We start from the raw sequence: 121,302 nt of genomic DNA on the forward strand, positions 1-121,302 counted from the left end.
ACTGCCACTTTCTTTTCTCCAGAATGAACCTGGATTTATACTCATCGATTCTGACCAGTTTCCTTGTCCCTACTGAAGAGAGTCATCCCCACAGCATGAGTCTCACCATGGTTCATACTTTCATTGCTGTGCACTGAGTTTTCAACCTCGCATAAGTTCTTTTGAATATAAGCAACAAAAATATGTTTTATATCACTGCAGCTCTATCATTGTCATTTGGAGCCTCTTGACTCGACTGATATTTTTTTACTTGCCTGGCTTGGAGTCTCAACACTACATGTAAGCCAGTGTCTTGGTTTGCATTTGTGCATGACATTTTCCATTTCCAAATGATGAACTTTGGGTGACACTTCAAACGTAGTTTACCTCACTACAATTATTGTAGGATATAAAACATAAAAAAAAAACAATCCCTTTTCTATCTTCAACATTTGAAATTACTTTTTGCTTGAGTACTACATAAAATATTAAGGACACATAAAAAGTTTACTCACTGTTGACTAAAGTTATTTAGTACTTTAGTCATATTGGCCATCAGTACTTTGACTCCCATTAGCCAGCCAAAAGGAATCGGTTAAAACGTGATTATCAGAAGGGTTCATGAGAACATTTTATTTCAAGAATCTTAGCCATTCAAAATCTGATTATCTGTGACTTTTTCCTTTAAAATAGTTTTGCCACGTAGTAGCATGTTGGTCTTGCAGGATTTGTTCTTGCAATCTTTCAGTGTGCCTTTTTTTCTTAGGGATGCTTTTTAAATGTTCATGCTAATGAGAGGCTAGGGGAGTGCTGCTCCAAATCTGTCAGCATCAATGGTAAAAGAAGCATCAATTTGTGAAGAATCAACCATTTTTCTCAGTTTTCATTTGGAATTTATATAAAAAATGGTAAATCATTGTCTCCTTTTTATTTATTTTTGATACAAACGCCTGACTTGGACCCTTGCTTGGATCCTGCCACATAAATATCTTATAAATGAAGAAAGGCACAAAAAAGCAGCCTGCAGGCCAGAGGCACAGGCACTTAGAAACGGGAAGAAAGTGCTGCATCATTTAAGCTCCTTATTTCTTTGAGGGGGACATGTGTGTAAAAGCAAAGAAGGAGGCTTAAAGTCCATGGGTGAGGATGGAGGGGAAGAGATTAGAGAGTGTGACTCATATTTTTCTTCTTGTTTTTTGACTCTTATCACATACACTGCAGCCTTGATCAGCCCCATAATCCCTTTAGTGGATGAGAAGCAGAGTAATACAAAAATCACCTCTGCTTCCATTTACCTCCTGGTGACCAAAAAAAAAAAAAAGCAATCCCTGCTGTCATCCTCCTGAGGTTTCTTCAGCTTTTCTAGGTCCCCTTGGAAACGTAGGACGACTGTTTGTACCTGCTGGATTTGGATCAAAGTGTTTTCTTTGGGATTTGTGACATGTTTTCTCTATATACTGTACACAGCCATACTTCTTTGCAGCTACAGCTTTAAAGTGGTCTTGATCAAGGGTTTTCTGTTTGCTTGTCAGGAAATATCGTTTGTTTGTTTATTATCATCGCCATAAACCATCACCATGACAGTGGCTACTCTTACTGGGGTGCATGTAATAAAAAAAACATTTAATATAAAAACAGGCTTAATATATCATTAGTAATGCTTGTTGATGCTTAGGAGTGAGACATTGGTCTACTGGGCCTTGCAAAATTACAATAACAATTATTTAGCACCGTTAATTGCTTTGCCATTTTCTTGCAATCACAAATTTCACACTTTTGTTTTCTTCCACTTCTACTTTGATATTTTTTTTATTAAAATACAGTTCAGCTAATAACCTGCAATAGTAAAAATTTAAACAAAATTCAACTCAGTAGCAGCTTCAGTAACCATGATAGCTCTGGAGGAACTGCTGATATTCACAGCTCAGTTGGCAAAATCTGCTGACTAGACAGCTGTCGGTTCTGCTAGACTGCATTGGAGACTGGAAAAAAAAAGCAATAGACAACTAAAAACTACAGCTGAAAGAAAAATAAGAAATTCTGGTTTGTGTTTGGCATAAAGTAGAAGAGGTGTTCTGTTTAGATGAGATCATGCGAAATGCTGTGTGTAGAGAAAAATTTATGTATCCACCGTGAAAATGCCATCTGAACAGTGATAAATGACTGTGGCTGCAGGGATACTTTTCTTTAGTGGGGATTTGCAAGCTCATAAGAGTTGATAGGAAGATGGATGGAGCTAAATAGAGAAGAAAAAACCTTTTTGACTAGAAAATTTATGTTTGCAGGTGCTCAATAAACTTGATAGAGCTTGAATAATTTTACAGAAGAAGAACAGGTGAACATTTCAGGCTGTAGATGTGCAAAGCTAAGTATGTTTGACAACTTTGCAATTTTATATTCCTTTGTGTCGGTCTATCATATAAAATTTAAATATAGTATGTTAAATTTTCTGGTTTTAATGTGACAAAATAAACACGTCACACATCTGAAAGCTACACAAAACGATAAATAAGTCAATGAGTCAAACGTCTAAGAGGTTTCAGACAGCATCTTAAAGGACTGCAAACAACAGCGAACTCTCACTCACTCACTCACGGTTTGCAAACACATTATAAGATATTAAATATTTCTTCAGGATTGTCATTCCATTATGGACGCCATAACTCCTGAACACACACACACTTCACATTTCCCTTTGCCAGATCAATTAGCAGACTGATGCTGTGTGGGGAAATGATTGACTGGGATAAGGTTTGTGTCTAATGGATTTCGTGGAGAGGGAGTGAACATGATCTCCATTGTCGGGGGAATATTGACAGGTTGGAGTGCAAAGTTCCGGCTTCCCTCTGAGGAATCATCCTGCGCCATTTCCTGCCTGTAATTTATTTATTTTCATGACGTGGTCTGATGCTGTATTGATTTTCACTTATTTACTTATTTTACAACATTCATAAACCAGACACTTTGGAGCTGGACTTGGACTCAGAAGTGATGGTATTGTGGTTGCATTCTTATAATATTACCTTCATGTGCATCATGCCTCTTTCCTTTTGTTTCCTCATCAACTGGATACTTTTCTCTGTGGCTTTAATTTAAATTTGCAAAGCAGCAAGGAGCTATTTTTTAAGCCAAACTCCATCTGGATTTCTACAGGAAGCCAAGCTGCCCAGTCTGCTTTCTTTATTTACACACAGGGACACAGTTTTTCTATTTATATGTCCTTTGTGTTTGGCCACAAGTGTGCTTCTAAGTTTAGTTCAGAGCCCATCATTTGAGGCAGTATAAAGACACCCTGTGGTGTTCTCACTGTCTGCATGGAGCTTTGTTTATGCAGGTGCATCTCTGTTTAGGCCAATGCTGCTGACTGACAGTGGGAATGAATTACACACAGACAACAAAGAGTTTACAGAACGTCTTCGAAATGTTTTAAGTGTCAAAATGCAAGAAATATATAGATTTGAAAAAAACAACACATAATATTTAGGATATTTCAGTTCAAATATGGATATTTTTGTTCATTTGTAAATATGAATTTGGCCACATCTGAAGATTTGTGGTTTTAGTGTATCAAACCACAAGATGCTTTTTCTATTTCCAGCTTCTTCACAACTACCAACCTACCTAAAGAAGAAATGGATTATTCAGTCTTTCCTAATATCTTTTTTATTTTTATTAGCATTACACAGAAAATAAGGACCCTCCATGGTTACAGCTTACCCTTTGGGTGTCGAATGTAAATAGCAATGTGACTTATCACCAATTCACACAATCATCAAGATAGCATTACATATCTTCAGAAAACAAAAGCTCTCTGTGGCGGAGTTAGAGGATAAATAGCAAAGCTAATAATCAAATGTGTTTTTTTTATTGGCATACAAACTAGCATTAACACTGTAGCAGAGCAAACTGCTACAGGAATTTAGAAAAGTAACACTTTATATCTTAATTGAACGGTTTCAAAAGTTTGATGGACTGCTTATGATTCTATTATTGATATTTACTCTCTACAAAGATTATTTTAGATAATTATTGTAGTTACAGTGGCTTGAATGGGAGTCAGTGCAATCTGGGCTGTTTGGTGCAATAAAAGCTCAAACAAGGGGATCAAACATCTTTTATTTGTTTAAGATTCTTGGTTTTCATGGCAACAAAGTTGCTTTCAGCTGATTCTCAGCATTATGTTGGGCAGATGTTGAAATACTGGAACAAGCGTTTCTCCACTGACGTACATTTCATATCAGTGTCTTTCATTCTCATCTACATTGTTTATTTAATCCAAGTTTCCAGTTTATCATTGAAATATCAGTACTTCAAGTAAGAAAAGGCAAGGGATAGAAGAGAGGTAAGTTCCTCTTATCTTTTGATATTTTGAAAGGGCTGGAGTGGCTATTTAATGGATATTCGTGCAGAGCTCACTAGAAATGCTTATTGCATTTCTAGTTTCTTATTACCAAGATGCTGATTTTATAATAAACTATTATTATAGTTTCTCACTAGAAATGCTCTAGTGAGTACTGAGTATCTAAAATAAAGTTCAGAACATATAGTTCAGGGTAAAGTAGCTCCATTTAGTGTAGCTCTCTGACTTTTAGCCTGTACAGTATGTGATGACAACAGCAAACTGAAAAATCAATGGTAATGTGTTTAAAAGCCTGACTGGCAGTCGATCTTCAGGGACCGTCCTGCATCTGTTGGCTTGAGTTCCAGTCAATTACTCTTTGGTTTCAGCAGCTCTGCGTGTCTAACCGAGACGAACTGAGCCAATGGATCACAGCTCCGGAGTGACACTTCATGAAAAATGACTCAGGGCAGATCAACCTTCATGATAGGGTGTCATTACCTGCTCAAGATCATATAAAGTTTTTTTTAAAGGTAAAAGTATACCTTTGTGACGTAAAAAACCCTGTTATAAAGGAGTATCTCCTCTCTGAAATGAAGGCCGCAAATGTTTAAATCCTGTAACATTTACTTAAAATCTTGTGCTTTGTGTTTGCTTTAGGAATTATTAATGCTACCACTTTTCCCCTAAGGAAGATAGTTAAATACAATGTTTTAGTTAGCAATGCAGAAGTGGAGGATTTTCTTCTGTCTTGTGTTGCAAAAAGATGTACATTTATCAAGCTGTAAATTGTGATAGCGCCCTACAGAGCTTCAGCAGTGAAAGATCCTTCCAGTTCCACAAATTATAGATCACAGCAAGTGAATGCTGTAATGCTGAGAATGCCTTTTTCTCTGTTGTCTTTTTGACATCCCCAGAAAGTCCTGTGTTCATATTGCCATGCCATGCACTCCTGCAAAATAAATAGGAAGAAACTGAGATTTCAACATCAAACATGTCGAGTGCCCCTGAGGGTTCATTTGCTTGTTTTTACTTCCTGGTTTATTGGAAATCTTGAGTTCACGGGTCTTAAATTCCTGTATTCATCTTTAAGTACAACATTTCTGTTTATTTTTCATTCTCTGAAAATTGGCATAAGAGTAACTATATGTATGGTATTTTTTTTAAATCAGCATCCTGGTATTCAGATGTGAGGCTTGTGGTTTGCATGTAAAAAAGGAAGCTGTGGATAAAGATTTTCCATTTGCACTTTTCACTGCTTCACCAAATCCTTGCAGACATCATAATATAAAGTTCAGTACGCGTCTGACATTTGGTAGAAATGCTACGAGTAAATAAAGGAATTAGAATGGACATTTGAGTCGGAGCTGAACTGACAGGACACAGCAACACAAAGCCACAGTGTGATTGATAGCATCAAAAACATTAGATTTAGGAAAAAGATAAGCCCCAGTATGTACATTAAGTTTTGATAAGCAGGAAGACTTTTGTAATGAAATAAAATTGATTCCCTGCAATCCATGCGCTCTGTCCCATCCTCTCATTTTCTCAGAGATTTCTCATCTCTGCACTGTTATTTCTGTTTTATTGATTGCTCTATAATTGAATGCTTGCAGTCTGACCACCAGCTTTTGTCTTTATCGTGAAATATGATCATTTTCTATTTTTGTACAATAAACTGCTATTTTCCCTCCTGTGATTAGCTGTCCAATTTTGTACCATATTATTAAATTTGAACTCTTAAGAACAATCAGTATTGTCTTACTGCGCCCAGCTGTCTCTCCTGTCTCTCATCATCAGAGAATGTCAATAGCTCTCGTTAGACGAGCCGCTCCTCACTCAAAGCTTTTTCACTGGTAACTCATTCTCCCTTCTGGTCACTGTCTCCCACATGTTTGCAGTATAATTTGTGCATGTCTGCAGATGCTTTGATGCTTTATGCCTCTGTGCCTGCTCATTAGAAAAGGGATAGTCATATTTTATTTTCAATTTGCTCCAAGGCCTGACTCCACGATTTTCTTCATCTTGTTGCTCTCAGTTGCTGTGACACAATGGAGAACTAATGGATGACTTTTTCTTTCACGGCAGTTTTCAATGGCATGTTTTATAATATTGAAAGTGTGAATGGTTGAATGAAAGATGCTTTAAAATAAATATAATTAAATTCATGTTAGAATTCAGTCTACAGGTATGGAGTATTACAAGCAGCTGTAGCGTGCGCTCAAAGGATTCGACAATAACAACACTAAAAGGATCCTGAAGCAACCAACACAATCTGGCCTTAAAATAACACTGGGGAAATTGAAGTGACAGAGAGTGTAAAGGCTGCATCCTGCAGGTCTGCAGCTCCTTGTTCTCATTAACTTGCTATTATCCTCCTGGAACTAGAGTCACAGCTGCACAGCTCTTTGACACTGGAGTAAAACCCTCGTTTTTCAGGGCAGGGTATTTTTCCTGAACACACATTAAGGGGATCCTCTCTCTGGAGAAAGCAGCTCTCGTCTGAAAATGAAACTCAATATCGTCTGTCTTACTATCTAATAGAGCAGATGTCAATCCACCTGTGAGTTACCAACTTCACACAGTCACGTTTTGGGTTTATATGAGAAGAAGAAAAGCTGTGTGGGACAATGGAAAAAATAAGAGTGGGGGGCTGGGATAAAATGGATTCTCCAAGCTGGGAAATGCAACTTGAAGCATGAAATCAGATCCACTAGAGATTGCTGCCTTCTCTTTGTAGCTGTTCTGCTGACATGGGAGTTTGTTGCTGTAATGAATATCTTCTCTGGATTGTGTGGGCTTCCCTGGGCTGCTCTAAATTCAGATCCCGCTTTACATAAGGTAGACTATTTGAGCAGGATGATTTGATTGTTTTTTCATTTTCTTCTTCTAGCCTGTACATTGTGATGAAATTTACTGCTTTTGCCAAATGTGCTTAATGTTGTTCTGGCTGGGTTTCACAGTCTGCTCTCAGTGAGAAATCATTTTTAGCTGTAACTGCTGACACACAGACTTGCCGTTTCCTTTTAGGTACACTGCATTTTTGGTGAAATAAGAGCAAAAATTACCAGTAGAGGTGCATGCTACATTCTGGGTATGATTGGTTAAAGATTTAACCAAAATTATAATTCACAATTAATCAGAGAATATTGCATCTGCCAGCTGAGGCTATTTGCTCAACAACAAATACACTTTAATTTGTACTGACCTTGAACCAGTGAGGTTTTTCCAGACTCAATCATCATAAGAGCAAAACGCCTTTCTTTCTGCTTGCCGTTTTACTTTTAGAATGTTCCTCTAAAACAAACATTTAGGTGAGACAAAAATGCTAATTAAAATGGCTTTTGTTTTCTAGCTCAGGACTAATAAACTAGGAGGACTGGCAGGCACACCAGTCAGATATGTTTTCAAGGGCATTTACCTTCACAAGGCCCAATTCGGGGGATTGGTGGTTCCTATTTCAATTGGTCATTTGGCCCAGAGGCAGTTCAGCCAACAAAAACACATGCACCACAAGTATCTATGCTATAAACTCTGACTGGAGGGTGATTTACAGTCCTGTTTTGGTGTGTAGGAGGAAGATGGAGTTCCAGGAGAAAACCCAGAAATTCAAACACGCAGAAAGACCCCAGGCTGGGATTGAAACATGAGACCTTCGTGCTGCAAGACTGTGTTACATTGACAGCGGGCAGCATGATGAACATTCCCATGAGTAGTGAATACTCTCTACAACACCAATACTGAAGACTGATCACATTATTTAGATGGTGGTCTTCTGCTTTCCACTAGATAAAAAAACAAGAAAGAGGTTGATAAAACCTTTCATAAGTCATGGTCTAAATTTTGTTGCCTACATTTTGAAGTTGGAAACAAGAGTTTATGTTGAAATTTAACATGTCTTAGATCTAAGAAAATGGAAATCCACCCTGAAATGATACTTTTCTATGACATTCCATAACCATCAGCTGTACTACAACCATAACATATGATGTTTTGTTCTCATGACGATAAGTTACGGGGTTATTTTTTTGGTCATTTTTTGTGCTTTGTTGTTTTTAGCACTCAGATCATTAGAAAATACTTTATTGCTATGTTCAATAACCTCTGGGGAGTGTGCAGCCATCATTCCTCATTTCCTAAACTAATACTTATGTAGCCTATACAAAACAAACAAAATCTTAAAACATAAAATTCTCCCAGTTAAGTGAGTATGCCCATAACATACTGCAACAGTTAAACTTATATCAGTTAGATTTACAGAACCTGATGCAATGCTAGCACAAGAGGTTGCATAACACTGATCACAGTGTTGTTGGAAGCAACTGTCCCTCTGTAGTTCTCACCTAATGTTCAACATCCAGCTTTGATGTTAGAGCCCAGAATGCAATCTGAGCACTTGGACACACTGCAGTGAAGCACAACAAATCTGCTTTCACGGAGCCAACCTGCTGACATCAGAACCCCTCACTGGGCATATAACAACTCTAGAGATCCCTGCTGTGATGCATGACTGCATGTGCAAATGTGTGTGTGTGTGTGTGTGTGTGTGTGTATGTGGGGGAGCTTCAGGTAAGCTTGCTGCTTATTTTGGGTTACTTGAAAGTTGACAGAGGCTGATTTGAGCTGCAGGGGTTGCTGTCAATCTGTCTGCACCTATCATATCTTTATCCTATAATGATGAGTTATTGAACCTGTGCTGGCTGTAGCTAATCTAATGTATTCATTTATTCCATCTGACTGCACTCACACACAGCCAGAGACCTGAACTCATCCATAGTCAGTGTGTTCTGGTCTCATTTAACTGGCCTCACACTGATGGTTAACTGTGATATTTTGCAACGTTTGAAAAGCTGTAAATGGTTGGACGGAAATTAATTTAGACAGAAGGACACAGAGCGCTTAGTGGATGATGAATAAGCAATCTGTGCAAATTTTTACTGCCAAAAAAATGGCCGAAGGTAAATAAGTGGGCCTTGCTAATTGTTGGATTTTTCCAAAAGCTATTTTCAAAGTAATACGTTCACATAAAATAGTTTGAATATTAATAATGGTCATCATATTTTCATAAATCTGTAACTTAATCAGAAACAATTGATTAGACATGCTAAACATTATTTAATTGTATAAATAATAAATATCAGATGATCTAATGAGCTGATATTTAGAGATCAGCTAACAATCTGTATTGAAAAACAAACAAGCAGAGAGATTTTTATCAATGTTTACAGGTTATTTGGGTGTTTAAAGAAAGGGACTTGTGACTTAATATTAAATAATCATATCTACTAAATCTGAAGAGAAAAAAAAAAAGAAAAAAGATACAGATCTGGTGAGTTGGTTAGATGTCTTGAGGGCTTGTCCCTTCAGATTTGACAGTGGGTGCAGAAATTTTACCACAAATTAGACAGACATAGCAAATTGAACAATTGAAACAAAACAGTTCATGCAACTAAATCTTTACATGTTGGTCAGGATTCCCATTGAGTTGGTCAAGTTAAGTATTTTGTTGGCTTAAGTGGTGTCTAAATGGTTTAAATGGTCTTCATGAAAATGTTCAAACCCACAAGCTCTGTTCTTCCTGAAAGCATATAGTAGTTCCCAACATCATTAAAATTGTTGGACTACAATTTTGAGAGCCTTCAGTAAGAATTTAGCAAGTGACTGTTGAGGTGTGTAGTTATATAGAATCTTTTAGGAAAGCAAATCATGTGAAAGCAAAATTAGGGGAAATGTGAGTGTTTCTGGTTTGCGCTCTGTGGTTGAATAACATTTTCTTCATGCTTAGAAAGACAAAAATTAACTGTGATAACCATACAAGATGATTGTATTTCTATTCTTGGGCCTTTTGTGCATTTGAACTTTACCTTTCAGGGAGTGCACATCTGTCTGTTGACGATGTTCTGGTGTTTAAAACTCCGTCATCTGTTAAAATCCTCACAGCACACACAAAAAAAATCTTTACTGGGAACATCATTACTAAGAGAGAGTCTAAATGCTGTCCTTGAAATAGAGCAATGCACTCTCCGGTTCTTTCTTGAAAAATGTTGAGTCTTTGCCAGAACAGCCATGGTCATTTGGAGCTGGCCTTGTTAAAGAATAACTTGAGTGAACATGAAAGAGGTTTGGATGAAAAACAAAGAAGTACTTACAGCCCTCGTCAATTTTCTTTGAGCCTCTGGGTTTAGCATTTATGGGCTGAGTGTCTGCTTTGTAAATAAACGCAAACAGGCCCGGGTTGGCTTTTACCTCACAGATGGGAATATGTTCATCAGTGAGTTTAATAGAGGAGGATCTTACAAGCAGTGAAAAGAATTTGAGACTTTGTCTGAATCTAATTGATCCTGGTACCAAATAATATCTTTTCACATATTTTTTATTTTTTGCCATGTAACAGTTGAGGGCCTGAAACCGGCTCAATATGGTACATTTTTCTAAGAGTGTGTGCCATTCTGGACACTGGTTGGGATCGTGTGTGCATCTGTCATTCATTAAACAGCGTCACAGCTCAGCTGCAGCTGCGAGGAGGCAACAAGGCCCATTTAATTCAGACAGTCAGGGTTAGAGGAGCGCAGAGGGGGGATGGGAACATCCACTATGCCTTTTTCTATTTTTTACAGACTGTCACATGTCCTCTGTGCACCTTGTGCTGCAGTCTCCTCAGATTTATTCTCTGGGGTTAGAGAAGACCAGACACGAGCTGGAACGCTCCATCTGCCAACACATCTAAATATAACACACAAGAAAATAAACAAAGGACTGATCAATTCTCAGCTTTTGTCACATACATTTGTATTCAGCAAAAAATATTAAGCTGAAGAAATTACATTATTTAATTATAACACATTGAGAATGATGAGCGTGTCTGCAATGAAGAAAGGATGATGTCATTCCTGGATGCATTTAGATCTGTCGACAGTTTTTACAGTGAGTAAAAAAAAAAAATTCAAAGGTTAGCAGGAAAGAGTTTAATAAACTTTTTTTTTTTTATCTCCTGCTGAATTCACTCAGGCTTGAAGAGCACAAATATTTATGCTTTTCCCCACAAAACCCCTCAAGAAAATGTTTACACAGCTTCAGTGGTGCAAATTTACTGTCAGATTGGGCTGTTTTTGCGCTCAGGTGTGGAATTTAGTAATTATATGCTGCCATGAGCCGGCCTTACAGCTAAAGGGCTCCCAAGGCTTATTCAGTTTCTCTCATAAAAACAAAAATAACACACTGTAACAAAGATAAACGTCAAGAGAAATTAATCCGGAAAAGCCAAAATGTCAAAAAGTTCAATTAATCTGCTTTAATTATAAACAAATTTTTGAAAATTGATTTGAACCGGCGGAGGCTTGAGGTCAGCCGTCTTTAGAGGCTGTGTCTGCTGAAAACAAGCTGCTGTGTTTACATGTGGCCCTGAGGAGTATCTGGTTCATAAAACCAGTAAGACAGTCTGTTACACCAGGAACCCCCAGTGGGAGGACCCTGTTCATAATGCACACACTGACCTTAGCTTATCTAGAGCTTTATTTGCTTCTCTTTAAATTTATGGTGATATATTGGTATAATGAGATAATTTTGTAAATTTGTTTAATCAAATACTTCATGTTCAAGAAAACTAAACATAAAGTCATGTTTTTTTAAATCTCAAAACATGGCTTTATGCTAATGAGACATAATGACAGGTGCTCCCAAAAATATTGAAGCTTCTCTTTAAATGCGCAACGTGTGAAATTAAGTAATAAATATAAACATTTTTACATCACAACTTCTGAAAGCTTTCAAATGCCAAAATTGCATAATTTTGACATATCAATATTTAGTATGTTAGTAAAGGTAAACTAAGTCAGTAAGCAGTTAGATTTCAAAAGATTGTGAGTTGTATGAACAAATAAACTGCAATTAAACATTGGAAACACTGACAACTTAATATTATGGCTATAGTTGCCTGATTCTGATGTTATTATGAACATTAAATAACTAAATCGTCAACATTACTGCCTCTCCAGTACAAACTTTGAAATTTAAACTTATTAATTTGAGGTTTTGAGAAACTGTCTTATGTTCCTGGTGGCAACAACAAAAGCAGAAAACACTGTAAATCTGTCCATGAGCAACAACACAGACTGCCTGACCGATTTTCTTGCTCAAAAGGGCAGAAGAGACCTACAGCTGATTAAAAAAAGCACATTTGTGACCGAGATATAAATACTAACAGGCAAAAAAAATAAGTGAGTAACATTTTTCCTGTGAGCTAGTCACACAGCATTAGAGCTCTGTGATACTAAAGGGACGCTCCCTTTGTGCAGAGCTCGTAACTGACCTTAATTTTCTGTTTGACGCGTGATTACATTTTTTTCTCTCATTTCAGCTTACTGCTAACTCTCAGAGTAGCTCTTGAGTGTTTTGTGGTGAAGAATGTTTTGTTTTAGTGACATATTTTAAGAGAAGTTTCCTGTTTGTTTCTTTCAGACAATGCTCACGTGGGTAGAGATAGATTGTACGCCAGCAGAAGTCTGGTCTTGTTTCCACTCCCAAAATTGAATAATGAACACGCCAAACTTGGCTGCTGAAGCTTGTTTGCCTTAATATTAAAGTGCGAGCATTTGCATACAGCTAAAATATCTTTATGTTGTAGTTCAGCTTCACAAAGCCATCAACCTGAGTGTAGATGTTTGTTCTTACACATACTCAGACACTTAGTACTTGTTTGAAAATATTAATAACAATAAAAATTATATAAATTGTACAATGTATTTTGTGTTTTCATTCTTTTGGGAGCTGATGATGTTCAATAAGAATAAACTCCTGAGAAGGTCATCTTTTTTTAATATGTTTGGGGAGTTGTTTTTAAAAGTCCTGTCACTGTTATGCAGTTCTAGATATCAAGCTGCTCCTCCAGTGTCAGGCGTAGTAACATCTCTGCTCTCAAACACAAACTTACCCATCAACCCATCTGGGACCCACTGCCATGACACAGAAGAGTAAGCTGTGACACAGAAAAAAAAAATTTATATATATATATATATATAAAACTACAGAGATTGGAGCCTAATAGGTTAGTGTGCCTTTCTGCACCCAGAGCTGATGTGATGTGAGTCTACACAACAGCGGCTTTAAGCCAGCACAGCAACATGCCCCGGTTTGCCTTCACTTCCTCATGAATGGATAAAGTCTTTCTGCATATGCATGTGCTGAGAGGAGAAGATTTTGTTGTGGTGAGCAAACAGAAGAAGTATAAGGATTAATGTTTGATCAGTGCAGTTGTGGAAAGACTTTTTTAAGCTTGAAAAGAATTTAAAAAAAACAAACAAAAGCATCAGAAATATTTATCATAATGAATATAATATGAAAAAAGAGACTGAAAGAACTATTTGTGATGACTATGAATATATGTGGAGAGTTTTTAAATACTCTGTGTGTACTTGCATTTCTCTAGTCAGAGTGATTAGCTAAATTGGCTTTACAGGGATAATTATGCAAAGTTGATAGTCTGTGTCTAAGCTCTGTGATGAATGGTGAGGGCAGAAAGCTTTTCTATCTCAGTTTTGGTTGCATTGGTTCAAGTTTCTGATATTATGAACAGCACTAGTGAAGATGGGGAATCTTCACTAGTGCTGACAGTTCTTGTTTCTATTCCTCTGACGGATGCAGGAGTTGCAGTTTTGTGTAAAAGACAATGTAAATATTTAATGCAGTAACTGTAATCCTTCTGTGTTAGGTCCACATTTACTTTATTCATGTTTTCTTGATTTCTAGAGGATTGTGTTGGCAGGTCGTCATGCATGATGTACATCAAACCTTTAAAACAGAGATGCAACTCTGCTACAAATGTTGAACATTCATTTTTTTAATGTAACCAGCGAACTTTGGTATCCAAAAGTGAAATGGCAACAAATGATACATACAAACACATTTAAAGTACACAAAGTACCTTTAAGTGTATCTCAAAGTTATTTGGAGATGACTGTGACACAAATACTTAAAATGTTATTTAGATTTTTGCATAATTAAGTAAATGTCTGATAATTATATGAATGCATTTAATAAATTCTGTGGTACATTTTGTTGTTTAAGGATAATCATGTTAAAATTACTTTGCTATTTACATTAAGTTTCATGAAAAGTAAAGAAAATGTATTCAAAAATCTGAAGCACTACGTCAACCATTTGAAAGAATAAGAGCAGAATATTTTACAATACTTACTGTTGAACAAAATATTAATTGGATATTTTTTAAAGCAATCCATATTCCTTTCACATTTTTAAAATGATTTTTGTGTTTAGAAATCTAATAAAATACAAGTTGCATGTCAGACTGTAAAAGCAATTCAAATTCAACTTCTTAAACGTTTAGACATTATGTTTTTCCCCAAAATACCTTCAGTTTTGTGAAGTTTGCCAGTTCACTCAACATAATGCTGCCACCACCATACTGCAATAGTGTTTCCATGCTTCCAGTCTGGCCACTTTTCCATTCCATTTGTGATGATGTGGCATTTTGGGCAACTCCTTCAATCTGAGTTTCTTATCATACCAGATCCTGGTCATGAGTGCATTTTCAAACTATAATTGCGTATTTCATGCAAGTTGTGGAATAATGGCTTCTTCTTTGTTGACTGGCCTTTCACCTCATGTTCTGGTACAGAACTTGTTTTGTTCTGGGTAATGTGACTGTCTTACAGCCAGCATCTTCACAAGATCTTGTGTTTTTGTTCTGAGGTTGTCATAAACACGTTGTATCAAAATGTTGAGAACACAGATATCCCCCATGCTGTTAGGGGTTCAATAGTTTGAACAGATTACATCTTCAGGTGTCTGGAAATTTTTTCCAAGGATGAAAGATAATTTTGAAGATTCACATTTATCTTTGTAGTTTTTGATTTTTAACTTTTCAAAAACTGTAATGACTCAAAAATGTGTGAAACAAAATCCTGTATCAAGTTAGTAATAATTTTACATAAATGTATGCTTTTTTTTTTATAAATGAAAAGGCTGCCATTTGACCTTTTATTTACCACTTCAAACAAATTCTTCCACATTTGTTAAAATAAGCCAGAAATGCTTTCTAAAATAATTTTCTGCCTTTTCGCCACATTTTGACCACATGATAGAGTGGAACTGATCCACTCCTGGAGAGCTTCAGCTGTAACCTTATTTTGAATTTGCTAGACCATTCAGCATTGAGGCTGAACCACAGTGATATTTTGAGGGTCCTCTCCAGCTGCAGCCGGTTCTGATCCGAGTTTCAGGTTCACCGCACTTGGCGCTCTCTAATTGCCAGACCACAAAATCTGCTCCGACTTTGGGCAAAGAGAACCATGCTGAGTTACTTCCCAGGGGTTAAAGTTGAAACTTACATCTTTAATTTAAACTATGCGATGGGGAACTAATTACAGAGTCTGGAAAAGGTCATGTAAAGGCCATTTTTATGCATGATGAACATGTTGTGATTGTGTGTTAAAACATGCAGATTCTTTCCAAAACCCCCCCAAAACAAACTGTCTTTGGTTCTAGATAGCGTCTGAATTTGAGTTCAAAAAGTCATTAGAATATTTAAAATGCCGTAAAGTTACAGTCACACACAACTCATAATGTTTCTGTGTCCTGCCGCTCCTCCTCAGGGATTGTAGTAAATGTCTCATCTCATTCCATCACCCCCTCCTCCTTGTTCTCCCTCCTCTTCTTCCTCACATTCAGGCTAATATGAAGGGCAGTTAAGCTCCTGATTCTTCCCTTCCTGTCCTCCTCCGTCTGCTTGCAAATTCCTCTTAAACTAAGCAGACTTCTGTGAGTAAAAGGAGTCAAAATCTAAAGACGGCACTGTGTCAACTCCTTCACTTTTAGGGAAGTTAAAACATTTCAGACGATTTCACGTGTTCTCTGGTGATGCAACGCAAAGCCTGAATTGGTGATATCACTCAGCCTGACTGTCTGCTGCTTCTGTCTGCAAGGATGGCTCTATTCTGAATCATTGAGGACAAAGAGCTTAGAATAACAAACAGAATGCATTAGGTCTCACGAACATAGAAGCCGCTGAGAAATGAATGCTTAAGCACAGTCTTAATGATTTAGGAAAATAAAACAGTGTTATACAGGGCCATGCAAATGATAGAAAGAGCTATCCTTTTAATTGATATTTAAATAATAATCTGACTAAGGTGGCGTGAATTTGTATTCCAACTAAGTACGTGCTTTGTAAAACAGCTCTGACTGTACTTTTAAGGTTATTTTTCTCGTATGTTAGCCACAAACCTTTTTCTTCCGCTAACGGGTTTTCCTTCAGGACCATTCTACACTTAGGTTCCTCCATTTACCAAACGACTCTGTCCTTGCTGCAGAATTTTGGACTGCTAATGTAATAGCTGTCCGAGCCACTGTTGATCTCTGCAGCTCCTCCACAGTAACCATCGGCTTCTTGATTGATTCTCTCAGCAATGCTCTCCTTGCTTTGAAGGTCACAACTTGGCACGTTTGAAGTAGTTCTATAATCCAAACTAAAGGCAGATGCAATGATACTTTTAGTGTCTGATAAAGATAAAAACCCAAACCTTCCCATGTACCATAAAATAGAAAAAGAAAAAACAAAGAAATGTTGGTTTAAAAAACTGAATCTTCACAAGTTTTCTTTAATTTTAGGAGGATGTATAGCACCAATGTTGCATAGTGATTGTTTAGTTGATGTCTACAGATCTATTGAACCTTTCAACCTACATCTTCATCCATCTCGCAAGAGGAAGATCAAACTTCAAAAAGCTAAAGCAAGTAAATAAAAAATTCAGTTCCATTTCCTATACAAGTGTATTTATAGAATCATTGATTATTTATAGCCACTTCCCTGAAAGAGTGTATTATATTCCATTTTAATATTATAATGCAGAGTGGAGAGAGATAGAAAGAGAGAGACATTTAAAACTGGCAATATCTTGTACTTGTTTAGAACTTAAAACATCGTATTTATGCTTTTATGTTTCTTCTATCCTCCCCTGATTTGGTATATTTTTTTCCTATAAAACATTTGGATACAACACCTAAGCCACATTTCACTCTGCAGTTTTGTCTTTGAAAAAGTCTAATCTTATTTTTTGTGCAAAATCAATAGGAATAGATGTGCTGAGAGTTAGTGACCGACTAGCCGTGACATTCCAACTACCAGAGCTCATCAGGCTTCAGCAGAGATACTCTGAGTGTTTTGTTTTGACTTGAGGCGACTCTGGGCAGAATGGTCTGAGAAAACAGACACAGAACGGAAACGAGAATTCAAAGGAAGATAGAGTTAGATAGAGATGGAAATAAATTGGATAGAGAGACTGTGAGAAACGGGTAAGTGACAGAGCAAAGAAGAAAAAGACATATTAGTAGTGGAGAAGTTTTTTTTATGGTCCTGTAAAAGTATGGAAATCCTTTTCTCCTTTGCTCATTTATAAGTCAAAAGTTTTTTCCTTCTATTATTTATTGAAATCACATCTGTAGTAGAGGCCAGATTCTGATGCAGGAGGCTGCATGAATCTGGGTCACTGTGAGTGAAAGTGCTGAGTCACTCTTATCATGGTACCTCATACTAGATTTACACACTGCAGTTAGTTGATGTCCCTAAAATATTTCATTTTCGAGCCGTAAAGGCTTTGAGGAAAAATAATAATGGTTTTCCTTTCAGAAAGTTGGCAGAAAATTCAATGTTCCAGCTGCAGGGAGTAGGAAGTATCTTCTGGACGAAAAAATTGGAGATGCACAAAGAGAAAATGCACAAAGAGAACAAGGCAATAAAAAACTGAGGTAGTTTATTTTAAATTTAGCTGAATGCAATTTGTGCAGAAATGCAGCTTAAAACATTTGTACTAAAACATTTATATCATGTGCTGCTGTAGCTATTAGACTTTTACTGATGACTTTGGATTATTTATGTTTTATTCATACTATGGCATGGGTTATGTTGTGAGTAAAATGTCAAAATGTTGTGTTATAATCTTCATATAAAGAATTGAACATGGCAGCAGTAACAAATAGATATAAGCAGCCATGTTTATTGAAATAGAAAAGTAATTAGGAAATTTTAACAGCTTTTTCTTTTTTTACAGAAATCACTGGTGTAGATTAAGCATTTCTATGATTGTGTGGGGCTGATGGGCTTCATTGAGTGATAATTAGACAGGAAACAGGGAGAAGGTGAAGAGCAGCAGCAAAAGTCTCAAGGTCAGGATTTGAATCCTTTGAGCCCCATTTAAGGACTTCCTTAAATCCAGGATGTCCTTAACTGCAGCAAAAAAAAAAAAAAAAAAAAAAATCTTAGCTTTTGCTGCAGTTTATTACAAAGACAATACAAAGTTCTATGCAGGATATCAAGGCATTAGTTGACTGCTGCACAGCAGCTTTCTATGTGCTTATATTATTTTCAAGTTTCTACAATAGATCGCAGAGTGTTTGGAAGAATGTAGAATTGGTAATTTTTATTTTATTTTAAAAACAAATTTTATCTTCTGCAAAGTTTAAGCTCCAATAAAACCATGCAGCAGTTTCCTATTTTGGATACACCAAAGGAAATGACTTTTCCTCAGACCTTCAGATGGGAAACACATTAACTGAAGGAGCAATTTTTGACATCTGGATTCTCTTCTTCTTCCCACTACTTTCTTTAAAAACTGCCTGGAGGAAGGTGACAGATGTGGATGAGAAGAGACAGCAAGGACAGTCTGGTTGGCCAAAATCACTGGGACTGATTAAAATGTCAAACAGATGAGATAAAATTAATACAAAATGGCTAAAAGAGCACATCTGAGTATGCAAACTGTAAATTAGATTTACATGCACATGTTACAATATGCATGTAAAACTCATTTATATTAACATAACCCAGATAAACTGACTGCTGCAGATGACTTGTGTTGAGCAGCAGCATGCAATCTTAAATAAATGTGAGTGTGAGTCAAAACTAGAGATTTGGGTTTAATCTGGATTAATGATGAGGAAGAGCCCCCACTGGGTTACAGTTTATGACTTTATGATAGCAGATCCCCTGAGGTGCTCTCTCGTCTTCTTCTTCTCTTTGTAAGTGTGTGAAATTAATAGAGAAGATGGCAAAGAAGAGGGCAATGTGTGTACTCTATCTCTGCAATTTGAGTTTAAATGGGTGTTTGTATAACTAAGCATTTCATGAGAGCAGTGACCTGCTGAGATAAGATTGGCTAAAGGTACAAGGTTTAATTATTTATCGTCAAAAGGCTTTAAAAAAAAGAATTGAAGGAGTGTCATGAAAATGAATTTGAGACTGTGGCCTCAGAGCCGCCTCCAGGGTCACCTCCAGTCTGATTAATTGCTACATTGTGGATGGAGAGATTTTTCCCTCTGACTGTGACTGGCAGGAGTGAAACCAGCTCCTGATTAAGGATGCCAAATTATCTGACACAGTTAAGGGAAGAAATCTGTGCTGCGGCTCTGCAGGTGCTCCGATTTAAAGTAGCTGCTTCGAGCCGAGCTCCCGAATCTGCACAGGGATAATGAAATGTTGTGTTTCTGTCAGTGTGGGAGGCCACAGGCTTCATGCTGTGTGCTGTTGACTCAACTAGAACAAGTTAATTTATTGCTGTCATTTCTGCTCGCTGTTACACTGTTGTGTGGTTGATATTTCACAGCAGGCATCAGTAGCTCCAACTTTAGCATCCACCTGGGATTTTAAACTGGATAAAGCAGGAAGGGGTGAAGAAACAAAGAAAGATGTAAAAAGTACTGCATGCTTTAGTCACTGTGGGCTAGCAAAAGTTTTTGTAGCCATCAAAAATATTGTCAACAAGTATAAGGAAACCGATGAATGCTTGTCAATATTTATGTATATATTTTTTAAAAAATGTAACAGTCTTTTACTGCAATTTATTTGGGCTGTATCTCTACCAGCATTGTACATCTAAATGTCTTGCCACAGTTCCTCCATAACATTTAGGACTGAAGTTCGACTTGGCCATTGCAACACATAAAGCTTGTTCTAAACCAGTGGTACTCAATCCTAGTTTTCAGGGCCCAATATTCCTTAGTCGAGCGTTCAAGTAACAGCAATAGTCAAATCCTAATAAAATGCATGGAAATTAAATTGTAACTCAAATGATGAAATGTGTGGCATAATGTACTGTAATAAAGTAAGCATAATTTATGAAAATAGGGTGTTTGTTTTATATTATTATATTTATATATGGGTAGCTCTTTTCTATAGGATGAAAAACAGATGTTGGACATTAATGAACCATAGAGGACTGAGCTATTTTTGAAATGTCATATTTTTTCCTTTGATTTCTGACTTAAAAAATGTTATTTTTCTTTTGCTTTGTGTAAAAATGTGTTGATGTTTTAAAAATGACTTTTATCTATTTTTTCCACAGACAGGATCTTTAATGGTTGATGTTTTGAATAGTCTTAATCCATGCTGTACATTAAGCAGAGGGATCAGACTGTCAGTGTTTCTGTTTTCACCCCACATGCAGACACCATGTTCAGAAAACAGCAGGAGGTAGAGAGCTGAGAGCCCTGAAACAACAGCCTGACAGCACTTCTGTCAGTCAGCTGCAGGAACGTCTCGCCACATTTGTACAAGCACACTTGGATTCCTTGGATTGAGAAAAGAGTGGCTGCCAGGGAGAAGATCAAAGTGTGGAAACATTTCTGTCTGCTGGGTTCACCTGTCAGAAGACCTAAAGACATCAATCACACGCAGCTTCAGAGGAGGGTGGTCTGCAGGGAGCTCTGTGCTGCAGTCTCGACTTCAAACAGAAAAAAAAGAAAAAATTGTTGGTTCGTTCTGTCAAACTAAAATATTCAACACTGCCGGAATCAGACTTTTATGTTAGAAAGCTTCTTCCGCTCACAGAGATCATTCGATAAGATTGTATTTGCAATAAATCATAAATGACAGTCAAAATATCAACACTGTTCTGGCAAATAATGTAGGAATACCGTCTATTGCTACAGCTCAGCAATAAAGATGAACGATTTGAACCCTGACTGTAATTAATCTAAGACATAAAACCAGTTTTACTGCTGTTAAAACTGCATTCAGTCTTATTGTACCACTTCAGATTATTTTACCCTGCAAAAATCTAATCTAAGCAATTTAAATGCTGTTTTATCAATTATTTCATCACAGCAAGTAATTCAAAAATGAAACATTATGTGTTGGTAGAGAAAAAGAGACACTGTTAGCCAGTGAAAATGGTGTCTTTTGCTTTTTTCCTTGTCCTCTAACACCTCTGCTATTAATCTTCTTATGATCCAGGGCTAATCATGTTTAATGTAACACTACCTTATGTTTTGCTGTTGCGCTTTTTATACATTAACAGACTAACAGAGTGTGAGACTAATGGTGCTTCACTGCAGAGCAGCCAGATGTTAAATCCCAAATAATTCTCCCTGGATTTAACTCTTGCATTTATCTCCCGGACAAATCTGTCCCTGCTTTGTGGCTTTAAGATGTAGTCTTTCATTTCTAAATGTCTGTGGGGGGTGTTCATGACCTCTGGTTTCTGCACAGTTTTAGCTGGCTGCTGAGCGTGCACATATGAAGTGGTCTTGTGTTTCTTGTGGGAACCTGCAGAAAGCTGCACTGGGCGACGATTGTAGACTTGTAGATGCCGTCGATTATAAAAAGTGAAACGTGAGCGCATTCCTGAGGGCCAAGACAGAGCCCTGCAGCGGCACAGCTGAGGGTTTATTGAAAGATGAGGACTGAGCAGGAATTTAGCCTGCAGTAGGATCCAAAAGTGCATGTTCAAACACCACAGTCCCTTATCAGCTTCCTTTACTAATACAGAGATCCTTTGTTTTCCTGTAAACGTTACACATTTTAACCAGGCTTTGAACCCAAGCAGATTCTGAGTCAAGCCATGACCCTGTCTTAATGCTTCGCAAAGCTGTAGACTTTCTGACTTTTAAAGTTGTGGCTCTGCTGCGTTCAGGAATTATGTGTGCCCTAGATTTTTGAAAGGGAGTACAGAGTTGTGAGTTTGTGGGAGTCTGACAGCTGACAATCTGGGCCCTCGGAGAGGAGGGAGGGATGGAGGAGGATGTGGTCAGACAGCGTTCGCTGCTGGGATCCCTGGGGAAACTGAGCCATAGGAGACGAGTGTACATTCACAGCTGTTGTGCAGAGCACAGAAGAGATTATAATTATCCCAATCCACATGAAGCCGGTGTCTTTTTATATCCAAAATGCTCATTGACCTGTTAGCAGAGTTATATAAATCATTTAAATCTTCTAGGAAGCAGAGGGAAAACTGGGAAATCTTGTAATCAAACCATTTTAATGTGTCACAAATCCTTGCTATTTAAATAAGCTTTTATTCTTCTTATATATATAATTTATTTATTTTTTAGAATTTATTATGTTGTTATCTTAAAAATATACATTTATAATATTTTCTTTCATCTTTTGAAAAGGAAAACATTTCAAATTCACAGGGAGTAAAACGATTGCCTTATGGTATACAGCCACTCTTTATTATACCTGAAAAATATGAAAATTTGTATCTGTACATTTTTATGTCTTTTGATCTTTAAAGTTGCATTAATAGTCTATAAACTGAAGAAGACATGCTCTTCTTCCACTTCAGTGTTTGATGATTTTGGCCCTATTAAGATAGATATATATCTCTCACACAAAAGCATAACTGTTTGAGGAAAAACAAGAGTAAATTGCCCAAATTGTAACGTATTTTCACAAGAAAAGAAATATTAACCAAATGGATTGTAAATGTTCTGAAAGAACCCAGAATTAATTAATCTAGAGATGATGATAAACCCATGAAGTTAGGCTCCTCTGTTCTAATCCCATGATCTTTGTAGTGCCATGTCTTGTTTTGACAAAGTGCTCAGCGTAGAAATATAAACTGACTGCTGTGGTTTGATGTTTATCTCATAAAAAGCATCTTCAGGATTGGATGTCATGAAGTGGCTGTGATGAACTGCCAGGCTGCAAAGTTCATGTTGCTATTTTATTTATTAAAGACACTGATGGGGTTGTGGGACAGATTTAGAATCAGTTTAGTGCACAGTTGATGCTCTGCCTGTGACTGACATGCCGGCTTTTACTCGTGATGAACCTGTTAGTCACGCTGCAGCGTCGTTCTGCAGAGCAGACACAGGCTAAGAGCTGCGTCTAGCAGGAGATATCTTAGGATTTTACATTAGTTCTTAGGAAATGTGAGCTTTTCCAAGATATATCACACAAATATGCACCTATTTTTAACTGATGTACAGAGGGAATCTTTGCAAAACTTGAATTAAATATTAGCTCTTGGGCATTAATCAAGATCTTCATTAAAATTGTAAAATTTGTAGAGATTCTCAGCTCAGGGAGGAGAATTTGTAACTACTGTATGTTTTTCACAAATGTGGCCTTTATAAAAAAATATCATAAATAAATTAACTGTTGAAAGAGAATCCTAAGAAATCCTATTTGTGTTTTGCCACAGAGCATGTTTAACATGCACAATAGTGAAACAAGGTAGTGGCAGAATCATTTGTGTGGAAATACTTTTGGTCAGGAGGGATAGAGAAGTTTGTCAGAGTTTACGAGAAGATTGAGCTAAATACATGGCAATACTTTTTCAAGAAACTGTAAAATTGTAAATATAAACTGTGTGTGAAAACAATAAATTTACTGTATTATTTAATATTTTTCTTCTTAGTCTTGAAAACAATTTTTTTCTGCATCACAGGTGTTTGATATAAATTGTCCTTGCACTGACTGCAGCATTAAATTTGATCTCAAACGTAAAAGTTTTATTACAGTGAAATTATGTAATGTTGATCTCATCCATTGTATTGTCCCAACCTAAACCTGGCAGTTATGTTTCATAAACCTGAACAACATTGTTGAACTCCAGTCATGCATAACAAAATAATGATTGACTGCAAAACTGAAAAGACATTTAAAAAGCCATTATGTCTTAGCTTCTTTAAGGAATTGTAACGTGTAATTAAACAATGTTAGTTTATATAATTTCTTTCCTGATTGTCATAATATTAAAAGACATGGGAAAAACCAACAGTCTATTTTTTTTATCTTGTTGTATTTGTAGTAAACGTGTGAAATTGCTGAAAATATCTAAGATGAGAGCATAGGTTACTTTTAAGTTGTACTGTCGTAATTCTCTCTAAGCAAAAAAGTAAAAACACAGAGAAACATTTATTTCTGTAAACCAGATTTAATTTATGAAAGTCAGTGACAGATTTACAGCACACAGGACACATAAACACTATAAACGGTTCGCAGAACCCCGGTGAAAAATACCAACAATATCACAAAAAAATTACATGGAAGAACATTTTACCAAGAAGAAATAAATGTTCCAATTGCAAAGACAAACTGAGTGATTTAACATTTCAGACTGCTGCGTCTTGTTTTAGCTGAAGTTGTACGTGTCTGTGTGAGTGTTGGACCCTCTGAATGAGCAGAACGTATTGACCTGAATACTGAGACTATACGCCATATGGATCTTCTGGCCAAGACACTCAAAAGACCTCTGAGGCCTAATCCCTGCTGGCTGAAATGGTTTGTCTGTTACCCCATTTAAGACACACAGAAATAAAATGTTCTTCTTCTACAATAAGTAAAGAACATGAGATTGTCCTTGCATAACAGTGGTCCTCCATTATCAGCAGAGTGTTGTGAGAGTGGGCAGTGTGGCCTGTAATCCTGAGGGGGGTTGTGAAAAAAGCTGTTGATACTATTTAGGAAGAGTAATATCTGTAAATCCAAGTATTGTGGCATTCTTTACATGCAATGTTGTGACCGTATTTTAAATATTCATATCAGCACAGAATAATGAAAATCATGCAATGACATATTACAGTAAGTGCTTCTTATTGCTGCTGTTTGTTTGGTGACAGCTATGTACAAATATCTATACACCAGGGGGATTAACCTCAACTCGCTTTAATGACTGCTGGTCAATTTTTCCAACCATCTATTATTTCAGCTCTGTTACAGTTCGGCATGTATGCAACACCACCATTTAATCCCAATCATTCATAAAGCTTTGGGATTAAACAAGCTTGTTCTGCAACTTTTTCAAGCTACAGACATGCTTTTAATAATGACCAGGTACCAGATGGCCGCCGGTTAGTCAGTGTTCACAATTGGCTGTGCCATCTTTTGCCTCCTCCCCCTTACTGTGAAGCAACGCTGTCAGCAAAACTGAAAAGAAAAGTGATTTTGTCCATTATGAAATCAAGCTCAACAGCTTTCATTTAGTGCAGGCTTTAAATTGAACAATGCATCATACTTGTCTGTCTGAGCAAAAGTAGATCCAAGGATCTACTAAATAAGTTTACTTGTTATATTTGTATATTTGTCACTCACTTATATTTGAGACTGATTGAAGTGTGGCAGTGTCTATTTGTATTTTTTCAGTTTTTAATTCCTGAGCAGAGTGAACGAGGCTGGTCCAGTTAAACCTGACTTTCCAAAGCCTTTTTGGAAACAAAAGGAAGCTCAGGACTTTTTAGTGGCAGTGCATTCAGTTGAAGCTGTGAACAGCTTCACATATGGAAACTGTAACAATGCAATTTGACTCCTGGTGGTCGCTATATAAAGATGCAGAGAAGTAATGTGAGTCATGTCTGAGAGTGTAACAATGAAAAAATGTCAGTTGTAGCTTTTATAAAGTTTCTGGTGACCTTCTGAGAAGGATGTTAATGGCAAAAGTACCATCTTCTGGGACAACCAGACAATCCGTGAGCACGTGTGTGAAGACATCTGAAAAATACAAAACTTGAGCATAAATCCTGAAAAAAGACTCAGACACACTGCAGCACATTTTCAGTCACTCACAGAACACAAGGTTCTCAGATTGTCATACAAAATGTTCGAGACTCACTGTTGGACCTGATAATCTCTGAGTTGCAAGAGGAACATGTGCTGGAGGGGTTGGAAGTGTACCAGATAATTTCTGAAAGATGTAATTGTACCCCAGCCTCTTATTCAGCCGTCCATTCACTCCTTCCATCAGAGCTGCTCGTACCCCCAGCACCTGTCTCCTAGTCAGTCTGGCAACATTGGCAGCCTTTTGGCTCGAGACCCACTGTTAGACCCACACAGCTGTGTTATAGTCAAACAAGGGTTGCCTTTTCTCCAGACCCATCTCTGGCTGCCTCCTGTCTAGATAAATTCCTGGGAATGGTTGCTGGTAGAACTGAGGGAAGGGCTGGTACTGTTTTCTTTCGGCTTCGGCTAGATGCGGACATGGCCTGCCTTTGCCCTGCTGTCCGTTTGCCCAGAAGGGCAGATAAAAGCTGCCTTTTGATGCCTTAGGAGCCACTTTCTTAGGCCTTTTGAAAAGATCACCCTCAGACAGCTCTGGAGCCATCCAGCCAGGCCTCTCTTTGAGGAGTTTGTCCCTGTCGGGCCGAACGCTGCGCAGGAACTTCTTGAAGATGTTTGTGGTAAGCGAGAACTTCTTGCAGATTTCCTGCGAGCGGCTGAGGCGAAGAGGGTGGGCTGGTGTGTCGGGTCTATCCTCCCCTCCTTCTGTTGTCCTTTCCTCTCTTTTCTTCCTCCTTGTTTCTTGTTCTCCATCCTCTCTCTCCACCTCAGGCAGGTCAAGCCAGTTGCCTACAAGGTCTGCAAATACATTGTCGCCCAGCACCAGGGGCTGACGGTTGCGGCTGCGGCTCATGAGCGATGATGTCCAGTCACTGGCATCGTCTGCGCTGTCCTGGGAGTAGTCGCTGTCCAAAGAAGGTCCCTCTTTGGAGAGACTGTACAGGATCCCAGGCAGATCCACCACCTGAGCATGACGAGGAGCCTGGGAATGAGGGTATAGCTCTGGTGGTGGGTTTCCCACCATTGGTCCGTAAAAGTCTACCTGAGGGGCAGTGTAGCCAGACCACCTTTTGGGTATTGACTCAATGTTGTTTTCACTTCTTGTACTTGTACCACTTCTTTGACTTTCACTCTCACTCTCACTCTCCAGACTGGAAGCTGAAGAAGAGAAGAGTCCTATGCTGCTTCTGTTTCTTGATGAGGTCTGATCATCCCTACTTAAGGAGTTTCTACTGTCCAAGGACAGCCTCAGACTTGGCACTGGACTGGTGCTGGGTTCCTCTGGCATGGTTGGTCCTTGGACAGACTCGTGCTTTTCACTTAGACCTAAAGCTGATGGAGCTAATAGCTGAGTGGTAGTTGAAGCAGGATGTGGGATTCCCCGGTTAATCGGGCGTCCTGAAATGTCTAGGCTTTCCAGTGCTGTCTGGACCTGAAGGAGCTTGAGTTCTTGAAGAGCTCCCATCATTGAATTCATCTGAGCGTGGAGGCCATCTCCAGCTTCTCTCATAGACAGCTGCAAGAAGAGAGCAAAGAAGAAACAATTTTGAGATGTTAAAATCAGAAAAGACTTAACTTCAACTTTTAGTAGTTACAGAGCCTTGGCATAGGATTCAAGTCATGTAAATATTTTAACAATCTTACAAAGTAAAAACACAGAGGTAAGAAAAAAATACATTCAAAAAGATATTTAATCAATAAATATTAAAACAAATTGTTAGACATTATAAACATACTCATTAAATACAAAGAGAACAATATTTTGAAACCACCAGATCAACTCAGTCCTCCTCATTTCCAGTTAAAATGTGTGGTCATGTGACCCAGTTTTGGATGACAATATCCCATATGGCCTCAGTATGAGAGGACCCAACCAGTGACAGCTGCAAAACGCAGCAGTGTCTTTGATTTTCCTCAGTTTCTTTATCTTCATTTTCTTTTTCTCTCCTTCCATCTGTTTTACCACATATTCACTTGCTAATTTGAGCCACCTTTGTTCCCTCTACTCCAGCACTAATAATATACTTTTATTCTGCTCTCATGAGCTTCTGCCATGTGACTTAGACTAACTGTCTTCTCCTGAAGGCAGATGAAAAAGCCCAAAGGCAACACTCTGACCGGTGTCTTAACTTGCAAGGATGAGATTCTACAAACTTCCTCGGAGAGTTAGAATTTCCCTTAAACTGTTGACACAACAGGTTTATCTTAACATTGTGAACATGCATGCACTGCAGAAAGTAGCAACTTGATGATGACTCAGCCTGCAGGTAGTCATGCCCCACTTATTAAAAATAATAAAAAAGTTGGTGGGAAGAAGAAGGTAAGCATGCAAAGAATTGCAACAACATGCCAAACTATGTGGGAAAAGTTAATGTGAAACTTGTGAAGCATGCCTACAAACTGTCATCCACGTCAACCAAACTGCCAAAGTAATTACTATAACTGACAGATACCTGAGGTAAATAGCTATTGTGAATGCAAGTAGCTGAACAAATTCTACACTTAAGCTTAGAAAAACACAAAAAACCCCACCTTACCTCACTAAACAGAAGATACGGACAGCCCTGTCAAACTACACCTCTGTCAGTCAGTCAGTGTTGCTCACCATTCAAACTGATCAGTCTGCCCCCCTATATAGTCATCCCCATCCAAAACAGAGACACCGTTGGGCTTCACAGCCAATCAGCTCTGCCCGTCTAGACTATAATCCCCACTCAGAGGGTGATGGAGGTGGTGATCAGTCAGGCAGAAATGGATGGACAATGAGATAGGGTGGAAGAGCGACAGCAAGTGAGAGGGGTGGTGAGAGTCAGTTGGGTGATCAGCAACAGAGAGAGGTGGGGCTGATGGGAAAGGATACCTCACCATATGTTTGGATGTTCAAGGGAAAACTGTTGATGGATTCAATTATGGATGACATCATAAGAACACCAGGGGATGTAGTAGGGGGGTAATATGGTAATATGGGAACAACACCAGACTGCTATAGACAGAGTGGAAAGAAAGAGAAAAACCTTAAGGACATGGAGAGAGTGAGAGGCGGATGGTGATATAGCTTCAAATTTCTTAGGAAAATGAGAAAATAACTTAAAAAAGGTAAAAAAAAAAAAAAAGAACTGTCATAAAGTTGCCTCACCCATAAGTTAGTTAGTTTTCTAACTGTAGATTTATAATCTTACATTCGTCTTGCAAAATGACATCATTAACAGTATGAAGTTAGATTTAAAAAATATAGACATTTCATTTCACTTTTCCAAACAGAGCAAAGATTTCCAGTTTTCTCACGACTAATTTGTGTTTATTCTTCTGGGTTAAAAAAAATGCTGCCACACATTTTACTAATTTTACCAGCAAGTTGACTGCAACTGAGTTTATTGTTTATTAACTATGAATATTATCAATTTAAAATAGCTTTGTGAAAAAGAGAAAAGATGTCTGTACCAGAAAAGTTAGAAAAATTACTATCATTATAATCATTGTTGTGTTCATTTTAAAAGCTGTAATAAGCATGTAAATCTTCTTGTTATTTAACCTCAGCTTGACACTTAAACAATGTAAAGATCTGGTTTAAACACTCTGCCTGCCCTCTGGCATATGCCACATGAGTGGGTGCATGAAACACCTCGAAGATCAGATAATAAGGCCATTAATGCACATGCTGGGAATAAAAGCCTCCCAGCTTCCTGCTGGCTCTCTGAATTAGGCAGTAAAGGTATATGTAATTAGCACAATCAAGCTGTCTCCTGTCTCTATGCCTTCTACATATGGCTGACTTCATTTGCTGTAATTGTCTGTATCCTTGGAGAGGCAGAGAATCAGCAGATTATCATGGTTTACTTTACTCCATATCAGACATCAACAAGACGAAACACGAGATGACAGAAACAGCTCTGTTCAGTTGGATCCGGGGCAGAAACGGGGCTAAAGTAAAGTTTATACAGGGAGCAGGGATTACTGAACTCCGAGCTGCCGGGAGAAACCACTTCAATTTATTAAATCTGTTTAGGAAATATTACCTCAAAAGCCAACTGTTCTCAGGCAGTTTAAAATAACCTCACCTGTTTGAAAAGTCCAATCTGGAACACTCCCATACAGCCATAGCATTATCCCCAAAACGCAAGCATTACCTACAAAATCTCAACTTTTGTTTACTGGCAGCTCAGGGAATATTAATGATTCATGCTGAACTCTGGGGAACAAATAGGAAACTAAGCCCCATTATGCTGACTAACTCTCGGCCCTCCTCTGCTGCCATTTCAGAGCTGAACTTTCTGGCCCAAATATGTCAGACTTTTCAACCTGCATTCTGATATTTGTTCAAGAGGCTAAAAAGGCAACTTTAGAATAATATCCTGCAGCAGTTTCTAGTTTTAGCATGAATGTCACAGACATTTTCAGAAGCCCTTGTGATTACAATGTGTGAATCAGCTAAGGGGCCTATTAGGAACAAGACATAGAAGACCTGACACAACCTACAGAAGTTGCTGTAGTAGAAAAAGACACAGAAATCTGTCAAAGCTTATTAAATAAGAGAAGTGGAATGAAATTGGGCTGCAGGAAATCTCACCCAGAAATGCCTGCATCATTAAGACAGTCTTGCAAAGTTTAGCTAAGAATTCTTTATGTGCTTAAGCCTCCAAGTATGTTAGTGTTTTAATCCATCCAGCATATATTTCAATGAGATCTCTTTTTAGAAACCCAGTCAAGCCAGTCAACCCCCACGTTTTTCTTCTGGCTGCAGTGGAGTCGACCAAGCGCACATAATTGCCAATCAAGAGCAGAATGCTTCAGTGTTTAAGGACAAAGGCCGCCAGAGTCAAATTAGTGCAGAATGAAAGCTTATTAAGAACTTCTGAAACATTTTATCCAAGAAAACAGTGTAATCTTTATTGTTTTTTGGTCAGAAGTTGGAATATGTGTATAAATGCATCAAATTCCTGGATTTGAATGCAGGAAGTATAAATAAAGAAATACTCTTCCTCACATACTGAGCTCCAAACATGCTCAAACTTGTCTCATTTCAGTTAACTTTGTCTTTTCTCTTTAAACCAGAATGACTGCATGAAAATTCACCAATATAGTGTTAGTGGAAAACAGAATGAAAATATACAGATGTGGAATCAGTTTTTGTTTATGGCTTCATAATAGAGACTTTTTTCTGCTGTTGACTGCTATTGGCTGTAGGGTGGGTAAATAGAGGCCAAGGTCATCAGCCCCAAATAGGTTTTGATGTTTGAAAGGCGCTGACCAGCAACCATGTATTTAATGCTCTCAGCCCTCCCTCCAGATCCAACCAAAATTAAAAAATGAATGGCAAGGCTGTGTGGGTCATAAACAGGAATGGACTGCCTGACTGCGGGATACAGAGGAGGTCTCTGTGGCCGTGGACGGGCCTGAGGTTATGATGATGATGAAGCACAGGAGCAGAGCTGAACAGCATTCAGTGAAATAAAATAAATTACTGTGCTCAGCATAATGAATGCCTTTATGGTGATGAAGGCTTTTAGCGTGACTCTGGTGAAACTGCCCTCAAGGGCATCAGTCAGGACAGAAACAAGCATGAATCATTTGAGCAACAGAACATAGGACATAAATGTCTCTTCCACGATGTCATGACAAATTTTTGTTAGGAATAGATGGTATTTTTTTATCCATGAATATTTGCTGGGAGTTAGTTTTGAACAGATCACTTGTATTTTTATTTTACATGTCTACTTCTTGTAGTTTCAAAATGATTTCAACCAGTGTCTGGCACAACTCTGGGGAGTTCAAACCCAGTCAACATTTTCATATACATCGAAGAGCCTTAGTATTGCTGCTTCTACACTTTTTCCTTCCTTAGGCCACTTTTATAGATACTTTACTTTTAAAAATGCTCTGGAGTCATCTATTTATCCCAGCTTCACTCTTGTCAGATTTCTTATGCTTTCTCATTTTTCTTGCTTCAAGCACACCAGGTTTGAGGGCAAGATATTAAATTGGTGCCAAAAACGTCCCACCTTCTAACAGGTGCCTAATCATACACAGAGCTGAAGCCTTAGCTGTTATTCGGTTTGATCCATTCATTTACCTGGTGTAAAAATAGTAGCTGCAGCCAAGTATCACAGAGAAAATTATAGAGGTGGAACATCTGAAAAGCTCTGTAAGTGTAACATAAATATAATCTTCTTCAAACCTTCTGGAGAGCCTCCTTTTGTCTTAGGAGGTGCTGATTATGCATCATTTAATCTTGCCCTGCACTAATGTAATCAATTACATATTTGATATTCAATTTAAGTTCAGTTTTAACCTTTAAAAACTAACCAGAAACATTTATGTTGACTTGATGTAACTCAACTCAATGTTTATCTGGGGATGTATCCACAGTAACTGGGACACAGGCTCATCCTGATGCATTTTTAAACTGTAGCTTTTTAAAGCAGTGAATACCTCCTTTCTACCTGGGTAGAAACTATAGCACCAAAGCAACCAAGGGGAGGCTAGAAAGTCACAACAAATAAATCAGTTCAGACCCAATCTAAAATTGCATCTAGAACCTGCCACCCAACACTTAGACTCTGTGACGGTGTTCTGAGAAACAGGGAGGTGGTTTAATGACTCGTTTCCTGTGAGAACTCGTTTATAGCAGCAGAAGTGATGCTGCTGCTGTGGGAGGCTGGCGATGATTGGGATCCGTATCATCTTCTTAGGCAGATAATATGTGGGGAGCAGGGACACAGTGGGACTCTATCTGTTGTCTTCTTGGCTGCAAATCTTCACTGGAAGCATCAGTTCCTACGTGGACCTTTGATGGCGCATCAGTTGACGTCAGCGATGTGTGTGTGTGGGCTGTAAAATTTCTCAGCCCCCTCTCACATCAAAAGGAGTGCAAAATCACAGAAGCACTTTCTGAAGAGCATGGATGTGACTGCTGATGACTTTCAGGACGAAAAGCTTCACTTTTCCAGATGTTAGGAAGCTATTACTGCTGTTCAATTTGTGCTAACCATTCCAGCATGCCAAAAAATTATATTCACAAATATACAAAGTAGTTGATGTTTGTTATTTTGTATCATTATGCAAATACCTTTGTAACACTCCTTTAAAATTAGATGAAGAAAAAATTCCTGTAAATGTGTTATTTTCTTTTACTTTGTGATACTTCTTTGAAGATGTTGAGGAACAGTTAAATATTTTTAGAAGATTTGATGCATAGAATTTAGCATGTTAACTGAACCAGAGAGTATTGTTGGGATTTTTTCAAAATAATAATCCATGTTTGCAAAATACAACTCAGAGACCAAGACCAAAGGGGAATTCTGCCACCTTTAAACTACTTGAGTTTCAATGCAAACACTATTTTATAACATTTCAACCATTGTCATATTTTGCTGTGAGTGATTGCTCAGAGAAGTTAATGTTTTACTTTGGATGTAGAGGCAGAAGTTTGTGTGCCGGCAGAGATCTTCATGTGTAAAACAAACACTCTGAATAGAACAGGTGAAACATTTCAGGCCAGAGCAATCTGAGTAGAAAAGTAAGGCAGTGAGAAATCAAATGTCATTTGTTCGGCTACTGTAAAATCTTTGCTCAATAGACCTCAATAGACCTCTTTTCAGTGTGATTGATCTTTATTAGTGAATAATCGTCTTGCCTTTGCCTTCCTACTTTAACCAACAAAGTATTTTGCAGCAGTAAAGGAAAGTATGGTTCACTGCAAATGGTGTTGGGCCTAAGGGGAGCATCACAGGCAGTCCAAAAAAAGTTACAAGTTCTCTATGGCTCATTTTTATGTGCAGTCAGTGGGAAGGAGGCATCTCGCTGTGCTGTGTGCAGTAATAGCACTGTAAAAAATAAGTGCCGTTTACTGCAGCTGGAGTTGGTGACTTTGAAGATTAATTTTTTTTTAACTAATCTGGACTTTACTGGATTATCTGTAGGTTAAAACTCAAAATATGAAAACTGGTCACCTTTGAACTAAATACTACTTCAAGAAGGGATGATTTACAATCCAATCTAATATTTATTAGACCGTCATCATCTGTGTCAAAAACACAACGATAGAACAATTTACATTTTTTTAGCACAAGGACCATCTTAGAGTGAGACAAGTCTAAAACTCTCTTTATAAACCTTGAAACATCATTTTTAATTACAAATATTTTAGTCACTCCATGACTTTACTGATTCAGTTGATCTTTCCATTCATATTTATTGTTTTGTCCTGCAGCATGAAATCTCAGTTAAACCCAATGGTATCAAAAAGTGGACAAAACTAACGACCTAAGAACAGGAGGGAGGTTCAGCTGCTACATTCCCAGAAGTTTCGAAGACAAAAAAAAAAAGAACCAAAGCCGATGGAGATATTACAGGGGCTTCTTTTAACTGCAAATCAGACACAAAGCTTCAAATATTTCTTCACGTTCACTGCTTTTTCTCCAATTATAGTTGCTTTACGTAATCATGAAAAAATTTAGATTTTCTGCAGGCCAGTATTAAGAGTATGGTGATGCAAACATGTACAAGGAATACTGCACTAAACCTCAATGACATCAGAAACCACAAGACATGAAAGAAGGACGAACTGGACTTAATTATGCACCTTGTGTGGCCACAGCAGCAGGATAATTACGCTCTCAACTCCTTCAAGAAAAAGAGCTGAACTGTGGCACGTCTTGGGTATGGCCATTCAAGTTTGTGAGCCATAAAAAAAACAGGTTATGTACGCTGGCCCGCAGTGATAAACATGCTTTGTTACAGGCTTGTGGCTCCGTCTCAAACACAATGATCACCCAGGCAAACCTCACAGCTGCCACAGAGAGCTGGGCCAATTTTAGCCGAGGGGAAGGAAAGGCAGAACAGGAGCCACGAGGGAGGAACAAAACAAACGGGCTTAGAGTTAAACCTCTACCTTGCTTTGTGAAATGTTTTCTGATTCAACGCCCAAACGTAGCAAAGGTGAAACTTTCCAGAAGGTTCCACAGGTTTCTGCTGGCGCTTCTCTTAGATTAACGACTTTGTGTTTGCTGGCTTTGGTGTTGAATTTCAGTGATAGTTGGCTTAGAAATTCCCCTAAGGCATGACAGGAAAAAAGATGATAATGAATATAAATCTACCACAGCAGTGCTGATAGTGGAAAGCTGTGATCTGTGTTTTGGTGTCTTTAGTAACATTGTTAGACAGGTATAAACCCCATGTTTAGACAACATGAGTCAAAAATTTGTCACTGTTTGTATTTTTTATCTTTGAATAGGCAGGAAGAGCTTATGCTTTATTTTTTTAATGACTCTTTGTCTGTTTTAAGAATCATGATTCATGCATGAGTTTGAAAAGGTTTCATTCCTGTCTGCACAGTGAATAAGAGCCTAGTTAAAAGAACAAAGTGATGTTGACAGACTTTTCTCAAGAAGAAAGAAGAAAGACGACGACACATTCCTGACTAGAAAATGGATTTGTAAGAAAAGGTTGTTGGCAGCTTGATTGAGCCAAGAAGTTAGAAAAAAAATAGCCGTAAACCCTGTCGGTGTTAGGGTCAGATGCCTGAGGATGACCTGACTCTGACCTACACAGACTGGTACTGCTGACCCTTTACAACATTAAAGCGCTTTTATCTAAAGTCGCTAAAGCTGTGAGTTTCACGAGGTTCAGCAGGACTTTAAATGCCATTTCCACATTTAAATCTGGTATTTGAAACTGCAGACTTTACTATAGTGACTTTACAGCATGGCAGAGTAGATCAGTGGACCTGCTCAATAATAATAATAATTAAAAAAAAGCTTATTAATAGCTGCTTTGGTTTATGCCAAATTTATTAAACATAAATATTAACTAAGTTTAGAAACACAATGCACTTCTTGTTCTTAAGAAAGAGTCAAAAATGATTTTAATAACAGTATTTTATGATTAATAAATTAATTGTATCTGTTTACAACTAAAGCTCATACTGATATTCAAAATAAATGAATGTTCAGCCATGTATCATTAATCTGAAAAGGTATTCGTCAATGTTTTGGTATGTTTGACACCTTGACTAAACTTTGATATGTTTTTGTTCACACTCTTTTGCTATTCCCATTCAGTTTCACACAATATGCCTCTACAGGAGGATTCCTCCATAGTCAGTCACTCAATAAAATATATGTTTCCGTGTATATATAACATTTATCAATTAACATTACATTTCCACCTGAACTGTATGGTTTTGTGTTGTTATGTGGACAAAAATGAACTGAACACAAGTTTTTGTGTAAATAGTTCCAGCTTAAAATAAAAAAGCAATTTGTTCTTGTATTCTACTTAATGTCTTCCAGGATGGATGTCCCTGCTGCTTACTGCTGACAACATCTCATTCCCCCTCTCTGCATTAAAAAGAAAGTATAAAGGGAGAGTCAGTAATGAGCTGAAACTAAATGACCATTCAGTCTGATTAACAGGGTGCTTCCTTAAATTATCAAACCCCCTTACAAACTACATTGGTTTCCTCAGCATAAGAGATGATCCTCTAGTATTGCAATGCAATCAAGTGAAGCTGTTTTGCAAGAACCAGAAAGTAATCAAGTTGAGAGGCATGTCATTTAGTGGTGAATTTTGTCCAAATCAAAAACTCCTTTCTAGTTTCACACCTAATCAGATGTGTCCCTAACCTTCTCAGGTAAACAGGGAATATTTACATAGAGGTTTAACTGGCAAGGAATTTGCAATAACTTGCCAAAATATGTAAAGTAAATGTATAATGCTTTAATGTTGCATAACAGTCATGCAGTGCAATAATTCACTATCCACGTGAGCTTTAAGTCTGTTATCAGATTTTTTTGACGCCTATTTTGCAGTCAGAGCATCGATTTCTTCTCGAGTATTAGATGGATACCAGTCACTGTGGAGGAAACACTGCCAAACCTGGCATGGACACCCTTTACTTTCTGAACAACAGATTGCACCCCACATGGTCTGCTTACTGGGGACACTGCCTCGTTTTTTAACCGGCATCTGCTCTCTGTTCTTCTCATTTGATACTCTGCATGGCACAACACTTTTTTCCACAATGTTACCAAACTGGGATGCGACAGCAATGACACAACACGTCATTCTGGCATCAATGCCACCTCAAGTGCCACTTCAGAGACGTGGGACTAATTTGGAGCTGCCAGTAAAGAAGATTAAACTTAAAAAAAAAGAAATGAAACACACACAGCCATCCAAGGATTTTCAGCAGGCTGGTGGCCGACCCAAGAGGAGAAAGAGGAAAAAAATCTGTCTTTGCTTTGAAGTGGATTCCAAATTAAATCTGTGCCAGTTAATGCTCCTTTGAATCTGACTCCACAGCACATCCCTGCCAGATGATTCTGGACGCAAGGGTTCCCCTCACAGATTTTCATATCAAAAAGAGGAAAGAGTTAGCAAAACTCGAGCTGAGATCAAACATGTCCGGTCGCCAGTGGACAGATGTTAACACATTGAATAATGGAGTCCAATAAATTCAAATCAGGACATGAGGTTGTGATGAAACTCAACACGAGTGCCAGTTTCACTCACACCTCTGAACTCGCAGGAAATCAATCACATTTACTACAACATGTGCAAACAGCATGAAACATATTTTAAACATTCAAGAATTTATAAACCCTTGCAGAGTAAAAACGACTCCTGCTGACAGGGAAGAAGGGGCAACATTGAGCTCATTAGGGCTTGAAACATCTGCCCCAGATGTGCAGACAATGAGCGGGGATGTGTGCACATGTCTCTGATGTTCTCAATGCCTTAAGCATGCAGGTTAATGCATTCACTAACCCTGCATGCATTAGGTGCACACGCTAAATCAAATAAAAACAACAGCCAAAGAAGCATAAGAGTTTGATATACAGGACTGTTTCAGGAAACAAGGCAAAAATATTTAATCTGAAATTATGGTTCAAAGACAAATGATTAAATTGTCACGTCATTTTGATTACATGTAAGTTAAAATAGCTCAGTTGTGAAAAACATAAAAGATAAACACCAGAGGTGTATAAACCAGAACCTACCAGTTCCTGCTTGAGTCTTCTCAGACACGCGTCCATGTTTCTGGATTCTGGTTTGGAGTTTTGCGCTTCCATTTGACTTATTTTTGTTATTTTTAATTTATAAGTGTCAGATAAAATGCTTCACCAGCTCGAACATGTCTGAGGAGCTATTTCCCTGTGCAGAGATATTTGAAATCAGCAGCGGACTGTCTGGAATTAAAAAATGCGCAAATCCTGCTGAGGAATGTGCGTAATGACGCGATGGCCGCTGATGACGAAAATGTGTTTACTCCAAAAAATGATAATGAGGTCCGTCCGTGTTATGGCTGCGATGGTCCGTTCCCCCTCTCCCGCTGTAAAGCTGATGGTTTCCCTCTGCCAGTCTCTGTGTATCTCCTGTTTCTGTTTCTCCTCCTCCTCTCACATTTTACCATTCAAGACAGCCGCTTACGTTACCCATCCAGTTCCCTCCAATGAGAGAGCCTCTGAGAGCAGAGCGAATCTCATTCAAACCAGGATGAACCAGAAATCCATCATTTATCATTGGCGAGCAGACTTATCCGCTCTGGCTTATACAGATTTTAGGGAGCTTTAAGTTGAAAAATCAAAACCTCTGGAAATATTTTAATCAAATATAAATATGCTATGTAATTATAGATTTACAGATTCTGCTGACTCTGATGGTGTAGGAAATTAAAGGAGGAAGTCTCCAGAATAACTGTCATAAAAGGAGCTGTAGGGACAGTTTCCTGGCCACCTTCTCTGCAGACTCTAAAGGGAAACACCTGATCCTCGAGCTTTTGTTTCACGAGCTTGGATTTGAGATTTTATTGGCGGGGAAGAAAGAATTGTATATGCAGGACAAGCAGTCTGGAAGATGTTTATCTTCACCCAGTCAGCTGAAAAGATTGCATTGGCAGCATATTAATTCTTCCTTATTAAACAGATGTTTAATAAACCGGCCTGTCCGGTTTACCCTGAAAAATACTGAGAGGGAAAAATGCCTAAATGATCCAACCAGTTAAAATACACTGCCATGCAACATTAAAACCCTCTTTTCATCTGAAACCCGAGGTAACTCTGGAGGAGCAGCAGAGATTCAGAGCTCAGGTGGGTGAATTTAATAATGATTCTATGAATCTCTTCTTGTCTTTGGAAAAATGGCAAGAGAAAAACAATTGTTGGCTGAAAGCCATGAGAAATTCAATTTACAGTTTAAAACAGACGACAATAATTTTTATACAGAATATACTGTAGTCAGGTTTTATGGGTCTGACATAATATTCTAAATGTCACATTTACATTTACTGTAATTAGAAAAGGATCATAATTAACAAAATAAATGCCTTCAAGCAATCTCTTTGTAATTAATCGGTAGAATGTGTTTCACGTAGTGACAAAGTTCCCAACACAAATGTGCTTTTCAAACATATTCTAATTTATTGGCTGGGTCTGTGCATGTGGAAGAAAGTGCTCTGGCCAAATCAGACCAGTATTGAACTTCCTTTTTAATGTGTTTGGTACAAACTCAAGTCAACACATCACCCTCCAAACAACATCCTTGTGGTGAAACATGGTGGTTGTTGCATCATTCTCAGGGGATGCTACTCTTTAGCAAAGAAGGAGAATATAGTCAGATCTCGTCGGAAGATGGATGCAGCTAAACACAGGACTGACCAATACAGACGTCTTGAATCTGCTGAGCAGATGGGGAATAAATACAACAGCTATAACTGATTTTGATCCTGTCAACTGTCAGAAACATTTAAAGGTCTTAAAACTGACATCTTTCTCTGCATTAATCTGTGTCCATGTCATTTTATTTGTGGTCAGCAACTTTTTATTACCACAAGGCTGTTCTAATAATAATTATTAGGACATTAAAAATAAATAAAGATATCACTAATGTTTAAACAAAATGGTGACCCTTTTAGATAAAAGCTGGAGAAACAAAGAACAAACTTTCTAGAAAAATAAAAATAGCTTATAGAGGAAAGAGGTGTGATCTATGCAGGTGACTAGAATTGTGATCAGCACATAACCTATTTACTGCAAAGCTGCAGGAAAGCACAGCCTTCCAGAAACAGGAAGCATTTTTTCCACTTTATTTATTCTAACTTTGAACCCAATTCCTTCAGGAAACATTACAAGAGAAAGACATGAACAATGTTTACAGCATATTTCAGATAACAATTTTTCTCTAAACACCTAGTTTCCCTTTTCCCCTGAACTAAAGGGTCAAAAATAAACTCTGTTGTTGAAACAAAATTTAATAAGTGTTTATTTACAAAGGTCTTGGACTATAATGATCCTCAGGTAATCAAACTTTCAATGTCTGTCAGTTGAATGACACAAAAAACTGAAGTATTTTTGATTTCTTGTTTATCAAAGGTCTTTTCTCCCATTTGCAGATTGAATTTGGTTAACAACTTGTAGACCACAAATGTTTATAGTATAAAACTCTGAATAAATAGTTCTGACTGGTATTAAACTGAGGTCAGGCTTGGTGTTTTCTTTAACACTGAGATGGTGACATGATTACTCCTTTGTACACCTACCCACATCCTGTGTATTTTGGCATTAAACAAAACTAACAAAGGAATTTAAAACCTGTAGTGACTGGTTTCTTCACTATAAATGCGATTGGTATCAGCTCTGAGTGTAATGCATTTAGCAAAAGTAAATCACTCCATGCTGTTCAGTTTGAGACATTAATTTTGAGATTCATCATGAGTGATTCTTAATTTAATTGTTCAAAAATTTGATGTAAAAAAACAGAGTTATACAATAGAAAGAGAGAAGCTATGATAAAGTGTATCCTCTATGAACAGGATGATGTATGATCATACTTTGGACATGAGTATCAAAAACTGTAATGACGTAATGTCTGACAGGTGTAAACAAAGGTAGAAATGCACAACAGAACAGACAAACTGACAGGCTTTTTGTTCTTATTCCATTAACATATAATTCACCAATTGTTTTGTAAAAGAAGAAGAGCAAAACTGCACATTTTACCTTTAAATCACTGTAAATTTGATGTTATGATTGATTTATCGTACTAAGGACAAAACCACACTGCAGCATAGAGCTCACAGATCAGACAGAGAAAAGGTTGAGATCTTTTAGCTTTGAGGGCTGACCGGCTTTTTTAGACATGTTTCCCACATAAAGGCCTGTCACATTGTAGTGAAAAAGTTTGTGATTGTGATTATTTGTGTAATACATAATTTAAGTTAAAAGAAAATAAAGTTTGTCTGGTAATGTTTTGAAAAAAGATGTGTGTAACTCTGTTTTTTGTTATTTAGTAATCCCCAGAATTCCTTCTGATTGATTATTTCCTTGTCATATACTCTTCTGAATTTCAAAATAGCAATTGCAAAGTTTTCAGATTTGATTTTGTGGAATCAGGTTTTAGTTGTTAACTCCCATCAGTCAACAATATCAATGTCAACAATATTAATGGTTCTTTCTACCAAAGCTATTACTGTGCTGCCATCTAAAGGTTAATTCTACTCACTGCAGAGCTAACAATGAGCATTTCTTAGCATAAACTTACTAATTTTATATCCAATCTTTAAAGCTGGTTACATGTCTGTCCCTCTTATAACCCTTATAGAAGTGTAATTTTCCAACAATTATGTCAAAGGACAGATGTTTGCTGGGAAACAAATAGTTTTATAATTTTATCTTGAAAAAATTTTAATATAACTCGAGACAGAACAGACAAATAATAAAGCAAACATATTTAGACTATTCAACATGAAACACATAAAGATCAAAACAAATTACATTCCATATTTTTTCCAATCTTATTTTTGTGTGCATATATGTGTATATAATGACAGATTATACACCAAATGACTAAGACAGAAGACAATGTTTTCTCTATCTGACTATCTGACTTGCTCTTTGAGCTGCTTCTCCTTGGTAATAAAACTGATTTGTTTAAAGCAGCCTGTCATTTGCGTGTTTGGCTCTCGGCTGACCTAACTCTGTGTTTGAGTCATCTCCTCCTGCGTGTGATGATTTCTGCCAGACAGCCACTAATAACAGGGTTCAGGCTGCAAAGAGATCATCGGAATCACACGTGTGGTTGAGAAAGCGCATTTTCAGTCCACCTGGTTCCACACATGAAAGAGTTTCTGAAACATAACGTGTCTCAGACCGGGTGCATCATATCACCAGGTATGAGTTACTGCAGTTGCATTTTTTCTTCTGTTTGTAAGTTCATCTGCTCTGTTTCCGGAGAGTGTTAGTCATCCTCAGCTCTGCTTAGGATGTGTAAAGTGCTATCAAATAAACTAAAGTCCTCATCCAGCTTTGTTTGAGACAGGAATTTCCTCAATAAATTTGAATAAATTGAGATTTTCTCATTTCATTTTATGGACAACATGTGCAATTTATCCAGAGACACCAGATTTAGTTGGAGACCTCCCTCTTCAAAACTTACATTTAAAAAATAAAATTAAACACAAAGAAATTATCGCAATCAACAGTTGTAGTAAAAGTGAAAGGAATTTTTTTTCCCCCTATCCTGTTTATTTTACATGTTGATAGAGCTGATGACAAAGAAATTCGAACAGGATCTCTTCTAGAATAGATTATGAGAATCATAATCAACTTTAGTCATAAAAGACAGTGAAAAATATAATTCCACTATATCAAGCTGAAAGAATGTGACAGGTGAAGGAAATTAAGGTTTGATTTCTGTGACAGATTTTAATTTTTCTCTGGCACTTCAAAGCTGTTATAACAAACAAACAAACAAGCAGACACAATCTTGTATACACAACAAAAGGACAGAAAAGTTAAGTTTGAAAGAAAAAAATATAAGAAAAACACAAACAGGAGTGCCAAGACTTTTAAAAAGTGACCAAATGATGCGTTTAAAGGTTAACTTATCAGAGAAGGATAAATATTATTAGTCACTTTAACATGAGGATGACACTCTCCCCTTAAACTCTTGAAAGTGATGCAAGATGTTACAAAAAGCCTTAATATGAAGATTTTGTTCCACTTGTGATCTTTTATAAATGTCATGACTCAACTGACACTTAATATTTTAAACATTAACAATGTCAAGAAAAAACATATTTAAAAGACTTTTAATGTTGTTCAAAGTGGCAGAAGAACTTAGCTTTGTTTTTTTTTCTTTTGTACAGAAGGTAGGAAAGTGGTCAATTTTGGCACAAATTTCATCTATGATGTGGCAGAACACAGAAAATTAACATAAAATACACCAACACTACAAAAACACTTTTACTTCATGATTGATTTGATACATTAAATAATTCAAACAGCATTTTCTACTGCAAACCAAGCAAACTTGAAAGTGAATTAACACACTTTTTGAAACAACTGCATCACAGTTGGCAAATATTCACAAATTAGCTTTAACAAAAGCTCAAATGATCATCATTATGCAGCATGTTGATATGGAACAATCCAGGAATTTTCTATCATTTTCTTCCTGTGTTGTATTATTTCTCTTGTCATCCTTCAGATTATAAATCAGTGTCTTTATATGTTTGATATTGTTAAAACAAATTCTCCATCCTCCAGAGTTATTTATTGGCTTTTTGCAGTATAACCAGCATTGATATCTTTAACCTGCTGCACTTGGAGAATTTCTTATTAACAACAACTAGGTGAAGGCAAGGATTGAATTTTAACTTGAGTCTCCTCTTTCCCAGTTCATTTCATGTTCAATCTTTTAGCTCTTCAGCTGTGGTAGAAGGGGAAAAAAATCCTTACGTAGACCAGAAAATAACACATCAGACTTTAACATAAACATTCATGTTATAGTTTTGCATGGTAAAAAGTTCTTGCAGTGACACAAATGTTCAGCTTTCGTGATGAACAGTCATCTTGTGAGCATGTGTAAACTTATGAAAGAGCTATAGTTCTCTGATCAGTCTAATCAATAGCATGATTGCGACAGAAGAGGGGAAGATGAGTGATTGAAACCATTGTCTTACTGCATTACCGTTACCTCCAACAAACGGCATGTTCCTTCATTCCTCTGCCTGAAAATATTGCTACATGTAGGAATAATTGAAATAAATGTTTTCTGAAACTGTAGTGTGAGAAGTGCACTAGTAAATAAGAAGACTTCAGGACATTCATGAGTGTCCAAAAGCACCAGGACCATCTCGTCTTTGGAGGCGTGCTACAAAAACGTGCCGCCACCATCAGCAAGTGGGGGTAAGTGGATCTTTACACAGTAGTACCTAGTACTGTTACAAATTATTTGGGAAACTTGTAAGCTCAATGAAAGCCACCACAATTATTGTATTGTGCCGACATGGAAGCATCTTGACGATCCATTCATGTGGGTGCTTGGCATTCAGGGAAGTGGATTTTCTTTCAAACCTCCTGAAAGTACTGTCATGAATAAAGAGAATTATTAAAATGTCCTCCATGACTAATCCCTCCTCCAGCCCAGGCACATTTTGGTGATCTCTGCATGATGGAGCACAAAGCCTAGAATTTAAATGGCTCGATAGCAAAAAGCCATCAATGTGAAATAAAATCTAAGCATTAATTAGTCTAGAAATCTTCATTAATAGTCATGACTTTGTCCAGAATTAGACATCCAGCATGAGAGAGAGAACTGAACAGCTACTCTGTTCTTAGTCCTCAAACTTAAGAGCTTCTCAAGTTTTTAGCACATTAGAGAAACATGTAGCGAAAGAAATGCTGAAATCATAAAATGCATCCTTTGTGTCACTGCAAAAATGAAATAATAAAAAAGAGTCTGAATGTTTTTGGTGGATGTTCTTGTCGGTTTATGACATAAACTTGCTTGTTGTAAGGTACTGAAAAGAAATCCTACAGAAGTAATGATGAACCTTTTAATGTCCATAATTTTATTTTAAATATTTTAGAAATAGTTTTTTTTTATTTAAGTTGGATGATATTAATAAATCTGTAATCTGAATTTGATATACTTATATCAGGGTATAAATCACATAAAGGTGCTTCTCTTTCAAAACTTCATACATCATCAGTTATTTTGTAACTACAGTGTTTACTTGAATGTCTAATTGCAACCACAGGATTATAAAACTTTAAAATGTTTATGCCCAATATCCACCTCAATCCTTTTCTTAAAAATATATAAAACTTTCATCAAAAAGAGCTATGCTGTTGAGGGAAGGTATTGTCCCTTTTATGGATTTCTTCAGTTTCTTCTGTGACACTTCAAGACCTCACTGACTGACTGTAATGGATGTAAAAGAGATGTTTTCTTTCAGAAAATTATGCAGCCTTAACCTCAATATCACTCTGGAGCTGGATTATTCAAAAAATCCCAACAAAATAAAAGCTTTTGTGTGGGCCAGTCAAAATCCAAACTTAAATCCAATTGAATTTCTTGAAGTTTCTCCACAGCGATGTGAAAGACTCAAAGCTTCATAGCAGTTGTTGCTGCCAAGGCTGAAACTAACAGCAAATAGACTTTTCATATTTACTCACGATACATGATACTTACGTTATCATGAGTAAAATTTGTTTAAAATAAAAAATAGAGGAAGTTGGTTAAGGGATGAACAGTTTTTTTCTCCATCAATGGACACTGTAACAATTTCTTAGACATTTCCTTGAGTTTCAAAAATTTAGAGTCCAATCCAAGGCAACTAAAACAGTCAGCAACCATGGGGAATGTCAATTGAAAGAATAAAGAAAACTTCTAATACATTTTTGAGACCAACAACACAAAGCACAAACAAGAGCAATAAAATTACAATAAACACAATCAACATCTTTATCTGTCTTTAATATTTAAAGTCAGCAAATATCATTGTGATGATTTCATTTTAAACTTAGCTTGTGTCAGCCTGTGCCGAGGCTCTAACTGCACATCTTTTGTTTCCTTTTTTTTTTTTTTTTTCCACCGGTAAGACATCTGTTTTAAGAAACTATTAGAAATGCGGCAAGTCTCTCCGTATCTACAGTACATACACAAAATGACAAGTGCGACATTCTCAGTTCAAATTTCTCAAGTCAACGAGTGATTTCTCCTCAGTTCTGGAGCACAGCTCTTTGATCGCCGTCCCTGTGAGCAGGGGACACAGTGCATTCAACAACAGCTGTTTTATTACCTCCTCTGTCTCTTCTCTGCCTCCTGCTGAGTGACATCAGCCTGGCTGGGAATCACAAGGCTGAGACTTTGACGATGTTGGTACCAGCAGAGCTTGTTGTGGTCTGGATGCTGGGAGCCGCCAGGTGACCCAGAGGTGGCGGCGGCCTTCTCTGCGGAGGCCCGTGGAGGCCGTCGGCATCAGGGGCCAAAGCGGGAGGCGTAGGGAGGCTGATGATGGCCGTGGTGATGCGGCCGCTTTTGCAGTTGATCCTTTTGCTCTCATCAGTTCTCAGATTGAGGTTTGAGCGGCTTTTAGAGAAAAAGGAAAACGAGACCATGAGTAACTGTTACAGAGTTCAGTTAAAGAGTTAAAGTTTTGATTTTTATTAAACTTTAAATGTAATGTGTTTGATAAATAAAAAAATCTAAAAACTCACATAAACTTGGTATAGATAGTTGTATAATACATATGTAAAATTTTCAAGTGCTTGTTGAATTTATCTTATCAAGTGGTTTTTCCATCCAAACTAATTCTAAAGCATGTGGAAACAACAGCACCTTGAAAATAGAAAAATAGAAAATAGAATGTTCTCCTAATATGAGAGGCGGGATTTTCTTAAAAATATATATTATTTAACCTTCATGAAAACAGCATAAAACATCATTGAGATTAAAAACTTATTTTTCAACAAAAAAGAGATTTAACTTAGAGCAGCCATAAATATGACACAAAAAGTTATACACATAAAATAAATGACAGGCTATGAAAGACAGAAAAATGTCTGAATCCACCTCAAGAACTTTAGTAAGGTTGAATTATAAGCAGCTAAACAGTGTCCTCCAGTGGATTGTTTTGTAATTTCAACCCTTCGCTTATTTTTTTGGAGTAACGACCTAATATTCATTCTTTCATCTACCCAAATATGCATTTATGTTCAAAATAAATCCTGTTTATAAAATTAATGGCACTCTGAACCTCTTCTGGAAAATTAAAGGCACAAAATAAATGTTGACACTGACACATAAGTTCTGTTACATCTCCAATATTAATAAATTACAGATTTTCAAATATTTAAAAAGTCTCTTACCAATGTTTGCAATTTATCATCTCTTTGCAATATGTCTGACCTATGCAAATTTCCAATAAATTATTATGACCAATTAATGTTGTTGCATAAAATAGACTTTTAATGAAGTGAACTCCCCTCCCCCTCACACTTATGAAAGTGAGGTCTTCATGCCCAGTTACCAGAAGTAACACAGTTGACTCAACATCCTCAGACCTAAAACCCGGCTGACACTTTCAAGCTTGTTCTGCTCAATTTCACCTGCTTGTGTGTGACAGTGGGTCAGCACTCTGTATGTGAAGAGCACTGAGCTCCTGCAGCGGGCCCCGGTGTGATGGGACTGGGTTCGCAAGGGGCAGGTTGGCATTGGGCAGTGGAGTATTTTTTTTTCCAGTAGCGCCGCAGCAGGTCACCGCAGGACTGTCGTGGCTGGCTATTGAGGGACTGTGTGATGGATAGGTCTGTAGTGCTGTTTCCAAGCAGTTCTGCTCATACACCTGCTCATCAACAAACTCATGGGCCTGAAAAAAAACAAAACAGAGCACAATGTCATATGTAGTTTATTTTCAAATGGAAACTTTTAGAATGACTCTCTGAAATGTTTGTTAGCTTATTATTTTGGCTCTTTAACATAAAGTGTAAAAAGTGTTTGCCCCCTTACAGATTTCTTCTGTTTTTGTTTGTGTCACTCTTGGTCAGCACACCTGCAATATTTTGCACTGGATTATGGCTGCAGAACTATTTTAATTCAGCCACACTTTGAGCATGAATAATGATAATTAATTTATGATGTAACGAGAGTGGCATTATATTCACAGCAGGCTGGTTTGGGGAAACTATTAAAGTTAATAAGTACAATTGTAAATTCAGTACTGCATTTTCTATGTACATGGGCAGTTGTTGGATATTAGAATGTGCTTATTGATAAGAAGCATTAAAATGGCAAAAACAGAAAACATTTCTAAGGGGGAAAATATTTTTTTACGTCATTGTTTATTGTTTTAAAATGTGGTTTGCGAAAGTAAACCACATTTTCAGTGATAACTATTACTTAACAGATGCTAAATTTTAGCATAAGAGACCTATGACAGATTGATACTGGCCTCTTCCAGTTCATTTCTGTCACTTACTCCAGATTTAATTGATGGAGGACTCCTGACTACCTCTGCTCTCACAATATGTATGTTGCAGAACATTTTATGCGGCTTCCCCAGCTAAAGAAATTCTGAATTAAAAAACTTTGTTGGTTTTCTATTCTTTCCCCTCAGTAACCACTGATAACATGCATATTACACACATTTCTTCCTGCACAGCATAAGTTCCTACCACTTTCTTTTCCGACAGCCTCGCTGTATCACATGTTCACTGTCAAAACTGACATATAAACATTTTGAAGTATTTCTGCCAACACTTTGTTTTCTGCTTCTGACTGACTTCGACACTCAGATTCAGTGAGTGGGTTAACTGTACTGTCAAAGTGATAGACATATCTAACAGCAGCAAAACTCCCTCAAGTTTTTTTTTAGATCAACGCTCGCAGCGTCAGTCAATGTCAACACTTCCAACAAAGTACCATTACATGAACAAAAACTGTTCATCGCGTGTCACAGTGAGAAAACTCTGCAGTGCAGCTGAACTGTATGCCTTCTATTTTTTTAAATCATAAATATGTACTTTCAGCTTAATTATTTAACGACTTGTTACTGAACAAGGTGTGAATAAACACTTGAGTGAGAGTTTAAAGTAAAACAGAGAGGCGTTCTCACTGTAGTTTTCTCCAGACAGTGCAGCAGGTGGTGGTGTTGGCTCTCTAACAGGGAGGTGGACTTTATCAGCTTCTGCTCATCTTCTTCCGAGCCCTGTAACAACACACTCATCTTATCAAAATGAGTCAAATAACCTGCCACAGCCTGGATAATGTTCCTAAGAAGAGGGATTAATAATTACTTAATCAAAATTATGTAGAAAGGAAAATTATGCTTCCTTTAATTTGTTTAACTTTTTTTTATAATGAGCAATAACTGTGCTGATGTAAATAATTACTATTCTGCTCGATAGGAATTGATGCGTTAGCCATAAATCTTACTTTTTGGAGTTTTTAAAAAATACTTCCCACTGTGCTTCCTGTGGTCCAGCTACTTAAAAATAACCATCAAAACAATTTCCGCTTTTATTTTATTGAACAAAAGGCATTAATTGTAAAAAGGTGTTATTGCCAGCTTTCTCACTCAATTATTGATGTTCCCACTGAGTGATATTAGATGTTGCATTCAGCTGAATAGTTATTGATGTCGAAAAGAGAGGAAAATAACTGTTGGAATGGCTAAAGGAGATTTCTCCAAACAGCACTTGTTTTTGAGTCAGCTTTGCCTCAATATAATCAGATTTGGCAAAAAACGAAAATAGAAAATAAATTAATTATCTCCTTGCAGCTTGCATTGTTACTCAGGAGGATTTGGATAGGAGGCTTTGCAGTCCAAGGACTCTTATTCACATTCCAGGAACATGAACAGTACAGTGACATGGGCAGCAGAGCAAAACTATTTGTGATCAAGTGATGATTTGTGGCGTGTCCTCTAAACACAAAGGTTTAAGACTAGACGCTCCATCTGCAATATAATCCAGATCACAGGAAAGGGATAATATCTTTTGCTGGTAACTGTTTGGATTTTCATTCTGTTTACTGGTCAACTTTTTAGAAACTCTTTTCATTTTATTTAACTAGAATGGAAACTGAGTGCCCCATCTGCTCAAAAGTCCCACTGTGAATGCTGGTGAAGTAAAGGTTTATTTTATTTTTATGACCTGTTTGGTTTGGCAGTCAAGTTAACCAAGCGGTGACCATCCTCTCTATCAACTGTTTGTTTATCAACCTTGTCATTGTTGAACAGAACTAAAACTTGCTTCAAATAAAGTCCCAAATGACAGCTGCAGGGAAAATAATTTTCTTTCTGAAAAAGAAGAATCCAAAGAAGTAAACAGAACTTGCTACACAGACAAAATGTCACTCCTGGTAGTTTCATTAACTGTTTACAACCTGCTGACGGTGAATAAAAAAGCTTTTCATCTTTCTGTATTTGTTTGTGTGTGTGTGTCTGGGTGAGGGCGTGCATTGGTGTGTGTGTGTGTGTGTACAAAGGACAAACCAAATTATTCTCAATCTTGTTAGCTCTTTAACAAACAGGCATCTCAGCATTGAATAATCAGCTATAGCTTGCTGCTGGAGACAAACAAACAAATGCATAATATCTAATTAAATTCGATTAAATATTTTATAAAATTGGCCATCTTTTTTATTATTTACATCATTGTGAAAATTTATGAATTTAATTTAATAGAGGGTAACTGGATAAGTGGATGTTTTTTTCCATTTATTGTAAACCTTTGCTTACTAACTCAACCACAAGGTGATGCACTAAGTTGCCTTGACGGTTTAAGTTTATCTTTCAAAGTACAATATATGCCATAAAAACAATAAAAAAGAGTAATAAAAAGCTCAAAGTGATTCCATATTTGCTTCTGCAACGTTGTTGCATTGGGTCTTTGGGACAGATAATAGTTGGTCCAAAGAATTGTAAATGAAGAGGGCTTCAACAAAGATTTGTATTTCAAGAGTACGTAGATATTAAAGCTGACTTTAGGCTAATTTACAAAGATCTATGGAGATAAAATGTTAGTTTCTATATATACAAAACTGGTAGATTTGAAAATGGAGATAAGTTTGCAGAAAAAGGTGGTTCAACAAACTTATGACTCTTGTCAACAGTTGCCTGAAATAGGATTACTGTCTTAAACTGGCCAAAATAAGACACTTTAATTTTTTAAAATGTGCACTACCTGTCATAGTTCAGTGGTAACTTTCAGAATTAATAAAGAGATGAATAAACAAAGGAGTTTCACCAAAAGGGAGTTTCTGCTTTCATCTCTAATTGAGACAAACCGGGAACATGTTTGGTTAACATTAGATCAGCGAAATGATTGCAGCTCTTAAAGTATCTAATCACCACTCCTCTTTGCTTCCCTGAAACATCACAATGATCTGCCTGCTTCCAAAACAGACAAACAAAATAACATCCATCATGATGAACAGAGCCATTTGAACTAGCTCAGAAACAAACATGCTTGAAGCATTTGATCCATCAGAAACCAGGCTCCAAATGTGAACACAAAGGCAACTGTCACTCCGATATGAAAAGCAAATATTATAGTATCAGCATTCAAATGGATAAAGCTGTAATGGCCTCCTAGAGAGGTCATCATCCAGCCTGACAGCATAATCAATAAATCTCCCTCTGTGAAAACGAGCTCCTGATTTGTGTAACCAATAAACGGCTGTCAAAGTATAAAATCACCCGATTGCAAACAGGCCTGCTGTGAACTTCTAATCTAACTATAAGCTGTGAGAGAACCAGTCATTTTGTCATATATTCCACCCTCACTTTCACCCCAGACCCGTGAAGCGCCACTGACTGACTGTCAGCAGTGACACCACTGTAATTTGATGCACCAGGACGCTGGCAGCCACATCACAGACCCACACAGAGGGATAGGCTGGTTTGCTCAGCACTCACAGATGGCATTTATATGATAATTCCAACCACTTCCAGACACCCAGGAGCTTTCACACTGGACTCGATTAGATCCAAATGGATTTTGGTAGCCATCTGCAAATCACAGAGTATGTCACTGAAAACAGGAGTGATGCACTGGATGGGAAGGATATGGGCAATTTGCTCATGCATTACCAAACACTTTTTTTTTTTCCATGGTGGTTGTGAGTTTTTTTTAAGGTAAGCATAAAAGTGGAAAGGAGCAGGGATGAACATCTGCTGTACCAGAAAACAGGTTGCCTGATATGTGCAGGTGGATACCGATTCATTTAAAAGCATATGGAAGAAATAGCTTGACAGCTTAAAAATTTCCAGAACTTCCTTACTGCCATTAAACTCCATCAAAAGTGTATGCAGAAGTGATATGAATTTAAAGAAACAAGCTGGGTTTGTTTAAAGACTAAAGATTAAGACAAAAATGACAAAACTACAGTTAGAGGGATTTACGCGTGAAATAAATGTAGTGAGTTAAAACTTTGTTTTTCATTCATTATAACAATTTATAAAAATAATTTACTAAACACATAAAATACAGTTTGATTGTAATTGTATATTTTCTTGTATCAGTTTGTCTGCAAACTGCAGAAATTCCTTTGCATTTTCAAAGAATGTACAGGAAAGTTTCAGCTGTTTTGAGTTTTATGATGCTGCATGTACAACAAAGTGAAGATATAATAAAATTATGCTTCCTTTTACACTTTTTTCAGTCTACACTTTGGTGATCTTCCCATTCAGAGGATTTTTTTTTTGCATTTCTGTGTTTTTTTTGTTTGTTCAGCATTGCATATTTTTTCTTTTTGTACTTGTATACAGAAAAATTAAAAGTGACCAAAATAAACAAACATTAGGTACCACTTATCTCATTCTGCTTTGCCCTGCCAATTCAGTACCAATATTGTCTGCAAAGATAGAAATTACAGTAACTGACGACTGAAACCATAGGCAGCTAAAATGTGAAAGTACTCTTAAGCCAGTTGAAATTTGTTATAGTTTGACGTTTAACTTCTGTGTTTTTAAATGTGATTTTATCAGATAAACTAATACAGCAGGGGTATTCAAATACAGACCTTGAGGGCCAGTGTGCTCCAACTTTTAGATCCAATGCTGGTCCGACACACCTGGTCAAATGTATGGCCGCAAACATTTGATCCAATATACAGTGAAGTTCTCTACGATCCAATGACCTCATTATTTGACTCAAGTATGTTGAAGCAGAGACACATCTAAATGTTGCAGGACACCAGCCCTGGAGATAATAGAGTTGAAAACCTCTGCATAGCTGTATGGTGGAGAGAAAAGTTACATGGTGTGGGAAAATTTAGAACATGAAGAAATCTGAAAAGTGTGTATGTATTCAAACCCATCGATTCACCGTTTATACCTGTTCATCCTTGCATGGTCAAGAGGCGGAGTATAACCTGTACATGTGTTCATGTCCACATCAGAAGGAGATTTGGACAATTCTTCCAAATTACTGCCTGCTGTGATTACAGCTGAACATTTTCTCAGTCAGGTTGGATAGAGAACAACTTTGAACAACAGTTTCAAGTCTTGCGACATGTTTCCAATTGGCTTTATGTCAGAGCTTTGACTGGGCCATTCAAACTATCAATATTCTTTAATCTAACCTGTCTCAGTGTATGTTCAGGGTTGGTGTCCTACTTTACAGTGAACTTCAGCCCCAATCTCAAGTCATATGCAGAATTGTAAAGGCTTTTCTCTAGCATTTAATTTTATTTAGCTCTATTCATCTTCCCATCAACTTTGTCCAGCTTTCCCAAAGCATGATACTGTCACCAGCATATTTTATGATGATTATAATGATGATGTGTTCTGGGTGATTTTCAGTGTTCGTCTTCTTCTACACAGAGCATTCTGCGTGTTTTCCCAAGTTTACTTAACTTTAGTAGTTGCTATTAGTGGATTTTAGTCAGGATAATCATCATAAGTAGAGTTGAATGCAAATGCATGCCACAGTTTACAGATTTTATTTGTTAAATTAAATAAAACGCAGCCAAACCAGACAACCACTCTTAACACTAAAGTCTTTGCACAGAATCCTGGTTGCAAATTCATGGTTGAAGTTTTTCTTGTTAGTTTTATCATCAACAAAATAAGCAAATATTAAAACACTGTACTGTCTTCAAACTACAGTATTTCTTCATCCTTCTGGCTCACAGGAAAAAGCTGTGTTTTCTTTCCTTCTGGTTGTTGGTTCATTCTTTCTCAGAGCAGCCTGTAATCATGGTGAACATTTTAGAAACAGCACTGTAAATTATGACTGACAAGCTAATAGCTCTTTTGAAAATAGTTAACACCAAAGGATCTTTTTACCCAAGTCTGGAAAGCAGAGTGCTCATGTTTCGAGAAAGCATAAGGTCGAAATGAAAGCTCCACTCTTTCCAGGATCACCTTGTTCAGTCCCAGATTTATTTTCACATTTTCTATAGCCTTTTATTGTGCTAATCATTTAATTATCATCAAGAGCTCCTCAACAAGCAATACAAAACAAATCCTATTCTCATAGTTCCACACAAGGGGATTAAATCAACTCTCTGAAAGGCAACAAGGAAAGGCACTCAGTGTGATTATGCTGATAACACAGACCACAGAGGATTATACACATAACCCCCTTACTATCAGCCAAGCCCAGTTTGACAACAAGAATTTAATGACTTCTGATTCTGCTGCTCTTTTATAGCCTCTAAATTACTTTTAAATTACTCTTTGTTTAATTGTGGCAATAATTGTTGGTGTTTTGCTTGTGTATGTGTTTGTAGTTCATATGTGAAGCTGTTGCCTCCAAGCGATTGAGTTGCAATGGACTGAAATAATTAGCAGAGGGTTGTTTAACCCAGGAACAATAATATTAATGTCGAAAATGGAAATACAATCTGCTGGCACAGCACATCAGTTTTAATGAAAACATCTGAAAATGCCTTTTCTTTCTTTCTGTTTCTGTGTCAAAGAGCATTGGAGGGTTTTCTCACCGTCAGCTCCAGCAGTTCGTTGAGGAGTCCGTTGTGCTTGCTCTGGAGGAAGGCGTTGGCGCTGCCAGACTTGGCTATTCTTATCCTGGCCAGCCTGGCTTTCTGGAAGTGGGAAGAGAAGGAGGTCGGATGGTCAGACAAAGTGGGCAGGAGGTCACAGAAGATGTCTAAGGCTTTATTTAATAAAAAGACTCTGCCAACTATTCACCAAAACTGCATAGTAATTTTCACAGCTATCCAAGAAGTTATGTTTGCTTTTCGTTGGGGTTTTTCTTCTTTCAGTGTGATGGAAGCTGTTTCTGCAGCATATTGTGTCTGGAGGGGAATGCTCACTAAAATCTTTCAGAAAGTATGTGGTATCAAACATAATTCATTCATTTGGGACTGCTGAGCATTGCCTTTTGAGTCCATAGACATTTTTATGTTGTTGTAACAGCATCCTTTTGCTACTTTTCACTTTCCTACAGACACAGAAACCTTGCAGCAGGGATTAACTTCCATTAAACCACAAGAGTATGAGTGATGTTGGGTCCTGAGGACTGGCTTATCCAAAATGAGTTTTATAGAATGTCTTTGTGCAAGCAAAAGCGAGAAAAAGAAAATTCCCTCACCCAGCAAACTCTGAATAATTTTTGAATGGAGTGTATTCTGGGATTCCACTAAGTTATAGCAAAGTGTTGCCACTGAAAATCGTCTCAAACGTCTCAAACGTCTCAAACGCAAAACTTTAATGACTGAGGTCAGCCCATAAAAAACAGCCTTAAATTGAAGGTAAAGTTTGAAGCTGAAAAAGAAGCATTACTTTTCCTATAGCAATATGTTGTGTTTTCATCAAATTAGTATTCTGCAACTTCTAACAATTAAATCTTCTTGCAGACTTCTAACTTTGTCTGCAAGAAGATTTATGGTTTTAGCCCTGATTGAAGCAAAAACAATGAGTCCATTAGTTTTGACCTCTTCTATGGAAGAAATCCCTAGAAAGAGTTTATTTTGAATTAAATGGTTCAGATGATCAAATTTTCTCATTAGACAAAACTAGTCCGAGAGAAAACAAAAGCAATTCCCAGATGATAATTTCTTTAAGAGTACAAAAGTCCACCTCAAATGATAATCTCAGAGTGAAAGTCCAAATTTGATATTCACTGAGATTGTAATATGACCTAAAACGGGCCAATAATGCTCAAAACGAGGATTTCCCAAATCAAACCTTTCAGAGCTACTATCCTGAAACTTTGCATTCCTCCTTGAGCATACCAGAATTAAATGAATTGCTCAACACCGGGCCTCATCAGAGCGGAATGACGTGCTGATAAGGGAATTCTGTCATTTGATACATATGAGACAGAGAACGGATGAATCTAAAAATTGCAACACAGTAGCTCTCACTGACAGTTCAAAACCCCTCTATGAGGAAGAACTGAAAGTACCTCAAAAGCTGCATTAGCACAAAATTTTACTTAGAGAAACCAGAGTAAATGGGGTTGAAAACAAATTCACACCAGATATTTTAGATTTTTGGTTGTTAAAAGATTTGAAAACCATCTATTGTTTTCCTTTTGTTTTTTAATCATGCCATATTTAACATCAAATCTCAGTAAAATACACTGAAGTTAGTGTTTGTCATTGATAAAATGTGAAAAAGTTTCATGGGAAGAAATAAATTTCCAAGGCACTGTGTGTGTGTATTTTACTACTTTTGTTTCTGTCCTCTTATTGAAAATGTTTGAAGAAATTCTAACATCAAAAGTTTGTCATTTTGAGTCTGTTGCATCAATAGATTTACCAGAAGAAAAACTTGTTTCAAAGTGCCGATATGACAACAGAACAAAGCAAAGGAGACAGACAGAAAAAAATCTCTTGTTATATAGATTTAGACGATCATTCTTACTTTCTGCTATTATTGTATTATTTTATTGATAATGTTGTGTTTTGATGGCAATATATCACATGTCAATTCAATACCCAGTCTTAATTTGCATCATACACATAGGGATTGTTTTCATGAGGGATTACAAAGGAATACAAATTTGGACCAGGATTATTACCAGCAAACAGTGCATCAATGTTTTGAATTGGTTAGATTTTATATTGTTTGTTTCAGAAATGCATAGGTTAGCCAAGAACAACTTCAAGTGGTTTTCTCAAACTAAAGAGATATTTCTCCACTGCATGAAACTAAAAGTGATGATTAATCACAGGACAATAAAACTTTGAGATATTTGCCTGGGAAAATGTAACAGATGAACATAGTTTGTCTTCAATTAAGTTTGATCAACAGTACTGGCATAATTAGGCTAGTTAATCCACCTTTGGACTTTTAGAGAGTTTTCTGTGGCCACATATGCAGATGGACTATGATAGCTCATAAGTACCACTTGTAAATGACATAACTGATTTAAAATCCTATAAAAAATGTATCCAACAATGTTATTTGAGTGTAAAACCAAAAAACACACAAAAGCATTCAGAGTAGGAACATTCATTGTTAGTTTTAGGAGCTGAGCAGACATTGATGAGAAACAGAAACGTTTTTTGAAATTCACAACCAGAAGGGCATTACATAATTTGTTTTTGATTATGGATATGCACCAAAGCTTGACACGTTTATGTTGGTGATCAGCCATGACACACATTTTGCAGCAATTTATGATCAAGTCTTGCGATTTTTGAAAATTTGCAAATTAAGTGCTGTTAAAAAGCCCTCATCACTCAGTTTGACATTAGGAAAGCTGGAGCTCCATCTGCGCAGCATCAGATAGCAAGTCAGAGTGGAGATTGGAACTTGGACTTGATTTGATTAATTTTTTGCACTTTTGGAACAATTCACAATTTCTCAGAATTTTTTTTGGTGAAGCCAACAAGCAACCACAAAACTTTAGGGAATAATAAAAAAAAATCTGTCTTGTGTGATTCACAACTATTCTAGGTTATCTTTATTTTCTGATGCTAGCAGACTATTTATCTTGAGGAGGAAATCATAAGAAAAAAACTTGTCTACAAACTTGGTGTGGTGCTTAAAATATTTAATTATCCCACTCCATTTGCTGATGAGGACATTACAAATTAATTTTATTTTTCTCCTCTTTCAAACATATTACTTTGCTTCTTAAGGGGAAAAAAAATATGTGTTTAACTTTTTTGCATAGAGCTTCCTGGTTCTGAGTCCAGAAGATAAACCTGTTTTAAAGTGCTGATGCCATAACAGAACAAAGCAAAGGAGATGGACAGGAAATAAGAGAGGAATAGCTTGGGCCATTTTTTAAAATGAAGAGGACATTAGGGTGACTTCCTCCCCAGCTCGTGGACACATGAGTTGAGTGATTTCTTTAACCTTGTCCTGCTTGCCCCCTCGTAAATATAAATGTATTTTGGGCAATTTCTTCTTCCAAGACATGAATCAAGAGTGATGAAATAAGTTTGAATGCTTCAAAAGTTGCCAGTCAAACTCTGGATTCAAGAAGACGTGTGGAAAGCTGCAACCTGAGATGTAATAATACTGGTAGCGTTTCTGCGTGCGTGACACATGAAAATAACAGAATGAAGCAAGATTAATCATTCTTTCTTTGTTCATTTAGCTAAAAGCATATGATGTTAAAAGTGAAAACTGTGTTTTTTGCAGACTGTTTTAATTTTTGATCAAAAGCATCGCCTGAAACAAAAAATAGAAATGTTATGAAATAAAAATTAACTGTGATGCGTAAGTGCGTGATGTCTGGATTTGATTGCACTGATGTTTTTCTGAGCACCCACTGAACCAGTGATCTCAGAAGAAAAACCTTCCTAATAAACATCTGAAGAGTTCAAAGGCAGTCTGAAGTACTGAGGCATGAATGTGTCATATACAGTCCCTGAATGGGTCTTACAGAAACATCAGTGTAATCCACTGTCCAATTTGCATGATTTATTTTCCAATGAGTAAGAGTCTTTAAATTCCCAAAAGACAAAATAAACCTCAAATGGTTTGTAAAATTGGGAAAACAAAAGAAAACAAAAAATATCTTACATAAGTATAATATTTTAGCTCAGGTAAAAATTCCTAATCTAGAATGTTCGTCAGCCCGAAGCACTTTGGGAACTGACAAAAGAAATACTTCAAGAGAAATGTTACTTTTATAGGTAAGGTGGTTTATTACAGTAAATAATCATTGTGTTTTACTGATTTTAATGAAAGTCTGTACATCCATCTGGCAGCAATTAATTTTTAATTACTTTCTGTAGATTTGTCACTTATCTAAATAAGTTGCTCTGGGTTAATATTTTTAAAAAACTAGATTTCATTTAATTGACGTTGTTTATTGTTCACAATTCATCATCATTTCGTCTGACCTCTACTCAAATAAAAAGGCAGCCTCTCTCACCAGAACCCATATTGGCATTATTTAAATGTATGCGTTCCAAAAGTTATTTTTCTGCCTCTGAGTGTAAATGCCACATGATTGATCACAAAGATATTCATGGCTGAAAAGGTTATTTTACATTAATCAGTATACAGACCGTTAAAGGTAAGATTATGTAGATTGATTTAGGTGATAATACTTGATTTGGTTGACCGAACAGAAAAAGCCTGAACTTTCAGCTCCATTATCACCAATCGCAGACCTGAAGTCGGGCATCCAGACCGCTGACTTTGGAAATGTTGCCCTCTTACTTATAACAACTCTATTTTCTCTTCTCATAAGCCAGTATAATGGCTCTCCGTCATACTTTCTGTGATTTCTTTGTCCTCTCTGTGTCCTGTTTTTTATCCTGTTCTTTATCCTGTAGTCTTCTTGGTTTGCCCTCACGTCTCCTGTCTTTTTATTATTGTTTTTTTTCTCCTGCTCAACAACCTTCCAGGTTGCAGTGTAGCTCCACTTGACTTTGCTGTCCCATTAGGAGCGTGACCTCAATCCATTTACTGCTTTGACACTCACCATCACTCTGATGGTGAGTGCTGCACGACTGATTTTTGCATGAATAAAAGAAGAAGCCTTTCTGAAAGCTCTTTTTACTTATTGGTGAATTAGGACCAAATATCAGGGTTTGTTTTTATGGGCAATTAGGCAGTTTTTGAAATATGAAGAACGAATAATATGCTGTGCACTAAGTCACACACTGACACAATTAGAAGACAATCACTTTCGTTAAGCTCAATTTCAAATTTTCTGAAAGACAACAATTACAATGTGAAAAGAGCTTTTTGTGAAGTTAAATTTCTAGACGAGTGCATAGTTGTAAAAGGTGCCTGAAGCAGAGAGTTGTTATAAAAGAATGAAGACAAATGAGACTTAGAGAGGATGGAGAGGCCAGGAGAGCAGAAGAAATGGATGACAGAGAAAAAGACGAACAGAGTTAGATCTCTCCCTCTCTTCTATCCTCAGTCTGTTTCTTTAAATTGTCACGCAGACAAAATACAGATGGCATGTGAGGGGAATGTTTGCTCAGGTGTGAATAAAAACAGGTTGCAAAAACCCAGTAATTTGTTAGTGACCTGTTAACATTTTGAAGTTGTGAGCATTTACCAGATAAGTATATGGTCACAACAGAAAAAAGAGAGCACTCCAAATGAGTGACTCGTGCTTCATGTTTTTCTCAGCATCTGAAAGTTCTCTAGAGGGAAAATAAAGTAAAACAAAACAAAAAAAGACAAGCAAACAGACAAAAAAAATAATAGGGGCTATATTACATTGTTCAACATTTTAAGTGAGCCAAAGAGCTAGTTGCAGACTCCTGATCCCACAGATGAAAACTGTGATCATGACTGAACTGAAACTCAAAGAGCAACTCCTTCATTCATTGCTAAAAACACTGTTAAATTCAATTTGTTAGAGGGACCAATTATTTTCAATTTCTCTGCTGGAACATATATTCATAGGAAATTGATTTAGTATTATATCTTCAGTCCAGCGCCCATCACCAGTTGTTACAGGGACCCTGGCCCCTGTCTCTAAGCGCCCATGCTGGTCCTCCTAAATCAATCTCAGCCCCAAGGCCTTCACCAGCAGCATGAGGGAATACATTGGGGATCTGTACAGAATATTGCTCACTGCTGAGGGTGATATATTGCACAATAATTTAACCTGGCCAGACTTAACCATACTATAGTGGAGTACACTACCTTGCTCTTATTTTGCTTCTCTATAAACATTGTTTATAGTTATTACAGAAAATTAAATATAAAATATTTTTGTTCATAAATTTGAAAAATATTAACATTTGTGTTTTCTGATCTCTTCCCTTCATCTTCACTGCCAGACAGATGAATTATACTTTGAGTTCACCCTTATTTATTTACCCAAGTCTTTTTTTATTTCAAACTAGTTGAAAACAAGTAAAATGTAGGATAAGAGTAAACGTGTGCACACTTAACCGAGAACAGAAATGCACTGCTACATTTCTGTTTGAAAAAAAGCAGGATGAAGTGAGCACTTATTTATTCCAATCTCTTCTCTCAATTAATGGAATAATTACTAACTCTGCAATCATTGAAAATATGTAATTAAAAACATGTTGTGGTATTCATATACCATTTCAATTTCTATGCTAAAGAACAACCAATAAATTGCCCTGATGGGAACCAGAGGCTCAGTTCACCTTCACATTATTGAGTTGCAAGGGAGGTCAGTGCATTATGTTTGAAGAGGTTCAAATCAGAACATTCATTAATGTGGATTCAAATCAGACATTCCTCTTGTCAATTAGCTATCAGTGGCCGCTCCCCAACTTAATAGCGCTCTTACCTAGACTTGTGGAAAGGTCAAGCCTACAGGGGAACTGTGGTGAGAGGCTGAGTAATATTTAGCACTTCGAACTAAAGTGTGCATCTGTCTATGTGTCTGAAGGGAAGGAATTGTGCATGTGTAAGGCTTTTAAATTAGTTTCCATGTGACAAGCAACAAACAAACTTGCAGTCATTGGGGTTGTATAGCATATACTGAATTATTCTGACGGACTGACATTTGTGATTCGTTTTTAAACACATAATGTTTATACAAAAGAAAAAAAACCTCAATCTTCCATGTAATCCTATGAGCTCAATAGATATTTCATCCTGATCCTTTAGGCTTTTTAAAATTCACAACCTGCATTCCCTTCAAATTAGGTGACATGCCTTTTTAAAGACAGTAAGCTTCACCTTCTGAGCTCGACGTTTGTCTGCCCGCTGGTTCTGGTGGTAGATGCGGCTAAAGTTGGAGACGATGACAGGGACGGGAAGAGCAATCACCAGCACGCCGCTCAGGGAGCAGATGGAGCCAAAGATCTTTCCAGCAATTGTCTTCGGGACCATGTCTCCATAGCTAAAGGGAAATGAGAAGAACTCAATTTAAAGCACATACAAGGATGTGAAGGAAGTGTTTTGTTCCTCACAGATTTATTCTGTTTTTGTTTTTCGGTTAACCAATAAGTTTTATTGTTGCACAAAGATAAATTGAGAAAATATCACATGTAGATTTAATTGAATAAAACAAACAAACAAAAAATCCTTCCAAACAAACTTGGACAAAGGAAAAGGAATTGCCCCTAACTAATAAATGGTTTTGACACCCTTGGCAGCAACAATTGCCATCAAGCATTTGCAATAATTAACAATAAGTATTGTTAATACTTATTGTATTGAAAATGAAAAACAGGCCTTTGCGTTCCTTTTGGTCAGGGTTTATTTCACCAAGGAACTCTCCCATTGTTGACATCTACTCAGCTTTTTCTTATTGTTGAACAATCAGAAAGAGACCAGGCAGTGACCTTAACTAAGGTAAGTGAGGCCTTCAGAGCAGTAGATGTTGCTCTGAGTTATTTGGTGACCTCAACTATGAGTCTTGGATGAAGTGGAGTAATTCTGGTTGGCCTGCTACTCCTGGGAGGTTTCAACTGTGTTCCATGTTTTCTCCACTTGTGGATAATGGCTCTTGCTGTTCTTTGCAGGAGTCTCAAAGCCTCAAAGAAATGAGCTTGTAACCCTTTCCAGCCTGGAAAGGGTTTATGTTTTTGAATTTGTTTAGATCAGATCATAATAGGTTGCTTTTTGAATTGTTTTACTCTATTTTGTGTGGTTAGACAGTTTTAATATTATATTTTATTTATTTTTTTACTTAGGGCTAAGTTGGTTTGTTTGGATGTTTTTCTTAAGTGTGACAAAAGAAAAGTTAAGAGAAAAGACCATGGAATACATTTTCACAATCCTATAGATTTACAGCTTCATACAAATTCTGTGTCTTTCCATCCCTCCTCACAGACTGAAGTGGTTATAGTTTATTGTGTCTATTTTCTCTGAACACAGCCATGATGAAGAATCAGAAAACTCTTTGTATAAAAGCAGTACTACAGTGCAGGGGCAACACATCCCCCATCACATTATGGGCTCTGTCTCTGCTAATGCAGATAACAGAAATTCATGCTGTTTCTCCTCATCAGAAGTACAAGAAAGGAACAACGAAAGCAGCAGTGACAGAAAATGCGACCTCAATCCATCAATTTTTAATCCAGACAGGCAGCTATGTTGAAGATTAAATGCAAAATACCTGAAAATACCATCACAGACACAAACACCGAAGCCACTTGTGGGCTTGGAATCTTATCACATCTTTTTAATATAAAAATAACTTTATCAACATTTTTATCTTTCAGTTAAAATCTAAGTTTACTGTTTTCTGGTTGCCAAATTTGCATAAAACATTTCACCACACAATTACATAGCGAACACAATTTCCCGCTCCACATTTTCATTTCAGACTACAAAGGCTGAATTATCCCAGCACCTAATGCAGTGGGGTTTTCTGAGAACAAATTCTAATTTGAATCATAAGTTATAAGGCTGCACTCATGGGCAGGAATGCAAAATAGTTTGAGTTTGAGACAGTTTTGATTTTGAAGGTCTATCCCCGGTACTTTTCTGACCTATTTGTCATAACAAAACCCTACGAAGCATTGACATATGTGACAAATTCACAGATCACATACATATAAACAATAAATAAACAGAATTCCCAGGTTTATGATAAATACATCATGCGCCAAACAAAACCTCTACCACAATTAAATACACTACAAAGAAAAAAAAAGATATGTTGAACCGTAGTATGGTGAAACATATGTATAATTTTGCATAAGTTTTGCCCTTTTCAGACAAATACTCCCGACACTAGAAAACAACAGTAAGTTCTGCTCCTCCACAGAATGCATAGTCACCTTTCTTTCTTTCTTTCATATAGAACAAGATGATAGAAATCATCTTGTAGCAGAAATGAGTGGAAATGCTGCTCCATGTCCTATTTGCTCGAAGTCAGTACTCCTTTTAAAGCTGTAATTGAGCTCTGAAAGACATTTTGCAGACATAACATTACTGGGTCGAAAAGTTTGCACCAACATATGGATGTTTTTTTTATAAAAAGGAGGTTATTAAGCTCAAGTAATATGGTCACAGTCTGCTTCCCTTCTGGAAACAAGAAACAGATACACAATGCAAACAAAACACGAGCATAATATCACATTCAATATCACAGATTTTCAAGCAATTTGTTTAGATAACCTGATATGTTGTTTTAATTCTTCAAAATAAAAATGCTTTAACTATATTTTGAGTTATAATCTCCATGGAATCTGAGGAAAGATCTATATCTTCATTAGTTTAGCACAAGAGTTTCAATTTTACACTTCTATACTAATTCAGTCAGGGTGAAGAATTCAACAAAGCTCAAAATATGAGGAAACAATCTTATTGCCACAAGCTGAAACAAAAAGTTGAAGTTGGTCTTCAAATAAAGTTGTTTCCTAGACTTTGAGAAATGCTGGAGTTTTCACCTTTGACCCTCTACATGTACTTAACATTCTAACTTCGTCAGGGATGTTAGAACCTCTACAATTTTCCTATCAACATTTTTTCTCCTTGTTTTGTCAGTTCATATTTTAGGGGTGTTAAAAAAATGTTATACTGTAATTTATCTCTCCAGAAAATAATTAATACTTTATATTACAAGATAAATATGTTTCAGTTAACAATGAAACAACTTTGCTGCAAAATATCGGCCATTCACGAGTCTGTAGCCAATCATGTTGAATTAAAATTGGGAGAGCTACTGATTAATAGCTGAGTGCTGCTAACTTTGGTAAAAACTGAACCTTAAAAGCATTAGCTCAAATTAATGAGGTAAAAGTGGTAGTCCTGCAGTTTAAATCACGCTGCTTTATTTAACGAGAAATATTTTAAAAACTTGCTGCATAAAATGGAATTACCATTTCATGTGGTCTAATGAACAAATGTGTTCAAAGTGATAAAATGTAATTATTTAGTCGTAAGCTTGAATGTCTTTGTGTTTGGACGTATTCGCTGCTCTGGGATGTGAGTTCTTCCTTCTGTCAGCTTCATAAAAGCTACTGGGAGATTCTGCCATTGACCTAACTGGAACATAACAATATTATATCTTTATTTTATTCAGTTTATCCTTCAGTTGAATAATTCAAAACTAAGTTCTAAAACTACATACTACTAAATGTCTGACATCAAATGGACAAAATCGACAACATTTACCCAGGGGACCTAAAAACAAAGACAGACCATCACTCAGTGTATTACCTGGGGTGTGGTGCTGGATTGTAAGATGATAAATCTTTCAAAAGCACACACACACACACACACACACACACACACACACACACACACACACACACACACACGCACACACACACACACACACACACACAAAATCAGAGTATGCCATAAGGACTACTGTAATCAGATACATCAATTTATGTCTTTGTTTTAATAGCTTACAGGGTTTTCACTGGAAATTAAAAAAGCTGTTTCAGAGGCAGTGTCTGGAAAATGGGTAAGCGACAACATATACACAGGTTTTGTGAAGTCTAAAATGTAAAACTACATCCAATTCATCATAACTGAAATTGTTGTTTGTTCAAAGTGGGCAAACCACAGCTGAGCAGAGGAAATCTGTAAGAACTGTGTCACAGGAGAGGATGTTGGCGTTACTTTGCAGCATGTCTGCACATGGGAATGAATATAAAGCAGATAGTTGAAAAATACAATGCATGCTCTGTGTGTTTTTGTAGGGTAAAATAAAGGTTAACAAATATTCACACTTACAGTTTACAGCTTTTTCAGAGATGATTGTCTCTCTCATACATCATCCTCTCAGCAACATTGAACCCTAATTTAAGTTGTTTTATTCATCCTTTTTTAAAATAAACTCTCAGTAGTTTAGACCACTTTCAGCAGCCCTCAGTGGCAGGTTAGTTTGCCCTTCGTGTTAGCTGTCCCCTGCTGATGTAGCCCGGCCTCTAATTTAAACAGGAGCTCACACAGGTTATGATGGATGGTGCTTTCTTTCCAGTGGCAGCAGGTCACACAAACTCATATCCCACATCTCTCATATGCCTTTCAGTGTAATAACAGACATCAGATTGTTTCTTGCTGTTTCTTTTCTGTTTAATCCCCTATCACCCTTGTTTTCCTTCATTCCCCCTCTGGTTTTCGTTGTTATCACCCCATCCCCTGCTTCGTCTTCTTAGAATAAACAAAGGTCAGACAGTGTGTCTGAAAATCAGCTCTACAACTTCTGCACACCTGCAGTCCCCCAGGACAAGACGGTCAACCAAGTACTGTTTTTCACTTTCTAGTAATTTAGGGGAGCAGATTAGTTTGAGGTTCACCAATGACGGTTAAAAAGGAGGTCAGAAAATGACAAAAATGAGGGAGTAACAAATAACTTTAACACAGGAGACATTTTTGTGTCCCAGAGAAGCAAAGCTTTTAATATTTTATGTGGAGTTCAGTCAGACTTTGTATTCTCATCGTAATGTGTCATTGACAAGATTGGAAAGAAAATAAAAATATTTATTTCAGAACATGTGCCACACATGTTCATTTTTCTTCCATGTTGGGTTGCATAACTTAAAATTTTGTTATACAGCATAATTACATATTTAAATATATAATATTGAGAAGATCTGGGCTCAGCTTATAAAAGGTAAATCCAAATATGCTACAAAATTCAAAATACTGAATCTACAATAAATTATAAGGACAAAATGTCTCAGCAGATTAATTCTTAGTCAAGTACAATTTTTTTACTAGTTAAAAATATAGAATTGTAATTATTTTGGGAGTAATTAGTATTCAGAATTTAACATCACAATGTAATACATTTACAAACATCATAATATATTACTATTTTTCTAATTTGAATTTAAATTAGGAAATTGATTAGATGTTCAAATAAAAGATAACAATTAACAATAACCTTAGTATTTTGTTAAAAAAAAAGGAATGAATCATCAGTAAGCTCCAAGAGCTGCACACAATAAAGCAAACGCTATAAGTTGAAGCATCCATCTTTTTTATGTAGCTACTGCTTTACTGTCGTTTAGAGTTAGATTTAATCTAGGAGTAGAATGTAACTCCACTGCTAGTTTCAGCTGGAAGGTCTAAAAGCTTCTAGCTGATATATTAATTCTTTAAAATATTTTCATAGGATAAATACAAAAAATCTTAGAATATGCTAATCAGGATCTTTGGTTCATATCAAAAATCTAGTACCTCTTTATTTTAAAAGAAGTACAATAAATAAAGACATTTTTAAGGCCATTTTCTCTCTGGATGAGACACATACACAGAGGATGATAAATAAAATCCTAGTAAATACTTTGGATTTGTTCCAAAACTAATAGTTACCATTGGTCAGCAAGCCTTTTAGTGTTTTCAAAGAGCGAGCTTGTTTTGTTTGACCAAATGTTCAAGTACCTTTTAGAGAGGACTGGCATTCTCCAAACTCCACAATTGAATCTACAATGACATCAATCAACAGTGATTCAAGCATCACATTGCAGGCCACAAAGGTTCAGGGGAGATTATGTCAGCACAACAACAACATTTTGCAGACCTGCAGTACCAAACAGCAAACATGTGTATGTGACCAAACTTAACGAGGTATGAAGCTTTGCAAATGTACAGAGTATGTGTATACGTCGCTAAAACCGATTTCAAATTCATGGGAAAAGTGTAATTTCTTTTTCAGCAAACAGCCAGTGCTTGATCAAAAACACTTGAGAAAATGTGATAAACTGTTACCTATTTGTGGCCTGTTAGTTTATAATGAATTGAAACAGATGGACAACAGAGACCTTTGTAATGAAAGCTCTCATGAATAATAATATATGCAAATGTGGTCCAAGGGCAATATGTGTGGTAGGTTTTTACCCTTTGCTTTCCTCCATCAAAATTTAATTTTGTGCAGATTCTTTTAGTATAAATACAATAAATCTTAATTTATATTTAGATTTGCCCCAAAAGTATAAATAAAAAAAGCAATAACAATTCAACGCTTCTCTTTCAGAAGGTTTCGTTATGACTAACGTAATTGTGATTTTCTGAAATTGCTTTATGTGATAAGTGAGCATGAGGTTCTGTCTCTTTTTGCAGGTGTCATAAGCCGTCTCTGCACGTTTTTTTTTTCATATTGTGACCCAACAAACATTTTTTTGTTGTTTTTGAGCTTGCAAAATTTTCAAGTGAGTCATAAACAAAAGCACAGTGAATCAAGAGATTTTCAGTATAAACATTCATATCACACAGTATTTTTAAAGTAAAGTAGAACTTTGTATAGCTTTATATTAAATTAATACATTTTGACAAAAAATAAATAAAATAAATGAAAAATGACAGCTTGTTTTATTTGATACTGAACTCATTTCTTTCAGGACCAGGTTGTTCCCATTGATGCTGAATAAGGACCAAAGATTTATTTAATTAATAAAAAAACAAGAATAAGACAAAAAAAAATAAATAAAAAATAAAAAATATGATGTTTGAACTTGTTAGGTTTTTGGTCAATGCTTTTTGTTATTTTCCTTTTTTATTTTCTCCAAACCAACTATGTTGCTATGTTCATGTCTGTGTGCTATTTAACAGCTCTCTTGACATTTCACTGGACATCTGTTGTTTATCTGCCCCATTTATACAGCTTATTTATATACTAATTAGAAAAGGTTGACAAACAATAAGGCAAATCCATTAACTGTTAGGAAATGCTCACTTCTAACCTCCTTTATTAATTACACAACTTTGTGAGGAAGTTTATAACTTTATTACATTTCACCTTGCAGCTGTCACTTTTTCTCTGAGTTAATCGCTACCATTATATGCAGATCCAAATTTAAATACATTTTTATGCTAATTTCAGCCTTGAATGTTGTTGACTGACTACATAAACAGGGTAGAAGATTCTAAGCAAATGAATATTATACCAACATAATTTGTGCTTAACATGCAATAATCTTTGAGCAAATATAAAATATAGATAAATAAAAATATTAAAATGCATTTACACAAATAGCAAATAACATTTTAAATTCTCTCTTTGCATACTGGGACAGCAGATCATAGTCGCAGAAGGTCCAAAATGTTAGACTTTTAACTGTCAAAATCAATGCTATGTTGTTTGTCTATCCTCAAATGTGTACCTATGAAGATAAAAGATAACAGCTGAAAAGAGTTTGTCTACATCTCATAATCCAAGGTAGCAAAATATGACAACTGCAGTAAGATTGCAATATGGACACAGTTTTAATAGATCAGATCTGAGGGAGCTTTCGGTTATTCTGCCATTGTCATTTGCTCATGGCAGAATAATGTCTAATTTTGCTATGGATATATCAAATTTACAGATTAAATCTGTATTTTAATCACAGTCTCCATTGTTCTACCAGCTGTGCTAGGGATTGTTAAGCATTAGGACTGTCAACAACACATTTGGGAGACGTTATTGGTGCAATACTAAAACACTTTGCTCATGCAACAGAATAGAATGGTATGTTATTATCATGTTAGATATTCCACATTTGCCCAAGTAATTAACCAAAATACCAGGTAAATTGCACCAACTTCACCTTTAACACTTTCTATGTCTTTTTCTGGCAAACACAGCCAGTAATAAGGAAGGTCACTGCGACAGAACACTGGCAACATCTGGAAGCTGTGCTTTTAGAAATTATAATCATTTTGTGCTGGTACTAATTCAGTTACAAAAAATAATCATGTGGTTTGTTCACTGCACAAAAACCTTTCTTCAGTGTTATTTATTTGAAAATCATGTTGCTGCAAAGAGAAACATATTGCATTTCCTAAAATCACAGCCATAATGATGTGTGACACATTTTAAGGCATAAGAAAGAAAATGCCAGGGAGACATCTTAGAGAATGTCATCTTTCATCAGCTGACAGAGAAGAGAGCAAACCATGGAATCATTTATCTCATCATCTTGCAGCCTGGAGTCAGGCTCAGCAACAATAACAACTAACCCTGTGGTCACATCTCCATCGCTTCATAATAAAACTTCAGTTTTCTGAGTCACTGCTGCTTGAAGCATACAACCTTTCTGCTATATCAAAATTTTTCTCAAATAATATAGGAGGTGTACCTTTGGTTTGGTATAGGGAGGGTAATAGAAGTCATAGCAATACATAAAGATTTTAGTCCCTTCAATAAATAAACAAAAACATATATTCTAATGTTTTAACATATTTGCTTGCTTTACATTTTCCAACAGATTAAATGGTTAATCTTACTGAGGAAACAAATAGCACAATATATTTTCATCTCTTTAATTAACTGCAGTAATTAAAGCCATGCATAATAGTCATTGTTTAAACAGATTGTTTGGTAGGTTGTTGTACGTGCACAACCACACATGTTAGTAACTGTTACATTTTACAACTAACAGAAGTAGGAACTAGGATCTGGAGATGATATTACTCATATCTAGAGCATAAAGAAGCCTGATGAATTTGTTAATTTTGGTGCAAACTACTATGATATTTTCCCCTTATTTTAATGCATTTAACCACTAAAGATCTACATTCACAGACAGAACATTGAGCATCAGTGTATGTGTCAGTGAGGACATGCAAAAAAGAAGGTATAGCTGCAACTTTCATTGTATGTTTTATGTTCAGCAGCCTCACTAGGTAGTGAATATAGCTGAAGTCAAATTTCCAAGTATAAATTTTGGCTTCAGGGTCCCTTCTTGGTCTATGGTTGTTTTGGGAGTACAAATAACAAACAAACTGGAATTCCCAACATGTTTCCTGGTCTTCAACAATGTCCATATTTACAGTCAAGTACAGATATATGGAATATAGTCACAAAGTAATAAAAACAAAAATGTCTAACACAAGACAGGTTCAGTAAAAGTAATGTAATTGAAAAGTGATATAATAAAGCATAAATTGTTAATTAATATTAAAGCACTAAGACACAAAAGTAATTTTTTAGGTTTGCTAGTGCAAGCTAATGATAGAGAAAAGAGACTGGAACATAAACTCCAGTAAACAGACAATTAAAAAAATCTAGTTAATTTATATTAGTTTATTATGTGTAACCATAGTTATACATGTATCACTAACATTTAAAAACTTTTAGAAAGATAACAGAAAAAAAGTCAAACTGAAATGGTGTGGATTTTGAAAAATTCTTTATATTTTATAGTGTAATATTTAACTGACTTTTCTCAGTTTGAGTAAGTAATTGAAAGAGAAGTTGCCAGATATCATGTTTTTGGTCTAAACTGCCTTAATGTAAGTAATGATGGTTTGCATCAATTGCATGAAAAACCCATTTGGAAAGAGGTTTTGATCAACAGCCTATAATTTATCTTGCAAATATTTACAAAGCAAGGACAGAAGGCTGTGTTTGTTATAATCCCTCCTCTCTTCAGTCTAAGGGATGAGAAAACAGGAGGCTTGTATAAGCTAGCGATTATACAGCTTATTCAGTGGAGCGTTATGCCAAAAAAAAAAACATCATAAAAATAGAAAGTCAGAGAAAACTCTTGTCTGGGCAGGTAGAAGCTTTTAAGAAGCTCAGCGGTCACTGCTAAATTGGTTTTATCTGTCAAGATAAAACTGGGAGAACGCAGTGGAGAGGACATTCTGTATCACCAAAAAGGCCAAAGAGTAAAAAAGACAGCAAATATAGTTTTTTTTTTGACAAGTTGGGCCCTGATCATTAAAGCCAACATATCAAAGTGCTTAACCTTAATGTCAGCAGCCTCTGCAGGAGACAATGTCAGTGTCTTTTCTGGGACGAGCAAACAACTCATCCCAGAAGTTTGTTTTGAAATCAATTTGTTCCACTACACACCAGGATGACCCACAGTTTCTCCCAGCGAGTCCAGCCTGGCCCTCTTCTGGCTCTGGATCCACCTGGCGACATTGTTATGCCTGGGTTTAACCACAAAGATAAAGCCTGTTTGTGTCTAAACTCAGTAAATTAACAAAATTATTCTGCTCCAAAATTGTACTTGCAGAATTGTAGGGGGGCTGGTGCCTATCTTCATTGGTACACCCAGTCGCCAGTCCATTCAGTACTTGCTTTCCAACATTTGTAAATAAAAATACCATTAAATCTTTTTGCAATCAACTACTTTCAGATGCCACCTACATCATATATAGTCCATCTATTTAGAGAGGTTTGAAGGACAGTTAGGTTACAAAACAATCTCCCAGCTCTGCACATCTCATGAGGCTCTGTTCAATTCATTATGGAAAGTGTATGACAGAATTATCTTAACCTTCAAAACAGGTGTGGCAGACAGAGCATGATCCACAAAGGAATTTCCACATTTCCTTCTAGTTCAGTTATACACTACTTTGGTCACATTGGTGTTGGAATGAAAGACAGTGAGTACTTTTAAAAGCCACTGGATGGACGCTGGTCAAATTTTCCTCCAAACTTTTATTCTGAATATGAGAACTTCCTTCTAACATGAGACATCAGAACCAGAATCTGACAAGCTTTCCATTTCTTTCTGCTGACTTGAGGAGTAAAGAAACATTAAAAGGGCACAAAGAAGTACATGCATTTCCAATTTCCGCTCCTCCCAGATGGAGCCTAATTCTGAATCATCCTTCTCTGTTCAGTGCCTCTTTCCAGTCATGGTTGTTCATGCTTCTTCATAGAGTGTCTCCATTCTTTCAGATGAGTTTCATTGACAATTTCAGCTACACAATCATCAGAAGTAATGAAGCATAGCATCCTGAGGATGTGACAGGAAATTCATATTTGTTTTTTGTGTACCAGTCTGCACAGATGCAGTGACATTTGCAGCAGAACATTCAGAAACAATAGCATATTATTGATGGGCAATGCAAAAGGATTTATATCTCATTTTTCATATTTTGATTAAACAAAATACTGCCATGACAAAGTACTAACCGTGCTAAAAATAATGAGCTTCTTTTCCTACATCATTCATATTGCTATGCTCTAAATCACAATCTTCCTTATGGTGAATAGAATGTAAGCTACATGATATTAAGACTACAGGGAATAGCAGACATACTAATAAGACCCTAATGATGAAAATTCTGAATGCTAGAAATATTTTATGATGAAATATGGAGTAAAACTCATTAAATTCTTGCAAAGACTCAATATTTTAATAAAAAGCTAATGCATCAGTGTGCCAATCTTTTAAATCATTTCTGGTGAAACATCATAATTTCGGTTAGCTCCTTTTATTATTTCATTCAGGTAGAATATTTACTTCAAATTTACTTACTTGTTTGATCAGTAAGTAAATAAAAAAAGATAGAAAGAAGAGCAAAAGATCTGCTGCTTTGTGGGTCCATTTCTGTCGATATTGCAAAAAGACTAGGGAAGTCTTTTGTACATTTAAGGAGGAATAGCTTTAAAGGAACAATGTCCAAGGGTTTTAAAATCAGCTTGAGGAACCACGTCTAGCTCTGGTTTGGCTGACCTGAAGGTTGGAGTTCTGGGTAAGTATTTACAAGTCTAATGTATCATCAGGAACTTGACCATGAAAATCTGTGAACGTTAACATCTAGTTTTTACACCAAGTGGTAAAAACTCACTGATAACCAGTGAGACGTGAAAACAAGAGTGATACATGTCCTTCTATTAACTTCAATCAGAAATCCAGTCCAAGTTGTGAAGTAAAATTATTTGGGTAAATTGGATGACAACACATGTGTTTTAAAAGTTTAACTGAGGGTAATTATGACTTAGATTTTCCTTAAAGTCTAACAGATAATTTATGGGGTTCCAAGTCATTAAACAAGCAATAAACCTTGATGTCATTCACATCAAAATGGTCAGATATGTTAAATTTATGCATAGTGTATTCAATAGGGACTTGACATTAAAGGGTGGCTGAATCTGTTTGGCTTGATGACAGAAGGTTCTAGTTGAAAGGCATCTATTGAGGAGTGCCAGAAATATCTCACCACTCTGCTATTTTTCTGCCAGACCAAAGTCTCATTTCTGGGCAGACTGCTTGAAAAAGCAGTTGGTGGCCACTAGAGTACCGAATGATTAAGGCATTTAGGATCACATTTTTACCAGTTTGCAGAAGACCAGTGTTTGGAACACTGTTAAGGTTTTCCAGATGTTTGTTTGTGATAGCTGCCCCTATAGATCATGTTTTTCAACAAGACACGTGTTACCATTATGCCGTTGGATGAATGTTAGGAGTAACAGTTCTATTCTACATTTGGCTCATAAACACAAGGAATGTTTCCACAGTTAGAAATTATCTTCCCAGAGCCAAGCTGGTACAGATTGATGCTCACTGTGAACATCAGAGAATGTGACATCAGGAGGTTTCTATGTTGGATAAGACTGCTATAACTGCAGTCAAAGATTTCACCCAGAACCAATTAGTTTTTCATGTCTGCTTCAATTCTGTTTCTGTTCCCATTGACCTTAATCACCATTACCAGAGGTGTGTCTAAAAAGAAGGAGCTAAGGTTCTTGATAGTTTGTGCTTGAATTTTCTCCAACTATGATGTGACTGAATGCCACACAATTAGCAGAGGATCTGGGGAACTTGCCTCCTGTGTCATATCAGGGGCAAGGAAATGAAAATGTGCCAATTAATAAGCAGGAAGTCCTGTCCTGTCATTCTCTCCCTAATGGGCCAATCTGGTATTCTGTAAATGAGCTCCAGCACTGCAGCTACAAACTCTTCACTGACTATGCAGTTGGATAGTGGATCATGCTAACAAATTACTTAGATTCTTTTTTAAATAGGTCAAATTTGAGAGCATTTAGAAGGTCAAAATATTGATACTGAACAAAGTTTAAAAAAAGCTGTTTTGTGTGTTACTCCAGTTAAGAAATGTTGACTCCTCCAGTTCAGTTAAATTGAGCTCTGGCCCATTCCAATTACAAAGCAGAAAAGCAGTGTCCTTTCTCCAGTACTATTTCTCACCATTGATAAGCAGTTTAGTGTTATAAAAATAAAGCATTATATTGAATTATTTTTCTCACAAAACTGATTCTTTGAATGTGCAGTAAAAAACAAAAAGCTGCTCTGAGAGTTAACCCTTCTCAATCCAATAAACATGTTGAAGTACTCTCAGATCTCAGAGATATTTATTGAGTGAATCATTTCACCATGGTTACAAATTAAACCTAATGTGCTAGCAGAGCCAGTCCTTCTTTAAAATGGCCTCATAGGTTGGTTTGTTCATGCAGGGAATTTTGATCTACAATTATTTTTTAAAGGCAACATCAGACAGTGCAGCGGTACAATTATTTGCACCACGATCTCACAAAGATAATATATCTAGTATGAATTTTGTCCTTGCTTAATTTTGAATTTCCTCTGCCTTCCTCAGACTGTGAGAACATGCATAATGTGTCTTATTACAGTGCATCTAGAAAGTATTTACAGCATTTCACTTCTCTACATTTTGCTACATTGCAGCCTTGTTCCAAATTGTATCAGACCAATGTCTTTCTCCGAAATTGTATTAAAAAATGCCTCCATTATGACATTGTGGAAAAAAGATTCTTGAATGTTTTCCAATATACTAAACCACAAAACTGCATTATGTAAGTTTTCACAACCTTTGCCATGAAGCTCAGACTTTAACTATCTCAATTATATCGACTTCACTCATGGTAAATCCAACTAATTGGACTAGATTTGCAAGGACACACACCTCACAGATGACAGTGCATGTCAGAACACAAACACCAAGCATAAAATCAAAGGAATTGTCTGGGAATTGTGAAGGCAGGATTGTTTTCAAGCACAAATCTGGGACAACTGTCTTTGCTGGAACCCCCCAATTATACCTGTATGGTAGAGCATCCAGATGAAAGCCTCCTTAATAAAAAGCACATGGCTTTTGAAGCTTTTTACCCAAACTGAGATGATTATCAAGCAGTGTTTTATGTGTTATTACTTTCCGTGGCTCTTGAACTAGAAAATGCAGTATTTTTAATTAAAGGAATTAAAACAGAGATTGAAAGACTTTGTTTTATTTGTTTTGGACGGTTGGGTCTTTGAAAGGGGAGGAAGACTGAGGCTGTAAATCAGCATTTTAGGGGCATTGAAGTGGAGATGAGTCTGTGTAGAATCAGTTGGAAGAAAATGTGCAAAAAGTGTGTGATAATTTTGTCAATGGAGTTTTGCACAATTTTGCATTTGACAGTCAGTATTAAATTAATGTTCTGCATGTGATGACTGAACTTGTAGAACAAACTATAAATGGAGAACCACCTGCTAACTATTCCAACTTTTTAACAGCTTCGTCCAGACCTCAATTTGTTAGCACACAGTTCAGTGGTAATCCAGTCACACACCTGTGCTGACGTCCTCCACACATGTCCACCTATATTTACTGTATACCCCTTATCCTCCAGTCAGCTGTCTTTCCATCTTGCTCCATTAGAAAGCATGAAATGAGAAAAGAAATGAAAAAGCGTTCTCTGGGATCTTTTTAAAAAGCCTCCTAAGTAGGTTATGTGAGAAAGTAGGCTGCCTGAAAAGCTCAAGAGACCCAAGGAGCTACTGTTGTATCACTCAAGAGGAGAGGCATCCCACTTCAGGAGTCCACACAAAGGCAGGAGGGATAGCAAAGGCCAGCCGTGATATTTGTGAGGCAGCATGGTGAGCAAAATTGGCCTAAAATGCACCCTGCAGTACAGGTGTCATTCAGAAAGGACACATTGCCTTTATATGGCACCTTCAAAACAGCAGATACATTTGATTGTTTACTAAAACTAGTGAATCAGTTATCCTAAAATCAGCTATGGCAAACAACCACTCTGAACTCTACCTGAAAGAAACAAAAAAATCTGTGCCACTTATTTTTTAAATTAAGGCTATTTAACTTAACCAAAAGCATTTTCCCATTTCATCATAACACATAATGACTCCAAATTAAATCACAGTAAGGCATGAAATTCATATTAATCTGTTCTATTTCTGTGAGGGGCAATAAGCAACCTAATACATCACAGAACAGCAAGAAAAGACATTTATTCAGATGCTCATCCACCAAAGACTTTTTTACAAAAAAAATATATTTTCCTGTCCTGACCGAGTAAATGATTGAAAATCTAGCCACAGCTGAAAGGTAGCTTGTGCACTTGTAGGTATTTACACATGTAAAATGTGTGGGTACATTTAGGGATTTTTGTGATTATACTCCATTGATTGTGGTCATAAATTATGAATTCAATTTCAATAAAAAATATTTCAAGAAAGTTTCTTAAAAGTACCATCATGCAAAAAAATAAAAAGACCTTTCAAATCTCTTTGCAACCTTCATGGCCTGTTAGAGCATGACTGGATCATGGCGAATTAATAAAATAATTACTTCAGCATGAAGGCAATCATTTACTTCCTGCACTTGTCTAATCCTTAAAAGATGCTCTCCTGCAGTCTCCTTAATGATCTTGCCACATTCTGCCACAGTGGGGCCGAGACTTGGGATGACTCACTTAGACCAAAACTATAAATTAGAACACAACAATCAAAGTGTTGCCACTTTGTTTCTGTTAACCCATTTAAATCTGCAGAGCTTTCCTAATTTTTGTGGTTTTCTAGGCTTCCATCATAAAGATCAGCCTCACTCTGGACACAATAAGCAAAATCTGAACTTACATTAATCAGCATCATGTGCAGGTTTGGGGGTTCAGGATGTGGAACGCTATGGTTAGTGGTATTAAAATGATAAATCTTAATTTTTCTCATCTTATAACTGAAGATCTTAAGTTATGTTCCTTGTGGATAACTTGGTAACTTGGACTCATGAACTCTAAGCAATCTAAAATTACAGTTTATTAAGTTTTCTCTTCACAATAAACAAATTATGATAAAGACAATTGCCTTTGTTGCATTGCAGTTAGGTCAATTCTAAGAAAACAAGGACAACAACTGTATATGAAATTTTTAAGAGCCCCTGCTTTTGCTTTCTAATTGACTCCTTCATTTCCTGTTCCTCCTATTCTTTCCAGCAGTAAATGCAATTATATGGTTTTCTTTGACAGCCTAACATTAGTAAATAGTAGATTTAAAGAGCAGTCTGAAAGCTGCCCAATATTTTTCACTGTACAAGCCTCCAGTGCCACTGGGCCTGGACACAATTTGGAGGTGACCAAAGTTCTGCCCATGAAGGTGCCCTAATGCAGCAACAAATGCATTACCACTCCTGTCTGCAAGGGGCTGGGGCTGTAAATCAGCATTTACAGCCCCAGTAAATGGAGGGCTATTTATTGGTACAAAGGCGATGTCGATTGGATGTTACAGCTGCTAACAACAGTTCAGCTGGAGAGTGGACCTTTCCTTTTGTTTGAAAGCCCCAGTCAAGCAAGGACACACCTTGACCTGAGAACGCTGAGAGTGCTGCCATCAGTGTGTCAAAAGGTCACAGGTTTGGCATGAAGTTAGTGGGTCCACTCCCATTTGAAGTGATTCTCCTATTATGTCGCTGCACCCATCAGACTCATCCATGCTTCACCTGTAATCTTAGTCCTGAAGAGGCCAGCAGAAAAAAATCAAGCTTATCGACAGGATTCTTTAGGACACACTCTTTATTCTATAAGCCACACAAGCAAAAGTCAGCAACCCAGGAAAGATTTGGTTTAACGAGATATAATTAAAGTCTGGAGAGAAAGATGGAATCTAATTAAATGATAACAGCATACACTGTTTTGCTACTTTTTTATAAAGGGACAATTCACATCAAATTATAAACAGCAATCAAGCAATGACTCTACAGAAAAGGTATTTTTATGTAATATTTTTTCAACAGTGGTTTTGCTCAGGTTAATGGAACAAAACCATTGTTTTTGTTCTATTAAATAATAAAACAATAGTAAAAATTGTTTTTTTTACTAATAAAAATAGTTTTATTAGTAAAAGTGTTAGTGTTAATGTCACCTATAAGTGTTAATGTCACTTTTGGATTACAAATTTTGGTCCAGAATATGAAAAAAAACAAACAAACAAAAAAAAACAATTTCAAACCAAAATGCAATATACTTCTAAAGCACATTATCCCCTAGAGAATGTATAAAAGTTTGTTTCTTAATATGTGTACATATAAAGATATTTCTAGGATATCAATAGCAATGTTCCTCTGCTATATATTTCAACTACTTTCTACTATTGCAGCTTAATAAAGACACATGCCTAACCCTGAGCTATCTGTTCAGCTCATTCAAAACTCCAATGACTTTCTTGCCTCTGATGTTTCTAATTAGGGAATCTGAACTACAGGAACTTTGATTTTCCTTATTGGTTCAGTAAAGCATACCCCTAGGCTGACTAAATTATGACGGGCTGATAAACAGAGCCGGTTTCCTTCCATTCTTTGAACACTCAGGAAAAATGGAGGCTGTGAACAAAAAGTGAAAAATAAAAAAACGTATTAGTATTCCGAAACACTGTTTGACTGCATTTGCCTGGATCTCAACTTATTTTTTTTAATTGTCACTGTTTAATATTCATTTCTACAAAGTCTTGAGATGAGGATTTCTATTATGGCTTATTTATATATGGGCTGTATGTTTTCACCAAACTGAACCATTCTGGTTGGTAAAAACTGCATTACATTTTCTTTCCTCAAAATGTAGATTTAAACTTTAGAAACAGTGTTGCAACTAATCCTCTCTTTTTCTTTCCTCTAGTAAGTTTTGTTCTGACCTTGTAATTAATATAATTTGCTCAAGACCTTTCATTTGATTTTTTAAAAATCAAAATCAATACAATTAAAATGAATAAACTTGTTTTTGTCTGACGTGAAGACCAAAAGAGAATCAGTTCATTAGTCAAACTCAGTGCATTCTTTTATATTTTGAGGTGTGATTATTATGAGTGTTAATGTCACCTATAAGCTTTGCTGCATTATTTTTTAAGTGATTATCGGTACAAAGGTAAAGCTCTGACTGATGGGAGTTTGGATAGAACTAATGAGCTAAATATTTTTAAATCTTTTCTTGCTTAACATCCTCATCTGCTGCAACCCCACAGACAACATCTACATCATCTACAGGTACTAAAGCACCGAAACGCCCTCTGGTTGCTTTCTCAACTGACTCCACTCACTGTTCGAAGCTCATAAACCTGCGGAGAAAGATCTTTCAATCACTGTCACGGTACTCCTGTCTGAGATGCCCTGATGTGTCAGCTTACACTCGTGTTTTGTTTTTAAGAGCAGAGACACACAGTGATATAGAAGTTTTCTAATCCTCTTACAGAATAACATTTTCTCTTCTATGCAGTGGTGTATTTCTGCCAGAAAAACAGATTTTACACAGCTGGACTGACAAACACTTCAGGTGAAGCTGGTGTCAAACTCAGCTTCCTGACAGCCTGCATGGATCGCGAAAAGGTGGGTTGGTCTTCCAACACCGAAAACTGTGCACCCATATAGCCTTAACAATGGCGGCTTTCTCTAATAACATATTGTTAAGAGTCTTTAAGATAATGTCATTCTGTTTCATTAAGCATATAGGAATCTACTGAGCTGCAGCAATTTCCCCTCCAGGTTAAGTCTGAAGATCCCTCTATTCAGACTTTGTACAATGTAAATCAAGCGGATAATAAAATAAGATCATTGGTTGTATATTGAGTTCTTAAGACTTCTGTCTCAAATACTGTACAACTTACCCTTAAAATTATGCTTGTGTGCGACCTTGAAACTATATTTATGGATTTAACTTAAATGCCTTTTAAACAACTACTTTTTCCTTCTGTTTACATCACTTACTGGATTCATTCACACATAGCACCAAAGACTGCAAGCTGCCAGAAGTTAGACATGTTGCATCTAATTAATGTTTGCTTACAACACTTAGTCATGCACACCGTTTAAGAAGTTGGTGAGTTAAACAAGTGTTATTTCAATCATTTATTTTTATAGTGCTAAAAATTATTCAGAGAAACAGAGGCAAATATTTAGAGAAAATATCTGAGAAAAATGTAGTAAATCTTAATGTAGAAATATATTTTTAGGGAGAGCAGAACATATTTATGAGGGTGAAGAATTTTGAGATTGAGCAGTGCACCATTCGAGGCAGAAAATATTAAATTTCAAAATTCTTTTCAGTATGAGAGAAGCATTTTGGATTTTCAACGATAGTCACTAAAGCCATTGGAACACTTTTCCTTAAAATTAAAGGAATTAATTATGAAAACTTTTAATTAAACCAAATAATAAAGAGTGAAGGTTTCATTGGTGTTGGTAAGTCAAAACCTTGTTTTTCAGCCTTCAAATCAAACATTTTCATTTTGAAAAGCATGTTAAAAACAAGTTCCACTTTCATGGCCAAAACAAATGACAAAATTAAGTTTATCTTAGCAAGAAAACATGAATTAGGAAAGTTGAAGTTCAGAAAAATGTGAAAAACACCTACATTAGTGCATCAACATTACTTTTTTCAGCTGATATTTCTTATACATACAAGAAAAACATAAGCAAGCTCTGTGACAGCAGGACAAGAACTTTGCTATCAATTTTAAGTTTACATTAAGTACTTCAGAGACTATTAATTTTTGTTCGTGCATATCGCTCTACATGCTAAGACTTTAAACAAACACTATTTACTCTGCTGGCTCGGAGCAAACAGCTGCTCAGACATGATAGGTTTTAAATATTAGGCAGCTAAGCATCCCAGAGCTACCGGAATAAATTATTTTTGACATTTTCAATGAGGGGGATAATGTAGGGAATTTCTCTCACAGGAAATTACTACTACTAGTTTTTTGGTTGCATGAAATTGTATTGTTTTTCCCCAAACATCTCTCAAGTCACTTTTAAGGGTGTCTATACATTATGTGAAAACTCAGATGTGTGAATTTTACAATGTCTTGACTTTGTCTCTCACCTTCTATTTCATTTCAGTCTCTTTATCTCCCAGTCTCATCACTCAATCCCCCAGTCTTACCTTTAAGCCCCTCCATCTGCTAGAAGAAATGTGACCAGTGTGCAATAACATGGAAATGGGAAGGACTCAACAGGGAAAGATGATCTGATCCATGGCTCAAACAAATACAAGTTCAGACGTTCTCAGGTTTCCTGAACTTACTTGTCCCATGCTATTTCATAAGTCTTTGGTGTATTTAGAAGATAAAAGAAAATAATAAAATGCAGACTGTGGTATTAATTACTATGTGGCCTCCCAGACCTGGACTCTATTTACATAGGCCGGGTCGAGAAGAGAGCTGGATCCATAGCCATGGATTCCAGCCACCCGGGCCACAGTCTGTTTGTGCCGCTGCCATCAGGCAAGCGGTACAGGAATATACGGACTACAACAAACAGACTGAGAAACAGTTTCTTCCCCACAGCCGTCAGAGCCATTACTCCCTGCCGCCCCCTCCCACACATATCATAACCTCACATACCCCCCACCCCACACACAGCCATTGCACTTGCACTGTCACATCATCTGCACTTTACCATAATTGGACCTGCTGCTTCTTCTTCTTTGGTGTGGTTGAGTGCCTTTAGTTAATTTTAGTTGTATATTATTATTATTATTATTGTGTGTTTGTTTATTTAATATTGTATATATTTGACTTTTTGCACGGGAGTTGCAATAGAAATTTTGTTGAATCCTGTTCAATGACAATAAATGCTATTCTATTCTATTCTATATAGGTCCATCTCAATAAAATGGAATATCATCAAAAAGTCAATTTGTTTCTGAAATTCAGTTAAAAAACTGGGTATATTTCAGGTGTTTATTTATCTTGTGTTTAAAGCTGTTAAATTTATAGTTGTCCAGCAGAGACTATTTGGTTAGTCAAACAATTTTTGCTAAAGAAGATGGCAGTTCAAATAAGCGTGTATATAAGAATAATATTGGAAAATTGAGTGGAAGGAAAATGTAGAAAAAGGAGCACAAGAAGAAAGAATAAAATGTTGATGTAAAGGAAAACAAGTGCACGATTATGATTTGTGAATACTGAAAGATTTGTTCTTTGCATTTTTATTGAATTGACTGACCTGGGTATATCTGTTCAGGAAATTGTTGAGTATTTTTTAAACAGTTATGAAAGTGCATAAAATCCAATTTATATCATGATAAATACGTTTCTGTTAATTCACTATCAAATAAAAGCCAATAAAACAAAACAAAACAAAAAAAAGCCCCCCAAAAAATGTATATTCAGTTGAGAAAGCAAACTATAAAACTGGTCAAGTTAAAAAGCTGAGTGCAGAGATAACAAAATATGGTGGTAAATCAGTCCTTTAATAGCTGGAGTCTTACTGAAGTCAAACACAAAAATCATGGGATCTAAATGGAGTCAAAAATTAAAATCAATGCATTTTAATGTCTCAACAAAGTAAGGAAAAGGTTGCATATGTGTATGCAAGGCATTTCCTCACAGTTAAAAATAAAACCAAAGGCAGGGCACATCAAAAATTTGCCGTTATTCATTCTTCTGAAGCTCTATACTCCCCCTCATTCAATGTGTCTTCTATCATCCCCCAGCTTTCATCTCCTCGGTGGTGGTGTTGGTGTGAGAGAACAGAACGTGCTTGTTCTATTCAAAGCCCTCCACCCACCGTGGTTCTCTGCAGGAGAGTTTATAGCCCAACATACCCTCACATTTCACTCAGGCTTTGAGGCCTGAGCTCCCGACCTTTTAGCGTGACCTCAACCTTTAGCGGTACACAGACTTCAGAAAGATTAACTTCCAAACGTAGGTGTGGTCTTTGAGAGAAAGTTCCTTTCTCTCACTTGCTTTAGAGAAAGGGAGAGATATATTTTGTCCCCTTAATGCAGCTGTAAAGAAATGTTACATGTTTCCAAGTATTTAACTTAAAATGTTGTTGATGTTTTCTGAAAGGTAGATCTGAAAAACAAACACAACTGTTCTGACACTTGACTGTTGCAGTGTTTCTGGGAGCCATGAACCTAGTAAAGGTTATAGATATTAAATATATCCAACAATGACTAAAATAGGCACATTAAAGTTGAAAAACTATACCATTCATTCCATGTATGATGAATGGCCTGCATTAACATAGCTCTTTATCAAGTTCAAGGACTCTAAGGTGATTTTTTTTTTTTTACATCACATTCTGTCATTCATCCATTCATACACACAATAGAAACCTTTCACTTGTTTTGAAATCATTCAAAAGTTTCTGAAGTTCAAACCACTGAGCACCAGAAATAAAGTAGATCTGTGAGATATTACCTATAGTATATGATCTGAATATTTTGGAACTGTATTTAGTGGGATTAAATAAACCTTTGTAGTCTTCACATTTACCTGATTTTAATCTAAGAAAACAAATGTGAAATGTTCATAATCACTAGATTCAAATCAGAAATCATCAAACTGCTTTAGTACCACAACAAATATTTTTAACATTATGTGCAGCATATTTTACACCTTTGAACACTGGGTAGTTTTGTAAAACTGCCATTTTAAAAAGTTCAAAACATGATGACAGTGCAATTGCTTTGTTTAACATACAATGTATGAGTGTCTGTATGAGAAGTTAAGGCTGTAAATTCAAAATTTTGGAATAACAATCGCAGCTCAGAATGACAAATGCTCTCGATAAGTGACTCAAGTCTAATTTAAATAAGTGGGAAATCAATAATTTAAAACCAGTAAATGTAAAGTTCTTAATGTTGCTGAAATGGAATTACAAAACCAGCTGTTCAATGTTGCATTTGATGACTTGTTTTCCCCCTATAGACACAGGGACCATACTGAAATTAAATAACTCATTCAACCTTTGTCACTACATGTCGACACTGAGTGCAATTCACCTGCAACAAAGCTCTGTACAAATCTACAAATCACCTTTGTTTTGCTGTCTGGGGGCGTCTTTTGTGTCCAGCTGTCAGCAGTCAAGAGCGAGATCGAACGCAGCGCGAGTGGAGACACTGCAGACTCCACCAATTACATTCAGCCACTTAGTGGTGCCTCTTCCACTGCTGGACGTGTGAAAACCCAGCATCACAGCGCCCGGAGATCAAAGCTGGATTGGTTGGAGAGCACAGAACGAACTTTTCTTTTCTTGTATACACAGGGAAAAGGAAATTGATCTGAGAACATAATGTACAGAGGACATAGAAGTCAAAATAAAAAATTCTTTCCATTTTGTTTTATCAGTCGACTTCTTTTCTGAATTCTTCTGTTAATGCCAACAATGGCTGCAGTAAAAAATATATTTCAGTAATTGAGTAATCTATCGATTTTTCTTATGATTAATCGAGTAATCGAATAAAAAAAGATAAAATAAAACATTGGTAAATCCAACATAACAGCTGTAGTACTATCACATATCAACATCAGTCCAATTTTTCACGTTTGAGCTTCTCTGACAATAATTTTTCTGTAGTTTAGAAAATTAACTTGTAATAGTTTTAGTTTAAATGTTATTATAGATACCCTCAGTTTTGCACCACAATGGGAAACTACCAAAGACTTAAACAACAAAAGTATTGAAGTGTTGACAATAAAAGCATTAGCATAAACAAAGCAAACAAAAAAGATTTGGTTATAATAAAAACTGTTGTCATACAGTCAACTTGATCCTACCCTATTCAATCAATTTTTATAACACAATTTTCTTTTTAATTTAGTAGAAACTAATTACATTTGATTTCCACAGACTATGAAATCAAAAAGCTAGATAAAACAATTACTGTCCAGAATTTAATTTCACATTGATCCTCATAATTGGTCCCTTCATTAAGAGATTTGTTGCATCCTTTACCTCTCTCTAAATATGCCATAATCAGTCAGTTTAATTGCAAATGCAATGTCTTGCAAAAGTATTTAACTTTTTAACTTGCCATGTTTCAACAAAATTTCAACATGTCATACTGAGTTTGCAACATCTTGTAGAAAACTGTTATTATCATTATCCAAAAGGGAAACAGTAAAACTCCAAGCATACCAAAATATGACTGTCCAACAAACTGACAGGCCAGGCAAGGACAGCATTATTCACAAAAGCAGCCAAAAGGCTTATGGGAGCTCTTCCAAAATTGAACCTCATGGCTTACAATAGAAATGCTATATCTGGCAGAAAATTAATACTGCACCATGCATCAACATAGAGACACTATCCACATTGTTATACATGACAGTTGCATTATCGTGTTGTGGAAACTTTTTCCAGCATGAACATTGAGCTTGGTCAGTTATGACGAGAGGATGGATGCAGCTGAAACAGAACAACCCTGAGACTAAACCAGTTAGAGGATGCAAACAACAGGAAAAGCTACAATAAACCTCTGTCAAAGTTTACAGATGGCTCAGTCAAATCCCAAACCTAAAGCCAAAAACTTAATCTGTGCCAAGACTTGAAAAACATTTATTAACTGAAAGTATCCACCCAATTTGACTGAGCTTGAGTTATTTTGCAAAGGAGCAGAAAAGGAATTTTGCCTAGATGTAGACAGATCATAGAAAAATACCCCAAAAGATTTAAACCTGTTATTGCAGCAAAACGTGCCTCTACAGAGTATTGACTTAAAGGGCCTGAATACAAATTCACATTTTTAGATTTTCCTTAGTAAAAACATGAAAACCATGAGTTCTTTTCTTTCCACTCTTTGAATACACAATAGTCTTTGTTAGTATTACTATACAACGAAATGCAGTGTGATCAGTTCTTTCACTATTATTGAGCATATAAAAGATTTGGCAACTGGAAAGTTTTTATGTCTAAACAAACATGAAAATGTATTTCAATCTTTGGTGAAAACTGTAATGCCATAAAAAGAGTTCCAATAAATATGCTCTTCATGTTCTGAAGCTGAAGCTTTTTATTTCCCTTTGCTGTTCTGCTTTCTTTGTGAAAACTTTGTTACCTTTGAACAGTCAACTAATCCAATATGTGAGGTTATCTGTAGACACTTTTTGAAGGCATTTTACTGATTTATAATAATCTGTCAAGGTCGCGTTCTTGAGCCCAATGAAATACTTTTACTCTAACAGAGAATGGATAGAGGTCTTTTAAGCTATTGAGCTGGATGTTGATCACTCATGAAAAAGCAAAATAATTTTTACATTTTTTCTTCAGTCTCTGCGAGATCAACTGTAAATTTTACCCACAAAACTGTATTAAACTTGTTAAACAATCCACTACATAGTTTGAAATGAATATGTACAGTATGCTACTATAATAAACTGCCAAACATTCTTTGTCTATATTTTGTCTTAAATCTAAGAATGAATACACATTGAATTTGAATATTTGCATGCAGCAAAAAATAATGAGATCTTAAACATCAAATTTCAAGATTCTATACAATTTAAAATTCAGCTTGGTTTCTATTCAGAAGTAAGGAAATAAAAATTGATTCTGAAATTAGAATTATCAAACTTGCCTGGTATTTATTTTATGGCAAACTACTTTTTACTTATTTTTGAGTAAAACTATATATTGGAGTGATGCTACTGTTTCTTGGGTTCAATCTTTGGTTAATCTACAAACCTCTGTTTAAAACACAGTGGTTTCCTTACAAGCATTAAGGAGAAAATATTGGAGATGTTTAAATGGTTCATATTAATCATGTTCAGTCTTTGTACATTTTTTGCAGCCTTGCAGCTGTGTGAAATTACAGGAAGCACAAGTAAGAGAAAAACGTGATTAGGAACCTAGTTTCACGTTTGAAGTGATTACATGGAGTTTGTGAATTTTGACTACACACAGTTTAAGGATTCAAGGATGAATGCACATGAAAGTCAGACTACACTGAACTCAGTCCTCATGGAGGCTCCCAGAGGGCCACGGAGCAGCGTGATCAGGCTCTCATCTGGCTCAGCTTCCGCCTGCAGCTCAGGGAACTCAAGCCTTGTTTTAACAATATGATGGCACATGTGTGCTGCAGAACCAAAGAGTTAAACTTGCTTTAACAGATGGCCTATTTATCTGCAGTTTTTAAATTAATGCCAGCATAGCATGTTGATGAAAAAAATTGTATCTTTGTGCAGGTTATCTTTTCAATAATAGTTTTTAAATTGTTTTTGTTTCATAAATTTTTAAATAATTAAAAATTTTTTTAGTCAATTCATTCCTTCCAGGAACCACCTTTCACAGCAGTTACAATGGCAAGTGTTTTGGGGTATATTTCATTTAACTCTGAGCAGCCGTAAAAAAAATAGCTCAACAGCATCAGATTGGGAGGTTCTGAGAACATTATTCTTTTATTGTTTGCCACAAAAAACAGAAGAAGAAAAAAAAAAACATCCCCTCAACATGATGTTGCTACCACAATGATCAAATCTGTTCCCCCATACAGGACTCAAGGCAAACCATAGAAGCACATCTAGTTTTTATTTCCATTGTGTTAATACATTCTCACATCTGAGACCTATATATTTAATGTTCAAATGGATTATTGAAGTACTTAACACAAAATCCCCCTGAATTACAGACACACAGTCTTCTTGACCTTGGATTACAGAAAAATGTACCAATGCAATGTTTGTTTTGGTTGTGATTTACGTTAGACAATAAGTTGTAGTTATAATGATTATTTTGAGACAAGTAGAACATACATCAAGTTTATAAATATGTATGATTCATGTAAGATGAAAAGAAATGTAAAAAGAGGGCAAAAACAATACATATACTGAATATAATGCAACATAAAACCAGGGAAAAAATGGTCATAGATGACCATGAGGACAACATCTACAATTTACAGATCTGAGATAAATCTTTTGCTTGATAATTCTCTGCTTGGGGTCTCATGTCATGCACAATTCAACTGCATAAATATAAGATACCATATATTTATGTAAGGAAACTTTAGCATCCCAGGTCATGTGGTCTCAAGGACTTGTAGGCAATGTGGTGGATTAATGTAGCTGAAATCTTGTTGGATTAATCTTTTTGTTTGCTTAGTTTATAAGGTCTGTTTATGCTCTTATGCTGGATCTGTTGTGTTGGTGCAGTGTTGAAAATTGTCATACTGCGAGTGAGGAAGGTGTCACAAATAGGAAAATTCCTGGCTGGGCCAACCTGTTGTTCAGACCCTTGAGAAAATAAGAAAGTGTTGTCAGGAACAATTTATTTTCTAGAAATATTCATCTCAGTCGTTTGTGTGACAACTCATCCAATTCTGTTGTGAATTGAGAGATCAACTAAATACACTTGTGTTAAAGTGTTATTTCTTTAATATGCTATATAAACTGAATGATCTATTGTCTAAGAAATGCATTGCTGTCTCACCAGTTAAAAGTACATAATGTGATAAAGATAAAGAATGGTAAATGTTAAAAAATATATACAATGCAAACTAAATGATGATGACGACTCGGTTATGATCTTGCTCAAATCAAATTTTACTTTAAACCTCACAGCTTTGGACTGTCTCGGGTTTATGTTATTTGCAGTGTTGTTATCTCAGCACAGCTTATCCGAGTTGGGATGTAACACAACCTTTGAGCAAGAAATAAACAGCCGGGCTGGAAGTCAGCTCTATCTGCTCTTTATCAATTTCAGTCAAGCACTGTTTTATTTGTCCTTTATTGTGTTTTTAAAACCTAATTTAATTAGCTGAAATTGCTGTTGCAGTGTTTTCTACCATCATTAGTTGTAAACCCTGATTGCATTTGATCTCTTCTTTGTTTCATTACACTTTATGACCAATTTGCTCTGTTTATTTTTTCTTTGTCTGTAAGATCACTCTGAAAGGGTGTTATGCTTGTTTATGTCTGGACAATAAAGAGCTGCTGTGGATTCTGGCTTGAGAACAACTGACATGCTTTATCTGAAAAAAAAAAAAAAAAAAAAAAAAAATATATATATATATATATATATATATATATATATATATATATATATATATATATATATATTTACATCCTTTACCCTAAAATAATGAAGGAATATTCAGTTTGACAAAAAAATGAACCTCTGATACATGAAGGATACACAAAAAGCCCTGAACTACATCAGTCTGAAGGCAGAGCAGAAAAAATGCCTGAAACCCATTGGCATCTGCCATACTATTCATTTGATGAGTTTTTTTATGATTTATAGGCATATTTTCACCCTTAACTGAATCTGTATTCAAAGTAATGCTCACAATTAGAAGTATGGGTTTCTAAGAAAACATTAATCTATTTATGAAGCTGAGTGCAGAGCCTCCAGGATGCCACCTGTTAGCACAGGAGTAGATACTTATCACTGATGCTGACATGTAAACACAATCATTAATATCGTCCCTGAATGGCTCCCGTAACATAAAATATTAGGCACTGTTGCATGCATCATTTTTCTCAAAAAAAATAAAATCAAGTATAATTTTGACACAAGTTGCATTAAGAATATATTGCAGTGGTTTGAAGACGCCACCTATCTTCACAGTGGAGGAGAGCTAAAGGTTTCCCTGCAGCATCATGGCCACCTCAGGCTTTACGGGACAGACTTTATCAGGCATGAGGAGGAGAAGCAGAAGGTAAACCTGACATTGTAACATGAACTTTCCCCCTTGAACTTTATCACATTTTGTCAAAATGTAATCTCAAACTTCAGTGAATTATAATGGGTTTTTATGTTATCAACAAAAAGTAGTGAATAATTGTGAAGCAGAAATATACATGGTTTTATGTTAAAAACTTAAGTTTAGTGAACATTTATATCGTGCTTTTGAGTGAATATAAGATTTTCATGAATATGATTTTATCTAAACAATTCCATGATATATATATTTTTAATTTAAGCTATGAAGTTTAATCTCTGTTTCAGTCTTGTATTGTGCAATCTCTAACAGTTAATTTTTTTTCAGGATTGCCCTGTATCTAATGTCATCAATCTTCCTATCAACCAGCTCTAGTGTCACTGCTGAAAAAAAGCTTTCCCACAGCATTTAGCTGCTACCAATATGTTTCAAAGTGACTATGGTGTTTTAAGGGCGATATGAAACATGAAAGATCTCATATACGATGGTACACTTCACAAAGTGCATAGCGTGCACAGAGTCAGTATGGCTCACAGAATATGCACAGTATTCCCAAAATATGTGGGAACCTAAACTCTAATTAGATTTGTTGATCCATGAAAAAACATGGAAATGATCAAGGTGTAGGTCTCTGTCTAATTCCTTCCTTCTTGGCAAAATTAAGAAATAAATGAAGAAATAAATATTACACTAATTCTTCATCTCATTGTGGAGATCTTAGTTTCTTTAAAAGTTACTGTTGGTTATACTGTACTTTGTGAAGTGTTGAATGCCAGAGACAATGTGTCAGTTGCTTCATCTCTTCACCTATTTGCTCAGAGTCTTTGCCACATGTGTGTAATTATGATTTTTTTTTTCCAGAGTTGATGCATTATGAGATGGAATAAAACAAAAATATTACTCTGCCACTTCATTTGAGGAGACAAAGACAGAAGAGGAACGGCCAAAGGAGACTATTTAAAAGGAATCAGCTTGACTCTATGATGACTTTTCACACTGAGGAGCTGCACTGGCTCCTTCTTTACAGTCGTTCTGGTTCGATGAAATACCAATATTTTTTAAGAGGAACTACTGATAATTCAGGAAACACAGTAAAAATCGTTACTACCCATTTAAGGAAGACTTGTGCTTGTTATCATAAATAGTGAATCAGCCAATCACGTAGCAGTAGCTCAATGCATTTGCCCTCTTGATTTAGTGAAGATGGCTTGATAAAGTTCAAATTGAGCATCAGAAGCTAGAAGCAAAAGCCAGATGGCAAAGCTTTTTTTTTTGCCTAAAAAGTCATCTAAAAATTATACATTCCTCATACTTTGTATACTAAGAATAGTTCTCCTTAATTAAATTTCTGTACCTTAATTTTCCCTAAGCACCAACAGCTTTCAGTTTTCATAAGGAGAAACATCCAAAGAAAGTAAAGACTCTATTGAGATGTCTGAGAAATTGCAAAGGAAACTTTAAAGTATGGAATCAGCTTTTCTCCTGCTGTGTTTGTAACAGTTCAGACAAATGCATCACCATCAAGAACTGCAGTTTATGAGAACTGCTATACTTCTAAGGCTTTAAAAATACTGAACTTCCTTTGAGCTCAAGTCATTATTCCACTGGATAACCAACCGGATTAGTTGCATTTCTCTTCACACAGACATGCAAACGGCAGTAAAATACAGTTGAATTTTATATATAAAGGACTAAGACTTCATAACCTGCAGAAATGTTTTGCTACATGTATAGCACCATAAATAAAATGACCTTTGACATAAAAAGGACATTTCATTACCATGTTACAGTAGTAGTCTATGCCCTCTAACAAAATTGATTTAGAGGCATTTTAAAGGTCAAATAGCTACAAACTGTAGAGATTGTATGAATGCCATTTCAGAGCTGCAACCCTCAGTGTTGACACACAACTTAAAGATCTCTGCTTTCAAGGTCACAGACAGTTAGTGTCTGTCTCCAGTGGTCATTGAACAAGAGGCAGACAACTCCCTGGGCAGGTCACTAGTTCATTACAGGACATCTTAGGACTAACAGCCATACATACACTCACTTAGGAGCAATTTCGAGAAAAGATTTAATATAAGAGCTATGCATTTAGACTGCACATGCAAACTCCATGTGAAAAAATCTCAGGCCAGGATTCCAACCCAGGACCTTCTTGATGGAAGTGTGCCACTGTGCAACCCCATCTTAAATAATGTTAAATTAATTTAACCTATGATGTGTTTTTATTGACTTTGTCATCTTTGAATTACTGTAAAGTTAGACTGTATATAAGGCATCAACATTTATTAATTGTACAATACAGCATGGGTCACATGAATAAATGAAACTCATGACATCCACTAATCCACCTTAGCTGTTCTGCATGCTTAGAAGAACTGGACTTTTTGCCATCTTAATGTTCCCATTTGAATCAGTAAATTATATCATCTCAATTGATGAAAAGAAATTATGTAAAATATGTAAATGATTGCTTTCTGGAAATCTGTTCAGTCAGCAGTCTAACCCATGATTGTGTAGCCTACTCACACAGAGTGAGTACTGCTTAAACGCTCAGGAAAACTGAAAGTTTTTCAGTCTAACAGCTGAGTAGGGTGAAACACCATGCTTTTCAATTAGTCACCTTTCTGACAGTATTCTAATGTTCTGACACACTAATCTTTGGGTTTTCATTATAAGTAAGTCATGATCATTAAAATTACAAGAAAGGCTTGGAATATGTCACTATGTGTAATAATTCCATATAATATACGAGTTTCACTTTCTGAGATGATTGACAAGAACTATTGCACTTTTGCTTAATACTTTATTTTTGTAGCTGTACTAGTAAAGGCTTTCAAATATTCATCTGTGTGTAATCTGTGTAATGTTTGGAGACATTAAATGGTGTTTCATCTAGTGTATATTATTATTTAAAGCATTAAAGTTTCTGAAATAAACAGGCTTTTAGGTAATATTCTAATCTATTGAATGGACCTGCATATGTAAAATATAACAAAAGACTGCTACAGGTGAAAGGTTTTGCAATTTACTGTCACTCAGCCTAAGCATTGAAAAAATCTTGGTACTTTACATGAAAAGCTGTAAAAACTAACATTTAGTAATTTTCTTTTATGCGGAAAATGAATGACTTTGTCGAGTGCTCATCTACACATCTACCAACAATAAATAAATGATTAATGCACCAGAAATTTTTAGCTCTTGCTTGCCTTGTGATCACTCTAAACACTTACTCAAAAACTACATTAATACATTCACACACAGATGCACTCACACAACTCCTTTTAGTCAATACAATACTTTCTCTACAACACCAGTAGACCCACACACTAAAAAATGAATTTGTGCCACAAAACACAAAGATTTGCAATCAGACCCACGAAAATGTGGAGATTAAAAGGCTGAAGAAGTCCTGTGGTCACAGCATTTTTGATTTACAAATTTGTAATTCCATTATTAACAGAACAGCATTGTGAGACAGAAATTATCCTGAACTACATATTTTAAAATTTTAAGCAGAGTTTTCAACGAAACATTCTGTTAATAGTAAAACCCTCTAAATTCACAAAAAGTAAAAATAAAACTATACACTAAGTACAATGTAAAAAAGGGACATTTGAAACTGAACTTTATCTCAGGAATGTTGATCATAACCATTACTTATCATATACTATATCGATGATCCACATCACCTGAATTTTTGCTCATTTGCTGGAAAAACAATGTATGAGACAACATTTATTTGCTTCTATTACTCTCATTAGTTTTTTTAAAAAAAATGAAATTCTACACTTTTTCTTATAGGTGTAATAACACTGCAGGAGTGCTTGCCAACAACCAGAGGACAGGTTTTCTGGGACTGTTTATATTGTTGGAACTTGAACAAAGTAGATAGAAATCTGTAGAAATAAATAGCTCAGGTACGAATTTAGTGCGTTTCAGACTTCAATAATTTCCTGGTTTAACCTTCTCCTAAGTTTATATTTCCTGTCAACATAAATGATTTGCAAGGAGTAATTAATAGATTTATTTGAATACACAACTTTCAAACAGTGCATTTTTATGTCAAGTGACAATAAAATGCACAGTTAAAACAAAATAACCTCAGTTACATGTAACAGAATTAGTCAAAACTCAGTGTAGTGTACCAATAACAGTAAAAAAAAAACTAACTTTTTATATACCAATGGAGAAAAAATTCTAAGTCAATTTCAATAAGTCTCACAAATATGTTCATATTAATTGTGTGCTTTTTTTTTTTTTTTTACCATCATGAATAGTTGAATAGAGAATTGAATTAACACAGGCCACGTACTATATAGGTTTATAGTTTCTACAGCAAAAGTAAATTTTAGCCTTAAGTTCTTGGCTCTGTCTCCTGACTATAGTGAAAATTTCAAATTGGGTGCAGTCTTTTTGTTCTGTTTTTAAAAATGCATCAGAGCAACAATGACACAACAATTTGCAATGTATCGATTAGAACTTGAAGACCGATAAACTTAACTGCATTTAATTTAATATGATGAGAGCAAATGAGAGCTAACTAAATAAGACAGTGTTGGATTCATGGAAGAGTGCAGTAAATTGGATTTTGTTTGCTTTTGCAAGTAAATGATAAACTAAATTAGACAGTTTATACAGTTTAAAAGTTATTCCACATACAAACAATAGTAAAATAGCATTTTTACTGATCTTTACAGTGCAAAATCAAATGTTAAAATACAAGAAAGGAATTTGAACACCTATGAAGCTAAGTATCCAAACCTATCAATATTTTATTGTGGTTGTTCTGCTTCAGGGAAAATCTTTCAAAACAAACATTCTTGTTTTGTAAATATTTGAACTTTCATGCTATAACCTTTTCACATAGATTCATTTATGTCACACAACAATATTGTAAATAAATATTTATGTTTTACCAAAAAAAAACTACAAAGATAAAGAAAAGAAGAAAGAGCATTATCAGTACTCTGTCAGGTACTCTAGTTTGAATAAAAAAAAAAAAATTGGCAAAAAATAATAAAAAGGATTGATACTGTGCCATTTTTATACCTTCAAACTAAAAACATCTATTTAACCTTTTTATAAAAATTCATATAAAGAAGTGACATCTGTCAAACAGAAAACTTATTGCTCCAATGTATTGCTCCTTCCATCATTCTAAATCATTTTTTTCAATCTTAAAGGAAGAGCTTAAATAAAAACACACAGGCCTGCACCCACTGGAGAATTGAAACAAAAAAAAGAAATCAATAGTGGCACTCAGATGAGGACGACTAAAAAGTAAACAAATCCAGGTTATCTCCTGAAACGTCTCATAAAAGATTTACAACAGTAATTTGAAGGTGAAGAAAAAAATGGTATTTGTAACAAACATCAACACGCATCAACAACAGAGAGCTGGGTCCTTCATAACAAATGTATTTCTATTGGTTTTCAAAGAAGAGGAGAAATTTTAAACATCGCCTTTTTAACATCTGCAGTGAGACCAGATATTTACCTTAATTTTGGGATGACGACATAGCACTGCCCTGTCTGTAATGTCAAAATATACTGTTTTCTCAACAGCAAATGCTTTTGTAAAGGGAATAGTTTGAGGTGACAAGATCCACATATCTGGGTAGGATTTGCTTCTGGGCCTCCCTTTGTAGGTTTTCCAGATTTGCCTGAATGGAAGAAGAGCTTGTGGAAGATCTGAAGAGCCCATCACTTCTGCGAGAGAACACTTTGGGGTTACCCTATAATGAGCTACAGTGTTACTGTGCAGAATGAAGACGTTATTATCTGAGACTCAATCTTGGATAAGTGGTGGACAACTCATGGATGCATGCGGAGATGAATTTTTATCCACTTCTTGGCAGAACAGAAAACAGACGTAATAAGCACATTTGCAACAAACATCCGATATACAGAAAACATGGGAAAGCTCCATGGAAGGAAACATTGATGTGTAGGACAGCTTTTGTCAAAATGTATTTATCCATTTGTATGAATCCATTTGTATAAATGTAGAAATCCATTTGTATTTATTTTAATTTGTTGGGATGCACAGCAGGCTGGTGTTTTTCAATTGGCATTATGAGAAAAGAAGAATACAGTCAGATTAAGCGAGCTGGTTTTCACGTCTGTGACCGATTAAAAAGCAAAAATCTGGTCTTATAAAATTGTCATTTGCAAACTTTACCACAAAAAGGAATAAGCCTGTGCATTAAGATCAAAGTGAAAATAGTTACTGAGAAAGAGAGATATCTTAATGCTGGTGTTAAACTATTGTTAAGAAGTACAATACATTCAATTTAAGTTTTGATAGGAACCAAATCATAGTAATTTCTGTGCGATGAACAGTTGAATGAATGATTTACCTCTGAATGTTTAAATCAATATAAACAATATTTCATTCAAATTTAGAATGACCAGATAGCTTATGCAACAGCCATTATTGTAAAAGGATTGATATTTAGAATTGATTTATGCAGCCATTCTGTTTCACAGCCATAACAATTATACAGCTCTATGCAGCAAAACAAAAGTCCATCACTGTCCCATAATGCACAACATGTTTTATTTTATTGCCTGTGTGGTGTTGAAGTTGATATATTGGTCACCCACTGCAAAATTATACTCTTTAGAGTAAAACCAATCTGTCCATCTAAGCTGCTGCTTATTATGAAGGGCTTAGAAAGCAGGAAGATCCTAAAAAAACAAATTTGATGGTGCAATTTGCTTAGCTGATTTCCCTAGTTGGTCACATTTAGTGATCATGTCTCATTTTATGCTCTCAGTCATTCAATTACTTCCTCCAAGCATTTATTTTCTGTGTCGTTTTTCCAAGTCACCTTTAATTTCATGTGGTTCTGAAAATGCAGACTAACTGAAGAAAGCTGTGTAATGTAAAATACAATTAAAAAAAGTTTGCTGAGGTTATGAAGCAACCTAAAATGAGCAAAAATCAGTGATGAAGAAACATTCACTTTTGAATATTCAAAATGCAGTCATTTAAAAGATTTTTTCCAAGAGAATACGTTTTAAATGTGCATCCCTAGAATAAAACATACAGCATTTTCTGTGTTTTCTCATCTGGGAAAGAATAAAGCTACATACTCTCCAATGAATATAGATATTTTGTTTATGTGAGCTACTGGCAATTAACATGATGGTGCTGCTGTGAAGCTACTGGGTTTAACCCAAGCATAAAATCACTTATGCATTGTATATTAAAGAATTGACAGTAAATAATCAAGCAGGATACACAAAGAGACATGTTTGTAACATTAAAGTTATGAGGTTATTCTGAATGGTATAGTTGTTCAAAAGACTTCTCTATTCCTGAGGCGTTATTATTCAGCTACAATATGTATTTTTGAAACTGAATCAACCTTTTCGAAGTGTGGATATCAATCCGTCAGAACCTTTATACTGTTTTCTCAACTGCAAATGCTTTTGTAAAGGGAATAGTTTGAGGTGATAAGATCCACATATCTGGGTAGGATTTGCTTCTGCGGCTCCCTTTGTAGGTTTTCCAGATTTGCCTGAATGGAAGGAGAGCCTGTGGAAGATCTGAAGAGCCCATCACTTCTGCGAGAGAACACTTTGGGGTTACCCTATAATGAGCTACAGAGTGTTACTGTGCAGAATGAAGACGTTATTATCTGAGACTCAATCTTGGATAAGTGGTGGACAACTCATGGATGCATGCGGAGATGAATTTTTATCCACTTCTTGGCAGAACAGAAAACAGACGTAATAAGCACATTTGCAACAAACATCCGATATACAGAAAACATGGGTGAGCTCCATGGAAGGAAACATTGATGTGTAGGACAGCTTTTGTCAAAATTTATTTATCCATTTGTATGAATCCATTTGTATAAATGTAGAAATCCATTTGTATTTATTTTAATTTGTGGGGATGCACAGCAGGCTGGTGTTTTTCAGCTCTACACAACAGTTACCTTAGCCCTCACATGTCTGCAAAATTGGCATCCAGAGCAGCTGATTCACTTCAGCTGAGATGTGTCATGTTGACGTGTCCACTCCTTGGCAGGATAATGATTCTGAATGCAGCCTTTCATGGTTGCTTAGACCCTGTTAGAAAAGCAATGAGTCTGTTTACTCATCTCTCAAAGCGAGAGACAAGGCACAAGTACGTCTTCTATGCCCTGTGTCTGGGTTGTTTTTTTTTGTGTGCTTTTTTTGCCTCAATAAGATTATAGAAGAATAATTTTGGCATATTTTATGAAACTTTGAGGAGATGTGGAACATAGGCTTATAGAGGACAGAGCTCTATAAGTACGTCACACTTTAATCAACCCCTCAATGCAGCTGTGGAGGTTCTGGAGGCTCTCCAATGTAGGTGATGCTAACCCTAACCCCAAATCCTTCATGGTGTGAAAGACAGTTTTAATTAAATTTGACAAAACAGTGTGAGAGCAACATTTTTAATTGATTAATATAATACAAATGTTTTTATTTTCCCAATTTTCCTGCAGATATATAGTCAACAACCTAAATCTTAGCTTCACTGAACATTAACCTGAACATGTTTACCCTTACAGGGTGTTGTGGGATGCTGGTGCCCATCTCCATCGAAGAGGCAGGCTAATACTTCGACTACTGAACATGGCTCCAAAATTTGAGGACTTTGTCCTTGAGCAGATTTGCACACTACAATTTGGCTTTATGTATCGCTTTTGAAGTGATGACTTCTTCCTCACCGATTGATTTTTAAGCCTATATCAGTAGAGAACTTGTTTCACCATGGATAATCACTTTCTCCTCCCTGCCAGCATCTACACAAGATCTGTTTTTTGCATACATTTAGAAAACAAAAAAAATGTAGCTTTGAAAGTAAAGGAAGTATGAAATGGTGAGGAATTATTCTTATCAATAAAGTTGTGAAAAAAAATCTGTAGAGAAGCAAACCATGACCACACAACTAAATCATACAAATTAAACAACTGCAAAACACTCGTGTCTGAGGAAGCATTTCTAAGTGATTTTTCTCACAACACTAACATCAAAACAATTGAACATCATCTATTCTTCAGTCCAACATTATGTTACAGGTAATGAACACTAACCATCTGACTTTAACATACACAACAGCAATCTAGGAAGCCTATCTGTGCTGTTTTGATGGGCCTTTCCCCTTCCTGTACATGTTGCACTGTCACTTTTGACTCAGACTTTTTTATTAAACACAGCTGGAGACATTAAACAGACAAATCAGGTCAGGTAGTCTGACTGTGTTCTTCCTGCCCTTTTATGGCCAGCCTTAATAACTGCAGTTTGTGACGTTAGGCACTACATCGACTCAGACATCCGACTTCTACACTATAAACAATTAGCATGCTTTTGTTATTAATATTGTGTTTGTACTTATGTATACCTATACATATAGGTACACAGTCTTAGGCACATACATACATATACCTTATAGAAAACTTTACAGCCTCCTTCTATCAAAAACAAGAACAAACAAGCAATCTAGAATAGAGAAAACATTATGCGTACTCTGGGGTGTACAAGTGCATACATCTAAATATTTCAGATGACACCTGTAATAATTTTTGTCAGAAAATCTCTTTTTGTGACTTTAAGAAACTGAAAACCACTATGCCTTAAGCTGAAGCTTAGAGTGCCTTCTCCACAACATATTTAGAGGAGAAATACTCCATAGCTGTAATTTTGACTGTAAGCCAAAAAGTCAGATTCTCCCTGCCCCTGCTTACAGCCTCTGAGCTGCATCTCAAATCATAGTTATCCACCGTAACACCCAAATATCTTTTTAACCTCCTCCTCAATTTTTTTTCAAAGCAAAAAATTGCTTGTGTAATTTTTTTACCCCATTAAAGGTCATCATCTTTTTTATATTTTTGATTTTCAAAATCAAGCAATTATTTCCCCATAACACCACCAAATCTTTCACTGGCTCTCTAAATATGAAGTTTTACTAATCATAGACAGACTTAACAAATGCAAAGTTATTCCAGTATTTCTACTGATGTCAATACTCAGTTTTTCTGGAAGGATGAAGTGTAGAAGATGAGTAGGGATAGAGTGCAGCCTCCAGCAGTGCTCCTGCTGCTAACCATCTGCTCAGGCAGACAACCTGTCAATCTAACAAACTGTGGTCTGTTGTGAGGTGGTCAATGATCCAGGCAGCTGTGAACACATACACATCTATTTTCTAGGAATTCTGACTGGGAAAAAAAAAATCAAACCACAGCAATAAAATCTTGAGAGGAATAGGACTTTCAAAAACAGAACAAGATTGATGAAACAGGAAAATTACTTATTGTACACCTTATTTGCTACTTTGAAACATGTCTTTCAGAACTTCTTTGGTGGGTCATGTTAGCAAAACCTATTGAGGGTCTACTTATAAGGATTATAACAAGACAAGGCTTCTCCCAAGGTACAATAATTTTCTCAGAGTCAATTGTAGACCAAGGAAGTACTGTTTAATCCCAGATGTCTGTAACATTTCCACAACCTTGGGCTTACACCATCTTTGCCTGCAGCGTTGTTCTTCACTGCTGCTTCTTTACCTGACTGCTGAGGACAGACAGTTGGGATGATGAGACATAAGGGGTTTCAGTGTTTCATAGCACTTAAGGAGGTTGTAGTGGTCTATGACTGGTGCAACAGCAAACAGAAGGAGCTGTTGAGTTTCTGGTGTCCCTTGCTGCAGGAAATAAGAATACTGAGCACAAACAAGCCTCACTAACTAAGTTTCTATCACCTTAATCCCCCTTAACCTTGAAAGCTGTGATCTTCTTCATCCGTGACCATACACCCTGCATGTTATTCTGCTGGAGATTGCCCTCCAGCTTTTCCCTGTACACCTCTTTGGTTGCTCTCAGCTTGAGCTTAGACAAATTCTTCAATAACTCTCCGTCTCCCTCTCTGGAAGCTTTCATCTTTATGTTCAACATTTTTTTCAGCCCCTCTTTCAAACAACTAGAGATTCATATATCTTTGGATTTTTTTCTTTGCAAACTGGTATTCATTTCCCATCACACATTACGTTTTGCTTTTAATTTAGAAAGTTTAAATTCCGTCTCAGCTGGTGTTGCGCTTTGAATTCATATTGTTTCTTACATATTGAACTTTCAGTGAGAACAGGTCACCTTGATGTTATTCTGAAGCATTTGAGTTCGAAATTAACCCAACATGTAAACAGTTTTTTCAGTAGCAAACTTTAGATTTTCCATGCAGGAAAATACCACAATATTTTGCCTCCAAGATGCAAGTGATGGCTGCTCTGTTTGTACTTGGGCAGCAGACACAGATCAATACACTCTGGCTGTTTTTGCAGTATTTGTTAGGACCCGATATTGATCATTTATGTTTCTTTTCTCACTTTGTACTTGACCATAATACTTTGAGCCTCACTTTAAATGTAAGAGTATTTACTGATGGCTTATTAGAAACAAACAGATGTATTGCATGTCAAAATATACATCTAAATATACGTTATTTGGTTCAATTTGACTTAGGACAAAATATAATAACTGGAAGAGAACTAGTTCATGTTGGCGTGGTGGACTTACTTCAGATTGTTTAGGTAATAAATTGTGAGCCTGCAATGTGTAGGTTGAGAAAGGTAAGTAAAAGAATCACGTATCATCATTAAACACACAGAACTGAAATAAAAAGATCTCTTAAAACTATGTGTTTAATGTGATCTAAAAAAAAAAATAATTTCTGGCTAGTAATAAATCAGTTGGAAAATCATGTGTTGAAAAAAATATTACTAGTATTTTAAATTGGCTTACCCAGTTTAAATCCCACACACTTTCATTAGTGTCCTTGAGATTGTTGAAGTAAAAATAAAAGTTATGGTAAAATCAAAAAAGGTAATTAAATTATAGTTGTTATTTTAGCAACTGGAAAACGACTGAACCAAAATGCCAGACTCGATAGCAGACAACAAGCTAAACGAGATGATGACCCGAGCGACATTAAATATACAGAGAGTAATCAGGGAATGAGACAATCAAGGGGTAGACAGGACAACATGGAGACTCAATAGACACAGAAACCGAAAATAAACACAAAGGAAAACTCCATCCTCACATTCATCACCTAAAAGACGTCTTTTGGTTGGTATCTTTTGTTTCATGAGTAAAACGAGATTATTTTGTGCTTAGGTGTAATTACATCACTTTCTTTTCCATAAATAAACAAATTAAAACTAACATTAGATAAGTTTCTGAACATTTCATGATAAAGAACTAAAAACTTACAGAATTTCCTCTTTATTACTACAGGTGTTAAAACTGTGACCTGGAGGACCAAACACAGCAACAACTGAGAAAAACAAACTCATAACACAAAATAAGACCAAATATATTATTTTTTGGAAGAAGGAACCCAATAGAAGACCACAACACTCACGTTTTATTTTCAAGGCACATGCAATTAACCTTGGCTGTGTTCTCAGACACTGTTTCACTTTCCCTATCTTAAATGTGCTGTGAATCCTCCTTCACAGCACATTTAAGGTTATTAGTGTATTTTCTTTACCTTTCTCTGTGCCAAATCTTTTGCCAGCTGTGTGGTGAGATAAGGATAAGGGCATCTAAAAATAACAGTCTCTTTCTGCACACAGAGCATCTCATGTCATTCAAGGTGCTTCTTTGTGCCTGAATACAAACATCTTCAGATAGTGTGTTGAAAACTATACCAGATAGCATTTCATCTTCTTTCTTCATTGCTGACTGGCTTTTTTTTCTCTCTTTACTTCATGTGTCTCACTACTGTATAATGTTGTGCTTTTCTGCCGTACTGTAGAATATCCTCCAATTTCCTACTTTTGTCACATTGTTAGGACATTATAATTGCAAATGGAAAATTTTGACATAAGTGTTTCTTAAATTCTAGATTCACTAAACCTAGTAATACTTAAACATTAGGGTTTGAATAAAAGATGTGATAAATACCAGAAAAATGAGATGCACAAATCTGAATAACTAACATTTTAGTGGATTGGAACTAGTTTAATAAATAGTCATGTGTCCCCCCACATGCACACTAAAGCTATAAGTGCATCTATAGGATACCATTATAAACCAACGGTTCAAGTGAGTAGTTTGGTTTTTGCTGGTTAAATTACAGTTTCAGAGCATTGCCCCAGCCCGAGAAACTTTTTGTTAACAAATGTTATCTAAAACACTAAAGTTTGAACACCAGCCTCACTGTTTTCCTTCAGCATTCTGGCATTCGTTCACGCGGATAATGTGTGCAATACACTTTTCATTTTGGAGCAACTCCAACAAACCATTTTGTATTTTTTTCTCTGCAAGAGAAGAACTACACATGACGAGTATTTCACATTTATTTGCATCTTTAAATGTGGATCTTTCAGGCAAGGAGTCTATTGTGCCCTTGTGTGCTACGTTCAACTTTGATTGTGATGTACACAGGAAATGTGCGCAGTTCCATACATCTGGAAATGTCTGCTTGGAAACAGCTTTTGATTTTAACCTGTTGTACATTTCGCTTTAAAATGTATGCATGTCTTTGTAAATAACACCCAGACCACAGATGGGGAAACTACAGTGGCAGTTGTGTGATTCAATTACATCATCAGAGAATAACTATAACTATAAAGATAAGTCAGACCTTTTAACCAATTCCTGATTGGCATCTTAAAAGTAATGCTTTTGTTTGTTGGACCTTATTATAAAAATAATCATATCAAAAACTTTAACAAGGTGGTCATGTACGAAGCCAACCATCGCTATTTTGGTAAGTCACAGATTTTCAATTATCAAGCATATATTGACAATTGCTGTTCGAGCACTCGGCTATATTTTTGGTTGATGTGAGCGACTAACTGTAAAGTGTAAAAAATATGAAGTGCTTTTTTATACTATATATAGGGAAAATATGAAACATCGAAACATAAACTTAGGTTCAAAATAAAACAGGAATATACCAGGGATCTGTCCTGGGAGTCCCACTTTTTCTCTCCTTTCAACTAGACAGGAATCAGCTCTCTCCTTAAAAGAGTGGATATAAACAAACAAAACAGCTTGTTTTTATAGAAATATTGACTTCTATACACGAGAGAGACTCTGTGTGCTTCATGTGGAGAACGATCAGAGACACTGGCAGGGCCTGATTAAAGCAGAGATGTTTTTAAGTGAGTTGACATGAAACAAAAATTCAACTCAGTTGTCTTCACAATGTTTTTAAGACACAGGAGCTAAGACGAAGACATATTTTTATAACACACTTGTTTCCAAAAATTGTTTTAATGCCTGATTGCTGTCTTGTTTTCTACAGTTTTCAAAAATAGTAAAGACAAAATTTGCACAAAAAAACACTTCACTTGATAGAATTTATGGAAATGTTTTTACCAACTAGAAGCGACAAAATACCAAACATAAGTGTTAAGCTAATGTTTATCTATAAAACTTATTTGACATATTTATCCATTATAAAATATTATGAACCCATTTGCAGCTTCATATAAACATTTATTTTGCTTTGTTTGAAGCTAAGTGTGCCCCTCCTAGACCCCTGAGATCCAAGTCTGGCTTGCTGGTTGTTTTCTAGGTCAGACACCGAATGTTCAGCAGAAAAGATCACAAAAAGCCAAGCATTTTAGGATGTTTTTTGATAGTATGTGTCCTCATGAGTGTAACTATTTATGGGAGTTTTTATGTTTTTTTTTATTTAAAAAAAAAAAATTCAGATCTAAAAGGCCCCTTCTGACACACTGATATCCAGTTGCTGGAAAAATAAAAATATCGAAACGTCTCATTGATTACGTCAGTTAAAAACTCAAATGTAAGTGATTATTTTGACCCAATTGTAAAACACACCAATAAAGTTGCACAATTGTTCAGAGAGAATATACCAATCACTTCATTCTGCTTTCAGTTGCAACATTTTCACCATGAGTGAAGTTTGCTGAACAGGAGTTCTCAGACTTAACTTCAACTCTGATTTTTTGACGAGATGGAAGATCTGAAACAACCACTGATGATGATTGTAATTAAATTAGTTTAACATAGAAGTTTATAAAAATGTACTTTAAGTCTTCAATTGTTTGTGACCAAATTAAAGAAATGTAATCTTGACTAAACCAATTAGGCTGTCCTTACATGCTTAAGGCAGCTTTTTACACACAAGGAACAAAAACACTGAACCTAAGATGCATCAAGACAGAGTACCATTCAGTATCCAAGGTTAAAGTTACCATTACCCAGAGACAACTATAATACATGTAAAGGAAAAGAAAAATGCTTTTGCTTGTCTTCAGTAAGTGGTATTTTATAGGGCCCCATAATTTTTTATTATTAAAATTAAATGCATAAATTCTATTAGACCATAATATCTTCTGCCACCATTTGTTGAAGTAGTAGTATCAGACAAAGAGCCAACAACATTAAAAAGCTAATCAACTTGATAAAGACGGGTTATTCTATCCTGGAAGAACCGGAGATGATGGTGCAACAAAAAATCAACAAAATTACGGACCATTATAACAACCCTGAATATCTGAAAACAGTTTTCTAATTTAAAAAATAACAAGCATTACTTTGTTTATACTATGAAAACTTCAGATGTGCACACAATTCATCATATTTCATTCACATTACAAAGTTTGCAATAACATTGTGCTTCTGAATCCACCTTTCTCTGCCCTAAAACAGGGATAACTTGGTTTTATAAAGCTGCAATAATGTTAAATCAACACATCATCTAAAACATTTTTCAGCTTCATCCTTGATTTATAAGGGACATCTGACTTAGTAAATACAGCTACAAAAAGGAATCACTCAGATTTTGCCCTGTTGCGGATCCACATTGGAAAGTTTGCAGAAACTTCAAGCTGGTGTTAGATCTTCCCTCTGTTTTGAGATATGCCTTTGATCATTTGGCCTGTAACATGTTTTGTTTGCAATTTGCATGGAAAGATAAAACCTTTGTAAAACCAATACACAGATTTGTAGGCAACTTGTTATACAGTGGTTGCCCAAGTAAACTTCGACATGTGGTGAAGAAGGCTGCCAAGTCTATACATCCATATTTACAACACTTAGCAGGGCACATTCTGGCAGAATGTTGATTTGCTACAAAAGGTTGTACTGGGACTCATTGCTGAACTAGCTACACATGGCTGAATTGTTCAGTTGCTTTTGCACTTTACATGAAAGTTTATATATCATTGACAAACACAATAAAATCATGATGGGTGATTATTTGGGAATGCATCTCCAAAGCTAAGCGTGAAATTATGACACAATTTATCTAGTCAACTAAAATTATAAGTCAAATACACCAGTATTTGACTTATTTTCAAAATCAAAAGCCAAACAAATCAAGCTCTATTTGCATAGTCTTGTGTCCAAGATAATCCATTACCAAGGAACTCAAGGTTTTAAAAACTGATTACTTATGTTTTCTCAGTAATAGTAACTCATGTTTATCATGGGAAACAAACAATATTTGACTCCCATGTTTACCAGTATTCATTTCCCATATTTATTAGACTTATTAAATATAAAATATAATGAATTAGTTGTTTTTAATGCCATAGAAACATAAAAATTGTAAACATTAATACTAAACAATGGACAGTGGGATATTTCTGAGTTTATATGTGAGCCCTAAAAGAAGACCCAGATTCTGTCAGGGACATCAGCTATTCCACAACAACGGTTTTCATAAGTGAATCGAATTACTTAATTTCAGCAGACCGCCATGAATAATGATGGAACAGGGTATGAAATGCAATTCATGCTGACATGCATGCCTCAGCTCAGAGCCATTAGTACAGCAAATACTAGTTTTGAGTAGTTTACAATGCATATTGTGTTTTGCCTTTTGCAAAATAATGACAAGACTAGTAATAACAACTTGACTTATTATGGAAAAGAAAATTTAGGTTTACAGTACACACAGTGACTCTTCATAGCAAAATCAATAGACTATTAGCGGTTGTGAAAACATCATCACAACAGTGCTTCTCCATGTTCTCCAATGAAGCCGTTTACAGCTGTTCTTTGGAGCTCTGAGCAGACTACTAATTGCTGCTGCTAGTCTCAAGGATTTGTGGGGGAAGAGGGTGCATGCTCTCAGGGCACAGCTGGACATTGAACCCCAAAGGCAGAGCTTTGAGAAAATAGGTGGAGCATTGCAGCTGCAGGCATTAAGACAACCCCAAATATAAAGTTCAAAGAAGTCAATTTTGCATAACATACTCCTTTAAACACTGTATGCTCCTAATTTTGAAAGTTACCATTTAGGAATGTTTCACACAATACAGATTAATTAAAGCTCCTACTGGTGAAATCAAAGTCCAATTAATACCTACACAAAAGAAGGTACTTAAATGGTATAATTAAAAGATAATGATGATTCAGAGGTCCACAAAGTACGTGTTTTCTGAAATCCTTTTGCCTGAAAGATAACTTTGAAAACTGAGACAGGTGAGTGTGAGTGTTATTGCATTATTAGGCAGCTTCTCTACCATCCAATTAAAGATGAGCATATTAATTGGTCATTTATCTGTTTTGGCTTAAGGTGCATCTTGTCTACATCACAAACTGAGGTTTGGTCATTTTACAGCAACCACATAAGAAACAGCCGGAGAGAGCTGAGGTCATTAAGCTTCCCAGACACCTTTGCACATTTAATTCCTTTTAAATTAGTTTAGGTGTTAAATGAACCTGTGTTGGAGCTAAATTAAATTCCAAAGCTATCATTAAAAAGGTTTCTATTAAGGAGCCCCGGGTTGGGAAATTGGCTCCAAGAGCATCTTGGCCCGATAAAGGCAAGAATATTTCTAATTTCCAACCCCCTGCACTCACTTTGACCCCAGGGGGTTCAGCAACACGACAAAATACCCCATTAATTCCATCTGAAAGCTGGCTGCTTACAGAAAACCACCACAATCTATGACCTCTGATGATTTGTGTGAAAGAACATTACCACTTACAAAACACTGCATTGCTTTCCAGTCCTACTTCATCTTGGGACAATGAACCTGAATTATTAACAAAATGATGCATGCTATTCCAAAATTAATTACTAGCCTGAATGTCAACCAACGCTTCACTATTGTTATCAATAATCCATTATTAACTGTAAATACAACTTCCAGCAATGAGATACGAGAATGTAATGGTTTGTTTACCTTGTGAGCATATCAAAGGATAACACAATAACAGACAGCTCCATTTATAATGAGGTACAGGAAATGAAAACAACAACCCCCACTTTAAATGTGTTCATCTAAAAAAATACAAAAAACAAAACAAAACAAAACAAAACAAAAAAAAACAGATTCAGTTCCTAAAGGTATTTGGTTCTGTTGTGTTTCAATCACTTCTTTTAACTTCATGAATGATGAACTGAGAAGGCAGCTCGCAATGCTTCTCATCAAAATGGAGTTGAATTAAAAAAATAAAATAAAAAAAACACTGAAAATTTTAAGATTAAACAAAGGACAACAATTTGTTCCTGAATGAAGCTTCTAAAATAAAACAAACTGAAATACAGCTAAAAGCAAAAATGTTTTTTTATCCATGTAATTAAAACTAGGAAACAAACATATTCTTATTGAACATAATAAAACGAATACAGTTTTTTCATTAGAAACATTCTATTAATAGAATGTTAATTCACTCTTGTCCCTCTACTCCTAAAATATAAATTCTAAAGTTGTTGCGCAATTAGAGCTCACACAATTATGGCTAGTTTAATATGATCAACACTAAATTATAATTTTTAATACTCTTTCAGACTTTTATTTAAAAACAAATTTAGTAAGAAGCAACAACTCATGCTGGAGTCTTTAGGAGAGACAGAGCAGGAACTTGAAGCTCTAAACAAGGTAAAACTGCAATTATTAAACAGATAATAATTGCACCAGTCACAACATCTGCCATACTCAATTCCCCACTGTGTTTAGAGTTGATCTTGCAACTTCTTCCAGTGCAATATTGTGTCTCACAATCGTTGAAGTAAACATACCATGAAATGCAACATGACTTTTCTGGCTTAGGATACTGTAAATGTGGTATGTACCTGATTTAGCGCCACATTTGTGTTGTTTAAAAAGTCTGACATCTATTGCTATTGACAAAGATGTCAAGACAGATTCTGACCATTTTTACCTGCTTATGAAACTAAACTGTGCATCTAACCATCACTGCACCGTGCACAGAACTTCTGTGAACCTGAAGCCCAACTCGTCTGACTTTTCTCTCCTGCCTCCGGCCCCTGGGCCCAGTCCACTTTGTCTAATAGAGATGTTGAGGAGAGAACGCAGAGGGGAGAAAGCTAAAAGTCTCTCTGAAGAAAGAAGCAGATTATATATAGCCACTGATTAAGGCAGAGATGGGAACATGACCTACATGCATAACAACATTTTCTCTCACTTACTGCTACAGAACAAGCCTCCGTCCAGGACCAGGACTCCACAACTGGGAGAATAACTCTAATTATAACACCGGAGTCGGATTTCAATGCACACCTCATTAATATTTCTCTCATTATTGGGTTAATAATGGTTTTAGAGGTGTGAGAGACTTGGGAGAGACTCCAGACTGCCACTGAACCTTTGTTTTTAGTGCACCTGTAACACAGGTAAAAATGACCACTGTCATCTTTTGTGTCTGGATCATGCATCAGATTATAGCAGAAACTGCTAACTCCCTTTCACACATAAAGCCAGCTTTCTAAAAATAGCTTCTCCACTGGAAGACTCACAGGGGACGAGGGGGAGAATGGGGAGAACAAGAGAGTAAGAGAGAGTGAGAGAGGTTTTTCTCCTTCCTCATCATCAGATCCTGTCCTTATCATGCCAGCGACCGTGTATCCGGATGGCTCTGACAGAGCCGGCGTCGGCAGGCGGCCTGGGAGAGCGGACCTTGCTGAGATTGAATCCAGGTCTTTTTTATCAACCACCTGAGGTTGATTTAACACCCTTTTTCCTGGACAGTGAAAGAGGCTGATTACAGAGTCAGACATTCCTTCTCCTCTCCTCAGCTCCCTCAGCTGCTGCCCATTACCAGAGCTACTGCTGCGCTGTGCCGCTTAGGCTCATACAGACACCGAGAAGAGACACAGAGGCAGGTCAAGAAGTCCAGACATGATCAGGGGAAATCATTATGTGTGAGCGTAAATGTAACTTTGGATGTTGAATGATTTTTACTATTACTGTTGCACAACAACTTATTAGACTAAAGGAGGCACATCAAGGGTAAGGCTTCACATGTGTATGTGTTCTGATAAAGGTAACAGGCCCAGATTTCACTAAAGTGTTTTGCATAATTGTTTCCATCCAGTTGAAAAGCAGAGCTTAAATTAAAAAAGTGATTTTGTGTTGAGTTTTAACAGCTTTGTCATCCAGTCTGTATTTACATGTTTTTATTATGTTAGCTGCAGCAGAGTTTATGTTCCCATGCTGCCTAAACATAAGCTAACACTTGCTTGGCAGTGTGATAAAAAGTGACAGTCATTTATTTTTAAGTCAAGTTTTATTTTGAGGTTAAAAAAAAAACTTGGCTTCAACAAAGTAATTTTTTTTCATTGTAGGTTTAAACCAACTAGGAACCACCTTTTAAAAATTTATATTCAAGTTCTCCATTAAATATTTTCTCATTCAATCCAGTAATAGCTACATGAAAAACACCAAGAAATCCAAGCCTTTTCTTCCCGAGTCCCAGATTTGCATGGACAACTGTTGTAAATTGCCTTTTCTCCATGCATGTACGATTTCCCAGCCCACTATCAAAAGTCAGTTCAGAAATTAATTATTTATACATCAGAAATATCTTTCTATTCATGAGGGGGATTCTAGCTGGGCTATTCCAAAACATTAAAATTCCTTCTAGTCGAAAGTAACATTCTGTCAAACTCAAAATTATACTTTAAAGGATGGTGAGAAGAAAACAAGAAACAAGGACAAAATCAAGCAATGGTGAAAAATGATAGAACACAAGCAAAGGAGGAAGAAAGGAAAAAGTTATGGACCCAAGGAACGGGACTTGCAATGAAGGAGTGAAAGAATGTAGGACACAAAGAAAAGCCAACTAAGGACAGACACAACAGATATAGAACATAAGACTAAGAGAGAAAGGAGAGAAAGAAGAAGGAAAGCAAAAAGGATATATATATCTATATATATATATCTAAATAGATATATTTAGATATATATTTAGATATCTAAATATATCTATTTATATATTTCTAAATATAATATCTATATCTATATATTTAGATATAACTATATCTAGATATATATATATATATATATATATTATATATATATATATATATATCTAATATATATATATATATATATATATATATATATATATATATATATATATATATATATATGCAATGATTTTCTTTTCTTTTCAGGCATACCATGCAGAGCAGAGCAGCCCTCAGTCCTGTCCTTCATGTTTTACGTGCGTCCCTGCTGCTCCACACCTGACTTAAACAAATAGGTGATTAAAGGCATCTGCAGCAACAGAAAGCAGGCTAAGGAGTTAACACAAAAATTTGAATCAGTTGTGCCAGGGACTCACACATCTAAAACATGCAGGACACTGGGCCCCGAGGACCAGGGTTGGGAACCACAGATATAGAGAATCTGCTTGCCTACATGTACCAGATTTTATTAAAATGTATTAAATCTAGACTGCATCCACATTGCTGTGACAGCAACTTGTGTTTGTATGACCTTCAATCACCTCCATTATTGGTGTACAGGTGCGTGCGTGGGTGTTTGACGGTACATGTAGAAGTAGGTGAGGGTGTTTGTGAGCAAGTTTGTCACTTGGAGGCAACACAGTTGTTAGAGAGGTTAGAACAATAAAACGCCTGTACCATTCAGCACCCAGGAGCAACAAAGGGCATGTGGGCATGACTCTGGCAGGCAGCAGCCGCCCTAGGAAGACAAACACACCCCCACCTCCCGCTGCACAGGCCAAACGGACCGGTGCCTGCACACGTCCCCCACATTATTTTCTTCCTCATTACTTTTACAGAACTGTAATACACTGAAATCAAATTCCAAACTAGTACAGATTTTTCAGAGCATATAGAGAATGTAAAAATCCACAAACTTCTGCATAGCTAATTTAATCTGGATTTAAAGTTGCCTCAGAAAGTGTTATAAATCTGTGTGAAAAGGCACACACTGAGGAACCAGATTTTTCCTTTACTTTTTTTTAACTCTCAAGAAAAAAGTAAGTGTGCATTATAATTCAGGGCACTGCCTCTGCTTGTTATTCAAAAGATTGAGTTTGAGGCTCATGCATTTAGTTTCAACAATTATAAATGTATTCCTCTGAGAAGTTGTTTTTGCTGGGATATTATTGTTATAAAATTTAATGTAGAGTTCCCATTTGTGTGATAAATTCTCACACTTTTGTGATGTTTTTCTTGTTTTTCATTTTCAAATTATTGGAAAGTCAACCAGGTGAACAATTATTTTCCCCATAAAGAAACTATGTTCATATGTTCAGCAAGTAATTTCTGGCAAAGGTCATTTGAAACATTTGCATTTTAGGGATTTTATTTTCCTGAAACATAAAAAAAAGTTGTACCATAAAATTAATTAAAAACAGTCAAAATTATAAGTTAGTGTTTGAGATAACATTGATGAGTGGTGTTATAATCTAAAGATGTGACAGATTTACAACCAGTATATATTGGAATACAAAAAAATCATGACTTCAACTTGAGATTTCTATTTTGTTTTCACTCAGAGATCACAAAAACATAATCAAGAGGAGCTTGTTTTGAGTCTAAATGAGATAAAAAGCTTCAATCAACATATAAAAAAGTTTCCTTCATGGCTTTTATGTGCATTGACAGATGGGTTTTACGTGACCTCATCACCTTAGCATGTGTTTCAACAGCAAGTGAAAGGATTGTCGGGAAAATGCAGTGCAGACCACTGAGCCTTTTCAGAGATCTTATACTGTTTACTTGCTTTTGCAATTACATGCGCACTAAAAACCATTACTGAACATCACAGAGCCTGAAAGGGATCAAGCAACACATATCTTTCTAAGTTAAAAGCAATTAAATAGTTTTAATTTAGTCAAATGTAGGTAGTTTAATGGATCATAAGTTACACAGAATATGCTTCTTTCTAGGGGGAAGAAAAATGAGCTACAATAAAACAAGATTCTGATGTCTTGACAAAATTTTCAAATGCTACTTTTTTTTCTTATCAATTGTTCTCTTTTCCCTCATTCTTTGAAAACTGACATTGAAGGCCAACAATTTTTGTGCTTCCCAGGTAAAAATGTTCAGACAGGCAATTTTGACTTTTTATTTGTAGAGTAAAAGCTTCCTGAAGGAGAATTTATCTTTGCTGTTATTAGCCTTATATGGATCTTACTACATGTTGAAAAGGCAAGTGACGACCTATGTCAGGTGTGGCCATGCTCGGAGATTGTTTTAAGAATGTCATGCAAAGCGAAACAGGACATAAAACACAAAGATCAACAAGGTTGACTTTGTTGGTTGCATTATGGCACTGAATGTAACCAAGAAAATAAAATGTATTACAAATAAAAAGATTCAAGTTCAGACTATGTCATTACAACTGTACATGGCTAATATTATGTCTTTACTCTTCTTTCATTATCACTCCTACTGAAATCCAGTACAGGACATGAGAGAAGAAGCTCAGTAGGTGTTGAGGTATGTCTAAAACACCAACATAAATTAACAATCTTATATGATGTCTGACCAATGCTTGGCCATAACTCATTTAGTCATAAAGTGAATCTGACTGACAACATGCAATACAACTGGATGAGGTTAAGTACTTATCTCCTTTAATGCCATGTTCTATTAACGTCAAAACCTCAAAGTGTTTTTTTAGGGAATAACCTTAAGACCATTTTAACTGTTTTCTAGATGGAAGTAGCAAATAGGATTAGCCAATTATTGTGCTTAGCGACCGCACCAATACAGTTTGACTATCATCCACAGTGCAAACCAGTAACAAGCAGCAACATATGGCAACCAACAGATGTTTATTACTGCTGTAAGTGTAGGAGATTTCACAAGATGTGGACAGAGAAAGATGTAAATATACAGTGCACAGACTTCAGCTACAATCTCTTTTAATTCAACACACCCCCACCTCCCGCTGGGGGAGGTGGGGGTGTGTTCCTAGGGCGGCAACACAGTTGTTAGTGAGTCCCTGCATGTTTTAGATGTGTGAGTCCCTTTTAATTTTGAGGTCAGAGTTGGTGCCAACACCTCCAGGTTTTGAGAAAACTGGAAGAAAGAAATTCTGTAAACATGTTAAAAATGAAGAAGAGATCAGACTGAAACCACAGGAGCAGAATGACTGAGCGAGAGAGCATGAACCAAGTTTACCAAAGCAATTGCCAGAATCTGCCAAAGTGTGCTGGGAAAGAGATCATAGCACTGCATGAAGTGGAGAAGATCTCAACATGTGAAGTCTCTGTTCAATTTTAAAACTGAATCACACTCTGGAAGGAGATGGAAGGAGACGTTCTGCTGTTATAGATAAAACATTTGGAGATCCATTTCTCACCCCTGGCCCTGAGCAGCTATACACATGGCATCTGTCTTTCTTTACATTTTGTCTGGATCATTACATAAAGGTTCATAATTGTTTATAATGAATTATAACTTAATTTTTTTCTAAGTAATTGTGCATTAGATTTTGATGATAAATTCTGTTAAACTGCAGCACAAACACAACAGCTGCATCACATTTAAACATGTATGAGTTTAAAGTATTTGTGATGGCTGTGTCCTTGGTTGGTGATGAGGACTGAATTGTCCAAGCTGTAGACTCCCAGTGCTGCTGCCTTTTGTGTGTCTCACATAATGGCTCTGTGCTCAAAACACATTGTTCAGGTTTAAAATTTACATAATGCTTTAACCTTGGCATTTCTGTCTTTTTGTGTCTATGATACAAAAGATAACACTTGCAATACAACACACATATGCACAAAAATACAGTTGCACACATCAGGGTCAGGCAACCTGTTCAGCTCAAACACATTACACACACTAATAAGAGCTATTTTGGTCACACGTCCAGCTTTTCAATGTTTTTTTTTTTTTTTGTTTTTGTTTCTGATTTGTACAAAAGGAACAAATTTGACACACTGAGCACGTGAAGAAGTGAAAGCCATTTTCCACAAGTCAAAAATAATTGATATAATGCTGGAAGAGAGTTTCAGGTCTGTCAGTGATACCTGTCATCCTAATAGGAAGAATATACTTGGCTCAGACAAAAAAAAAAAAAAAAACGCTCTGACCATCACATCATTTTGTATCTTGTTGTGGGTCAAATAAAATGGAGTGTGACAGCCCACACATTGTCCTGTCCATAACACTCAGTGCAGTTTATTTTTTTATAAAGAACACCTAAGAAAGTCATCTCTCTCCTTTTTTCTAAAAAAATATTTTAACAATACTTTAAGGCTCCATGCAGCAGCAAACAGCCATCCTCAATGCTCTTTTGGTGTTATAATGATCTTGCCAGAGTATGCACTTTCTATCTCCTATTCTTTTGCTCCAATAAGGTACCCCAGCCAACCTTGATTATTCGTACATGTGAGTCAGAGCAAGCGAAGCTCTTCATTTTCTTCTCTTAAAAAAATACACTCTGCAATTTGACAAGACTCGCACAAAAAGAGGAATAAGATCAATATTTTTCTGAGTTAAAGAAACTATCATAAATTTTTAAGAGACTCCTCTTAAATCTTTGGCTTTTTTCTTATATTCATTCTCTGTTTGTTTTCATCTAAGTATCTGCTGCCAAAGTGCAACATGCTACTTTATCCCCTTGTAAGAAATGTAAATTACACCTGGTTATTAATAAGTTCTGCAATTTTAAAAAGCTACTGAGCACTCTCATAAATATTAAATTAAACCTTGTAGAATCAAATAGCAAGAAATGCTTAGTTAGAATTAGAAATCTAACCATTTGTTTCATGTTCTAAAAAACCATTCGTCACAATGTGACCTTTGGTTAAACTGAAAAGTCCATGGGGAGAGAGAAATTTAATTTCCAAGAAGAGTGATGTTAAACTCATACATTTTTTAAACTAATCTTGTGCACTAACAAGCTGGTTATCTATGATCATGGCTGATGATGATGGGCCAAATGGGACATGGTAGGGGGAGAGGGACAGAATTTGGCCCCTCAAACATAAAATTGTTCAACATTTATTTAAGATAAATGTAGAAATACTTTTTTTTTCTCATAATTTACAGATCAAACTAGTAATTTAAAAAGAAATTGCAGTTACTAGTGTTTGGGTCATCAAACAGATTGCATATTAAGAACAGTTTGTCAATTTGAATGCACTACATGCCACAGATACAAATGAGATTTAACATCTAATAAACTAAATTAAGCATAACTGGCCACAACTTTGACTGCAATATGCAGACAAAATGCTTCCAAATTGATGCTCTTACTTGTAGAACATGTAGGAACAAATTTTATTGGAATCAAATACACCAGTAATGGCTGGTGGGATGTTTGTGAAGAAGTAGCACTTGTTCTGAGTTCATACATACAAAGCATTAAAATATTCTGGAATAGGTTCCAGCATTCAGTGTCCACAAGGCTGTTAAAAAAACCATTATATAACGCCAATGATAATATGTTTGATTTCAATTAGGAAGTAAGTGAACAAGTTTTATTTATACATCTGCAGATGCAACTGATGATTATGCTAATGACAAAATATGCAACACACAACTTATTTTTGTTTAATTGTTTGCATTTTTGTGTTTTGAATGTGTGCCCATGTAAAGGCTTGAACTTTGAGATTCTTAGATTGGACAGAAAGACTTTTGTGTTTACGATTGTAAATCTGATTCAGTAAATATTCACAGTAAATAAAAACAACAATTTCTTACACTCATTTAAGCCATTTGGAACTGAGTTGCAAGAATGTCATGGCATTTTTACCTGTGTTTACATTTTCCACAATGCTAAAGTGAACAATTGATTTTTAAGGAAATTATAATTTATAATCTGTTCAAATCCTTTCCTTCTTCTGAGCCCAACCACAGAAACCCTTTAAATGAACTATAAATTCACCTTGCCATTTATGTCATAGATTCTGAGTGAGCATGAGGGAGCGATTAGGAGCAGTGAGAAATCATTATAAAGGTGACCGAGCATTTCTCAAGGGACACCACCTTCAGACATACAGAGAACTCTCACTTTGTAATACAGTGGAGCAGCTTTCACAGAAACCAGCTTTGCACAAAATGCTGCAGCAAAAGATAATATTTCACCACAAAATATAGAATCCTTCTGAGTGAATCTTTCACTTCATCTTCAGATATAAAATTTGCTTCCAGATCAAACAATTGAAGCCAAAGAAAATATTGTGCTCTTATCTGATAAATCTTAACACCAGCTTTAGTAGGATCTCTTCATTACAAGGATGTTTAGAGTATTCAACCACTGTCTGATTAAGAAAAGCAAACACCACACGTGTATCCTGATGGATGCATACTACCAGACAACACACACTGGCACTCCTAAGTAAGCTGTGAAGTACTAAAGTACAGAGGCAGGCTGCCTCAACACTCATTTAAAAGTCAAACTGGTTTTCATAAATAATTCAATCAGTCAAAAACTCAAAACAAACTCATCTAGTGAGTTTATTTAACTCATAAATATTAATTTGTTTTGTAAATACTGTGTATTTCTGTGTTTTACTTACCCTAAAGTGGTCATGGTGACAATGGTGTACCAAAACGAAGCTGGGATGCTGGTAAACTTGCTGGAGCTGGAGCCCTTCTCTGCATAAAACATGACCGTAGCGAAGATGATGATGGCCATGGTGAGCGAGAAGAGGAGAAAGCCCAGCTCCGAGGCACAGCTCTTCAACGTATAGCCCAGGATTCGAAGCCCCTGGGAGTGGCGGGAAAACTTGAAGATGCGAAACACTCGGAAAACTCGCAGAGTCACAAAGGCGCCACTCACGTCCTCGTTGTTGGTCATCACAAGGCCAATGTAATATGGCAAGATGGCCACCACGTCGATAATGCTCATCACAGAGCGCATGAAGCGGTAACGGCTGGGTGCAGCAAACAGGCGCAGCAGGTACTCCACTGTGAATATCATGACGCATGCAGTGTCTATGCAGAAGAACGCAACGGTGTAACGTTCGCCGCATGGCATGTCTTTTTGGTTGGTGGTAGTACCACAGGGGACAGTCTCTACCACATTGGTGATGACTGAGATGGCAATGAAGAAGCCAGTGACATAGTAGAAGACCAGAGCCAAGGTGGAGGTGTGAGGATTCTCAAAGGCGCGCCACATAGTCTCTCTGAAGTTCAAGTTGGGTTGCTTCAGATCTTTGTTTTCCTCCTGGTCATCCTGCAGCCGCTCCAAGTTCTCCCTTTTTCTGTCCTTGTACTCTTCATAGCAGCAGTCACCGATGATCTCAGGTATAATTCCGAAGAATGTCAACTCCTCGTCGTAGGCCGAGATACATTCATGACGGGGGTAGTGGAGCTTTCCTGTTCTGTAGAAGTTAAGAATGCTCCTGAAGGCATCAGGGTCTCGATCGAAAAAGTACTCCTTTGTTTCCTCATTGTAGAAGAAGTCCTTCTCTGAGCTGCCCAGCAGAGTGTCGGGGTATCGATCCAGTGTTGTTCTCCATGTTTGAAAGCGTCGTCCGCTGACATTAAGGATAATCAGCTCATCTTGTTTTCTGCTGTTGTCTCTTGGAGCGATGGGCATGGGACAGTTGGCCACAGGCATCCAGCCAATGGCCGCAGCCCTGGCAAAAGGAAGCCATGCAGCTACTCCGGTTGCCATTATGAAGCAGAAAGTTGGACAAAGGCTTCCTTTAGATGTGACTGCTCTCAAAAAGAACTGGCCTCTAAAGAACATTTGTACAGAAGAAAAGAAACAAAAAAGGTCAAAATCAGCAGCTGCACAGCTGAGAAAATGATGATTGCTGCTCAAAGCTGCTGCTGCAAAGCTTTATACTGAGCTTAAAATCAGTTCACTCTATAAAATGTCTGACCACACAGCACACTTTTGTTCAAATATAACAGAAAACGTTAGTACTGTAAGGACTCACCATCACATACATCTACAATTCTAATGCTCTGAAAAATTAATAAAATCAAATTTTATAAATATTTTAAACTAAATTAACCATGATGACTAATTACCTACCATTAGAAATAGTGTATCGTGTAGGTTTGTGATGACATAAGATTAGTTGAGAATTATTAAGCTGTTTCTGATCAGTGACCATGACAGAACCAGCTGGTTTTCAAAAGGTTGACTTTTATCAAAATAGGTGAAATTTCACATTCACAGCTGCAAAAACATCAGTAGGTCATTGTTCTTGCATATTTAGAATCTTTTTTATCATATGAAACTCATTCGCCATGAGAGTTTTACTGCTTGCATAAATTATATAGTTTTTTTCTTTTTTTTTTAACTTCTCAATTGCATCCTCGTTAATTGGTGAGCATGTGTCACATTACAGGGACCCAACTTCCGATGGAGGTTTTTGTTTTATTTTTATTTTATTTTACTTTTTCAAAAATGGGATTAATGCGGTTAATTCAGTTTCTATCATATAATCCTTTTGTCTGAAACGCAGCTAAATGGCAAGAGTCGAAGATAAGGGGTCCTAATCAGGGTCTTGTTTTACTTGAACAATAGCTTCGGCTTCCAAGACAAGAAACTACAAATATAGTTCTCTTAATCAGCTCAACAAAATGTAAACTCATAAATATTAACCAATCAGCCTCTGGTTGCACCATTACTATTTAGCAGCGCGGAATAGACTGAATCAAACCTGTTGAATACGAACAGAGGAACCTGCAGAAGAATTAAACAACATGTTTATAGGGTGCTTACGTTTTTAATTCGGCACCGATCTATATTTGACTAAAATGCATTTTAGATCACTCAAATCAATTTCTGCATTTTCCTTTGTAACAACGCGTTTTCATCCAGGACGCAAACAAATAACTTCTCCAACTATTTCGAAATTTGCTCGTCTGAAATACAAACATTTTAAAATTTTGATGTTCAAAAATCAACGTACTCACCAAAAAGGAGATGAACTCCCTTCAACGTCCAAACATGAGAGTTTTAATGAACACCGAGTCCGCAGGTGTCAGAGAGAGCAGGAGCCCGCCTCCATCCAGCGAGCAGCGCGTCTCCTCCAGGATGGACGGATCGATAAACTCCCGTGGACACGTTTCCGACGCGGAGCAGTCAGTGCTTGGATCACTCAAAGAAGAAACGGTCTGGTCCGAGATAATGCGAGTGTTGCCTGGTGGACTCTACATGGTGGCTCCTTTGTTCTGCCGTCAGTGTTTGGAAAGTGAAATGTGATGGAGAGGAGCGGCGCGCCTCCTTCTCTCCTGCTCAGAGTATAATGCCCGCCTCGCTCACCGAGGCAGCTCCGTGTGAGTCCTGCTTCTCCTCTCTGCCTCATTTTACTCATCTCAGACAGAACAACCTGTCACTCACAGCTACTCCAACACCATACTGCTGCTTTTCGGACATGTCATCTTAGAATTAACTAAATAAGCTACATTAACTCAGAGTTAAATATTCAGTGTTTCAGGGTGCTGATGAGCCTCTATACTCAATAAGTAGCCAATATATATTGTATATATTTTTATTTACCAATATAAATATATGTTTAAATTTTGTTTAAATAATTGGTGGATTATCTTGTGTCATATGGAATAAAATACAATTTATTTATGCA

The 121,302-nt window shown here is 36.3% G+C and overlaps 2 protein-coding genes across 2 annotated transcripts; both read right to left on the minus strand.

Moving 5' to 3' along the window:
• Positions 1–24,484: 24,484 nt before the first annotated feature.
• On the minus strand, positions 24,485–38,505 carry inka2 (inka box actin regulator 2). The gene is made up of 2 exons (XM_055027524.1): positions 38,108–38,505; positions 24,485–27,624 (listed from the first exon to the last, which is right to left on the minus strand). Exons 1-2 carry the CDS (start codon positions 38,177–38,179, stop codon positions 26,371–26,373), a joined length of 1,326 nt encoding a protein of 441 aa, XP_054883499.1. The 5' UTR covers positions 38,180–38,505; the 3' UTR covers positions 24,485–26,370.
• Positions 38,506–46,027: 7,522 nt separating this feature from the next.
• LOC129358544 (potassium voltage-gated channel subfamily D member 3-like) lies at positions 46,028–120,953 on the minus strand. Its single transcript, XM_055027672.1, has 7 exons — positions 120,632–120,953; positions 118,273–119,439; positions 61,954–62,116; positions 54,840–54,941; positions 49,006–49,098; positions 47,501–47,760; positions 46,028–46,481 (listed from the first exon to the last, which is right to left on the minus strand). The coding sequence occupies exons 2-7, from the start codon at positions 119,373–119,375 to the stop codon at positions 46,244–46,246; spliced, it is 1,959 nt and encodes a 652-aa protein (XP_054883647.1). The 5' UTR covers positions 119,376–119,439; positions 120,632–120,953; the 3' UTR covers positions 46,028–46,243.
• Between the last annotated feature and the right edge of the window lie 349 nt (positions 120,954–121,302).

This window comes from Poeciliopsis prolifica, unplaced genomic scaffold, assembly GCF_027474105.1.
Source record: "Poeciliopsis prolifica strain line A6 unplaced genomic scaffold, Auburn_PproV2 SCAFFOLD003, whole genome shotgun sequence".
NCBI lineage: Eukaryota > Metazoa > Chordata > Actinopteri > Cyprinodontiformes > Poeciliidae > Poeciliopsis > Poeciliopsis prolifica.

Bases quoted from the DNA above. Each gene is read 5' to 3' on its own strand.
- inka2 (XM_055027524.1), bottom strand. From the start codon at position 38,179: ATGGAAGCGCAAAACTCCAAACCAGAATCCAGAAACATGGACGCGTGT. The intron at 27,625-38,107 runs GTAGGTTCTGGT...CTCTTCTTGCAG, and splicing joins GAAGACTCAAGCAGGAACTG to CTGTCTATGAGAGAAGCTGG.
- LOC129358544 (XM_055027672.1), bottom strand. From the start codon at position 119,375: ATGGCAACCGGAGTAGCTGCATGGCTTCCTTTTGCCAGGGCTGCGGCC. The intron at 62,117-118,272 runs GTAAGTAAAACA...ATTTCCCTTTAG, and splicing joins GTCACCATGACCACTTTAGG to CTATGGAGACATGGTCCCGA. The intron at 46,482-47,500 runs GTGAAATTGAGC...TTTCTCTAAAAG, and splicing joins CCACTGTCACACACAAGCAG to CCGCTCAAACCTCAATCTGA.